This window comes from Pyrgilauda ruficollis, unplaced genomic scaffold (assembly GCF_017590135.1).
Source record: "Pyrgilauda ruficollis isolate IOZ18807 unplaced genomic scaffold, ASM1759013v1 scaffold128, whole genome shotgun sequence".
NCBI classification, from domain to species: domain Eukaryota; kingdom Metazoa; phylum Chordata; class Aves; order Passeriformes; family Passeridae; genus Pyrgilauda; species Pyrgilauda ruficollis.
Window position 1 is genome coordinate 31421 of NW_024511210.1, and position 144179 is coordinate 175599.

Genomic DNA, 144179 nt, shown 5'->3' on the forward strand with positions numbered 1-144179 from the left:
CACAGGAGTTTAATGGCTGATGTGTTTTTTCCACTCTAGGGGAGAGGTTGCATTCAAGCATGGTGCATGTACGTTACGAGGATACATTTGATTATGAATGTAAATTTCATCAAACACTTTAATTAATCACTTACCTCTGGAACTGAAAAGTTTTCTCCAGTTGGAAAACTGCCTAGGCATAAGGAGAAGAAGCAGAAAGCAATGTGGAGCACACCTGTTGCTGGTTATTCTAAAAGACCTCCATGTTTTACTTCACTTACTATGCCAATGAGGGACTAGGTCAAGGTTTTTTGCATCATTGGTCATCCTTTTTCACTGGTGTTTTCAAAAGATAGGCACTTTTTCCCAGGAAATACTGGATAGGATAAAATTCACTGACCTGGATGATGAATGTGAATATAAGACATGCACTGGCCTTGATTTTGCCATGGAATTAAACTCATATCACACAGTCTCTGTGTAGTTAAGAACAGGTATTCCATTTCTAAGGTGGATGTTGCAGTTCTTAGGAAATACCAGAGAAAGATGGTGACTTGTGATTTTTCAACTTCTTCATTTTATTCCAGGGAGGTGCACTTCAAATAAATGGCATGGAAGATGTTGATTCAGGGGAAGAAAGTGACAGGCAGTCCTCTCAAGGTAAAAAGTAATTTTAATGTTTGTTCTAGAATGTTCTCTCCAACACATACAACTTAATGCAGAAGCAGCATTAGTTCTTTGAAAGACAGCCACCATACTGCAAACCAGAGATACAGAATCATGATTGTTTTGGAGGTGGGAACAAGGATTAATATTTAAAATGTTTAAAAGCATAACAAGTTGTTTTCATGCAAGATGCAAAAAGAAGGATATGTCTCATTTTTAGTAACCTAAAAGTTAGTTTTTGACATTATATACATATGTTGCAAGAAATTATGTCCAGCTGCAGTGCTTCCATTTGCTTAGTGATTGTGATGGGGCTTGTTAACATTTTGTTGCTGGTAAAAGTAGGAAGAGGATAGAATAATGCAGTACTGTGTGCAGCTAAACTGGGAATTACTCCATTATCCAGCCTGAACTGGAAGAATTACTAAATAATTTCTGCATCCTGGTACAGGAGATAGCTAAACTACTGTTAGAGACCACATCAAGCTTTCCTCTGCACTGTTTTAGAAGACCATGCCTGTGGTTCCAAGGTTTTTTTTAGCGTAATGTTTGTTGCAATGTAGGCTTGTAGCTGAACATCATTAACTTCCAGCTTTTCCAGTACAGCCCAGGAAAATATGTTCCAATTTTCATCTGGATTTGGCCATTATAGCAAGATTGTCTCATTTGCAATATCCACACAAGAGAGTAAAGACTGGGGCAGGGGGAAAGCCCAAATCTTTTATTTGATTGTGACCTGTCTTCTGCCAACCTACTTATTAAACTGTAAAAAAAAGCTTGGGTTTGAACTGTGTCAGTTGGAATTGTTCCTGTTATATGGAGTCGGGGAAAAAAAAAAAGTTTGCATAAAATCATACTTTAGCCAAATGTCAGCTCTGTCAAAATCCCCTTAAACTCTGACAATCTGCCTGAAACCTCTGAAAACAAGCACTTGGGTGCTTCTGATGTCTTGCCAGCTGTGATAATCGGCATGAAACCTTTTGCTACAGATCCTCTGGATTTCTTTCTCAGAGCTTTTTTACTGGCAAAACTCCTGTTGCTTTCTCTGAGCTTCCTGCATTTAAACAAAAAGAGATCATCAAATACAAGGATACATGTTAAAAAGTTATGAGGACTGGAAACAGGAAAAAAATAGCATAGAAAATGCACTTGCAGTGAAGGACAGTCAGGAAAGTATTTTGTTTTGTCTTGTTCTGTTTTGTTTTGTTTTGTAAAAAGGCTCTGATAAGATATTGTTTGAGCTATTTGTATTTTAAAATTTCCTTTGGAAAAATCAGACCTACCTGAGCACATATGGCATAGAGTACCCTCCTCTCTGTCATCCTAACTGGTTTGTCCAGTTTGTTTTTTTTTTAATAAAAATATCTGTAAAGAAACGTTTAATTATCAGCCTGCCTGTTACATTCAGATAAAAAAAGAAAGTAAGCCTCTTAAGAAAGAAAATTAACACTGCTGCTTCTTCTAGATGCCAAGGCTTCCTAGAATTTAGGAAAGAAAGAAATACACAGAGCAGTATCTCTTCCTTTAATTAAATTTGGAGACGTGTACTACATCTGGCTGGAATGGAGTTAATTTCCTTTATAGCAGCCTATGGTGCTGGTTTGGGTGTGTGACCTGGGGGGAGTGTTCCAGCGTTGTCACTGTTCAGGGACTGCCTGGGCATCAGTCACCTAGTGGTGAGTGACTGCTTTTGGATCACTTGTTTGCCTTTGAGTTTCTTGGGTTTTTTCCCTCCCCACCTCACTCCAGCTGTCCTTATCTCAGCCTATGAGTTCTGCCACTTTTGTCCTTCAATTTTTCTCCCCATATCACTGGGGAAGAGTGAGAGTGACTGTAAGGGACTGAGCTGCCTGCTGGGGTTAAACCACTGCAGGAGGGTAATATAAAATGGGGGCTTATGTCGGAATTGTGGCAGAGGAGGTCTGTGGTCTCAGCTGATGCAGTGTAGCAGTCTATAAATAAAACTTGATCTTTCAGTTTATGCTGGCAGGCTGTCATGTCAGGGCATTTTTGTGTGATGCTGTGATTCTCTTGGCATCATCTGGGCTGATCAACTGATCATAACTTCCTATGGAAGTTAAAGCTGTGGACTACTCTGCCAGCAGAGTGAGGGGAATTCTGACTGCTGTCTGCAGGAGGAGCTCTAAAGATTCTCTGTGCCAGCTAAAATTGTTTTACTGACTTCATAATCACTCCTGCGGGACTTTCCCTGCTGACTGTAGTAGGCAGGCAATGCAGCCTTTTGGTGGTGGCAGGAAGTGCTTAGTAGCTGCTCTGTATCGTCACAAACCAGGTATATGCATTTCCAGTACACACCGCTATAAGACAATTATCTCTCTGAAATACTAACATTATTAAGGATTATCTTAAGATCACAAAATCTATTAATTAATCTGTTTAGAATTAAAAACAAAAAAACAAAAGAAAACCCCAAAAACAAACAAACAAACAAACAAAACAAAAAAAAAAACCAACCAAAAAAAACAAGCAAACAACCTCTCCAAAGTAACAGCAGCATTGTACCTCCAGGGCTTACTGCTAACACATCTCCACTGGTGTTGAAAAGTTTAGATTGGTGATGGATTCTTTAATCCTGCATGATTCTTGGTCTGCCATATTTTGTTGCTGGGCCTTACCTTTTGATTTGCTGGGCTGGTATCTATTTTATATAGGTTGTGTCACTCTTTATTCTCTTTAGAAATTCTAAGTTGCATTTGTGTAGATGATAAGGTGCTGTGCTCAACATGTATATATCTTCAAAGCCTGAATTTTCTTGATGCTCCTGCCACTGCCACATACCTGTTAAGACTGTGTTCTGAATAAAAGACTGTTTACATGAATTTGGTTTTGTACTGGGTTTGCATGACCAAGTTTTGGTAGTGGCAGGGAAGCTGCTGGAAGGTTTGCATGTTCCCTGCGCCGCTGCAGGGCAGAAGATAAAGCCTGAGGGAGGGATGGGAGAAGGTGTTTTTAAGATCTGTTTTACTTCTCATTATCCTGCTCATTTTTGGATAAAATTAGCTGATATCCACGAGCTGAGTCTGTTTTGCCTGTGACAGTAATTGATGAGTGATCTCTCCCTGTCCTTATTTCAAGTAATGAGCCTTTCATTATATTTTTTCTCCCGTGTCCAGTTGCAGAGGGGCGTGGCTGTGGCATCCAGCCAGGGGCAGCCCACTAAAAATTTTTTAACTCCTGAATGATCAAGATTGTTTTTTGTAATATGCCAGGTGCCACTAGATGGAGGTACAGAACCAAGCTTAGTGAGAAATGTACACAGCTGCATCCTGTCACGTTCATTAAATTGCAGCACATAGTTTCACTCTTAGGAAAAGGAGGAGTGGGAAGGATATAGCATATCACAAGAAACCAGGAAAATATTTAAGTAAAGATTTTAATACTGTTTTAGGGACTGGTCACTGATTTACAAGATACCTAATTGCAAAAGTTGACCAACCTCTCTGACCGTATGCTGTCATATCTTGGTACAGCTGCCTATAAGCAGAAGGATGTGGGGCTCTGTGAGATTCAGTTTTTCACCAATAAAGCTGTAGTTCCCTCCTCTCTGATCAGGTGGTTTAAGGTGATTTTTGTACTAGGGTGTACTAGACTGTAGTCTTTTGCTACCCTGGTTGCATAAGGCTGAACAGGTTTTTGCAAACATTTAAACAAGTTTTAGACCAATGTTACTGTTCAGCATGGTCTGTGCACACATACATGCACCTCTAGACCTTTGTGTCCAGTCATTACAGATTTGCAGATTTCCCCAATACAGATGGGGGAAAAAAGTCAGTCTAATAATGGCTTCTCGAGATCAGCTTTATTTTGACTACTTCTACTTCTCTGTTTCTGATTATTCAGCTGAAGAAATTCAGGAGCCTTCCAGCAGAGTGAGCCTTTCCCCTTCAAATACAAGCTGTGTGCCTGCTGGAGTGAACAGGAGAGCCTTCAGTCCCTTGCGGAAATGTTCTAAAAGCGACCCTGTGCTCCTGCACTGCCAGCCGCCTCAAGGTGACTCTGTTTTCTCTGTCAGTGATTGTGTAATGGTTCTTTAAAAGAATACTTCTCAGAAGTTCGGTACATTGAACCTAGTACCTGCAGAAATCAGCTGCTGTTTCCCAACAGAGCATCTACATAACAGTACTTTGTGCTTTGCCAAACCTTCTCCACCTAACTCCTTAGTCTTGCTGCTCTTTAGCTTTTCATATCTAGGAATAGGGTCTGTAGCAGGGTCTGGGTATGAGGGAGGGGTAGTGGAAAATGAGAGAGAGCATGCAGGATTCCTCAGTGCACTGACATCTAAAGTCTTACAAGTGCAGTTGTCAATGTGAGCAATTCAAAGCAAAATTGGCTTGGGGATTTGGTATTAGCCTATAAATTCTCTCCCCTTTTCTCAGTCCTCATGTTGTCAAAAAAAAAACCCTGAAAAACTCAACACAACCCATGGTGGAGAGTTCATGAAGTTGCTTTGGTGTCAGTGATCTAATTCTGTTGCTGTGGGAAAACTGCTAATGTGACTACACAGTCCGTGATACTGCTGACAGTCTTTAAAAGTGCACCAGTCAGAGGTCTTTCAGTTTTTACCAGAGGATACTGGAATCCCCACAGTAACTGCTGATACATACCAGCACTCAAAATGTAAGTGCCAAGGGGCATGTTAGTAACAGCCATTTATTTTGGATATTGGGAGCATGCCCATCTGGATTACACTTGCTGATTTTGTGGGATGTTTTCATGGTTCCGCTGTATCATGTGCTTTTTCTTGTCCTCCTATCAACTTCCAACACGGCAGCCCAGAGCATCTGCTGCTGAAGCAATAGTTACATGACACAGAGCCTATTCATAGCTGTGAAAGCAGAGTGCTTCTGCTGTACAGAGACCCCATGTCAGGAGGATTTGGAAGCTTTAGGCTTGGTGTTACTGAGGTTAGGTCTGTTCAGCAGTTAGATCTGAGTTAATCACGAGTGCTGCAGAATAGGAACTCACTGCAACAGAGGAATTTGCTTCAAGTTACTGCTCTTCTTGCTGGGAAGTTTTGCATCTCCTGACATTTTTTGGTCTGAAGCCAACATTAATGTGCTTCTTGAACAATCTGTAGGTGTGGTTTTGGGTTTTTTATTCCTTTTAATGGGGTCAAAATTCGGTAACTTTTTTATACCAAAGGTAGAATTTTTGACCAAAGGCAGTGAGATTGATTCTGTATTGCCCTTTGTTTAGTCCTTGCAAGGTAATTTTGAATGTTTTGGTGTGGGTTAGGTTGTTGGAGTTTTTTTCCATTGAATTTCTACTTTGTAGTATTATTAGCTTCCAGCTTGGCGGGTAGTTGTTTTCAGGTACAACTTGTCCTCTTGACTGCTAGTAACTAAAAGTTATTAAGAGTTTAGGAGACATCATAAAAGCCTTCTACTTTTATGTTTACATTAACACTCAACAGGCATTTCAGGTCTCTTCAGATCAGAAACGAGAAAGAAAACAAATGTACACAAAATGACAAAGGGGAAGAGTCCCTCCAGACGCTTTGACATGTTAGCTATGTATGACTATTTTACAGGCATTTTGTGTAAATCCAATAGAGTGAGCCTTCTATACCACCCTGACCATGCCAGACTGTTAAGTTGTACAAGGTTAAACCATGCATTGCATCCTCATTGAATGAGGAGGGGAATCTCCGGGAATTCCATTAACTATGCGGATTGTTTGCTTTGTTTCATCTTTGTCTTCAGGGACAGTGCTCAGCTGTGAAACTGCAACACTCAATGATGTAAATCCACTGAATGCTGTCACCTTGCGGAAGAGTTCAAAAGCAAGAGTTTCCAGGGGAAGACCTCAGTCTCTGATAGACTATAAGTCCTACATGGACACTAAACGGCGTGTGGCATGGATCCTTGAGCAGTCCTGCAGTATGAGCCCAGACATACATGACTTGGTGGAAAACATCAAGTCTGTTTTAAAGTCAGATGAGAAACACATGGCTGAAGCTGTCACCAGTGCCACTTTCCTTGAGCAGGTAGTTTTATTACTTGTACTGATCAGATGATGTGGAAACCCACTGCCCCTGGTTGGCAAGTATAGGTTTCCATTTGCCAGTCTGTGTGTCAGAGTTTTTGGACCAAATTGGCTTCCTTCAGCACTTCAGTTTCATGTAGGGAGTGTGTGAGAGGCTGTGACATTTTCTGCTCTATCATCTAGAAGTCAGAGTATGTGTGTATTTAAAAACTGAGTCAGTCTTCTCTTGAGGAATCATGAACTGTAAATAACATAACAGCATTTTATACTGAGTGTGGCAGGAGAGAGGGAGAAGATGTTATAAATAAGCATTTGCTATTGCAAACCAGAAGGAATGGAGGCTGACAAGGAAATTTTTTTGTCAACCCACTAGAAGCAACTTTTTTGTGATAGGCTCCCAGGATAAAAATAAGACCTAGTACTAAAGAAAGAAAAGCAGAAAATAGAAAATATGTGCTTACATTAATGGAATTAATATCCAGAAGTTTCAGACACTGCAGACTTCATCAAACAAATGTTTTGGTAAGTTACAGACCATTTGGGTAGATAAATTGATTCATGCATAGCACAAGTGATTTGCTGTGACAGCTGGTTTTGGTTTGGGTTCTCATGCAAAACACACTAGTGGCATTTAGGCTCTGCAAATAAAGTGGGATTTCCCACTGCAGCCTTCAGGCAGCAAATGCCTTGACAAATTTGACAGAAACAGGAGGGAAGAAGGCTCCTTACGAGAATTTAATTTATCACACAGGCCTGAAGGTTATTACAGTTCAGTAGCTTCTGCAAGGAAGCAACATTTAGGTTCCTTCTGTAACAATACCAGACATGCCATAGGTTGGAGTGAGAGAACTCCTGTGCACCTTTGAGGGGGAAACTAAACCAACCTAACAAAAACCCCACAAACAACAAAATAAAAAATCACCCCACTCCTTTTCCCAAGTAGGACTGCTTTTCCCATGCCCCCTTGGCAAATTCTAGGGGTTTCATAGCTTTTTAAATTATTCTTTAAACATAATAGACAACACTACAAGTAGCTTCTTCCTAGTTGGGTAAAAAAAATTATTTTAATGGAACAAGAACCAGAAAACAAAACTGATTTAATCTTCTCTTTTCTTTTTAAAGGTGATGACACCTGCCCAGCAAGCCACATCATTGAGAGTCCATGTGTTACCTTCCAGATTGCAACCTGGATTGCTGTATCTGGAGAGCTGTGGTGACCTGAGTACTTTCACCACAGAGGGGGAACAGCTAGCAGAGCGGAGAATCCAAAGAGCAGAACATGAACGGCCTCACAGTGTTATTGGTGTTGTCAGAGAAACTGTGCTTTGAGCTGGCTTTTTGGTTGTTCCTCAGCAGAGCAGAGCAGTTCTGTCATATACACATATGGCAGAGGAAGATTATCTCTGGCAAGTGGGTAGATGGGTTTGTCAATAATCACCTTCTTTTTTAATACTCTTATGCACAGACTCCAAGGGCAAAGATCATTCTGCAAAGAGTAATGAGCACATTGAAAGCTGACATTTACTGGGCTCTCGCTGCAGCTCATCTGTTTGTGATACACTGGTGCCCTGCATCTCTGTGAAGTTTGGTAACATGTAGTTGTGGGGCATGATGATACATCATCCTTGTGGAAGGAGCTGTCAAAAGCAGTATTGAAGAACTTCACAAATTTTTGGCACTTTAGTTTAAATTAAAATCTCCTGTCATAAAATGGAGACCTTCAGATACAAACGAAGTTAGTAAAAAAATGGTGTACAGAATTCTAAAATTACTCTTTATACGACAAGGTTGTTGATATGCAAACTGTACTAAAAATAAAATCTGTCTTGAAGAAGTGCTCTTTTGGCTCAGTGAACTTCTCTCTTAATGGCAGAACATTATTTTTGTCTTAATGATGGAACAACATCCAAACCCAAAAGCACAGGTGTTTTGCAATAGGTGGTGCTGGCTTGTTACTGTTCTGGGAAGAAAGGCACTCTTTGTGTAGTCCCATTTAAATGCTATTTGTTACAGCAGGTGCTATGAACAAAGAAGCTAGTATAGCTAATTTTATACTCCTTAGGTGCTGGGAACCCCAGATTGTGCAGCATCAGGAAGGGCACAAGTTATGCAGATCCCACCATTTTACTCCATTTAGGTCATCTGAAGTAATTAAAAATTTTCTTAGAGAAAAACTCTACTCATCACTTCTACAGTCAAACAAAAGGGCTGTTCACATGGCACTGCTGCACTTCCAGACAAAAGCAGGGACACACATGTATTGCTGGATGGTGTTTACCATTTTGAGTACCACTGGGGCTGCCTGCAGGCTCCTTTTTAAAACAAACCACCTAAATTTATTCTGTGGCCAAGGGACATCCCTGTAGGAGCAGCGCAAAGCACAGCACAGGCCTGGCCCTACTCAGGCAAGAGGCACATGGATCATGAACTCTTCATGTACCATGATTTTACGTCAGCATTGCTCCATATGCTTCTGCACGGAACATTTATTTAAATTACAGTCCCAGCCCTGACACTGACTGTCAGTCCACGCAGGTCACCAGTATCACCTCTTCAGCCTGCAAGGCTCTACAGGATGCTGGAACTGGGGTGGGGTCTGCTTGTCCTCTCTGGGGATCCCAGCCATTAAAAACACTGAAGGAGAGGGCAAGAAACATGTCCCCCGTGTATATAGCAAATCTGCTGAAATTTTTGTCTGTACTGCTAAAGTAAGGGCTTATGTTTATCCACCAAAATGCAGAAAAGTTTGTAACACAGCAATTGGTACGTAGAGATAATGGTAAGAATAAATAGGAGGATGGAGGGTGGTACACAGGGGAATGCAGAACGTAAGCTCAGTCTGTCTACTTGCACCCTTTACCAGGGACTTCCCAATTGCTTCTGTCTGTCATTTAAGCCACTAAGGTGAAACACTTCATTCTCTCATGTTGATGGTGTTTGTATTTCATGTTATGAACTAAATGGCTGAATGCCCATGTTTAGTTTTCTTCTGAATCAGCTGTGGCATGTATTGCCATTTCTGTGCTTTCAAAGTACTCATGAGAACCTAGGAGGCGCAGAAAATCCTATGAAGGCTCACCAGAAGAAACACTCCCTGGATGGCTTTTTTCTGGTTGACTTTCAAATATGATCATATTTTTCATAATCTCTCATTATATATTTTTATTTTATTATTATATATTTTTAAAAAATATTTTTAACCTTAACACAGGCAGTTCCAGGATTAATTCTAGGGACAGACATATCACAACTCTACTTTTTATTTATTCAAATGGTGTTAAGGTCTTTAATAATAAATCATGCTGATGACATTGAAAGGTAAACTGTGATTTCAGAAACTACTCTTAAATGTGAAGAATTTTTATCAAAGCCCCATTTATGAAAAGTTCCTATTTAAAGTTATTCAGTCAAATAAATAATATTTCTGTCACAATCACATCAGTGGCATTTCACACAGTAAAAACTGGGATGCTACCTTAGATTAGGAATCACCTTTGTTTAGGAGCACTAGTGTCATGTATTGCCTGAAAAGAATGCTGTTTTAAAAATAAAGGTAACAGCATTGCTTCACGGAAGCCTGCAGAAACACAGATAAGAATTACTCCACACTAAGTGGCAGAAAAGAAGTTCAGACACCTTCCAATTATGCATGCATTCAGCATTGGCAAGTCAGCCTCTAGGTCAGTATGAGCAAATTCTCAGCCTTGTCTGAGGTACTTTTGTTTTGTAGTTTATTGTTGCAAATCTTACAGACATTAGCGCTCTGTTAAATAAAGGAACGTAGCACAGTAAATACATCACAACAAAATAACTGGCCAGAAACCCCTTACCCATCCCCTGCAAAGCAAAAAGCCCACTCTTCTCCCCTCTGTCTCTCCCCCAAATCAAACCAGCACAGCTTCATTAGAGAGGTCAGAGACCTGTGGCAGAAAACATCAGAGTAATTACATTCAGTAGATGTGCAAGATCAACATTCCAGGCTCACATATATTTATATATATATTTATATTTTTATATAGAGATCATTAAATGTTTACAAAGAACAATATTGTTACAAATACAATACTATGCTTTTCCCAAAGCTTTACAATAATTTCTATTCATCCTCTTTACAGAACAATAGTACAACTTCATAGTCTAGGTACTGCGCTAAATATATACAAGAGATCTCAACCATGTTGCTGTCTTGAGAAATACATTTCTTTTAGAAAAGAAGGAAAGCTAGCAAACTTGGAAATCCAAACTGAGACTCAAACAAGATTCAAAACAAACATGAAACTTCTCAAAAATAAAAAATACAAGGGATGTTTCATCCTTAATGTAAACACTGAAGAGTTAATTAGACTGTACGAAGCAGCAAGGATGAAAGAAAAAGAATTCAGGTCTGTCACTGAAGAAGGAATGTAAACCTTTGAAGGAATGTTCCTTTGCATCTGTTAAAAATCCCCATATCTGATCTATCAAACCGCTGCAACAGTCTAGAGAACAGCCAGCTTTCCCATTTGAGTTCCATTTTCTTGAAACTCTCTGTTTACAGAGTAAAATGGGATTGTTTACAAGACTGTTCTCAGAAGTGTGCACACACTATGGACCTCTCAGTTTAGAAATCTTATGCACATACTGTAACTGAAAAAATGAGATTTTTTTTGCTAAGCTCTGGTCCTGCAAGCATTCATTTGCTTAATTTTAAGCACCTATTTAGGATTAACAGTAACTTCACAAACCCCCAGCTGCAAGATTTCCAGAGAAACAGTTGTTTCTTCTCTTAATACATTTGCATGTTCAGAATTTCCTCATTTCCCTGTGAAGTGAGCTAAAGACTTCACCACATGGGCTAGACATGGGGAAACAAGTGAAGTGGAGGGCATACACATAGCAGGAACCAGAAGCATGACAACTGTGTCTTCAAGAGTTCACTAAGTTTCTTCAGGCAATTTATGGAAAGGCTGCACTGTATATAATCTAAATTGTACATGGTTATATACCATATTTACATTTATTACTGTATATATGGAAAGTTCTAGAAAAAAGGTTCAAATTACCATAAACCAGATGTCTACAGTTAAACAATATACTCACAAGCCATTAATTATCTTGTTGCATCAGTGAGGCAGCAGAGTTAAGTACTAACCTGGAATACTAACACCATTTTCTTGTGCAATCCGCTATTCTGAAGCCTTGGATTAAATTATATAACAACAAGAAATGCAGTAAAATCAAGTCATTGTACATTAATCTCAACACTAAAACATATCCCCTTACTACAACAGTTTATGCACCACTTCATTATGTCCCTTAAATATCTGCTTCCCACAGAAATACAGTTCATCCTCTTAACTCTGATCAGGCCGTAGTTATCCGTGACTTTAGAAAGCCAAAAAATGGACCCCTGACAAGAGTGCTCAGTGGTTCTCAGCAGTGTTTGCAACAAGTGCACATGCACACACCCACTTCCATAAATCCCCATAGCAATGTCTAGGATCATCACTGGACTGCAAGCAACGCTTACATTGCACAGCTCACGTCACAACAAGTGAGACACAAGTGACTATGAACAACACCGCATTTGCAAAGCAGAAGTGGCGTGTGGCTGTGTGTTGTCTGCTCTTGTGTTGTCTGCTTTTTATCTCACTGAGCCTTTCCATCACAGCAAAACACAGCACAAACTGTTTGTTTAAAAGAAATCAACATACTAGCCTGGACTAAATGCATGGTTCAACTTCAGTATAAACACCAGTATACAGTCCTGAAAAAAAGTAACTACAGAGAATGTGGAATTCTCTCACTAGGAAGAAAAGACACTGCTTCTTCTTTATTTTGAACCCTCTTGAAAAAACCAAAGAACCCAACCCAGCCCCCTTTTCCCCTTTTGTCTCTAGCATGCAACTTAGAGGCTAATCAAATACAAGATTTCATACATCCCTACAGTTAATCATCTTCATACAAGTGCATATAGTACACACATATCTCTTGTAAGTGCCATACATATGGGAAAAAATCACAAGCTAAATTATATAACAAAATAAATAAGTTTATTCCTGCCTCATCCTTTCATCTGTTACCTATATCATGAACTAAACAGGAAGTCAATAAAATTAGACAGGTCTTTGGACAAAAATATATGTTAAAACTGGCTCAGAGAACAAAATTACTGAGAATAGTCTGCAGATCTCTTATATTCAAACTTCATAAATAGGAAGCACAATTTTAAAAATGTCTATATACACTGGCACACATGGCTATGTGCACCAAAATCAGAATTAAGAGCCTAGAAAAAGTGTAGCTATTCAGCAGATCCCCTCAATATTTTTCTTGTGGCTATTTAAAGATTTCCCCCCCCACTTCTTTAACCTCTAAAATCAGGAAGGAACTATGAAACACAAAGCTGAAGAAAACTAGGAGATAGAAACCTGGGGGCAGAGAGGGGGAGGCAGCTGTAAAAAATGCCTCCCAAATTTCTTAGTGTAAGTAATGCAAGAATAACATGTTTTAGCAATTGATGGAGTATCTTTTGGAGTCCTACTATCATGAAGAACTGAAGACAGAGGGGAATTAAAAGGTGTGTATTTGGACAATTCATTTTACAACAGCAGCATTTACTGAGTCTTCATAAGCAGGCAATTTTTCCTGAGGGCAAAATAATCCTTTTGGTATTCTACTTTCCCCACAGACACAAACCTTTATTACTGAGCTTGGTGCCTGTGAGAAAACAGGGCAAGAGAAGCAAAGTCACAGGCAGGATATCCAAGAGAACACCTTTTACCCTATACTTCTATCTATTTGGTAAAGTAATTTTTCATTCAGCAACATTTAATTTACTCAGTTTGTAAAATTACAGCCACAGAAATAAACCTGATTATGTAGCATGAAACAGATCCATCTGTGAATACTGCTGTAAACTGTGCTGCTGTTATTTTCCTGTTTTGCATGTGGAACTGTATGAAGTTTCACTTGTAAAAAGACACAACCAAAATAGTTCCACAGATACATTTTGCCCCTTAACAAAATGCAGGAAAATGGGGGGAAGAAGAGGAAAAAGGGATGAAGGAGAGAGCAACAGTGTATTTGTATCTGTGATGGCGGGGAGAGAGAGAAAGAAATGTCTTCACAGACACAGAAATGCACCACTAGAGAGACAAGCACTAATGAGGAAAAACATCTTCCATGCACACTGTGGTGGTGAGGTGTCAGCTTCAGATGTAAACTGGTTGCTCTTGTGCAGTCAACAGTCTGTACATGGCAGCTGGCATAGTCTTCATATGGATCTAGAGGAAATAAGCCAAATTAATTGTTTTCCTAAAAATGCATACCTCACACGAAGGACCCAGATAAGGTCATACAAGGCAGGACAAAAGGTAAAATTTGAGAGTTTTCATACCCTTATTAAACTATTGCAGGTGATGATTTTATGAAACAATATGTTTAGTATTGATGAACCATCTAAATTTGTTCACATCATATTTTCAAGGTATGGTTCTTCTAAAGCATAGAAGTATGGGACAAATAATGAAAGAAATGGTGTACAGGCTTGCTCTCACTTCAGCTTTTTGGATTTGATTAGCAACGGGCCAATAGAGGTAGAACCACAGAATTATGGAACTTTGAATTGGAAGGGACCTTTCAAAATCATCTAGTACAAACTGCCCTGTTGGAGGTTTTTTACTAGAAGAGGTTGCTTAGAGCCCTATCCAACCTGGCCTGACACACTTCCAAGGATGAGGCATCCACAACTTCTCCGGGCAATCTGTTCCAGTGGCTCGCCAACCTTATAGTGAAGGATTTCTTCCTACGCTTGATCTAAATCTATCCTCTTTCAGTTTAAAACCATTGCCTATTGTTCTGCACTGGAGACCCTGGTAAAAGCCTCTCTTCATTTTTCTTGGAAGCCTTCTTTACACATTGAAAGGCTGCTGTCAGGTCTCACTGGAGCCTTCTCCAGGCTGAACAACCAAACTTCTCTCACCCTTTTCTCACAGGGGAGGTGCTCCAGCCCTCTCACCCTTTCCATGGCCTGCATCTGTATCTGCTCAAGCAGGTTTATTTGTTTATGTTGAGGGCCCCAGAACCGCACACATCACTCCAGGTGGGGTCTCACAAGAGCAGAAAATCACCCCCCTGTTAGCCACACTGGTTTTGATGCAGTCCAGGATACAGCTGGCTTTTTGGGTTTCAAGTGTCAATTCCTGGCTCATGTCCAATTTTCCTTCCACCAAGTTCCTCTCTTCAGGGCTGTTCCCAATCCCTTTAGCCCCAGTCTCTCTTGATGTTGGAGACTGCCCAGACCCAGAGGCAGAACCTTGCACTTGGTCTTGTAGAACTTCACAAAGGTTACATGGGCCACTTTTCTAGCCTGTTAGGTCCCTCTAATGGCATCCCTTTCCTTAAGCACCACTGATCTTGATGTCACCTTCAAACTTGCTGAGAGTGCAACTCAATCCCATTGTCTGTGTCACTGATGAAGACATGACAGACAGAGTGCTGGTCCCAGTACAGTCCCTTGAAGGACACTGCTTGTTACTGGTTTCCACTGGTTGTTACTGGTAACAGCAATGAACTCTGCTATACTGCCTAGACACATTGCTGGTTCTTACCTCACCAACAGCATTTGAGAGAATGTGAACAATCTTCTCATGGGGTGTTGCTACAACGCTCTGCCCATTGATTTCAATGATCCGATGGCCAACACGCACACCTCCTCGCTCTGCTATGCCTCCTCTCATAAGGCTACAGATCTGGAAGGGAGAGCACAAATTTATCATGGGCTGGATAAGGAACATCCCATTTTTTGCCTGCAATATATGAATCAACATTTAAACACAGACTTGCAACAGCAAATTCTAAGGTGCAATCAATCACTGACTCAAAAGCAAAATTTAGTAAAAGCAAAATTAGTAACAAGTAGCTAATGGATATTCTCTTCCAAGAGCAGAACAAACTGTCAGAAAAGGCTTTCTGTTGTACATTACATGTCTTGTAGTTTGGAAATCTGAATGTATGAAGAACCTCAATTTAATGATGTTCATTAGGCAGATGTCTTACAACAAAAAGGATCAAGAACACGCTTTTGCTTTTGAGATCATGCAATGGCTTGGTTAAAGACATGTATGATGCAGCATGCTGAAAGCAGACTCTTCCACATGTTTTTGGTTTTTTAAGCTGAAATAACTTTTTTATTCCTCTGACTGTAAATTTGTGAAGTAGAGTCAAAGACAAAACCTCTTATTAACACAACTTTTATATCTCAGATTTCCCAAATGCAAAATCCTGTTTGCTGTAAGGGAGAAAATAGCAGCTTCCCTCTTCTCACACTGAAACTTAACCACAAATAGAGAGGAAGTTTCATGTGTGTTAAAGCTTGATCAGAAACAATGGAAGCTACTTACGATCCCATTCTGCACACTGAAGCCCAACTGATATCTGAGGTCTGGTCTTCTGATCAAGACTGTCGTTACTGGAGGGCATCTAACTATGTTCAGTTTAACCCGGGCCTGGTTTTTCAAACCCTGAAAAAAAAATACCAAACTGAGAGTTAAACATGTAACATGAATGGAAAAAATAATATGGTGTTAGAATGCTGACATGGGAGCAGCCTTGAATAAATAGATCTTTGTATGCATTGTACCAGAATCTGATCACTGAATGCCAGACACAAGCAACAGAATATTCATTGAGATGAGTGATAAAACATCAAATTTTTCTTGCCAAAAATCTGGCACAAATAGCTGTTTTAGGAAAACTAGATTCCTGTTGGCAGTTTCTTCATTTGATAACAGAAATCATGCATAAAATGAGTATTAAAACACACATCTATGCAGCTCACCAAATGACCAATGACTTTTAAGTAAGTAGCTAAGTTAGTTACCAAACAGTTGCTTCCCTAATGAAATATACTAAACTCTGTCAAGCAAATAGTAGGTCCCCTTGCATCATCCTTGCATAAGCAGTGCTCACACAGTTTCCATTATTCACAGAATCACAAGATGGGTACAGTTGGAAGGGACCACTGTGGGTCATCTGGTCCAACCTCTCTGCTCAAGCTGGGTCATCTCAGAGTACATGGCACAGAATTGTGTCCAGATGGTTCCTGAATATCTCCAGTGAGGGACACTCCATAGCCTCCCTGGGCAATCTGTTCCAGTGCATGGTCACCTACACTAGTTATTCCTTTATGTTCTCATGGAACTTTGTGTGCATCAGTTTCTGCCCGTTGCCCCTTGTCCTACTGCTCAGCACCACCAAGAAGAGCCTGGCTCCACCCTCTTGGCATCCTCCCTGCAGATACTTACACTGATGAGATTGCCTCTCAGTTCTCTCTTCTTGAGGTTGAACAGGCCCAACTCCCTCAGCCTTTCCTCGTAAGACAGATGCTTTGGACCCTTCACCATCTTTGTCCCCCTCCCCTGGACCCATTCCAGAAGCTCCGTGTCCCTGTTGTGCTGAGGAGCCCAGAACTGGACACAGCACTCCAGATGTGCCTCACCAGGGCTGAGCAGAGGGGCACAATCACCTCCCTCGAGCTGCTGGCAGTGCTCTTCCTGATGCACCCCAGGACACCACTGCCCTTCTTGGCCACACAGACACACTGCTGGCTCATGGACAACTTATCCACCAGGATCCCCAGGTCCTTTTCCACAGAGCAGTTCCCCAGCAGGTCAGCCCCCAGTCCTCCCTGGTGCATGGAGTGGTTTCTCCCCAATGCACGATCTTGCATTTGCTGAATGTCATAAGGCTCCTCTCTGCCCATCTCTCCTGCCTGTTGAGGACCCTCTGAAGTGCTGCACAACACTTGGGTGTCGGCCACTCCTTCCAGCTTGGAGTCATCAAGGAACTTGCTGAGGAGGCCTCTGCCCCTTCACTGAAGACATTGATGACTGACTCAAAAAATACTGCACCAGTATTGAACCCTGAGGACAATGCTGCCTAGAGGCCTCCAACCTGACCCTGTGTCACTGACATTCAGCCAATTCTGTATCCACCTTATTATCCACCAGTCCACGCTCCCTGAGTGTGCCTACAAGGATGTTGAGACAAAAACCTTGCAAAGGCTGAACATCCACTGCTCTACCCTCATCCATTCAGGTAGCTGTTCTTCCATAGAAGGCAATTATTTTAATGAGGCATGATTTACCTTCAGTGAATCCATGCTGACTACTGCTGATCACCTTATTGTCATTCATGTGGACAGAGACGGCCTCCAGAAAAAGGTGTCCCATCACTTTCCCAGGGATTAAGGTGAGGCTGACTGGACAGTAGTTCTCTGGTTCTTTTTCTTGCCCTTTTTGAAGACCAGGGTGACATTTGCTTTTCTCCAGTCCACAGAGTGCCATGAACTTTCAAAGATGACGGCCAGGACCCTTACTATGGTGTTTGCCAGCTCTCTCAGCACTCATGGATGCATTGTATCAGGGCCCATAGATGTGTGGATTTTGAGTTTGCCTAGGTGTTCTCTAACTCAATTCTCTTTGACAACAGGAAAATATTCCTTCCAACAGTCCTTTACCCTCATTTCCTGGGTCAGAGATTTCTGAGGGTTGGTCTTGACAGCAAACACCAATCCAAAGGCACTGTTCAGTAACTCTGCCTTGTGTGTCCTCTGCCACCAGGGTGCCCCCTCCATTTAGTAATAGGTCCACTTTATCCTTTGTTTTCCTTTTGTTGTTGATATATTTGAAGAAGCCCTTGAAGAAGCCTCTTCTTTTCTTTGACATCCTCAGTCAGATTTAATTCTAAATGGGCCTTGGTCTTCCTTGTCTCATCTCTCCTCAGTCTGACAACCTCTCTATATGAATTCCAAGAGGCCTGACCCTGCTTCCATCTCCTGTGTATCTCCTACTTATGCTTGAGTAATGACAGGAGTTCTTCATTTATCCAGGCAGGTCTCTTGACCCCTCGTCTGACTTCTTGCACATTAGGATACATAGTTCTTGAGCTTGGAGTAAGTGATCCTTGAGTATCAACCTTCTCTGTAGAACCTCTTCCCATGGGATACTGTCAACATCCCGACAGAGGCCAAAATAAGCTCTCCTGAATACCATGGTTACAATCTTACTTGCTCACAGGCTGGCCCCAGTCTTCACACCTCCAACAAGCTCTTTCCTGTTTGCTGGATGAGGTCATGCAGCACACCCATTTCTTGAAGGATCCTCCACCATCTGTGACAGGAAGATCTCACCAGTGCTCTCCAGGAACCACCTGGATTGTTTGTGCTTTTCTGTGTAGCTTCTCCAGAAGATGTCAGGATAGTTTAAGTCCCCCACAAGAACCAGGGCCTGTGACATCAAGGCTGATTTGAGCTGTCTGTAGAAGGGCTCATCCACCTCTTGATGAGGCATCCTGTAGCACACACCCACAAGTGTCACCCTTAGCTGTCTGCACTTTTATCCTAACCTTTAAACTATCTACTCACTCACCATCTTCCCCAAGACAGAACGTGATACATGCCAAGTACTCTTCCTCTCTTCCAACTGAATTATATCACATCCACCATGAACTCCTTGCTACTAGAAGAATATTGAATGAGAAAAATTTATTTTTATTGTCAGGGTGGTAAAACACATATTACTCAGGGAGGCTGTGGAGTATCCAGTCTTGGAGTTATTTAAATCCCAGTAGGCACAGCCTTAAGAAGTCTGCTCTACTTTGAACCAAAATGTTGGTCTAGACCAGTTACAGCAGTGACTGCCAAACCCAGAGATTGTGTTCATAAGGCTCTGTGAAAACAAAAATGTAATAAACCACAAATAAATGCCACCTTGACCCCTTGTACAACTTTAAGTACTCAGAGCTCTTGGAGATTGCTAAGAGAGATTTTTGAAATGCTTAATTCACACAAAATATAAGCCCTAAATCTGTTCACAAATAAAATCCACATAAAGGATGAAATGCTTTCTAAAAAATACAGCAACTTTCAGCTCACTTAATTAAACACCTGCCAGTTCCAGCATCTGCTTCTGAATTCCTTTCATAGGTACAACCTATGAAATCTAGGTCTCACTGCAATCAAGGTGTCAGACGCTGACTTCAAATGATTAATTCTGGAAAGTAGTTTCTACTGTAGCTAAGGTAATATACTGAAGTCTCTACATACAGTTTACTGCTGCTGATTCTGTTGAGCTGAGCTCCAGATCCAGCAGTGACTTGAGTATCTAAACTGGCATCCTGGCATGATGAACTACCTTGAAGTCTGGTTTTTTTGTCAGTGCCTTACACTGGATGTAACCAACACTGGGTGCAAACAGTTGTTCAAATAGTGCTGAGCTCAGCTTAGCTCATTCTTGAAAGTTGCTGCAAGACAATGAACGGGTGTCTGACCACAAAATGACAAAGCTCATGGCTGTGGAACTGCCTGTACTCCACACTCAGGAGGAAGAAGGTCTGAACTCCACCTCTTCCATGGCTATGGACTCCTCTACTCCGGTGAGGAATTAGAAGTGCACCTCACATGCTCAAGGGCCATTCACTTTCTACAGGCAGGTCTTGACAACACCACATACTGTAGAGAACAGGGACTTCTCAACCTGAACCACACTGTGGGCATGATGTTTGTGGAAAAGTCTAAGGGGCTTTTGACTCAGCGTTCTAATCCTGAAAGGTAGGAGTCATACAGAGTATGGGAATACCCATTTCTATGAGGAATTTAAGTGTCTAACTTCAGTCATCTGAATTCACTCAGGGTACATGCCCAGAATAAATCTGATATCATCATGTCCTTACTTTCCTGATGAATGTGCAAGTTACTTACATGTATTCCCTGTGGAAAAAAAAATAATGTGGTCCCTAATGAAAAACCCTTTTTTTTTACAAAAAGTGCATATATTGCAGAAGTGGGTAATCTTCAGTAGTATACAGACAGGTAATGTAAACTGATTCAGTAACAAAAAAAATTGTATTTTGACGACCTTTCTTTGTTTATCTAATTCCTGAGTATACTTCTGATAGTAGCCAGTACCAGATGCTTCTGAAAAAGACAGCAGTAGCATAATCCTATTAGGGAATAGCCACAACACATGGAAAGCTTCTTCCAAGCTCCATCAGTTTACAACTGGTTTATGGTAAATTAGGAGCAGAGATTACATCCATAATACTGAATTATCTTGTTTGAAGCGCTTGTGACATATGTTTATCCACATAATATTATCATCTTTTCATAAGAATCCTTCCAGCATACTAAGGAAATCTGAAATCTGGCATATTTCTACACCATTTAATCATCTGCACTTAGATCATTCATATACATACTTGTTTCCAAAAGAGCTATATGAATAACTCCAGATGTGTGGTTATGAAGATCTGCAAACATACAGATTATCGTCTCTTTAGAAAGACAGAAAAAAAGGCTGGCAGTTCCTGTGGAAACTGTGGTAAGTATCAGGGAAGACGAGAGAGGCCTGCAGAAGCTAGAAACAGCAAAGCTGGTTGGTTCTGTATTGAGAAAGTACTGATGAGCACAACAAAATCTCCATCTGCATAAGGGAAGTATAACTTATCACAGTTTTAGAAATAAAAATGATGTGGGATAGGAAGCAATCACAAAGAGCCTAAATTTGCAGGGGATTTTGTTCTGCTGATGCTGGCACAAAGATATTAAATATGATTTTTCTTCTTCCTTTCTTCACAAATGTAAGCCCGTTTTTGCCATACTTTCAGTTTGTCACACATGCTATCATTTCTACTCACTGAATCTAAAATTACTTGTTCGGTGACTTATGCATCTATTACTTATCAGAACTCAGTATTAACATTTTGGGAAGCCTGAATGGAAAGTCTTTATAACAAACATCTCAGTTAAAGTATTAAGAGATAATCCCTGAAGAAAAAAAAAAAAAATTACTTTGTACTTTTTTTACCTTTGCAAATTTACCTTATAAATGGTAATTTACTTTGCAATTAAAAAAAATACAAAGTGAAAGAAAAAAGCTACATAATACAACTTGTTATCAAAAAGTTGCCTAAATGCATAAGTCTAACAGGTACATTTCTAAAAATCGGGGAAGAATGTCTGTATAATGTACCACCAGCATTACATCATGTGTCTGCATGTGATGACATCCAGAGCAAGGCAGGACCATTTCAACAAATAACTAATTTCAATAAATAGCTAATAAATAACTAATGAACTTTCTCTCAAACACTCTCTAGCAATGCATCTTTCCTGCTCTTTAAACACTGATGCTGAAATACTTATTCCTTTATATGCTACAGCTGCCTCAGGCACTGTTCAATTCCAAATGACCTGCAAGCTTTTCACTGTCACTTACTTTTCTGACAACTAGAAGAAAGCTCTTCCAGTTAAAATGCCTAATTTAGGCAAGTGAAGAGAAGGACCAAATACAAGAAGCACTTTGGAATAACTTGGGCAAAGATGCCACAGAGGGTATGTCTTTAAGCCAAAGTTTTAAAGCCTTAAAAATAGGTATAAACAAACAGACAAAAAAGCACTTGCTTCATTTCATCCAAATATTAAGAGGTATTTGACAGCTAGTAAGGTTAATATTAGGCACCTATGCCTCCATTTGTGATATACAATTTCAAGTGTGTACCTGGTAATATCTTCCTTCTGCACAAAATATTCCCTTGTGAAGCTGTGCACAGAGCCCTGGTACACAAGTAAATAGCACAGCAGTCTGGAATGGCACTGGATGTTGTCATTCTGCAGTTGATCAAGACTTTTGATGCTGTCTCTCAGGATAACCTCATAGCCAGGCCCAGGAAGCAGGTGGTGAGGTGGATTTAGAACTGGCTGAATGAGAGCTTGGAGGGTTGGGATCGGTGGCACAGGTCTATTTGGATGCCTGTGCATAGCAGTGTCTCCCAAACTTCAATACTGGTGGGCCCAATCTCATTTAACTTACCATCAGAGATGAAAGGCCTCCTCAGCAAGCTCACTGATGACACAAAAGCTGGGAGGAGTGGCCGATACCCAAGCGCTATGCAACCCTTCAGAAGGACCTTGACAAGCAGGAGGGGTGGGCAGAAAGGAACCTTCTGAAATTAAACAAGGGCAAATGCACCTGCAGAGGAATAATCCCAGGCGCCAGCACAAGTTGTCCATGAGCCAGCAGTGCTCTTGTAGCCAAGAAGGCTGATGTTATTGAGGGGTGCATCAGGAAGAGCACTGCCAGCAGCTCAAGGGAGGTGATCGTGTCCCTCTGTTCAGCCCTGGTGAGGCACATCTGGAGTGCTGTGTCCAGTTCTGGGCTCCCCAGCACAACAGGGACATGGAGCTCCTGGAGCAGGCAGGTCCTGTTGAGGGCTATCATTAGGGTATTGGAGCACTTCACTTGGGAGGAAAAGGTTTACAGGTGGACTTAATGATCTTGGAGATCTTTTCTAATCTAAAAAATGCCACAGTTCTGTGAAAGGCTGAGGGAGCTGGCCCTGTTCAGCACTGAGAAGAGAAAACTGAGAGGGGACCTCATCGATGTAAGTATCTGACAGGAGGATGTCAAGAGGATACAGTCAGGCTCTTTTTAGTGGTGCTGAGCAATAGAATGAAAGGCAAAGGGCCAACACTGGAATGCAGGAAGTTTCACCTGAACATGAGGAAGAATTTCTTTCCTGTGAGGGAGACTGAGCATAGGAACAGATTTTCAGAAAAGCTCTGGAGTCCCATTCTCTGGAGATACTCAAAAGCCACTGACACACAAGCTTGACTAAGATGCTCTAGGCAACCCTGCTGGAGCAGGGAGGTTGGATTAGACTACTTCCAGTGGTCCCAACCTTACCCATTCTGTGGTCCTGTGGGGAGTCAGAAAATGGGTGTAGCATAATTCACACTATTTTTTCAGATCATGAAATGGCAAGTGCTATGCAAACATTTGGTAAGAATTTACTTCAGTTTTATACTTTTTGCTCATAATTTTTAAATGTGTAGCTTCCAGAAACATTTTCCCTACCTTTATAATGCTCTGACATGTTGAGAGTGGTAAACCAACCAAGCTGGTCCCATTGATTGACATGATCTGGTCCCCTATATTCAGCTTCCCAGACTTCTCTGCTGGTCCTCCATGCATCATGTTGGCTATGATAACTGTAGGCAAAATGGATCCCCAGCCAGACTCCACAATCACCACACCTAGAATTTCTCCCTTTTGCTTTTCAATGTAAACCTGTATAGTAAGAAAAAAATGTTTTAAAAAAGTTTCTTTCACATCCATAAACTAATATCATCCTGCTCCGAACATTCACAAAGCCAACAAATATACCCCTCTTCACTTGCAACCTGCCCTCCTAATTCAAAGGCAATCAAGATAGGGTACATGTTTTACTACCTTTCATTTGCATTCAAACATTAAATGACACACAATACAGACTTCGTGCTGAACACCCCTCAGAAGCAATTTCTGTTTATGAAAAGAAGAAATTCCAGTGAAGGAAACCCTGGTGCCATGGGCTTCGGTGGACAAAGCTAAATAAGAAAAGACTGCAAGACTTTACAACTTTGCACTGGAAAAACACTACCTGTGCATTCAAGTTGCACAGTGGTTTGTTTTTATTAAGCAAGCTGCAAAGCCTTCTGGCACATACAATTATTTAAAACCTGGAATCAATCATGTTCATAAACACCAGTGCTTCTATGAATTTTATGTTGTTCACTGTAATTTTTAAAATTGTATTAATCATTTAATCTAATTTAAATTCGCTTTCAAACATGTATGAAAATTGTTTGGTAAAAAGAACAGAAACAGATGGTTAATCAGCTGACTGCTGATAAATTTGGGGTTCACTGTTTGCCTTTGAAAGAGAACTGATGACAGGGTGTCCTATTAGGGAGGATATTCTAGATTAACTGAGATAATTTACAGGAAGTATTAACGTTTTTTTAGTTTCTGCCAACACAGGCCTGCAACTGATAAAGAGCATATTTGTGGGGGGGGAAAAAAAAAGACATACATCTTTGCAATTTTCAGATTTGGAGAAGTGAATCAGATCATCATTGTACATGTCCTGGGTATTAAGCAAGTCGCTATATTCCTTCTGGCTAAGATCTTCTGGGTTGATTCCATTTGCTCTCAGAAATTCTTGGTAGGCCACACTAAATGCTTGACCTATGGATTGTGCAATCAGCTGCGCCTGTAGAGTTCCCAGAAAAGGGAGAAGAAAAGAAAAAAGTGAAACATTCTGATGGTCATGTCCACTGACACTTTCTGTTACAATCACACTGTAAAATGGATCATCAAGTTGATGAACCTACAAGTTACCGCAATCCAGTCTAAAAAATATTTGTGCCTTACAAATTAATTTTAAAGACCCACAAAATCTCAACACTTTGGCTCTGCCATGAATCCAGCTCAGTAAGCAATTATAAATTACAAACATGAGAAAGACATCCTTTCACAGGCAAGAACTGCTAATCTAAGTGTGAAGGTAGAGCCACTGCAGTGACTGTGGCTTGCACCTATAATTCTTCCCACATATGCTGCTCTCAGATGGCTCTCCCTTTCAGCAGAGGCGATGTCATTCTCTGTCAAGCCAGCAGTGAAAACAAAAATGTCTACTAGGAAACACACAACCACGTTTAAAAGGGTATTTTCAACTTTTCCTACCATCTTTTACAACATTGATAGTGACTACTCCTACCTCGGCCTCAGACAAAAAAGGAAAAAGGCAGCAACTAGTGACCAGATCAAACCCTAAAGTAACTGCAAATGGTTGTATACATCTCCTTCTTCATCCTGCTACTACCTTCAGCCTCTATCCCCTACACTTATTTCCCTCCTTCCAACTCACACAATCCTGCCAGTTCTCTGCCTCTTTCCTACTCATTCTGTCCTTTGTGAGCACCCTCTTGCACCTGCAGCTTCCCAGCATCTTGTCTGCACCCAAAGCCACCAAATGCACCTCTCACTACACTGCATTGCTCCCACCATGAACTGGTTTATTTCTGCAGGTGTGGGACTGAAACTGGGCAGCAGGCAGACGTGGGGAAAGCTGTGTCCCAAGCAAGGCCAGAGGGATGCCCATTTTTGACACAGTAACCATGGTTAGGCAAGTAATGGGCAGGAGAGCAAAGCACAGCATGGTGCAGAGCACTGCTGTGTATAGGTGGAGAGATTCATGCAGTGAGCACTGTGCAGTGCACAGGAGGTGGCTGTGATGTGCATTGAAACACAGTGCTGCCTGTGGCAAAAGTAGGGAAGAGAAATGGAGAGCTCCACAGCTGACAGTGGAGGCCTGGCAGGGTATTGGTAATGAATGAATGCTGCTCAGGTGTACTTTTATACAGTCTGATGGCCATTTTTAAAGTCCAGTTTGATTCCTAATAAAGAAAAGGTTCCCAACACTGAAATAAAAATGTTGCTGTATCTTACACAGCTCAGACTAGCACTAAACCTGCTGATGAGACTGCACGATTGCTGGTGCTGAAAAGACCAATATATAGACTGGAAGTATATTACCAAAGCTAAGATCAACCTAACTTTGACAGCAAGGACAGCAAGAAAATGGGAAAACTGCACCTCCATAATTCAGTAACCGAAGTGAAGAGTGCAGACTTTACATTCATACACATGCGTCTTCACTCCAAGAAGAGACCAGCTCCCACTTAGACACCTGGCATTTGGAGACATCAGTAACCATCAGTTCAACTCATTTAAAGGTACACCTCTAAATAGTTGAAAATCTGGCGCTGTCCTCCTTAGACACAGACTCATCCAAGCAGAGACATGTTCTGACCAACACCCACTCACAGGCTTACAGCTTCTGTTTCACTTACTGTATAGATTGTGCCAAGTACCCAGCTGTCCCAGAAGAAGAAAAGACAAGTTTTATAATATAAACAGGCCATATGACTTCACTGGTGGTACAAAATCTCTGAAGCTGCCATTTCATTGCTGCTAACAAGGTGCTACAATCCTTCCATTCTGACTGTTAGTCACTTCAGTATTTGAGATAAATTTGGCAAGTTACCTGTGAGCTATACACCATGACTAAGGAGAGTTGATACAAACTGCATTTTCTCAGTATATTTTCCCCATCAATGAGCAATGCTTTTATTGGATCTACAGGCATTTTACAAGCCAGTTGGATTTACAAGCATAGAAAGGATCACACATGACACAAATACAGGCTGACCCAAACAAACCTTAGATTTAGAAGCTCAAATTTTAGCTAGCCAAAGTATTAACAACAGCCTAGGAAACAGATCCGGGAAGTATGGATCATGCAAAGCGTCAGACCACCCCATGGTGAAGGCAAATAAGTCCCAGACTCTGGCACCTGACAGTTTGGTTTCTGCTTTTTCAATTGGCCAGTAAAAGAGCAAACAGTGTTCAAACTTGTGACTAGAAACACAGGAACAGCAGCCTCAAAGTGGGTAGCATATCAAATGTTATTAAGCAAAAAATACATTGGCTACTGTATTTCACACCAGATTCTTAAAAGGCTTTGCAAAACAGGTTTACATATTATTTTGTGGAAATAATCCAGAATTTTTATACTCTGTCAATTTTAGTCCAGGATTACTTTTATCATTGCTCGTCCTTACTTTTTAACTTCAGCAGTGGGTCATGTATATACATTCATGTGCTATCAGATAATCTATTCAGACACAGGTTTAGAACAGATTACATAAAATCATTCATAAAATCAGCTCCTTATTCAAGAAAACCTTCCCATCTCAAAGTCCTTGCTGTTCACTGTAGTTTGGAAGACATGGAAGAAACTGGTATATTCACTTACTTCTCTTGAGTATGTTAGTTTCCCAGATTATTAGGACTAACTTGACTATGATCCTAAAAAACTACATATCTAACCACTTCAATCTAGTATGTTTGATTTTACTTTCCAGTAACTGAAAGTTACTTTTAAGAAGTACATAAAATCAGCAATTTACACACAGTGATTGTGAAGACAGGACATCAAGTCCTGTGTAAGGCAACTTAGTCTTGTGTAAAGTACCTTAACTGTGCCATATATTAAAATCTAATAATTTGTATCTCTATTCAGCATATTTTGGGATTGCTGAAATCACAAACTTTCTTTGCTGGCTTTTTGATAAGATGACAGGAACTACAGCCCCTACACCAACCACCCGAAAAATAAAAAATCACCTTTCTGGTATGCGTCAATGACTGATCCTCAATGCAAGACTTGGGATTACAATTTCCCAATGAAAATAGGCACCTCTGATAGACTTTCCCTCTCTTATGCAAAATTTGAGCCGGTATTTGTAAACTGTAGCAACTGGACCCTCCTATCACTGTTACTGGAAGGCACTAAAGAAGCTATAAAAAAGTAAGCATTTCTATAAACACCAACTTCCATGACATGCCATGTCCAAACATATAAGTGGCAGGCAAGTTCCTCTGCTTAGATGAAATACTGGGTGCAGTTAAAAAGCAAACAGGACCACTCACAATGGACTTTGGGCTTATAAAAAAAGTGCTTACTTTTCCACTCCTAGAAAACTACAAGACAATGTAATTGCTTACATCCTCAGACTCAAAGACATGGCAAATCATTTTGTACTGCCTCTTTCCATCTTGAGAGGGGTGAGATGCTTCCACATTATCCTGGGAGTTAGAGCGTGGCATTCGTCTACGAGCCATCAAAACAACTATATTTCCTATATCAGCAATGTAAGAAATGGTCCGCAGGGGATGATCCATCATGGTCTCCTGGGGAATAAGAAAACCAACATAAGCAGCTGCTTCAACTAAGTTCTTATTGCACATCTAGTATTATCAAAACACACAAATAGCTGTAAGACCTCTGCTAGGTGAAGTTTGTAATACCTGTCATGCATGAAAGGAGATATATAAATAGAAATATATATAAATAGAAACCAAGAGCTTCACCTTCCAAAAATAAAACAAAGAGAAAGTTTTACAGGTTTTTTTCTGTGGAAAAGGACATCAAGACCTCAACTGCAGAACCTGCATATGCTGGGCATGTATGTGTACAGGACTATAAACAAATTACTGCAGCTAAACATTTTGGGCTACTCTGGGCACAATCAATACTTGATGCAGCATGGCTCAGAAGACATAAGCTGACTGCAATTATCTTACCCACAAATTCTAATTATTTCTACAGTCAGACACACCAGAATAATTGCTTGTATGACACGGCTCTTGACCATGGATTTCTGCCTAGAGGGGAATACAAGATCCAGCACATTTTAAAGACAAATTTTAATGTATGTGGAAAGTCTATTCCAGTAGTCTACTCCGACAATAGTAACAAAGGTGTCTATATCTATACCTGTGTGTCTGCATTCAGTACTTTTATTCTCTGTGTAGAAATGAAGAGGTCCACTTCAGTCATGGGTTGAGATTCACCTTCTGGAGCCTGCAAATAAATGGCTTAGAGTCAAACAAACTCGTTAGATAACATACTTACTAATAATGATGCTAGCTCACATACAGGGGAACACTAAGACACAGTCACCAGAACAGCAATGCAGGATAGAGTATTAGACTGCAGAAGCAAAAGATAAACACAAAGATGTGGAAACTATATCATATATGTGAAAGTGAATTGGGTATTGTTTGAAAAAAAAATTTAACCTCATAAAAGCTTGCCTGCTATTTTTCCCAATTCAGTAAAATTATACCTGACTGTAACATGAACTATAAAGATTTCTTGAAAAGTAGTATGATTTTACCATTTTCTGCACACTATGAATCCCACCTCAAAAAAGGGTTTTCATACAAGCCATAGAAAGGCTTAACAGTATCTCCTGCCTGAGGAATTTCTGTTTGGGCTAGCAGTGGTTGCCAAGACCAATGGAAAAACCTGTACCACAGGAGGTACTGTTTGAGCTATTCATAATGCAGTTCTGGCAAGAAGACCTTCACAGTCAGACAACATACTTTTCAAGCAGTAACCCACTTAAGAAGTAACGTTTTGTTAATAGAAAGCAGACATTTGTAATATTTTTTAAATTACATTTGTTAAAAAGTAGTTGAAAGCTCCACAAACAGAACTTATTACAAAGATGAGTCCATCTCAGTATATTACTGTATGTATAGACATAAACTTTTTTTTTTGCATCCAGCAATTTGATATCTCTGTGAGTCAAACAAAGCACTCCTACATAAAGATTAAATTAAAATTATGAAGTTTAAAAAAGTAGAAAAACCCAAAACAAACAAAAAAAACACCCCACACTTCATTTTAATCCATCATTTTACAATGTTTAAACCTTTGCCATGTCAGTCCTGATTCTCTAATATGCATTTTAGGTACTGCCCATAACCATTTAATAAATCCAATCTTTCTTCTATTTCTAACATGAAATGGCTAATGAGAAGCAACAAAAAATGGCCAATCGGGCAACTGATTTCCCAGATATGTCAACTTGTATGGTGGCTCAGAAATAAATCTGAAAAAAACCTTGCTGGATGCAGAAAATAAAACCACAAAATAAAAAGAAAGGGAAAAACTCTCCCAGAAAACAAAAGAACAAGCATAACATCAAGCTGATGGAGTTTGTACTGCACCTTCTTCCTGCTTTTGGCTAATTTCTGGGCCATCTGCTTAGCATGGAACAAACAGAGACAGGAGAACAGTTAGAGAAGAACTTACAGAGACTCCAACTCAAGCAGGAATCTACAAACTAATGTCAGGGCTCATAGACTACTAGCTGGTCTAAATTAGTCCCTGCTTAGATTAATTTCCTCCTTTTCTTTTTAGCTTAAAAAATTTTAAGATTTCATGTTTAGCACAATTAATTTCAGAAATGAAAAACAGCACCAAAAGAGTCAGGAAGAACACAAAAAGATTTTTTTTCACTTAAAATTTTGTTACTTGCAACAAACAAGGTTATTTTGTGTGTAATTGTTTTTGAGGTTTGGTGGGGAGAGGATGGTATAAGAAACACAACAGAGCTTCTCCTCACTTACAGCAGTGTAAACCATGAAGTTATTTCTTTTGAAGGTACACCAATGTAAAAGGTGAGAGAAAAATTGTATGCCTTATTATTACAGTTTTTTCAGATCTCATACTTCATCGGACTTCAAAAAAATAACCTCCCTAAATTATGCTGCTTTTTCCTGGAAAAATTAAATGACAGAAGGTAACTGTCACCTTCATTTTCTCCTCCTGAGCAAATAAATCAGTACCCATGTTCACACAGTGAACTGGTCAACAAATTTTCCTGTGACACCTACACAAAGTTATGTCCACTATCACATTTTTTGAAGCAAGCAGTGGAGCATGTATTTCAGATCCAGAAACACCTTAAAAGCCATTTCTACTAACAACCCAAACAAACATAATTTTTATGGTCTTGCAATCATGAATTCAAACCAATGGTGAACTGAACTTTACAGACCTGCTTACTGAAGGAATGGAATACTCACCAGGCTGGCAATTAGCCCTTAACTTTCAACAGCAACAGGCTCTTTGCTAATTAAATTTACAGGTGTGCTCATGGTGGGAAAGAGGCTTATTGTTACAAGCTCCAGAGAGATTCAGCACTAGCTACTTCTACGAAGAGCAAACAGGAGGCCTGAATCATGAGACACATCAAACATTTTGATACTGATGCTCACAACTTAAGTCTGTCAGGTTTTGTCCAAACAAATCTGAAAGCAGCTACTTAAAGTTTAGGCCACACTGCTTATTTACAAATAGAAACATTCTCAAAATAGCTTTTAGTCACCTTTTTCAAATTAAGAAGTATTTTACAGCCTGACAGGTTGTTTTACAACAGATGATTGTAAACTATTGCAAAAGCAATTAAAACTGCTTTACATGGCAGGCTTTTCATTACATTACTCTCAATTTAAATTAATACTCAGAAATAATATACTTATATTGAGTATCAGCTGCCTGTCATACAATGGGCAAGGAGGAGACACTCCTGAGATAGAGCATTTACATATTTTTCCAAAATCAAACTTTTCTTTCTCACACTTCCCAAACTTTAGAATGATGGACCTCCCAAAAGAAGAAAAGTACAGGCCAAAATTAAGAAAAAGGGGAAAAAATAATCCTTGAGCTACAACTTTACAATGCAGAATCAACAATTTATCAAAATATACTATAATTCAATATACTGAAAATTCTGTTCTTCAAATGGAAGCATATTGAAAAACTACTTTCAAATATTTCATAAAATAAGGCAATGATATGGATCAAGCACTTTTAATAAGCGATTTAACACTGCACGGAAATGTCACAAAATAAGATATGGTCCATGAACAACAAAAAAATTAGGATAAATCTATTCAAGATACTTTATTAGACAAATTCTCTTTATCGTGACATTATTTTCCTAACTCAAATCAAAGATTATTTCTGTATTCCTAGAAGAAAACCAAATGGAACATACCTAATCTACACAATTATTTTTTTTTTAATATACATAATATAGGATTTTCATTTAAGGTAAGTTAAATGTATTTCTTTATATAGATGCAATTTCCAAAATTACAATTCATTAAAACCCAACAAGCTTCTGCTTTTGCTACAGAGAGGTCCTAAGTTTATTCAATCCATTTAGTCTCTACAAAAAATGTTTTGCAACTCAGTGAGCACTGAGAGGACACTAAGTGCGTGAAAATGTGTGAAATACTAAATTAAATATCCACATATGGGTTCTATCTTAAATTACACTCAGAAATTAAACCAGGTGTTACTTAGAAATGTTCAAACCTACCCCACAGCATGCTAAAAGTGCCTCCTAATGAAATATTCCTAACTACATTTGATGAACACTTTCAAAGCAGTGTGTCTGTTTTAACTTAGCTGGACTTCACAGGGATGAAGGCCGAGCAAGAAAACACCTAACTCTTGAACTTTGAACTGAAAAGATATTTCTTTAAAGAAGAAGCCTGGAGAATTGTTTTCAAAGTCTGTTCATATTCCAAATGAATGCATATGTGGTCTGGAGGCTCTGCTAAAAGGAAGCACTTTAGGTATTATTAAATTCAGATGGTATACACTTTTGTGAAGGTATAAATAGCAGAGCTTAAACAAAGCTCTTCACCTCTTTTTAATACTCAGCTTCATGTCTGTGTATTTTAAAAGCTCATTCTTAATCCATAAGCTTTGTTTTCTTCAACAGTGGAGAAATGTTGGTTGACATGCAACAAGTATGGCACTCTGTAAATAAACATGAGCAGGGCACAGCCTTCATAGTCACTGTGCAAGCCATCATTTATACATCTGGGATATGGAATATCTGATACAGTGATGAATCTGGCAGCAGGAAGTCCATCTCTCATAATGAATCTCTCTCTGAAAACGTTTAGCTTTAATGGCAACCAGCAACAAAACCAGACAAAGCCAATCCTAATAAGCCCAGAAGGTGCAGGGGGATCGTCTGTGCTTTACTTAGAAGCAGAAAGCAGTAACTGTCCAAGAAGTCTTCAAAGGTATTGTGTACAATACAATACAAGTCAATAATTTTCTGAAATATGTCAAGTTTCATAAAATTCAATCCAGCAGCTAGGGTTTTACCAGGTCACAAATGCTATAACTTGGGCCTCAAGCCTGAGGCAAATACACTACAAGAAAGGATATGCATGCCTGCTGATTTACATAGATGCACAAATTATGGCATTAATGAGTGAAATGCATTAAATAGATTTCTTCTGTTTTGATGCACAAGAAATGGTGAGGCATAACAGAATCTTCAGAACAGTATTTTGTTAACAAATTTCTACAAAATACATTTCGCATCAGACAAATTCTATACTCTTAAAACCTCTTAGGCCTGGTTTGAATCAATTCAGTTTCGTTTTTGTCTACCACAACACTGCACTCCTTTTTTCTAATGTGTATTCCTATACAAGCTTTACCTTCTTGGTGCAAACTCCCTGTGATTCAAGTTCCACTCCTGATACCTATTTCCTGTGATAGCTGATGCTAATCTTTCCTTTCACCCTCCAGTGGCGTGTCTCTTCTAGATCCAGCCTCACCAAAGCCCTTGTTTCTTTACCTTACCTTTAGTTTTCCATTCATTCAAATAAGACAAGTTTTCTAACACACAGCCAAGCATCAAGAAGGAACACAAAGATACTACTAAACACAAGGACACAGTCTTATTTGCCCAGAGCAGGAAAAAAACAGACTCCATAAGAAAAATTCTTCACTGCAGGTCAGGGGAGAACTTACCAAGACCTGCCATTGTTGAAAAAGCTGCATGAAATGTACTTTTAAAGAATGTCACTTAATCCAGAGTCACCAATGAACAAAGATAAATCACTCTTTTGCAAAAGGTTCAGTAGTTCAAGGTAGTGAAGACTTCTACAGAGATGGTGGAGTATAATCTCTAACAGGTAGGCTACATTCCTGCCTTTTCTAAAATGTGAGTGTGTTTACGATTTTCAGAGACAAGGTTACAAGAACCTATGCATTTGAACGCTAGCAAAATTACAATTTTTAGAAGTTGTCTCAATGGCTCTATTTAGAGCTTCTGTGTCAAAGTTATATACAAAGACTAAACTGAACACCCGCCACGGAAAGCAGTGGAAGAAATAAAAGGAGTAGGAAGCACCAGCTGACCTTAACAGACAATATTATTGGTCTTGCTGATAACCTTCTCTTCTCTTCCTCTCTCTTTTATATAACTGCACACTAAATCTGAGTTGGAACCCAAAATAAAATATACAAAAGAATAACACACAGATATTAAACTAAGAAAAATTCCCAGAGTGGGTTGTGTTGATTCGTGAATTAGCAGAAGATGAAGCTGCGTGCCTACTAGCCAGTCACATATGGGTAGAGGGAATGTTGCAGCATCCTGTACAGCTGTGCAATACTTCATCCACACACCTTAATTTCAGCTGACAGTGTCATAATTGTAACTTACAGTACAGCAGCATTACCATTGCTGGAAGTGGCCTGTACAGAAATCAGTTGGAATGTCTCTTCTAAAACAAAATTTTTCAGATTCCAGAACAAATTATTTTTTCCACACTTCTCTGTACCATCACAAGCTTTTTTTTTTTTTTCTTTTTTTTTTCCTTTCAAATCAGCTCACAGCTGTTACATGTGGAGAAACAAGTGTCCACAACAGGGTCAAAAGTAGCTGCAGTCAATACCACAGTAGCAGTGCCATTGAGTGCCAAGCCAGAAGCAATACTTACTAGTTATTTCCTTAACCTGTTTTCCCTCCAGACCCAAGTAATATATAACTTTGACCACCACTCACTTCAGATTCTGGTTTAGTGTAGCACAAGTATTACCATAGCGAATTAAAATGACCTGGTAACATCCCCTTATAAGTTGTGTTCCATAAGCAGCATATATAATTTATTTTGCAAAGGAAAGGTGAGGCACCTTTCATTCTGAAACTACACAAAACTCCATCTGAAAAAATTACTGCATAAGAATGAAGCTCATATTCACAATCATAAAACAGCCATACAAGAAGCAGCAGGAATTACTCCTTACCTTGATCCTGCTGACAGCTTCCTGAGCCTGCATCATCCTCACATTCTTGGATGGAGTCTTATCAGAAAGGAGTTGAGTTGAACCAAGGTAATTGGCAGCAAAAATGATTCCATCAATTAAGTCTTCAGGATCACAAGGTCCAGGAACTGTAATACAGGAAAGCCATCACTGAAGACGATCATGGTCAAACACAGCAAAAGCAGAACTGTGACAACTCGAGTCTGCACCTGATGGCTGCAAATCCTCCTCTGAAGTACTTCAGTTTAGCATGAAAAAAAGGCAACTAGTACTTTCAAAGGCACAAAACATCAAACAAATTGTATCAAAATCTCTGGTGGGTTGACCCTGCCCACCAAACCCCTTCTATCGCTCCCCTCCTCAGAAGGGCAGGGGAGAGAAAACATAATGAAAGTCTCATGGGGCAAGACAAGAACAGGTAGAGATCATTCATCAGTTACTGTCGTGGGTAAAACAGACTCCACTTGTGGAAACTTGTTTCATCTATTACTAACAAAAGTCAGAGTAGAATAATGAAAAATAAAAACAGATGCTACAACACCTTCCCCTATCCCTCCCTTCTTCCTGGACTCACTTTTACTTTCAATTTTCTTTATCTCCTGCACCCAGAAGTATAGAGGAATGGGGGCTGTGGTCAGTTCAGGTGCTGTCTCTGATGCTCCTTCTTCATCATGGGGAAGAGGCCTCACATCCTTCCTCTGCTCTAGAATGGGATACCTCCCACAGGAGACAATCCTTCAGAACAGACTGCTCTGGCGTGCTCCCTATGGTGTCACAAGTCCTGCCAACAAGCCTGCTCCAGGTGGGCTCCTCTCTCCACTGGGCCACATATTCTATGGGGAGCCTGCTCCAGCCTGGATTTCCACAGGGTCATAGCCTGCTTTTTTTGGGCATCCATATAATCTGGCATGGGGTCCTCCAGGGGTTGCTTGTGGGTATGTGTTCCACTGTGGAGCTCCATTGACTGGAGGAGCACAACTGCCTCACCATAGTCTTCACCATGGCCTGCATGGGAATCTCTGCTCTGGCACCTGGAGCGCCTCCAGTTCTTCCTACTCCACTGACCTTGTCTTCAGAGATCCTTCTTTTACACATTCCCAGCCCTTTCTTCTCTGGCTACAGTTGCTGTGGTGCAGAGTCTTTTTCCCCTTCTTAAATACATTATCCCAGAGGTGCTACCACAGTCACTAATGGGTTCAGCCTTGGCAAGTGGTGGGTCTGTCTTAGAGCCAGCTGGTGCTGACTTAATCAGACAGGCAGGAAGCTTCCAGCAGCTTCTCACAGAGGACACCCTTGTAGCCACCCCACTACCAAAACCTTGCTTCACAAACCCAGTACAACATCTCTCCAGCAAAAGCTACAATTGTTAATCCAGCCTGTTTCTCACAATAGCTCATTCTTTTGTGAGCAGGGATCTGCTTGGAGCAAAATAATCTCTGATTTTTCACTGTGATAAAGGGACAGATACAGTTACTCAGCTTGCTTGCTCCTCAACCACCAAAAACAGCCTTGCAATTCTTAAACCAACAGTCACAAGCAGAAAGAGGAAAGGTGCAGTTTCATAGCAGCCATCAGCCTCTTTCTTGCTTATGCATTAACCACAGTTGGTGCAACAGGCAGAACAATCTCCCTGGAATGCTCTACACATACCACAATATTTTTATGCCACAGACCTTTAAAAATAGTAGTCTTAACAAGGATACTGTGGTAAAGTACTCAGTTAAATAAAAACGTTATTAAATAGACAGAGCATGGGCTCTCTTGATGGCAAAGCAACACTATTAGTCCACAGATCCTTAGAGATCCAACACCCATCAACTTCCGTGGAAAGTGACGGGGTGTGAAGTGCTCATAACCAAGCAATGCAAACCATGACAAAGCAGTACTTACGATTTGTAAGATTTTTGGCATTTGGCAGCTTTATCTAAAAAATTTATACATAAAAATGGTCAATTTTGACACCATGTTAAAACTGTCTTGATTCAAAAGTGAGGCTGGTTAACTTAAGAAACTTCCTTAGAAGTATGGGAAAACAATTGTTGTTCAAGACAAGTGGGAATATAAATCATATTAAACAATGCTCATGGTACATTCACATTTTATCACAAAACACCTGTATTTATGTTTGTCTTTCTTTTTTCCTCTAAAATCAAGGGCTACCTTGTACTCTAAGGTGATGGGGCTTTAAGTTCCAAATTACTAAGAATGCCAATTTTGTTCTAATGATTACATATAAGACTAACAACCTCTCAGAATGATCATGGGTAGCTTTGGCCTCAAGGAAAAGCAAGTCATTACTATGATTAAAATAAAAAAGAAAGAGCTGGAGGCAAGTATCACACTGAAACTATAAACAGAGAGAAGCATACATACAAATGTTGTGACCAGGCTTGTCTTATAATTTTTTTAAATTCAAAAATTTATGACAAGCAATTTTAAGATGCCAACTCCAGTGTGCAGTTTGCTCAGGCAGTACATATCTCAAAAATTCTCAAAATGAACAGTCACTTGCAAGCACATGAACTAAAGAAATTGAGTTATTTCCTTAGGGAAATTCATGCATCTGGAAGTACTACATATTCACACAGAAATCACACAGCATTTTAATGTTGCTATTTATTACTCTACATATCAAGGCCGTTTCACCACTTCCACCACTATACTAAAGAGGTGCAAAATCTTTTATAGTACAATCTCTTTTCTCGTTTTTATAGTAGAAGTCAAAATGGGGAAAAAAAAAAAAAAGTGGGCAAAGGTGTAAGACTCCAAGAAAGTGCATATTAAGCCCTTAAAAGGTATGTGCTCCAATAGCATCAGAGGTGAACACACAGGCAGCGTTTCTTTTTAGAATACCTCCTCCTTTTATTATCTGTGACAATAAAACTATTACCTCAATAAAAACATAGCATAGGGGCTGGCAAATTTTCCTGGGACTGCTGGTGCATAAAAATGGAACATTTGTAATTTTAAGGAATTTTGTGCTGGACCAAGCACCACGAAAATTTTAGTGTAAGATTTTTTTTTTCCCCCTAAGGCAGAGATAATTACTTTTAAAATATAGTTATATATTCCTATATATAGAATAAAATCCCTTGATAGACAGGACTATCAACAGGAGATGAATTTAAATTCTAAGAGAGATTCTTCATTGTTGCAAAATTCCAATGCTTAGCTATGAACTAACTGACATTCTGGCCAGAGACTCCAAAACAGGTAGCTTACACTCTGAAGACTAAAACAACAATTTGCAGTCTTAAGAAAATGATCACATTATCAATTAAACACAGTACACTGTAAAGCAATCCAAGGAGTGATGAGGAAGTCCAAATAAAGTATTAGATCAACTGTATTTCTAAAATTTCATCAAGCACATGGAACAACCACTGTCAATGGAAAAGAAAAAAAAAAAAAAAAAAAAAAAAAAAAAAAACCACCTTCTATTTCCTGCTGCTGTCATAACTGCACACAACTTGTGTTCCTCCTGCAGTATACACAGGGTGCAGACTCATACAAAAAGTAACAGCAGTCCATGTGGCAGGTAACTTGCTTTTTCACATTGTTCTGAAAAAATTCAGCACTACTGAAGCCTTAACTCTGACATGGGATGCAGTATTTAATTAAGAGGCAAGCAGCTGTTAAACAAAGCAGATTTTCACTGGCAGGCCTGCCCATAAATCCAGCTGAGATTAGACTGAGCCTGCCAATTGAAATCAATGCTGGACAGAGCACTATAGTCTTCTTGCTTAATCTGTTTTGCTTGTCCACACACATTCTTACGTGTTGTGCAAATACCATAAAGAAAGCAGTGTTTTAAGTGATACTGAGGACAAAAAAACAGCATAACTGATACAGAAACAATAAATGAAACACCAAAAAACTAAAAGCTCCATGTTTCCGAATTTCTAAAGGAGCACAGTAGGATTTAGCTCAGGTTCTAAATTACACACAATTTAATCTAAATCAGTACATCCCACCCTAGTGGCTTTTCTATTCAGCAAATAAAAGTAAAATTTTATACATTATAAATACAGGTGGGTTTTTTGATGTGAAAAAAACATTTAAAAACCGTAGAACTATCTTACCTTCAACATACGTTGGAAATGAAGCCAAGCTTCTTCTGGACTGTAATTAAGACAGAAAGGATTTCAAACAGAACATAGCATGCACAAATATGCATTAAAAATTTCTCTGTACCAAAAAACCCAAACTTAAATTAGCCATAGTTATTAGTAAAGATAGAACCACTTATTATTATTTACATTTATTATTTTCAAGCTCTAAGAACCTTCTAGAGTAAATTCAATGTATTCCATTTGTGTCTATTTAGTAGACCAAATATGGTAAGACCAGACTTCACTTACTTGTTGGTCTTCACTAGTGCATTAATTATCTACCAATAAGTACACTACATTTAATAATCAAGAAACATGGAGGAAAGTACATAATACTTCAAAGATACTGGATCTTCCAATGACAGATAAATGCACACAGGAATATAAAAACTGCACTTTACTGTTATAATTCATGACTGAAACCATCATTAACAAAATACAGTTATTCATTAGGAATGGTTTTAGATGTATCCCTCATATTAATAGTGCCTACAAAAAAGCTTCCTAGATTTTAACAGGTTAGAGAGAAGCCTCTGTTCTCTGGGATAACTGGATTCACCATGACCTCAGCACCAACTGTGCTTACACGATGGTGAGCACAAAAACACATTTGGTAGCACCAATTACATAAATAGTGAAGGAATAAATAGAATCTTGACTTGTGCATGTAAATACACACACTAAAGTAATACCATACATCCTACTGGTATTTTCTGTGAAAGACCATGAGACTAACCCTTCAGATATCTGACAACCACGACTTCCAGTGAGTGAGATTCACCAGTTTGTTTAATTAATAACATAAACCACATACAAAAATTTATCAAACAAAACTGGGTGTGGCACTATATAATTTCTAATGGATATACTGAAATACCTGCTGCCATCATAGGCAGGTAAGTGGATAGTTAATGAATCTATGACTGACTGTACTAGCAGTAACTCCTCCAATAACTGCCTATTATCATTCAATTAAAAGAAAATCTATACACATGATCAGAATAATGCATAAAACCTTCAATAATTTTAAGTATATTTCCAGATTATATACGTAGAAATATATGCCAAATTATTTTTATTTGCAACAGGTAACTTACCAAGGTCTGTGTACTGATGGAAAACTCAGGTAAAACTAGAAAGGTGACAGTTATGTAACAGGTTGACTGACTTAACCCCAAGGAGTCTTTTCCTTTGTAAGATATGGAAAATTGATATGACAAATAATATTTTTAAAAATTATGCATGTCTTACTATAAAATAAAATTTGTGAATTAAAAACAAAAGGCATGGGACACAGACAACTGAGCCTGTGCAAGCTTTAAGTTCTTTTCATTCCCTATGAAAATTACTAAACTGAGAATCCAAGAATCCTGTCCATCAGGTTCTGTACTAGCATAAATAAAGATGTCAATAATTAATGGTTTTCTGCTGCCACCGCATTTAAGCTGCTGTGAGGACACTGACACGCCTTTTCACATCTGTGGCTCTTTCACCCCTTCAGATGAATGCTTCCACTGGACTAGCTATCCATATAGACTCCAAGAACTGTTTGTAATAGTTGCTGATGTAGTACTAAAGGGGTCATTCAAACCCCTGATTTGTCCTCTAAGCCTGACAGGCTTAGAGGACAAACCCCCTACAAATGAGAGGCAGCTCACATATATAAATACTATACAAAGTATTTACTTCTTTTTGAGCAGTGAACAAAATCTTTGATACAGATTCAGCAACTGTTCAGCACCCTTAACTAGCAATTATTTTCAGGATAGAGTGGTGCTAACCACCATCCTGTATGTCTTTATTCTCACTCACAAATAATTTTTCTTGTTCATTGCCCAGGTAGAAAGGCATTCTACAAAAACCATTAGAAGAGTAAAGTAACAGGTAAAGTTACCAATAGGTGGAAACCTACACCTTTTAATTTTACATAGCCATGAATAATGAAATGTCAAGGTCATTAATATTTTATTACTTTCAATAATCTTGTTGCCATCTGCTATTATAAATTTATATTTAATAAAAATGTTTCTCTAAGACCTAAAAATCCAGAAACTATGAGGCTGTTTTATCACTTTTGTTCTTGCATTAAAAATACTAAAGTGGGAATTATTCCCCATCTGAGGGAAACTAATAACCCAATACATTCTACAGTGAAACCTGGTTTACCACCTCTGTAACTATATGTAAGCACATCTTAACAATTGAAATAAACATTGTTTTGTTTGTTTTCTTTCTTTGGAGAAGTTTACTGATACCTAAAAATAGCTAAAATATAAAATACATAGTGATAAAGTCTGTAGCGAAGAATACTTAAGGTTTTAACAAGCTAACATTAAAGCAGATGAAAAATTAAAGGCATGATCTATAGTTGAAAACTTCAGAATATGAAAAATTATGGGCTTCTTCAGTCTTTTGAAATTTTTCATTATTTTGTAAATGCAAATGCAGACTGGCACAATTACATGTTACAACCTTTTCTATCCCTTGATAATTTCAAAAGTAAAAAGGAACAAATGGATTATCTATGTTTCATTTTTAATCCACTTATAGTAGACCAGGTTTTTAATTTTGGAAGATAACTCATCCATTGCTATGAGTAACAATATGGCATTTTATTATGGTAGTTTCTAGACTGCTTTCAAGTTTATGAAAAAAACGCAAATAAGCCAAATTTTTTGCAGATTTTTCTGTTTACAGAACCTGCCACTTTATCCAAATCCAAATCTTTTTTTCAAATTAATTTCTTTTTACACTATGTGCAGTTCTATTGACACTTATTTTGTTTTGGTGGAAGTACTGCAGCCAGATGAGGGGAAAAACCCCAAACTATGTAGCTTTATTCTGAGAAGCTTGGAGTCAGGAACTGAATTCTGATTAAGAATCACTTGCAGGCCACAATGACAAAATATTAAGCAGCATAATTTATTACGTAATAATTTAATTTAAGCACTTTTTCATCTGGCTGACAAGTACTCTTTCTTAGTTGGGGGGGGGGAAAAGGAAAAAAAAACGCTTCTTTGTTTTGTCTCTGCTACAGAGGGGATGTTGGCTGTTTGGTAAATCAGTACCCTGCAGCCTGTTAAACAAATTTAGTGACAGCTGAACACCGAGTCAGAAATGCCACGACAAGAAGTCTTCAGTATGTTAGAAATTCAGTCAGACAGCAGGGCAAACATAAAGTAAAGAAGCATAAGGAAAGAAAAACAGAAGAAAAGGGATTGCACAAGTACAAGGGAGCAAGGAAAATCAAAAGGCATAAGCAGCATGAACCAGACTGTGGCCTTTAAAAAGGTTTTACTTCACCTCTTTATTAGTGGAAACCTCTGCTGTACTGCAGGCATCCTGGTGATGTTGTCTGCTTGATGATTCAGCACCGCGAGGTGAAGAGGAATCTGGAGATGGAGACTAGACATGGCAAGAAAATCAGAAGTTATTGTGAGCACCCGATATAGAAATTATTCTATGTTCATTTTCTACATCCTATGCTCTGACATTCTAAGAAAGAAAAGCTAAAGTCACTAAAGAGTAAGCTGTGATGGGAGACAAGTGAATTGACCTTAAGCAGCACACAGGGATTCAGCTAAAGTTTATTTAGTTGTCAAACTGGGAGAAATGAATAAAAGACTGAAACTTCTCCATAAGCACACAGGCCCCCAGGTATTATTAACCTGAAGTACTAAACTAATCTAATCTGAGCAGAGGAAGGTCACAGCAGTTGTCCATAAAGGTTATTCCACTATCTTAGAAAACAACTTTTATCAACTGTGCAGAACAATATTGATGTATTCAGATTTTATTAATATATTCAATGACAATTCAATACCAGTATAATCAAGGACTGCGATTCCTCAATCTAGGTACAGTAAAGACTTGGAAAATATTCAACATTTCATGCTGTCAGCTCAGTACACGCTCTTTAGATCAGATTTCCTCATTCTTCTCCTTTTTCCATAAACAATTCAGTGGAGAAACTGTCTATGTGATTGACCAACAAGTATCTTGTTAAAGGGGAAGAATGATCTCGGAAAGGATATTCTAATCACAGACAATTCCTAATGAATGCTGGTGATGAGAAAAAGCTGTAGCAAGGTATCTGAAGTACAGAGCAGGGGGTCCTGGTATGAGGGTGTGACACACCCTCATACCAGGACACTTAAGACACACTCAAGAACACAGAATGTGGAATTAATGAAGGTGACTGAAATGAAAGAGTACAAAGCTTTAACCCAGCAGGCATTTTTAGAGGCAGATTTTAAGGAGATACCTACAAAATATGTCTGCCCAAGCCAAAATGGAAATCCTCAAAAGGGAATTTTAGCATTTACCTACAGCTGGGTATTCAGCCCAATAGCCGTGGCATTCTACACTCTCCTTTAACATGGGAAGAATGCAGCTCTAGCTGAGCCAGCTCAACAGTTCATCACTGATGGCAAAACAAATCAAATGCTATTCTCATCTTTTCATAAACAGTATGACATAGCTTTTCTCTGAGCCAATGAGTCCTATCAGAAGAGGGATAAATTTCCAGTGGCCTGAGCTGGCAGCAGCTCCACCCTCATGCTCTGCATCTATTGCAGCTGAAAAATTCAGTTCCACGAAATAGTCTATAAAAACCCCACAAAACAAAACCAGGAAGAAAAACTAAAACCCCAAACATCTAAGTTCCTCTTAGCCTCCCTTAGATATGAAATGAAACAAGAAAACATAACTCCCTTCTCCACTTCCTTCTCTTCACAGACATTCCTCTATCTCAGCTAATAACTAAGTATTATAATTATGGTTAACTAATAAATGCTTCCAAAGAGCTAAGAAGCAATTCTTTACAGATATCTCCTGTGTTAAAGAGCAGTCCCTGCATCTCCCTGTACTTTGCATCACAACTGCAAGACAGAAGAAGATGCAGCTGTGAAACAATCTCCAGAAAGCTGGATGTGGTTGCACAATCAGAAGAATTACTTGCCATACAGAGCACGTGAGCAGGGGCTGTGGGAGAGATACAGGCTCCCTTGAGTTGCTGTGTAATTACCAGTCAACAGGGCAACTGCACAAATAGCAACTCCTATTTACATAAGGAAGAGTTTTCATGGTGCTCACATTTTTATTATTATGCAGTATTTATGTATTAGGAATAAATTTAAAAGGTGTATTATACTATCATTACAATAATGGCATCTAGACATTGTAGCATTCAGCTTTAAACAAGAAACAAATCAAGTTACACATGAGATGTGTACGTGCACACACACAAAAGCGCTCTTTACAATAGCTGAAAACTCTCATATTCACATACTGAAGGATAAAGATTAACGATTTTATTTAAACCAGACAATTAGCATTAAGAAATTGCATATCACTTCAAATGTACTAGCAATTACTCTAGTAGCACTATAAGTACTTTTACTCAGGTACTTTTATCTACGAAGTATCAAAACTAAGTTATTACATGCCTTTCTATATGCTCTGTTTGAATGTCTGCTCAAATAAGTGTTTTGGGTGAGAAAAACCCCTGAACAGCAACAACCAAACAAACAACTGCCCCCCGCCCAAAACCAAACCAAGAACCAGAACTACCAAACCCAAATATCAAACATCTTACAAAGTCTGCTGCATGACAGGACATGAGAGCTGTCCTTGAAAACATTTGTACAGGAAAGTCCAGTCTTTGAAGAATTAACACTCAGTTCTCTTTGACATCAAAATGCATTTTTGGAGGTACTGTATATAATGTACAAGGAAAGAATGCAGCCACAACAATAACAAGAAATAGTCTGATGGATCATAGTGGATAGATAATTTGCACAGCTGCTCTAAACAAAGTCTAAAATAAAGGCTTAGTGACTATTTCACTGCCATTTGTTATTAACAAAACAAGTTTTAGAAGCCTAACAAAGTTGTTGTCAGAACAAACACAGTAAAGTCACATGATGCACGCTCTTATTAGGCACAGAGGTCTATCAATGGAATTAAGATTTTTTTTTCTACATGAAGCAGTAAAAGACTGACAGCTATCCCTTTTTCCCTTGAATATCTACTTACATTTTTCTTATGATACTCAACCTGGTACATCCAAAAATTCTCCATCTCAATTTTGGCGTTTTTTGACTCTAACTAACATGCAACCCACTCCACCTGAGAAACCTTCCTTGCTCTTGTGCAGAGGGGTTTAGTAAAGGACCTTGTAAAAGGAGAGGATTGTGTTGCATCTAACCTATCCAAGTCAATCAGCTGTTTCCTATACAGTTCATGAAGAGACATGTAACTGACACTGAAACACTGAAACTCATAAAAGCTGTATTGTTTTATGTGCTTTTAGTAGCAGATCATTTGAAGAGAGTACAGCTTACGGGTCACGTAGGCTAGGACAGAAGGGACGAAATCATAGAATCATAGTCATAGAATCTTTTATATTGGAAGGGATCTTAAAGATCATCTAAATTTTACTGCCCCTGCCATGGATAGGGACCCTTTCCAATACACTGAGTTGCACAAAGCCCCATCCAGCCTGGCCTTGAACACTTCCAGGGATGTGGCACCTGGATAAACTGTGCCAGTGCCTCACCACCCCCATGCTAAGCAACTTTTCATGGCATCTAATCTAAACCTACTTTGTTGATTTGAAGTGGTTCCCCCCTGTCCTGTCACTACATGCCCTTGTAAGAAGTTTTTCACTGAACAACATCCCTAAGTGCTTACCTGCAGAGTTGCTCTCAATGAATTATTTATTTTTCCAGTTTGTGTTTGAAATTGCCCTAGCCCATGTGCAGGATGTTGCACTTGGCCTTGCTGAATTTCATGAGGCTCTCACAGGTCAGGGCCACCTCTCAAGCCTACCTATGTCCCTCTGGATGGCAACCCTTCCCTCCAGTGTGCTGACCACACCACTCAGCTTGGTGTTGGCAAACTTGCCAAGGGTGCACTCAATCCCACTGGTCCATGTTGCTCGCAAAGATGTTAACAGTACTGGTCATGTTCTGTTTTGAAAAAGGTAGTTTATTCAGAGGTTTTTTATATTACCATATGTGTGGACAAACCCACAAATGCTTCAGAAATTCAAGATTCACTTAAACAGCAGGACATTACTTATTTGACACTAATGTCTACCTACAGGTATATATGGCACAGGTATGGCAAAGTCTCCTTGTACATTATTAGCTCAGGAGACAATTGCATAAAGCAAGGGTTTAAATTTTATTTATTTTAGAGACAGTGCGCTGAAAAGAACCCATACACAGTATTAGAAAAGGTCAAAGCACTATGGAATCTTCAGGTCCAATGCGCAAGTATAGTCAGATGCATTCCATCACAAGAACTGCCTTTATCAGGACAACTATGGCAGTAAATCCCCCAGGTTTTAGGCCAACTATGTGATGGCAGTGTCCTCTGTCATTTGTACAGCTCAAATTCTGTTCACTAAAATACAGACTCAGACCATAGGTTTTAGTCGGCATAAATACCTATAAAGAATGAAGCTAAAAGCTAATGATTATTGGTTGTCTTTGTTGAAAATTTAAGTACAGGGCTAAAAATGGTAGGTTTCATAAAAATAGTACCAACTTAGCACTTTACACATACCTGCATACTGTGGCACAATCCATGCAATTCAATTTATAATTCTGACATACGGCTTCAACTGTGTACTGTAGTTCTGGTATAACTGCCTCTGCACATACCCCGTGCACTTACCTATCAGTTTGCTGGGTGGTCCAGGACCTGCCCCCTGTCAGTTTGTGCATACATGATGGGACAAGATGACCTGAGACAAGGTTACTGGCTGAACTGCTCCTTCAGAACAACACATCTGATTAACTGTTATAGCACCTCTCCATGGAAGAATTTCAGGCAGCCAAAAGAGATTCCCCCAAAAGGCTCCTCCTGTGCCCAAGTCAACTGATAAGCACCATTTATCAATTTAACTACCATCCTGGGTAGTTAGCATCTGAAGTGAGGGGCTCTGTCAACAGGCAGCTGTTGGGTTAGGCCCCTGACTGATCCAACAGCTGACCCATGCAGTTGCTGCCACAGAAATGACCAATTTGCTTATGGCTACGATACTTGCTGGTAGTCAACAGAAATTATTCCTGCCTATGCAGATAACATCACATACAGCAGTCTCATTACACATTCAACAAAGGAGGTGTTTTGTACATAGCTTAAGGTAAACAATAGCAATGGATCAGACATGCTGGAGCAATCACATAGGATCACAGACCAACTGTATCTAAGAACAAATGCAGTTTGGGAAGTCTTGGTTTGTGGAATTTCCTCTGATCCAGGTGATGACGTCCTGCAAAGACAGAGCCTCCTGTCACTTACCATCATCTGGACAATGAAAAGCAATCCCATTTCAGAGACCTGACTCAGTGCTGGCTGCTTCCTTGAGTATGGACTTCCTTAGCCATAGTTTCACTTCAACTTCCAGTGCAGTTTTATGTGTCAGTCTGAAAACAATCACTGTGGATTTCTCCTGCGTGTTCAGAAAATTTTAACTATAGCAAGTGCTGTTTTAGTTTTCAACACAGAAAAATCAAGTTATTTTAATCTTTCAATAATTTAAAAATATAATCAAACAAAACAATGTTCAAGGGGTTATGTATCCAGCGCCCACCATGTTTAAAACCAACTAACTCTGGGAGTTTACTGGCCAGTAAATCTGGGAGTGTTTGTCTCCAAACAGACTAATTGCTAAATTCAAGCCTTCTTCTGTGTGACTGATGAATAAAATGCTTTGTGTTTTAGTTTGCTTTGGTTCTTTAGTGATTTCTGGTTGGGGCATTTGGGGTTTTTGCCCTGCATAATCTTAAGTCTGGGTCTCTCATAAGTGATGGAAAGCTGACCTACAGTTTGTGTGCTCAACCAACAGTTTTAAAAGACCTACTCAGAAAAAAACTCAACAATATACTGTCAATAAAAATTCATCTTTATTTCAATTGTTTCCTTTCTCTTTTTTCTCCTCAGTTCATTTATTACTGAAGCCTGCTTAATTATTTAAAAGACTTCTCCATTGCCTTTTAATAATACATTACTCCTGCTGTGGAAGAAGTGAGGCAAATTCATCTCCATGAAAACACTGAGGTATCCAAATTGAGAAAATCCTGCAACTGAGAATGCAAGAGTTGAAATGAAATATACATAACCAAGAACAACAGAGAAGCAAAACAATGCAGCTCAGTTCTGTTCCACCTGATAGATTTGTCTCTAGTTCTGAATTTCTACTTCACAAATCTAAACCACCCATATACGTGATTTTACTTTGTGTTAGGGTTTACTCTAACATTCCACCACTTCAAATGTCTGCAAAGGAACAGAGATTATAAACACCAGTGACAGGACAACATGAACAAAACTTGGTTTTCAGATCTATAACCCCATGGATAACTGAACAGACCTCAGAAAAATGTCATGGTAATTGGTTCTCAAATGGATGATTTCTACTTCCAAATCATTATTTTCTTCTGGTTATGGCAGAGTTGAAGCATTCAGCCTGCTTCCACTCTATTTAATTCACAGCCCAAGAAATTCTATTTGACTTTTTGAGCCTTTAAGTGTTTTTCTCAGTATGTTTTTGTACATCCGCAACTAAGTAAGCCACTCTTCTCAAAGCTCTGTAACAAAGATACTTTTTTTTCCATACACTTTAAATACAAGAATATTTCATCACATTCTGAATTATCTACTACACAAAACTGTAATCCTTTCCACTTGAACATGTGGATGAACATTTATCCTCAAATCCAGATCCAAGCACTGCATGTCTTCTATTAAGACCTTTAAACATCACAATTTCTGTGCTTGCCTAGGCACATTGACAGCAGGTTTCCAATGGAGAATCTGACAAGAATGGTGGGCAAGAGCTACCTAAATGGAATATGGGCCTACCCTTCCAATGAGAAAACTATGTGCATCTAAAATGTATTTTCCTAAAGGGTCCCTTACTCCACTACTCTCAGGCACAGGTGTTACTACAAGGTTCATGCTTAACCTTTTTCATAGCTCCAGCTACTAACTTTATTCATTATGATGAAAAGGCTGAGAGAATTTGGATCGTTCAGTCTGGAAAAGAGAAGGCCTTGGGTGACCTAAATGCAGCCTTCCAGTGCCTGAAGAGCGCCTAAATGAAAGCCGGAAAGAGACTGCATGCAAGAGCATATAGTGTCAGGACAAGGGGAATGGCTTCAAACTGAAAGAGGGCAGGTAGAGATTAGATACTAGGAAGAAATTCTTTATTGTGAAAATGGTAAGGCACTGGAACAGACTGCCCACAGAAGATGTGGCTTCCTCATCCCTGGAGGTGTTAAAAGCCAGACTGGATGGGGCTGTGAACAACCTGGTCTAGTGGGAGGCTGGAACTAGATGATCTTCAAGGTCCCTTCCACAACAAACTATTTTATGATTTCATGATTTTATGAGTGAACAAAATCTCTCCATTTCACACTCAAAAACCACAGCCTTGTTTCACAAGAAGCAACAATGCAGTTCCACAGTCTTTTACATCAAGGATCAGTTTCCTGATGCCACATTTCTTGCAGCTGTGCAGCTCTAACTGCTATTGTATTTGAAAAAGAGATCTTCATGAAGCCCTATCCAAATGATGGTCTGCTTTGGTTTGAAAGGTTTCTGATAAACAGACTTTGGAAATATATGCCAATTGTACAGATCTCATTTGTGTGGCAAATGTTAAAAAATACTCTTACTGCCCTTATTCAAAAGACACTGAGAATTTTTCAGCTTTTATCAAATACACAAGTACAACACCTTCCCCACAAACTCACTGTCCAGACCACCTCAGATTCAAGTGAAAACATGCACCATTAAACCAGGGTGCACAAGGTACACAGCAGCTAATATTCTCCACTGTTAAATATTAAACAGGTACCTCTTTAAACTATTTATTTATTCACAGAAGTCTGCTACCTGCCTCCTACACCACAGGACTACCAGAGTTTATTACAGCAGAACTGTCCATGGGCAGTGAGCAATTTACTTTTCTCATACACCTTACCAAACACTTCTTTTGAGAAGAAATATCAAGGAATGACTGATAATCCTGGTAGATTCATCTGTGAATTAAACTGGAATCAGTCCTCACAGATACAGTATCTTTCAGATACTGTATCTTTCTTACTGTCAGAGTCATTGCATGTCTTTCCTAGCAGTCCCAAACTATACCTAGCTGCAGGCTAGCTAAATACCTCTAAATTATTAGCTTCTTAAAATAGTCTCTGGACACTTCTAAATGGCATCCTACCAAACATTCTGTTGTGAATGTACTACCCAAATGCTTAGCATTGCGGTGTAATAGTCACTTTCTTGGGAAAAAAGGCAAAGGAGACTTGCATTTAATGAGCCCCAACCACAAATCATTCTTCTTGCTTCACTGGTCTCCAGTGGACAGCTTCTAGCTAAATAAAAAGTAACTGCTGTTTGTGTCTAAAGAAGTCTTATGTACCACATGATTCATTATTAGAAGTATTTTCAGGTAAGTTCTATCTCTGAAAGAAAACTGTTTAACATAATTTGAGGGTAGTTTTCAAAGTAGACCTGCAAAATAACTGAAGGCAAAAAAAGCATCCAATTTGCATTATTTATCTGTAGCAATTTGATACTTCTGGGGCAAGAAAATGGTGTCTGCCTGAAGGTAAAAACACTCACATTTCCAGGTCAATACTACAAATCAGACTGAAAAACATCTCTGGTATATACTGGTTACACTGAAAAGCCCCCATCTGAGACTGTGCTTTTTTCTTGAGGGAGACAGAAGAACAATTTACAATTAGATGAATGGGCTCCAACTATATTTTTATTATATTGACCACTTATGGTCACTTAAGTCAACACAAGCTATTTTTGCCCAATTTACAGCTAAGCAATTCTAGGAATGCTGGATTAAAGAAAGCAAACAGTTTTTAAGTTGCCATCTAAATTAAAGAATCCAGTAAAGCAAATATATATCTCTTCTTCAGGAAAAAACAAAATTCCTACTCAGTCCCAAGTCCCTTCCACAACAAGTCTCCTCAATCTGCTACAGATCATCTAAATTATTTGTGTAATTTACTTCTTCCTTCCAAGAACACAGACTTATTGTACATCTCCAACCATCACTTCTCTCTTTGCTGAGCAATAATAACTGTGATTATAGATCACTGTTTTGATTTCAGCCAGCCCTGAAAATTTCAGTCAGGTTCTTATCTGACTTGGTACAAAAAATATTGAATGAGGAATCAAAATTTTGGTGCAATATGGGAACCTCTTTGTACTTCAATATCTAATGTATGCAGAGTCCAATAAAAACACTGTTTTGCTCACTGTATGAGCATACCAGGCTGAGTCATATCAGCACATCTCAGAAAAGTTCAATTCTGCAAGATGCACCTGGATTTTGGAGAGCAGGTGAAGCACCTTCAGAAGAACTTGATGCTCTCAGGATCCACAACCTAATGTCACCAAGACCATCATGGCACTCTGTTACAATCAGTTAGGAAGCAACAGGAAGTTCTTTGATCCTCCAAGCAGTAACAGCATTTTCAGACAATATGGTAAATAAAATGTGTAGAAAAGAGCAGTGTGATCTATTTGAAAATGGGGACAGAAATAATTTTAGTTTCATAAACTTCTAAAGTTAAATTAAAAATAATTCCACACAAAATAATCTGGGAAGATTTCTTTCCTCACATGACTGCAAATCAACTCTGTAACAGATATAACTTTAAAAATATTTGTAGAAATAACTTGTGCAGTATAGTTTTTGTTTGGGCTTTTTTCAAGGTTCAATTAGGCTTTCTATGAAGAATCAGGAAAAACCCCCTACAACACCTTCATCACTGTGTTTCTAACAGTTCTGCAGGAAAAAAAATATGGAAGCTGTATGTATCAATCAGCTTGCATGTTTTTACAGCATCCCAAACACCATGCTCCAAAAATCTCTTCCTATCTGTAGAATACTAGCCTTCCTCATTTTGAAGAGAGATAAACAAATCAGAAGCCTGTTATAGATATACCTGGCATGTGACCTTTTTTCACCATCTGAATTCCCTTTGCATTAACTGAAGTGTCTTGAATAGCTCCCATGTATTCCCAGAATGTTACAATAATTCAGTCTAAAATACCAAAATAACACACAAGAAGTTCTATTTCTGTTGTTCTTCAAAAAACCCCAAACAAAAAAAAACCCAAAAAACAACAAAAAGAAAACCTAAAAACAAACAAAAAGCCACACCCTCCCCCCCCCCAAAAACAATTGCTTTGATTTCAAAAATTTATTTGACCATAATTTGCAAAGTTATCAGTGCTGACTGTTGTTTCTATTAATTTTATTTTTATTATGAGCTTTGGGGAAAGAATTACAATGTAACAGGACCTGTTAAGTAACAAAGATATATTGAACTACATGTGTACAATAAAGTATCATAAGACTCAAAATAGAATTCCTTGTAAAATCTGGATTCATCATACAACTGGACAGTATAGACACAAGATAAAAACTAAACAGAAATCACGGAGGAATTGGAAGGAAATGTGTCTGGTCTTCAGCCCAGAAACCAAGCATCATTGCATATACAACTGCAAATATATTCTAAAAACTTGGGCAAGTCTGTCAAAATTGAAACAATAACATTTAGAATTTTAAACTTTTAGAAGACTCATCATCAGGCCCCACATGCAAAATATTCTAATACCTATTTCCCCCCACATGCAAAATATTCTAACAACCGCAATTTTACGACTGAAACCGCAAATAGATACTTTATTCTCACCTATTATTGGAAAAGGAAATTAAAAATAAAAAACCACAAAAAAACCCCAAAAAACCAACAAACCAAAAAAACCACAACAACCAAACCCAAACAAAAGGTCACAAAACCTATTCCACAGCAATATAGAGGAATGGAGCAATGTTTGCAGGTACTTGCCCTGGAAGTATAACATAGGAACATGTGAAACTATTTGGTCAATATATTAAGCCTACCAGCTCTTTTCATGTCAGGCATAAATTCAACCCACTTAACAGTTGCTTATGAGTTTATTTTATAAAATAATGCAGAAAACTCATAAAACTTGTAGCAAATATTAACTTAAAGACAGTTGGAACCACAACCTGGTAGACAACCCTGATCCAAGTTAAACCTCATGCCAAAAGTACACAATTTCAGAAATGCTAATGCTGAAATCTGAACAACTGCCTTCAATACTCAGGTTGCTTTAAATACCACTTTACAGTGATAATGTCATACACTGAGATTCGTAATACACTGAGTTCTAGAGACTTCGAGTTGACATGCAAGTTTTCTAGAATATGAATCTGAATTATGCTATCATCATAAAGAATATTACCAGATTTCTGACAGAACTGTTGGGACTGTTACATAACAGACCATGAAACTTAGAAACTTAAGAGTTAACAAAAGCATACAAAGATAAGACAGTAGAAAACTGTTTGGTTGCTACCCTAAAATATATTATGGCAGTAAAAAATATAACAGCGTTTGTTTCAGAAAAGACACATAAAGAACTTCATGTGACAAATTCTTATACATACCTGAGGCGTCAGCAGAGTTAAATAAAGAAAAATCTGGCTACTTGATAATGCATGTTTACTTCTCTTATGCTCTCTAGGGTACAAATTTAAAATAAAGCACTTTTTCAAGACCAGGACACATAACAAGAATGTAATGCAACCTCCCTCACTGCCATGCATGTCACAGTTAAAAGAATTAGACACATATAATCTGAGAGGTGAAAGCTTTGTGTACTCACATCCCCATCTAGTGGCCTCTGGTCATCAGAATCCCTGGATGGACTGATGTCCTGCCGCATCACCCAGATAGGCTCCTTAGGTTCATCAGGGGTATAAGGAGAACGGATGGTCCTTGTCTTCACTTCCTCAATAGCTTCTTTAATATCCTTGATGGCCAGTGAAATTGCATCTCTTTTCTCCTTGCTGTACCGCTGTACAGATTCTCCCGGGCCAGATGTAACTCGAGAACCAGATGTTAGCTGGCCATTACTTTCATGCCCACCGCTGACAAGAGCCTGGCTATGCTCCAAACTTTGCTCTGACTCTGGCATGTCTTCAGCTGCCTTATCTAAGCTCTGGGAGCTCATGCTCTGCTTCACCTCTGCTACAATCTGATCTATGTCCTCCTCTTGTTCGTAGCTATCCATTCTTGGGTAAGGTGCAAACTCCGCTTCCTTTTCAGGGCTGTCAGACTCTCCATCAGACCGTTCATCATAATGGTGAAGGCGGGCACCAAGTGCCTCCTTGCGGTAATTGTCAGCTTCCTCCCTCTCCCGCTCATATTGCTGGATGCCCTCCCTAACATCAAGATCTGGTGTGTCTCCTATTTCCTCATACACATGCTCCTGCAGCCCATAGTCAGCATAAGCCTCGGCATACTGTTCATCCTCTCCTCGGCGGAAGAGGCGATGTGTGTAGACATAACCTGAGTAGGCTGCATTCATGGCTTCCTCATGCTCAATGGAATGGAAATGTAAGTGATTGGGCAATGTTCGGTTATGAATGGCCTCGCCATGCTCAGCCTCGGCATTCTCTGTGTACTCCTCAGACTCAGGCCTGTACTGCACTGCATATGCACTCTCATCCTCATTTTCCTGCACTCTCTCAACATCATAACTATCCTCCACTGTGGCTATCACATCTCCTTCTGCAGTATCTGTGTGATTGTGGAAACCACTCTCAGTGCTGGCTGACCGAGCTAACATGCCTTCCTCCTCCTGCCCAGACAGGCCCACGTGGCTGCTGCTGGTGTGCCTTGGGTAGCGAACCGCATACCTCTGCTCCTCTTCCACCTCTGAGTGCTCCAGGTCAGCTTCCACTGACTCACTCACTGATCTGTTTGCTGGCTCTTCACTGATCTCCCCCTCAGGTGGTCCAACCAAATGGTTCATGGCAAGTTTTGGAGAGTAGGTCACTTATTCTGCTGACATTTTGTCTATCACAGCTGAAATTAAAAAAAAAAAAACACCAAAAAACTTTAACATTACCCCGAATAAAAAACTGGAGTTAATAAACAGATGCAATAAAATGCACCCTTCCTTCCCAGCAGACAAACATCTGACTCAGCTCTGCAGTCAGGTAATAGCACAACAGTATGATACCCCATGCAAATGATCTCCAACAGCAGCAACCAACAACAACACCCTTGGGGACTGCGCTTCCCCCTTGCACGGACAAATTCTTTATGGAAGTATCATTTCCAAATAACCCCTTGGAGATACCTGTATGCACTGCAGTGGCATTGCAATGATGCTGTCATATTAGAAAAGTTAATTTTTGCCAGGAACTGAACCATGGCAGAGATGACAGAAATATTTCACCTTAGTGAAATTATTATTGAAAGCACTTATTGAAAGTGCTCCAGCACTTTCCCCACAGATCACTAACTTGGAGGAAAAGAACGCTGCTGTAATGTAAAATAGCAGATTTAGTCCTGTAACAGGAGTCTGCAGTTGCTCAGATACATGAGAGTTATGCATTCAATACTTCTTCAGTATGACATCTTCAGGTGAACTAGTCACCCTATGCACTTTTAAAAAATCAGCAGAAATTAAAGTTCTACTGTAGCAGGCCCAGGGCCTGTAATGGCTCCTTGGAGGTCAGAAGCCTGAGCTAGGAAATGCCAAGTCATGATGACTGGGCCTTAGAAGCCCCTCTCTTCCGCCTTTCGGACCCCGCTTATCTCTCTGTAAGCCTATAGGTCACTTTCCCCTGACCCTTTATAATGGACAGTTTCCAAAACCCCTGAAGGGTATAAAAACCCCTAAATCTGCCTGGTTTGGCAGAAGAGCTGTCACTGAGACCCTTCATGGAAGACCCTAATAAAGAATCCTGCGGAATCGTCAAACAGCCTTCTCCTCTCTCTCCCTGCGTCTGCTGCTATGGCCACAAGCAAGCAAAAAGAGCTGATAATCACTAAAGAGCTGAAAATCACTTGAGCTTGCTTGGCTGCCTGCAGCTTGGAATGGCTTGGGAGATCGGACCTAGCCTGAGCCTCCACTGAGCTATCCTGGCCACGGCAGTCCACCGGGCACAGCCCGGCTGGAACCTGCCAAGATATTCTACTCTCAGGGCACAGTACATCTGCAGCACCTGTTTCTTCTTCCTAGAGAAGAATCAGGTGCTTTCTCTTCTTCTTTCTAGATACAACACAGTTGTCTTCCTGGAATCTACCTATAATCAGTTTAAGACGGCTTCCTTCCTAAACATAGTGAAGACATTTCTAATATCCGTAACCATGACTGCATTGAGACTAGTGGGGCATCTCAGCCTTGCTAATTGAGTGAAAAATCTCAAAAGGTCATATGGTTACTAGAGAAGTCTGCCAATAATAAAAAATACGCAGTGAACAGAAACAGGCCTATCTAGCTCATAAGGTTTTCTTTTTATAAAACACCTTCAGCTATTTGGAACCTTCTTCTATGTGTTTAAGATGCAGTGTCATAAAGAAGACCTGTCATGTCCTTTTAGCTACCTAAATCAAGCCACATATCCATAAATAAAATATAGCTCTAGCTTGTGACTTTCTGACAAGTACTAAAAGAAAAGGTACCTATTGGAAGACTGCTAACTTGAAGGATCTATAAAAGCATGTGTCAACAGCCAACTAAAAAAATTAATGTGAATGTGAAATAGAACTCGGATCAAGTCTAGTAAACTGAGGCAGGGAGGCTCAGGTGGCACTTTGCTGACTAAATGAGCTCTGTGCAGAAGAGCAGTAGGAATAACTTCCTGTGAGGAGAAAGCAACAGCAAATTCAGTTGCTCTCTATCAGAAAAGTTGACAGGCAGGCAAGCCAAGGTATGAGTCACACTAAACTTCCACAGGAAATCCAGAGGGTGCAGCTTCCAGCTCAGTGAACACTCCTTGCTTTTATTACATTTAATGTTTTAGCCCTTTAAACACAGGAGTCCTTAAAAAAAATTACAGTTGTAAAGCAATAGCTAATAAATCATATTAGATGGACCTATAAGGATGTTGTACACAAACTAATCCCTTTTCAAAATAACTATGCAAAAACCCAGTTTGTTTTTCTCAGCTAATGAAAGCGAGTTAATAAGGTTTCAGTGACAAGATAAAGTCTTTTCCATCTAAGACTTCCAATGCATTAGGAAAGAATGGGTAGAATACAGGTGTATATACTGGTGTGCACCAGAACTAAACACTCTTCCCCCCACAGACCATATGTTAAGAAAGCAAGAACAACAATATCAGACAGCCTTCCATTTTTAGCCCAGAAAACGGGTGAGGATGCCAAGGTTCAAGAGCCCTTTGAAAAGTCTTTCCCAAAGAGGATTAGAGCAGAGGAATACATTCAGCACAAATAGCTCGGTTTGTACCCCGCAGTGTGAGCTGTAGATTGAGCTCTGGGTGGCAGGAGTCCCAAGCAAGAGGCCAGAAGTGCCAACTCTTTGCAAAACACAGGACACAAAGATGCTGGTGCCGGCCAGATGGATGAACAAGATGGATACTGAGACACAGCCAGAGTCAAAGACTCGGGAGGGGAAGTGAGTCTTTGGCACACTTGGACTGTGAGGGGACAAGAGCCCGGGGCTTCCTTTCCCCAGGCTCCCTCCTCAGAGGCTCAGAGCTTGAGCTGTTTCTGTGTTATGGCACCATGAATAAATGCCTTTATGGAAAGAGACATCCAAGCCTCTGCTGTGGGAAACCTGGGGTCACCAGCCAGGAAACCCGGGCTGGCCTGTGAGAATGTGTATGAATCAGGTGGGGACCCGTCAGGTCACTGGAATGGCCACCATGAAGGGTGGTGGCCTCGGTCCCAGCTGTGACAGACCCTGGTGGTGGAAGCGTGATGTCAGAGTCTCATGAATGGCCAGGCTGGGAAGGCTCTTTAACATGACCTGCTTTCATTTAAGTAAATTATAAAATTTCCACTCTTCTCCACATGGAGAGAACTAAGCCAAAGTAGAGGGTTGATTTAAAAATCTACCTAAATTTCTTGCATTCAACTAGCCCCTGACTTGTGACTCAGTGTCATTGGTCACCCCCAGAACAAGGGTAGTGCTAGTGAAAACAAATCAAGTTACAGACAAACACAGGATCAACTTTCTTAAGTTTTATCACATGTATCCTGATACATCTTTAACTTAATTACGTTTTTAGAAAAGAAGGCAAAAAAATTGGCTACATGAAGATTACTCAAGTCAAATAAGGTATCAAATGTCACAGTTTTTATGACAATAAAAGTACTGATAATTGCTGAAAATAAGTTATCCTGTTTTAGAAGTCTTAGTACACGCTTGCAACATAATGAGTCTTGTGGACAGATGGCATCGCTGACATGTCTTAGAGAGATTACAAACCACACAAAATATGGCTAAAAAACACCTGGGAGACCCATCATTTTCCTTTGACAAAGTTATAGCTTAGAAAGTTCCATGTGTAAAATTTTTCTCGTTTAACAAATTCTTTCAGCTTGATTTCAACTACTGATATCCCAAAACTTTCAAGGTTGCATATTTTGAAGGTATGAGGAGGAAATGTTAAGCTTCACTAAAAGCTTTTTACTGAAAAAGACCCTTCTGTTTGCCTTCCTCCTATAAATTAAATTCCAGCTTTCAATTTTGAAAACAATAACTTATTGTTTATTTTGAAATCTTAAAATAAATCTTACTTGTTTCAAAGTAAGTTGACTTAGAAATCTGATCTGAATGAATGGCCTCAGGTCACCTCCGTCTCAGTAACTTTCAATGAAAAGTAAGCTTCTGAGTCAAGAACATTTATTTTACTGTTTAACAATCAGTCTTGAGAGAGTAATTTAATGAACACCCGTGAAGATTGGGTGCTAGAAGTTACTAAACCCCTGCTTATACATGACAGCTGGAAGACTACTAAACCCTGCTTATTATTTATTCTTAGCAGCTCTTTCCTCAAACAAATACAAGGCCTGCTTGATCTTTCCCATCAGACCTGCAAAAAGCTCATTATTTCCCGCAAGCAAACAAAAATCAATAATCTACATAAAATGCCATAGACAGAAGAGAATATAAGCAAGAGAGGTTATCCGACCTTGGAAATACAGACACAGCACCCATTTGAATGATATTACAGTCTCACATTAATTACCCAGAACAGCAGCTGTGCTCTGGTAATCAAACATGTTTGGGAAAGTGCTCTGTAAGCACTCTTAGCTTTGTACATAGGACTTGATGGATGAATCCACCTCCACAACAGAGAAATCAGAGGTTGATTACTACTGCAACTAACTCTCTGCTGAAGGTTAAACTATCTTCCTGTCTGTAAAGAAGAAAAAAAATAATGTATCCATATATTTCTTAAGCAACATGAAGTTCAAAGTTTAAGAATTTTTTTCTGCTACTTTAAAACACCATCAAAGGGCAGATTATCACCCTAGAGCAAGAACTCAACACACATGCCAAGTTCTACTCAGGAAAAGATATGCAGCAAGAAAATGTGAAAGCTTGAGTATTCAGATTCCAATTTGGTTTGCTATTTCTTACCCAAGTCCAGATGAATAATTGTTTGATTTCTTGTATATGCAGGCAGAAAGGAAACAATTATTATTATTATTATTATTATTATTAATAATAATAATATTATTAATATTATTTTAATGGTTTCTTCTATATGAGCATTATACACCATACTTCCATAATTTAACACTGACTTGAATAAAAGCTCAAACTCTTGATATGTCTGTACACTATAGTTAATGTTTCAAAACAAATCTGTGTGCCACATGGAACCTAGACTACACACACACACGTTTTTCTATCACATAAAGGATAACTCAGGAAGAGACCACAGGAGGTCTCCAGTCCAACCCTGCCCAAAGCACAGCCAGCTTTGAGCAAAGACCAGGCTTCTCAGGGCCTTATCCAGTTGGGGCTTGATAACCTGCAAGAATGGTGATGGCAACAGCTTGTCTGGGCTCCGATGCCAGCAATGGACCGTCCTTGTAGGAAACTTCCTTACAGTCAGTTTCATTTTCTCCTGCTTGAGCATGCCTCAGCTGCCTCTAACCCTCCCTCCCACACACACGATTACGAAGAGCCTGGCTGCATCTCCGCTATCCCATGGGCAGTTGACATGGAAGCCATCCCTCCTCTCAGCTGAAGCAGACCTGGTCCTGCAGCCTCTCCTGTGTTTCTTGTGGCTTCCCATCATTTCCCACCAGTACCACTCCTGTATCAGGGACTCAAAAGGCAGGCAGTACCCGGGTTCTGGTAGGCTCTGAGCAGAGGGGATGGTTCGTATCCTACCCTGGCTCTCAGGATCATGTCTGTCTCATACTGCCCCAGGTGCAGCTGACTCATATTTTACTGTCTGGGCCTTGTCCCAGATCTGCTACCTGTCCCCACCAGACCCAGCCTGTATTGTCATGAGGGGTATTTACATACACATGTATTGTGTTTTTTGTAATTAGTTATTTCATTTATAAGAAGCACAACTGTTTCTTCTTATTTGGCAGTTGAATGTGTGAGCAAAATAGTTTTGTCTTCCTTAAAATACTTCAGCCACATTCATCCATGTCTTCCATGAAAAATAGCTATTATTTTAACATACTTACACATAACTCCAAATGAAACTAGGAATACAGAGGCTTCTGACTGAATTTTCAAAGGCATCCCACCTCAAGTGGAAGTCTTCTTGGTACACTCTCTGAGGAATTTTATAAAGCACCTCTGTTTTTCCTGACTTCAGCAATACACCAATGTTTCACTTGTACAGATCTCAACAAGGCATAGGAACACAAGCTAGCTCTCAAAAAACCAACATAGTCTTTTAGCAAACAGATGACTTTAAGAAGCACCTTAATTTTGTTGTTTTGTTTTGTTTTGTTTTAAAAGCCCCTATGGTAGGAAATTTCTGAGACTCTGACAACATATGCAATGCCTGCTTTGAAGGAGTTCTCCTCCTATATTAGGTAACTTTTCTGAACTGCAACCTGCTTGGGAAACCTCACTGCTTCTGCTGCCATGTGCTAAGTAAGCTCATCCAAAACAGCTTTAAATAAAAAAGCTGTGAAACTTTTATTTCTTGTCAGTCAGCAAAAGCAGCACCTGGAAAGTGACATTAACATCCCACCACATGTACACACACACATACTGGTTCATAATGAGGCTGAAAAGCTGTGAACACTTACAGTAACTATAAAGCAGAAAAGCTACATGCACAATATTGCTCTGCACACAAGAACCCACAACTTTTGTTAACAGTAGACAGATCTAGAATTTATGAATTACCAGCACTTAGAGCACTCAAAACATTTCACACTTTTCATCCCTTCCAATTCGCATCTTATTCAAAGCTAAAATATACTCCTGAGCAAGAAACACTGTTCAGTAATCTTCAATGCAGACAGTCCAGATCTCATAAATATTTTAGGGCACTGGAGATGGGGAGCACTCTGATTAGAAAAGGAACAGATCCTTCTCACCACCTAACACTTAAATCCTGCCTGCACAAGAAACAGAGCCAATACACAGATGGCAGCCATCCATCTGCTGCCAGACAATATTAACAGATATTATGGCCCAAACAGACAAAATTAACTAAAAGCACTAGAGAAAAATCTTGAAAAGAAACCACAGGCAACCTCAGCAGTGAAGTGCAACAATTAACATACAAGACCAAAAATACTTTTAAAAATACATCACAAATCCCAGATCATAAGTGGTTGAGGGAATAAAATGGACTATTGTCACCAACAAAATTATTAAGCTTCCTAAGTAATAGTCCTATTAACAGCTAAACCAAGGAAATTTGGGATTCACTTTCACTCTGGTGTCATTTTCTGACACCTTACTGCTGAGTTTATTCCAGGGTATTAGGTCTTGCATCTTTAAATAGCAGACAGATAATCTAAAACTTATAATGTTGGAATAGTTACTCTGGTATTCAAATCATGGTTACAAATAAAATCAATTTTCAAATAAGACTGAAAAACTCAAAAGGCACATAAGCACTGTCAGAGCATCACAGCATTTAAAATCAATATTACAATATGAAACTAATGTTAATATCTGTTATAAGTACAACTATGAAAAGTGAATCTATACCAAATCTAAGTTCATGGCTGTTTGTAATTTACCATTCTTTCTCCCCTATGTAAAAGGGAAGAACTGTCTCAGAGAATACAGTATAAAATGCTGGATCCTCAGTGATGCATTCTGAATTCAAATTATCTTTACCCTAGTGATATTTTTATAGCAATGAACACGATCTTTTTCTCTCTGTTTGAACAAAGAGGGATTAGATCTAACCTAGGAAAAGCTAAAAAAGAAAAAAAATCAGCCCAGGAAGCCCAATACCCTTTCCATCCTCTTAAGAGTCATTAATAGTGGAATATAAACAAATGTAGACAACACTAAATTATATGATCCAGTGAACTGCAGGGCATGACTACCTTCAGGGTGAATAAGAAGGTCTCAAGCTTTACTGACAGAGTAAGAACATGTATGTCCAAAAAGTCCTTGGATTTTCCTCCTCTGGCTACACATAAAGACTTGATCAAACCTTTCAGCCTCACTCAGCTGCATTCTAGGCCAGTGTTGCACAGTCTAGATACAACTACCTTGAGACAGAGGATTCATTGAATTGTCCCTCAACTTTCCCTCCTCAAAACACCAATTTTTTTACAGGAAGCAAAGTTTTCAATTGACTTAAACTCCAGATTTTTTAATTATTTTATGCAATCAATTCACAGGTTGTGTCAGGTACTCAGAAACATTTGGATGATGTTGAGACCACTTCAAGGATTTGCTAGAATTTGATAGAAGGCTTTTCAGCAAATTCACAGCTTTAAGGAATACCAAGCTAAACAAAAGACAATGAAGTCCAGCTAGTTAAGTCTGTCAGCCCCATCAGCTTCTTCAGCTGAGTCACAGAACACTGTTTCAACTCATGGAAATGGTACAGAAATAGTGCTGAAAACCTAATAACTTCTGTCACTCACTCAGCAAATGCATTTGTTCTGAGACACTCATTATTAACTGAGAATTTCAAGCACTAAGGATATTTCCTCATGAAAAGCTATCATGGTTCAGACAGCATAGAATTAAAAGATGTGTCCTTTAATTCATGTTATTTCACAAGTTCCAAAGTAGCTATACCTGAATTAAACTCAAAAATTTGGATAGACAGGATACAGAACTTCCTTGCCTTTCCTGTACTTAAAAATGTACCACTGCCTGGCAACTGTAACACAATGTAACACAATGTGAGATGACACAATCCCCCAACTCCAACCCTCCACCTTATTTTTATACTAGGTAAAGGAAACACCTCAAAATAGACAGCTATTATTTAAACTTTTATTTTTATTATACTTGCACTTTACTATGTGTCTTTTTGACAATGACTTTTCCAAGTCTTCTCTGAGAAAGTAATTGTCAAAGACAATACGTAGGATGTGGAGGTATTATTCAGAGTGGGGAAGTATGAGCGAGTCAGAGAGATGAGATAGCTAAAATTCCCAGGTATTTGGTCATGAGCATGCAAGTTCACGCCAGTCAGAACAACTGAATTTGTGGATGCCATGGGACAGAGAGAGAGAAATGGCAAGTGTTTCTCACAGCGGCTGGTGAGAAATTTTAGGGAGCTGGAAAGATGTGATAACTTGTTAAGTATAAACAATCTGCAGATGGTGTTTTTCTACTTCATCTTTCTGTTCTTCTCAAGGACAGTGTGCGAGGAATATGTTTTTATTAGTTAGCCAAACAAACAGAGCCTATCGTATCACTCTATAAAAACCATGCAGGTCTCTTGAATAAAGCCCTCTTTGCCCTTTCCATGATATTGCCTCCCGCCTGTTCCTGTGTCATTCTCGGCGCAATACTGACACTGAAGTAACTTTTTATCTGTGATACAATAAGCTTTTAAAGGACCTGATATATATCGTGGTATTATTAAGAAGAAGCTTTTAAGTACTAGCTAGTCTGTCTCTTATTACTTATTTCTGAGTGACACCAAGACATCAGGTATCTGTTTCCATTCACAGAAATTAAGCAAGCAAGAGCATATAGGGGCTATGGGCTAACAAAAATTCGTGGAGGAACAGTGAAATCCCACCAAGAAAGGTATGTCACTTAAAGATTTGTAACTTCAGTTATGACTCTAACAAAACCAAAAAACCCCAAAACCAAACAAACACAAAACCCCCACTAAAAACCAAACAAACAAACAAACAAAAAAAAAAAACCAACCAAAAAAACAAAAACAACAACCAAAAAAAAACCACAAAAACACACACATCAGAAGAAAATCACAGCTAGACAGTCCAGCTCACATGTTTCCAAAGGCTCCAAAGAAAACTGATCTGCCACTTGTATTTTCTCACAGACTGGCAGCTGTGTTACAGTGCCCTACCATACCGATAGCCCCACAGCCATCTCCAAAACCATATGGGAAGATGTCATACAATTACTTCCAAGCATAGTCCTGAGGGAAGAGGTAAAAAACTCTCAAGCACATCTTCACTGTTACAACCTTTCTGAAATGCTGCGGCCACTTGATAGCATTAAAGCAGATGCACCACAAGGCACTGCACACCAGATTTTCATTAGCAGGAGCGGTCTGTGTAGCTAGACCAGCATCTGACTGCCCTCACCAGACCTGTCTGCTCCAGTCTCTCCAAACAAATTTTTTTCCTAGCTCGTAACATTAGCAATTCTGTGCCTTCTATGAGTTTGAAAGCAAGATACAACCTGTGCTACTCACCCAGAGCTGATGAGACAAGGGCTACTCATCCAAACATGGAGGACATCAGCATCATTAGTTTCTCTGAATTGAGGAAGATCTTGACTGAGACCTACTTTTTCAGCACAAGCACATTCCTGTTACTGAAAATAGCTGCTCCAAGGCGACTACACATGAAATCTGTTCCCCAGACATAATTAAACCCTAATGAAGGCTGGCATTTCTCCACATCTGCAGCTTACAACAGAACTTGAGGAGTATTAACAATTGCCCTGTACACAGCTCAGGGTGCTCACATGCACAGCTTGCTCAGAAATTACAGTCTGAGCAGGGAAATGGAAGTGATGCCTGGTTGCAGCCACTGGGGTCCATCAGGTTAAGGAAAAAAAAAATCTGTTGATGCTAATCAAGCTAACTAGATCACACACACTACTACCAGATAGTGCAAATCAAAAGCAGATGCATTCTGTAAAAGGCACAATGTTTCCCATACAATTGCCAGTCTCTATCTGCTAAGGAAATAAAACTGACCAGAACACAGCTACACAGGAGAGTTTGGAAGAAAATAAAGAAAATTGAGGAGAGTCACCCAAGCACACTTTTCACATCTCTATGGAGTATTTACAGCTAGAACCTCCACACAGACCAGTCCCAGTCAGGATACACAGACAACAGAAAAAATTATATAGTGTAAGAGCATTTAAAGAGAGAGTCACAGACAAAACAGAATATAAATTAAAAATTTTCTAAACACACACAAGACGGCAGTTGCCTAGTTTTAATTGCCTGTTTTGTCTACCTTGGAAAGGGAAACAACACCCTAAAGTTATTTTTTCTTCTCTTTTTACATAGCAATACTTAGATTTTAGTAGAAGCGTGTATTCCATTTAAAATATTTTATTATGCATTCTTAACATTATAAAATCCTTTTATATTATTAACACACCCAGCCAGTGGAATTACAGTAGAGAAAAGTGGCAGCTAAAAAGGGTGATTCTAAGGTAAAATGTATTTAACATGAATAAAATTAAAGAAAGAACAGAACAATCCTGAAATGTTTCAATGCTGAAGTACTTAAAGTACTTAGCTATTCATTGGTTAGTATTTCTCTCCTTTTTGATTTCAGTTAGTCTGACTGTCAATGGCTCCTTTCACTTACTCTCAGAAGTTATTATTAAGGCAACGTGTTTCAAAGGCACCCATAACCCTTTCTCTACAGGAAACAGGAGCCCTAATTATTTTGCTTTGTTACATTTTATAAAGTGAAGATAAGGTATTTCTTAAATGTTCCATTAAACCTAGATAAGGGGGATTCTATAATTCCAGGGAATCATATATTTGAAATTATTCTGGGTTGGGTTTTTTTATTCCTTTTCAAGGAAGAACCATTCCTCCTAGAACAGGTCTTTCTTGTCTGAGATCCAAGCTTAACTGGTATTCTAGGCTCTACTTTTTGGTGATATTTAACTCAAAATCCATGCCCTGGTCTCTGTTATCCATCAGGCAAAGCATTGGTCTGACCTCTCTTCAAATACATGAGCTTTGCATATATGACATTATAAAAATGCACATGCTAACTTCCCTTTTCTTTGCTATACTACAGCATCCTTTCATTTTTAAATTCAAGACAAAAAGTACTGAGGAAGTGATATCTCTCATGCTTTAAAATGAAGGTAGGAAGACACTGAATTAATGCTAAAAATGGAACTGGATCATAAAAGCAATGAAAATAAAAAAGAACTACACATTTCTCATAGCTTTGCAGGTTGCTACAGGATATTTTAAGCTTACCACTTTACGACAGAATTCAGCACCGTATTTCCAATCAGTTAGACACGTGGCTACTGTCAGTATTAAGTTACATGAACTTCTCTGGACAAGTAAACTTTTAGGTCTATAGAAGATGTAAAACCCATGACGATCAGTAAATCCAAGCTCCTAAGAAGCACAAACCATTATGACCCCCTAAGTTCTTGCTTGCTTGAACTGCAGTATACACCATTTAGAAAGGCCTACAATTTTCAAAGTTTGCCAACCCAAAACATCCTTTCCACTATCCTACAGGGGACTTGCATTAAACTACCATGCTACAAGTATTAGACACTCACTTACTTATTAAAATATTAACACAACATCCTCTTCCTTACAGTCTTCTGAAAGTCTGCCATAAGGGTTACTAAACATTAAGAGTCCAAATGCTCTTCTGTCACACACTTCTAAACACATTAAAACAGCCATCTGAATAGAACAATTTTTATGTAAAAATACAGCTGGTCAGCTGTAGGAATTTTACACAACCAAGTTTCAAGCCTTTCAAAAGTTCAGGCCAATTTTCAAACTGCTGACAGTTACTTGTGCAGATCCTGAGCTCAAATACACATCACCCAAGCTACGGAACAAAAGGTGAGTCACTACAAGCTGAACATTTCAAAAATTTAATTAAAGCAATGATTAAAAAAATTAAAATAAGTCCTGGGAAAACAGCGATGGATCTTTCAGGCCTATAACCAGGGGTTTGGCTTTTCTGAAAGACTCTGAAGTTCTAACTCATGTCAGTTCTAGGGGAAAAAAGTCTGAAAAAAAACAGAAGCAGAGAGGAAGGTGAGGGAGCGTGGAAAAAAAATCTGCTGTTTGGAAAGGGAATAGATTGTCTTATAGACTTGTCAGAGACAGTTTCTCAGAGTAGGTCTAGCTATGTGTTTTAGCTTGGATCTGAAGTACACTTTTGAAGGCAATTTGTGGTGGTCCCCACAGATTGCACTTCAGTACACACTGTGGAGCAGACTTGGAAATCACCTAATAGATTTCTTCAAAACAACTATCAGAATTGGCAGAAGAGAGGTTTTGAGCTAAGAAATGCAGGTGAATAGCTGCAAAATAGATAAACCTAACAAAACAGCAAAATCCTAAAAGAAAAATAAATAATTGTAGTAACAGAAAAACCAATACATTATTCAAAAAACCCAAACATAGAGTATCCTTTTCCTCCCACAACGTTCAAATAAAACCCAACCCAAGTGAACCCAATCCAAACAAACAGAAAATAAACCAAAAACCCAAACCCAAGAAAAAACCCTAAAACACCAAAATAATTCTTTGTACTGTGTTATTTAATTCTGCATGGTTTGGGAATCTAAGTAACAATAATAGTTCAGCTAACCAAGCAAGTTGAGAAGCCACACAGATTTATTTTACAGCTTATACAAGCAACACCATGCTGACAAATACTTAGAGGGTTCATCCAGGAAACCTGAATACTACACTGGAAAGCAAATGAAAAAAATATCAACAAACAGAGATGTTCAAGGTGCAATGAAGAACAGCCAACAAGCTCAAAATTAATAACCCATACCTGCTGCAAAGAACTAAGCCACCAAAAAACATTTAAGGAAAATAAGCAAGAGAGAGTTGTTGGCACCCCACAACAGCAGGACAACAGAACCTGAGTGACTACAAAACAGAGCAGCCAAAGGCTGCTGAGCAGCAATGACATCTCCCTTGGCTCCCAGCCATGGCAAGTGCAGCCAAGTCCCATCCCCACACATTTCCCATGTCCCAGAGAGGCTGCCCTCTGTACCATCACAGTCCAGGTTTTCCTCACCTCAGCTTCATTTCTGTATAATAATGAAAATGGCACTGCGGCTCTCTTTGCACTGTTTTGCCCAGAGGAATCTGAATGCCGTAAAATAACAGACTTGAAGAAACACAGAAACAACCTGTTTGTGATCTCATCTGCACTCACCCCACAAAATAACTCTTTTGGTCATACACTGGGCAATTCCTCCTATACGTGTACACATATGCGGGAAGATGGGTCCCTTCTATGAGAGCTCAGCTGTCAGCAGGAAAGCAGAAGTCCATGTCCGGACAAGACTTGCAGCACCAGCTGGTGCTAAGGCTTTGCCAGCCACAGACATAAGCATTTGGATGACAGTATTGAAGGACCATCTGCAAGCACATTAGCTTCCCTAGATTTCCTACCAAGCTGGGGGGCTTGTTAGGTTTTTCCCAATAAATCACACTTCTTACCATTTTGGTCCCAAGGCCTGCATTTCTCCTGTCACCTCACTAAAAGATCCTGCGCAGAGTCACAGGCAGTTGCACTGGTCTCCTCTGCCAAATCCTGAAACCCTCAACTCTGCATCCCCTAAGCAAACCCAAGGCTACCCAGAGCCCTTCAGCTGCCCACTGCCACAACTGCTTGTAGGCTCTAAGCTTCACAGTACAAACACTTGCCAAATCCGAGTCATAATTTAAGAAGAAACTACCTCACTTTTCTCTCCTGAGCTGCAGTTGCTCTATCTCAGCTGTCAGGTCAAGATAGGGCGCAGTGCCTACTCCAGGAAAGAGGAGGTGGAAGAGTCAGAAATGAAGGAGTAATGTTGAGCATGGAAAAAGGTGAGGGGGCCCCCAGCAAGGAGAGTGGCTTTACCTTTCATCTTTGTTTCTCACCATGCAATTCTATTCTAATTGGCAGTACATAAATTTTCCCCAAATCAAATCTTTGCCCATGACAGCAACTGGAAATCCCCTTCTTTATGTCAATTTACAAGTCTTTCCATATCATTTTCTTCCCATTATCCTATTGAGGAGGAGGAGTGAGAGAGAGGCAGGGAGATGGCAGCCAGGCAAGGTCAATCTGCCACAAGCTCAATAAAATAAAAGAATAATTATGAAAACAGTACTGACATATATTCAACTATCTTTAATTTAATGCAGATAAGGGGAAAACTGACTTCACATGAGTAGATAGAAAGATTTACTCCAGGAAGGCTTGTGGCCATCTTTTTTCCCTTTGCCTCTTGGGCAGCACCATCCTAGGAGAGCGAGCTGGCGCCATTTCCCCTTCATCTCCCTGTGGTAGGTGCCATCTTGGAAGGGGTATTTCCACCATTTCGGGTTTTTATTTGTTCTGGAGGAGTTTGTGAGACTTAGCAATTCTGTATCTCATGATAATTGATTGTAATTTTTTTGCCTGTTGCAGTTTTACTTGTTAGTAAACTGCTATTTTTTAACTCTTATCAATCTACTTGTATTTCTCCTTATCTGTGGAAAGGGACTGGTTGAAATTAAGGGGAGGTAACTAACTTTGAAGTGTCCACCTCTTTAAATTGTCTTAAACCAAGACAGACACACATGTTGTTGGTCTTCTCAATCCTCCAACTGTCTTGGCACTGAAAAACCCATTTTTACAGACCACTCTCCAGCAATAAATCAAAAACCCTCTGAAATCACATTGCCAGGCTTATTATACCACAATAACATCAGCTATTTAAATCCTCAAAATTCTTATCTACACTCTTTTCTGTTTTACTTAGTGCTGTCTTAACTAAAATGTAAATGGAGAGCCCTTTGCTTAGACTTTTGTAGACTTTCAGTTCTAACGACAGCTTCTGTCACAAGACACTCAAACATTAAGAGTGACACCTTCCTACCGAATGTACAAATATGAAATAAGCAAAACCATTATGACTTCAATAAATAATATATTCAAAAATAGCACACACAAGCCACCAAAGACTCTTGTGGTTCTTTCAAGTTTGATGATCACAGCTATGGAGGATACTTTGCATTTTTTAAAATAAGGTTTCTCTGCATTTTTTTTTAATGCAGCAGAACACAAATACTATGATCTTTAGTACTCCCAAAATCTCTTACAGCTGCTCTACAGTACTTGTCACCTACAGCTGCCTTGGAGGACAAGGTATTACCTTAACAGAATTACAAAAAGAAGTCAAATTCTACCTTAATAGAAGTACAAAGAAATCCAAAGTTAAAATTAACTTTCAGAATTCAAAATCAAATCATTTTGAGCCCACATTTATTTTATCCTTTCCTTCTATGAGATTTGCAACGTTTCATATTAGTTAAGGAAACCGCTGAACTGTAATGCAGGCATTACATTGTCCTAAAAATAGACACTATAGAGAATATAATACTACTAATAATATAATATATAATAATTAAATTATTAATTATAGCAGATGTTATATTTTTATTATAAAATAATCCTTATATATTATCCATTTTATTTAATATACATTTATATAATTTAAAGAATATAATAATGTAACACTTACTACTTTTTACTGATTGAATTTTTAAAAAATAAACTGTATTACTGAGAATACATGGCTGCATCACTAATAATATTACAGATATTATTTCTGTCCCAAGAGGATAACACTGATATCCTAACTAACAACCTAGTCCAATGTTAACATACTGAGTATGGAGTAGAAGTTTCTTGACATCCTCTGGAGCTAGGCAGAGAATTCCACGTAAGTTCAAAATCTGAACTTTAGTTCTGCTTTTCTTGTCAGGAATATCACACTATAAAAAATGCTAAGCTGCTGTCTATAAAAATACCTTTTTTTGTTTTGTTTTTTTACAGACCAGTTTACAGTTTGAAACTGCCAACTAGCTTATTAAGCATTACTTTCATGTAAGTTGTTAGGTTATAACTGGGAGTGTCTTTTCTTTAACAGGACAAATAATCAGTGCTGCAACTTGCAAATAATTGATATATTCATGCAGCTGGAGCAAACTAACAATTTCCTTGACTAAAACACACAGATTGGTTCTTACTCCAACACGTGATATCTGGTACACTGAGGTTAAGTCAGTATGCTAAATTTTCAGAAATACTGTTACACAGGTTGCAGTTAGCTTCTCCTTCAAGTCTATTCCTAAACAGTTCAATAATTCTGCATTTCTTTAAATAACAAAAGGAAACTATTTTGTGACTGTGCATTAATTCAGAAAAAGGAAAATCAAGTAACAAAACCAACCAACCAAAGCACTTCCTAAAAGCTTCAGCTGGTAAAATATAGTTTCTAGTACCTCAGAGCAGCATGCCAGTAACTCTTACTCTAAAGAGCTCTTGCTCTGACAGACCCAGGCACAGGATTCTGTCTGCAAATGTATTATTACAGAAACGTGTCTCAAGTCTGCAACCCAAGCAGGTGAACAAAACAAACCCAAAAAGCCACAGCAACCACCCAATTAGATCTACATCTGTAAAAACCTTTTTGGCCCAATACTTGCATGCTGGTGATTTGCAGATTGCACATCATTTCTTAACAAATCAAACAGAAAAACTTCAGTAAGAACTGGATGATCTGTGAAGGAAATTTTAAGAAGTGAATGCAGAGTACACTGCCTTACAGTAGCTTAGGTCCTAGTAAGGACCCATGACAGCCCACAGTGAAAGTGTGGAAACCAGGGTATCCTGCTGCTCTGGACATGCTCCAGCACAGACACTGAGAACCCCATCATGAGGAATTGCATCTAGGTAGAGATCTAAAACAGAAAAACTCCCTGCAGTAACTGAAAAATGTAAACCAAATCCAAGCACTCTAAGATGGTAATGCATGAATTTTCAACTGCCAAGCCACCCACTCTGAAGCAATCCAGTTGATAATACTGCATAAGGTTTAGGTTGCTCACAGAACAACATAAATTATGAAATCCGAGTATGGATGTAGCAAAATTGGGACCAATGACAACAAGGCAATTATGAGGGGGCTGTTTTCTTCTAAAAAGTTTTGGCAGAGATAAGGAGGTACAAGATGAATGAAAGGCTCAACCCCAACTCAATAAAAAACAGAGACTAATGTAGCAAATAAATAATAAAATGCCAAATCAAGGGGAGAACAAGGAAGGTGGGTCTTCCACTGGTAACTGTGGATGCCTCTAGATGTTAGTCATGCTGACATGCGGATTCAAGTCCACAAGGAGGATGGAAAAAACCCTTCGGATGACATGCTGGACTCTTAATCAGGTTTTTTTGTCCCAATTCTCTGGGTTTTGGAAGTGGGAGGAGGAGAGCACCTGTGGATGCAAGAAATGGATTTACACCTCAATACACAGAAAACAGTAATTTCGCAGTCGTCATATATGTGATTCCTCAAACTCTGCACTCTGTATCATTACGGAATCGTAACCTGTATACTTGATTGCATAGATCATAGATTATTTTGCACAGACTACTTTGCTTCTCTACCATTTACTCTTTGAGTGTTCATTAATCAGTAAGTATCTTAATAGCTCACACCAGCTAAGTCTGAAGTCTGCATTCTAAAGAAGGGAGTGTCAAATCTTGGCAGCAACAGAACACTACTCACACAGCAACTTTTTCTGATGTTCTTCTACTACATATGAGTGAGGCTGTGTGAAAAAATGCAAGGGTCATAAAGCAGCAGCAGCACCCTCACTTTCCTCAGATTGCCCAATCCAACAGGATAAATTTTCCTCTAACAATGCAGTATTAAACCAAACAAACCTGATATGCAAGAAGTGCACTGCTCTCCTAGCAAGATAAATCAAAATCAGGTTGATTCATATTGCTATGGATTAAAAAACTATTAAGTAAAAAACACACTAACAAGTAAGGAGCAATGTAAGAATCAAATTTTCTCCATTAAGACTAATAAAGAAATAAGTAGCTGCAATGCTTAAGTGATTTCTATTATAAAGTTTGTGCCACTGCTTCAAGTTTGTAGTCTTCAAGTTTTGATTGTTTTCATGATGAGGCAGAAAGAGATTATTCAGGAACAGAGACAGCAGTCAGAAATTCTAGATTTCTCATTCTTTCCTTCCTGACAGTGGGCAAGTCACATAAAAATCTCTCCTTCAGTGCAAAGAGCACGACTCAGAAACTTACCAGGCTACTAGACTGATATGAAAATTAATCAGTGCTTATCTATAGTAAATTCTGAAAATGAAAAGGACAATTTGAATCAGCAAGGAATTCTAAAACAACACAGGACTGGCAACATGAAATACAGTGGGAAGAGGAAGAGACAGTTTTTTGAAATACAGTTTCTTTAAGCATAGGGAATAGTTACTCTCTATTTCCTTCATCTATTTTATTGCTGTAGCAGGGGGAAAGAAAACCCTTAAAACAAGGTCAGTCTTCTTAAAACACTGAATTTATAAATACAGAAACTACATCATCCTGAAACAAATCTCCTGCAGATAATAAGCTGGGAGAATTTCTGAGAAATGTGTATTTACTACATAAAAGCACACAACAGCAGTAATTAAATTAAACACACCTCTCAAGCATGTTAATTATATGTGATGTGAATTTTTCATTTCGAGTTAAATCAGGCATACTGCAGCAGACAGAGATTTAAATATATATAAATATAGATTATTTATATAACTATAAAATGTATTATTAAATACTCAACATCCTAAGGGAAATGCAGGAAGCTAGGAATATAATTAATTCATTGTCTTTAAATCAAACTGGGTAGCACTTGAAATACGGTATACTTTAAGATGTCACAAATGGGGGTAGTGAGTTGAGTTACTCTTTGTGATGCAAGACCATAATGTCCTCCAACTATTAAACAGCTGGTGGCCAAGCTGAGAAATGCACTTCTGTGTTTAAAATTTATGCTAAATTTTTCATAAAAAGTAAAGAAATTCTCAGTTTGTATGTTTAGGACTGCTTGGGCAGTTCTATTTGCTGCAGTCTTGCTGAAGCAAATAGGCATCAGGAAGAAGTCATGTTCCTTGTAAATGCTCCTACATATTACAGGAAGCACATTGAATGGCAGAGGTCAAGCCAGCAGTTTCACAGTACAGCTGTTCCACTCACTGCAGGGCAGATCCAGATTCTTTTGAGAAGGATCACAGACTGAAACACAGTCTGGTACCTTTAATCCATGTATGCTGTTTATCTAATCTTGGAACTACTTTGCAAGGAAAACTGGCAGGGGCTCAACAAGAACTCCAAGAGTGGCCACAGGCTTTCCCATCTGCTATAAAATATTTAATATCCCAGTTCTTTTTTCTTCAAAAAAATGCTTGCAAGTTTTACTTGAAAGCGGCAAATCCTTCTTCTGTTAGAATTCAAAATTGGCATTTTATGAAGTCCACTCAACTCATCAGAGTGGGATACCAATAGGAAAGGCTGAAAAACTTCCAAACATAAGTTTTGCATTAACAATGCCATCTTGAAAATCATTAAAAAAGACTACATAGTTTTTGATGTATAGGATTTTAAAAAACCCTGCCATCTCAGGAGACACTGGTCTCAAAACAATGGCTAAATTAAACTTTGTTGAACTTTACCAGGGATTACAATTATCTGCTCTAAGTAACTCATGTTCTTATTCCATAGGCAGTTGGAGAGGAAAGCTTCCAACAGAGTTTGCTCCTGAAAAAAAGGATCAGATCTTTCTCTCCAAACAGTAACTACAGAAATTAGTCCCACTTTCTCAACCAGCCATATAACCCCAAGGGATTGACCTTTGGTGGAACCATAACAGGCAGCATACCTGGTGGCATCCTGAAACACAGACTGCTATTTCATAATGCAAATTTCACAGTATGCAAACTTGCATACTGTCCCCAGAGATGGCACATGATCCAAGGTACAAACAACAGGCTGTCATATACACATCTGCTTTTTCAGTAGACAGCCCCAGATTGCACATGCAGATATGAAATGCACCTTACATTTCAACTATTAAGGATCAAAACCTGCTGCCACACTGGCAGGTAGCATAACCACACTGTACAGACAACCATGTTGTATGGAAAACTCCATTCATTTAATATTTCTCAAATGCAGCTGAGTGACAACATAACCTCGATCCACAAACCCGCCAGCAATATCAGCCATGCAAGCAGACCCTACAAGCCCATGCTACAAACAAGCAAATCTCCATGTTTATATGGAGGGATCTGCTCCTGTAGTCCTTCCTTTGATCCAAGAGTCCAACATGCCATGAACCTTACACTGCACGGCATCTAGCTCTACACAAGACAAATACAAAATCAGTGGCAAAAATGAGTTGGGGGTTTTTCAGCTAATTTTAAGTGCACCGTCACAACACACTTTTCACAGATGTCCTGTGGAGACTCAAAATGTACTTTTAATACAAGGGGTTTAGTCTGAAATACTTGCAGTGTGAAGCAGCTTAAATACACCACTGTGAAAAATGCTGTGAAAGTTTCTTGTTTCCTTCTCTTTGGCTCTCACATCAGAAATACACTGAGGACTATTTTTCTGAATGCAATGTTTTATCATTCTGTTTTATATTTTATGCACCAATTCAGCTTGAACACAAAACCCTGAAGGATTACAATTAAAATTTCAGATAAAGGTTACTAGGCAAGAGAAGTACAGAATTTGCAAAAGAATTAATAACACCTTTAAGGACCCATAAGGGCAGGATCATCGTAAAGATAAAACTCAGAGGAATGAAATACCTACCTGCGTAGATTTCACTATTTTGGCTTGTTTTCTGCATATTTTAAAATACCTCCAACGCCCTCTAGACTACTGCATCTTGGAATTTACTGCTTAAGAATTAGGTATCAGTTTTAAATTCTGTAAACACATCTTCATGGACATGGGCAGAGAATACACTCTGCTACATGTTAATGAAAGGGAAATAGCTACATATATTCAGCACTGAAGGCTCTATCAGTCTGTGTAGCCCAAGTCTTGAACAAGAATAATTCCTGATTACTTATTTTTAGCTCTCGCTTACTTTGTGCTATTTAACATGTTATTGTTTTGTTTTTGTACTCTAAAAGAAACTTAATTCCAATTTGAAACCTTTCATAAATTTAACTATACTTTTCCATCTGAAAGCCCTACAAACATTACACTGCACCAGGCAGTTTAGCAAGTCTGGATGGAAATTCAACAAACAGAAATGCTGAGACAGACTGATTACGTTAGCCATTTGTTTATTCTGAGACCCCCAGAATAAAGTACAAAAAGGCACAGTGCAAGAATCGGAGCAGAATGGATTTGTGTTTTATACTCATACCCAACATTTTGCAGTTCACTCTCCCTGCATAAGCAATTTCCATTTCTGCTCTCTCAGGCCCAGCAGGCTATTTGTGACATTGATCAAATTATATTGCTATTCTCAATTACTTAGATATAGGTCAGTATTTTGCACCAAACCAATCTCCTTCAAATTTCTTCACTTCCTCTGGGAGTTATGTTGGACATTATCCCTAATGTAGAATGACTCAGTAAGCAGAAAGAGAGAGCAGAGCTCATTTTAGAGACAAACACTCAAGAAAACTGAGCAACAATAACATCAGCCTGCAGAACTCATTACTGAAGGCGTGAGTTGTGGCTTTGACTTTATTAAATTGCAAACATCTACTCTCCTTTTACATTGCATGACAGAACTTGCATTCAAAGGGAAAAAAGTGAAGTGGCAGGAAAGAATCCATTATCAGAGCTCACAGTGTAAATGTGTTCTAATCCAGTTCATTCTCCATCATAAGTCAAAGATTCTCGGACTATCAACCACACAGGATGTATGTCAGGTGAAAATATTTAACATGCAGAGGCTTCAGAATCTGAGAGAGAGAGGATCAGCCGATCTGAGCTTTCTGGGATTTCACATCTACTTGAAAAGCAAGAAAGCCATACTCCTTCCACTCCCCTACATTATCTGTGTAGAGTGTGCTCAGATGTGTTACAGTTATTAACTAACGTGGGAGGCAGCTGGCATTCAATATAGAATTAATAAAAGTTAACATGTTTAAACCACCAGTAAACAAGCAGCCTTTATATTGTGTTTACAGCTCTCCCTTAAAACCACAAACTGTAAACAGACCCCCTTTACAGATACCTGCTGGGTGTGTCACAGCATTTCAGTTCAACATCTAAATTACATATTGGATGTCAGTGGTTACAACTTCGACAAAGCCATTGGTATTTTCTCAAATACTGGTATATGACAAAGCCAGTGGTATTTTCTACATGGTTTTTCTTTTATCTGCTACAGATTACATATGATATCTAATCAGCAAAAATGGAAAAATAATGGATGGAGTAAAGAACTATAAAGTCGGTCCTAAAAGTATATGAGTATTATGAAGGAGGCACTTTTTCTGTGAAGATTTGGGATTACCACTTCATCAATTAAAACAATTCTATTGCTCAGATAACGCAAAAGAAACTCAAATTCCTACATCTGGCTAGTCTTTGTCTTCTAAACCATCTTCTATTACTACTAAATAGTAGTAGTAATTAATTAATTAATTTTTTTACTACTACTATTAATTCTAACACCTGAAGAAATTCTGATCAGGCAAGAAATAGAACCATATAATCATATGCTGAATTAGAAGGGACTCATCAGAATCAGAGGGTCGAACTCCTGGCCCCGCACACCCCAAGGGGTCACACCATGTGCCTGGGACCATTGCCCAAAAGCTTCTGGAACTCTGTCAAGCTTGATGCTGTGACCACTTCCCTGGGGAGCCTGTTCCACCAGGGCACAGCAGAGCAGGACAGTCTCCTCCCTTGCCTGGCAGGTGATGCTGTGCTTGATGCCTCCCAGGGCACAGGTGCCCTCACAATCTATAATGGGTCCAGAGCTACATGAACATTGTCAGTCCAACACACACAACTGCTCTGGCAACTGCCAAGTTCAGTTTGTGCTCTTTTCACAGGAGAAAGTCAATATATTTTCCCATTATCTCATCAGCAGTTTCATTAAAAATGAATGGTTTTATTTACTTTTGTGGTCTCTTCTTCCAAACTGGTCTGGAACCAACCAGCAAGAATACTGCTTGGAGAACAAAAAAGGAAAATAGACACTTTAGGGGGGGCAGAAGGTGGATTGATTTTACCCCCCTACCTGCAAAACCAATCAAACTGCAGTTCTGTGACAGCATACCAAAAACTCAGCAATCATTGAGTCATGTCTTGAGAAGCCATCTGACACAACCATATCAATGTGCCTGTCCCTGAAGCATCAGTGATAAAGATTACATTTCTGATATGTGTATTTATCCATAGCTACTTAGTCAGATTTGAGTGTTTCAATATTCTTACTGCTGGAAGTTCTCCCAAGCTCTCATCTGACTCTTCACCATCTCAGTACAAGCTGGTTAGTTACACCCAGTCCTGCCAAACCAAGAACAGATTGCCTGCTGCCTGTTTCTTCACTGACGATACCTTCAGTGCTCTGTGCACACCATCCAGTCTTCAGTTTAAACCAGTTAATTGTGGGGATTCTTTCTTCACTCAGTCTGTCCTCTAGAGACTTCCACGACCCTCCTTCAAACTTTCACCAGCTCTCTCCAACACAGCATGGCAAATAGGATACACCACCTGAGCCCACACTGAACACTTTGCACCTCTCCTAAGGTTATATTCCTCTTCTCAGTACAGCACCTCCCTTCAGTAATAATACTTCACAGCCAACCCATCTCGCATTAGCTGCAATCTCCACAGAGGTTTTGGCAGACCTGCTACTTATCCAGCTGCTCCTTCCCAATTCCATGCACCTGGCTTTGGCACCTCCTGAGGGCACCTCCCATCCTCTCTGAAAACTCACTGTAGATGTTTTCTTTTCCTCCTACACCCTGGTGGATCCCCTTCAAGACTGCTGCCTCCCCACTCTAGTTTTCAAATCTTTGATGAAAATGTTGAGTACTAATGTCAAAATCCTGAAAACACCACCTTGATGCAGGCTTCCACCTCAATAATGAGATTCCTCTCTGTGGTTTGCGTACTATGTTTTACAGCTGAGATTACAATGAATCTCAAAGAAGTGCAACATGGAATCCACCCAGACTCTCCCCACTCAAACTAATAAAATGCCACTCAAACTAATAAATAATTAAATAAATTTAGACCAGGGGCTTATCAGGAAACCTTCTACAAAGTGAAGCAAAATATTAAATTTAAAATTAAAAAAGAATTATCACCAAAAAAAAAGTTGACCCAAGTCATACTAAGAGGATACCTTTGTAGCTCACCTTTATTAGAGGAAAAAAATTAAAAACAAAAACAAACAGTCATCAAAATAAATCACAGCCTTTGAACAATTCTCCCTCAGGAAGTGAAATTAAAATGTAGACGTCAACAGCATAACAAAATCATATATTCATAAAATAAAGCACTATCTTTAAAATTCTTTAAAAAATGAAACTAGAGTAACTCACTACAATTAGATTCATTCTATCATCTTTAACCTGCTTTTAATGGAAATCTCTAGATTCAGTTGTGACAAAGAATCTGTCAATCATCTATCAGTTCAGACAATAACATCCAAGACAGAAAACTAAATACAAAGCGGAAACAAAAATGCCAACCCTTTCCACTAAGATGTGCTAATACATTAATTTTGATGGCCTGAATTCTACTTTATCGCAGGGAAAAGGTTATACATGAAAATCTACTGTCTTGAAAATTTATTTCTAATGGATGAGTTTTCCTCTCTATAACCCATTATTTTCAATTATTTGCCACTACAGCAGCAGTTGCACAATACTGACAGTGATAGCAAGGATTCAAAATTAATATAAATATTTAGTGAAAAATGTCAAAAAAACAGTTCAAAAAAGAAAAGGTCTGATAATCACAAAGTTCTGCATTTCTTCTGAAGTAACTGAAACTACTCTCTTGAGGAGCTCATTCACTTGTAAAAACATTGCTGGTGCAAATAAAAATACTACTATTAGCTGCATGACCTTTTTATGAAAGATGACTGCAACTGCAAAATGACAAGGGCTGAAACAAAAAACAGTCCTCTAAGGATTCTAATAATCTCCTTCAGTAATATTTTATTCAATTAATCATAACTTAAGTCTCAGACAGAAAGAAAAAAAGAAGTAAAAAAGCAAAATTAAGTAATCATGGTCTGACATTTAGCTTATGGATAATTATAAATAAATAGTTTTTAACATCAAAACATTTAAATTCTGTTTTTTAGAAACATAATTGAAATTCTGTGCTCCATATAGCACCAAGTCTTTAAAGACCTATAGAGAATGCAAATACTAAATCACCAAAGCCATAAGCAAGAATGAGCTTATAAAGCACAAACAATAAAATTATTATCTGTTCATAAGCAGTTTTGTGGAAAGCCAATTATATATAGTGAAGTATACATAATGTTTTTATTCAAGTTGACACCACTGAAACAAAAATGCTGGCACAATTAAATCTTCATTAAAGATTTAGAAATTCTGTCCCTGATTTTCGCTTACTGTTCATCACAAAGAAAACAAAGAGCCACTCAAGCTTGTAAGATTACAACCTATAAATAACATTACACTGGAAAAAAACACCCTATGATTAGAGAGGTTGGAAGGTAGGCTGCTTTGCTAATCCACAAACAATAGTTTTAAGTGATTAAACATTTGTTTATTTCTCACACTCAACTTTTTTAGCCACTAGCCAACTTTTCATATATTTTATAAGGGTCTCAAAGATAATGGAATTTCTTAAAGCTTCAGAAGCAATGCCAGCAGGTGAAGGGTGAGGTCCAGCAGCACCTGGCAAGCCAACCCACACATGGCATGACCAGGCCCACAGCTCAGCAGGTCTTTGGCATGACCTTATCCTCACCCTCTCCTTCATGACCAACTTCCGGGCTATCTAAGGAGATGTCTAGTAAGGATACGGGGAGTGGACAAGAAAGCAACAGACCAGTATAAGAACAGCAGAATTGTGAAATCCTTATGAATCTTACAAAAATCAGGCTCCTTGTGTCTTGGTGTAATTTCTTAGGAGTGTTCTGCAAAGCATCAGAGGAATCACCCATGGCTGCATTTAGTGTATCACAGATCCTCAATGCCAGCCTCCCTCCATTTCACCAGTCCTGGCTTTGGATCAGACAAATCTCCCAGATCCTCTCATCAAAGTTCTTCCCCATAGCAGCACTTTTCTGTCTATACCGTGCTAGCTACTCTTGCATCATGTTTCATAACTTCATTTTCACTCATCTCCAAACATAAATTAACTGTATTGTGAAAGTGAGTAGCCCAGACAGCCTACTGCTTTGAATTATTTAAGATACGGAAAAAGCTTTAGATTTTGAAACACCTGGGGCTGACACAGTTCTATACCAGTGTGGCATGGATCAGAAGGTGTCCCACCTTATCTTGCCAAGTGGTGATGCCAGGGCAAAGGAGGAAGCAGGCAACATGGTTGCAGGTCATACATGGGAAGATATTTGGTTTGCCTGTTGAAACATTTTCAACTGCAGGTCCATTTTATAAGATTCTATACAAATTTCCAAATATCATACTACCCAAAATTTCAGCTCACTCTCTGTGTACAGAGTCCATCTACTTAGTAATCACTTTTTACATTAATGATCTTCCTGTTTGGCTTTACTCCAGAAGTGATTTCTTCTAAATTTTGCAGCCTGCCTATTGAAACTTTCTGAGTTCTGACAAGACCATGAAGTAGGGGCAAGCTATGACAGAAAGCAAAAGATAAAGCGTAGGTGGAACTGTTCAAGAGCACAACTCAAGTACAGAAATGCATCAGTGTCACTTCACTGAAAAACCATTTTCCTATTCACCTATTACCTCCCAGAAGAAGCTAAAAAGATAGCCAGAAAATAAGGCTAAATAGTGCCTCTTTCATCCCAAAAGAACAGGATTTCATTGCTGGTTTTTTTATTACCCTATACATTCTGTCCCAGTGGACAAACCCCTGATGAATTCTGCACAAGGTAGTGTGGTGTCATGATTCTTATTAATGCCAAAAACACTGACTAAATGTGTAGTGTAGAAACTTAGAAGTAAACAAACAAAGTAGTAATTAAAAGCTTTTGAAGGTTTCTGCATAATCTAAAAAATACAGCCATATTGTTAAAGACAGACAATTCAAAACACCTCAGTCATTTACATGGAAACTATTACATGACCATTGTTTCAGGAAATTTTTTCAATCTACCTACGTTCCCACAAATATGATCTGGATAAGAAGGAATTTTTTTTAAATTCCCTCAAGCTTCATAAGCCTAAAGCAAGCCTAAGTTCTCCACATTAGAGGAGAACAACTTTTAACTTCTCACAGTAAAAAAACACCTTATTAACAGAAAAATTGCCTTGAAACAGCTGCCCAGAGTCCACATTCATGAGCTTCTGTAGTTTTGGAGGGGTTCTGTTTGTGGTGGGTTTTGTTTGGTTGGCTCAACAAAAATTTGAAAAAAAATCATACGTCAACCAAGCCATTCTTTTAAGACAATGCACACATAAGAAGAGTATGGTCTACATGCAGCTTACAAGGGGGAGGAAGAAAGTTATTTACACAGATTTCATTTTTGAGAGCAACATAAAAACAACAGCAACAAAACAAACAGGAAAAACAAAAGAAACAACCCCAAAGAGCAGAAATGTGGAACTTGTATGGCAAAATTTCTTTCAAATAGAATATGAGCATGTTCTCCTGAGAATATGAGCATGTTCTCCATGCCCCTGTGCACCTCAGCTCAGTTTCCAAGAATGCCTTTGACAGTATAAGTAAAAAGCATATGGATTACACAGCAAGGAGGGACCTCCAGTTTATTCTAAATAAAATTAAATCCACAAAATTGAATACAGTTTTGTGCTAATGGCAGGATTAGGGCAAAGCCACAGAGATTTAAATCAGATGCCTCTGAATTGTTTTCTCCTCCTTAAAAACACTGCTTCTTCTAGATTCCTGGAGCAGGCAAAAATCACTATTTGGGACTTGGCTAGTTCTGCTAGAAGCAGATCAGTGAGACCTGCTAAGTCAAAAAAATCTTGAAGACTCTTAGACATTTCTATTTCCTACTTTTTCAAATATCTGAAGATTTGCAATTCTTGGATCCCCAGGAAAAAAATCTCATTTAGGTAAGATATAGCTAAGCTCAGAAAATATGCTGTTGATAATACCTTTCACTCCCACTAATTTCCACCTCAGAGATTTTGTATGTTGAGGCTCAAAAGCATAGCCTCAGCTGTTATCCAGGGCTTCCACAATGCCATGCTCAGCTAGCTTATTCATAGCTCGGAAAAAAGGCTTTACAGAGCTTTACTACAAGCTATTCAAGAGCAAGCAGTTAGTGAAAATGTAAACAGAAGCATGCAATGTAATAACTACCATCAAAATAAAATAAGTGCTACTTTAAATTAAAAAGGTCATCCTCCTACACAGAGAGGATTATCAATTCATTACTTTTCTCCTTACTCCATCAACACTGAAGCAGCAATGTCACCTCCGTGGCTTTTTATTGTTGCTTTACACAGAAAGAAAACAAAGAAAAGGTATTTTTCAGGTATTTGTACTATTTTTCAAATAATACACATTCAAGTTAAACCTCTGCACAAGCTTTAATGAATCTTATCAGAAGTCATGAAAGACTGTGAAATCCCTTTATAATAAGCTCCAGGCATCATGCAGAAGTTGTTTAATTTCATGTTCTGTATTTACTGAAAAGACAAAGCTAATATTATTAGTATGCTGGTTGAAGTCACAAACTCTGCAGCTGAGCTGCCCAACTATTTCACCACTCTCTCAATGACTTCTGATCCAGGTTATATATGCAGCAACAACATCAGCAACTTATTATCCAACTTAGAACCAAACCCAGAAGCTGAGAGCTCCTGGCAGATTTTCTGGTGTGCCTTCAAACGCCCCACACAGCACAGCAGAAGCAGAGCAGTCACAAACCACAGCTGGCAGGCAGGTCACCAGGACAGCAGGTAACTTCTCTGTTTCACTGAACAGGCTTCCCACCAGAAATCAGAGCTGCAGCAGTTCTTTTGGGGTGCCCCACCAGAGACAGCAACTCATGTGGACACAGTTATGGGGACCACACAACTTCATGCACGCTACTTCACTGCTATTCCAATTTTAAAGATCTAGAAAGGGCTGTCAAATAAATGGACTTCATACAGATTTCAAAAGCAGGAAGAAGATCTTAAAAATATAAAACTAATCAGTAACTGTTGTAAAAGGTGCTTTATTGAAAATTGTAGTTTTTCAGCTCTGACTCAAAACCCTCTTTGTTGGAAAAGCTAAGGGCTAAGGGAAGAAGAAACAAAATGTACAACCTCTTAGACTGCTCAATACTTGCAAGCAAAATACATCCGAGGAATTTACTAATTCAGTGACATGCCATACAGTGATTTCCACAATTCTGAGTAGCACTGAACCCATAACACCAGTTTCATACAACTGCAGTCACACCATGTGCAATCAAAACTTCAGCACTTACTCAACGGCAAAGCCTTGAAGCCTGATTATTGCCTTTTGGTATGCTGCAAGTTGTGGTCGTGCAACAGGCAGCTCTGCATGCTTTGTATGCTGAAGGTGTTACAGTGATGAGTAACACAGAAAATTAAAGTCAGGATGATTACAGCAATAGTCTACAGAAATCATGTTAGTAATTCTTGTACTACTAACAAACATTTCTACAATGTCAGATTTAAAGAGCTTAGGAATAAAGATTTTGAGAGAAGCGACAATAAGTATCCTCAGGGTTACAGTGGCACTGCTTGAACCTCCTACGGGGAAGAAAAAAGAAATGTTCTGAAATAGCTCAAGGCATATTGCAACCAAAATATCTACTTCACCTTTTCATAAAAACATCTGCATACAAACACACACCACCTTCTTTCAATAGGTAGCTGTGGCAGTCAAAGATAGTTCAGCTAGAAATTACATTCTCCCTGGAAAGAAAATCTAACAATCAGGAGGTAAAAGAGTTTTTGTTAAATTATATTAACTCCCAAATCCCATAAAGAATTTTCCCAACCTATTCCCTAGCAGTGTTTTGCTAATTCATCACTACTAATAGACTTTCTCACAATATTTACAATTATTTTTTCCAACACTTTTAACTCTGAAACATCCATCTCTGTTTTACCACTTTCAAAAAAATTAACTAACCCTCTTCCCGTGTTGGCCATTATTTCACTGACGGAGTTTGCCCAATTTTTACTATTTTTGTCTAAACTCTTTTTTACCCAGCATTTGATTGCACTGCCTCTGCCTCTCACTGTGAATCCATCTGGTCCTTACACAAAAAAGCTGATTTTTCTACAGGTTTTACTTCCCCTGTATTTTTTAAAGGAGGAAAGGCAAGTGGCACAAATTGTGGTAGTAATGTGTGAAATTATATCAAAGATAGATCCATTTCTACAGGGGACCCTTGCTAAAAACATTTCAATCAGCTGCAGAGGAATATAAAAAATTGCTACAAATCATAACCATATGCAATTACACTACAATCACCTCATCTTCCTTTGTAAGATCAAACATATAAGGTACATTCCCAAACTGTACTGTACATTATTCAAACTTGAAATATCACCCTAAAAAAGTTGACAAATGAAAAAGTCATGGAATGCTGCTACAAGGACAAAACTAAAGGTTAAAATAATTTATCATATCATCAAATTGTTGTTCTCATGGAAAAAAAACCAACATCAGAATACTACATCTAGTGACAAACAAAAGAAGAAAATAAAAGCTGCTTATATCAGTTTCAAGGATAAATTCATCCTGGATTGTAAAAAGCAAAACTATGTGAAAATCCCTCTGAAAGAGATTGGTCAAACTGAGGATTGCTCCCTACAGTATTGTTGAAGCTCTTGTGCTACTGAGTATTCACTTCTCTGAAAATGTATCTTCTCTCACTCTCTGGGAGATTATTTCATAGTCTGGTAGACATCAGTGTAGAGATGATTTTTTCCAATGCTTAGCTCTTTCTCTGTCTCATATCATTCACAGTTAAATCCTCCTCACCACACATACCTTAAATTCAGACTGTTTCTACCAGGGTTTTTTATGGTTACAAGGTAAGATTATTCCTCTTTATTAACAAAAAGGAGATAACATTCTGCTCCTCCCAAATTATTACACATCATTCCTGCCCTTGTGTTATTTGTACAGGACAGGCAACCTAAACTGTAAAATGCACAAAACTTAGGCAGAGTTCAAAGGTTTTTAAGTGCATTTAAAGCAAAGAGCTTCAACAGCAAGACACGCTTCATTACTAGAAACTTGCTATCAAGATTCTCTTAAATCAGTTACTTTAAATTACTTCAAATTACTCTTAAATCAGTTATTGCACTCCTCATTCTCTCTCTTCAACAGGTAAAAAAAAATTTGCAGAGTGAAACCTTTTCCTCACAAGGGACATTAAAAACCTTGAACTTTTGTCATGCCTCAAATGTAAAGAATTGAAGGGAAAACAAACAAACAAACAAACAAGCCAAATTTTTTTAATTTAGAAACAAAATGCCATTTTCACAGGGTAGACTACCCAATTTCTGCTCAAAATTACTGTAGTTCTTTCTTTGACAGGGTAAGGTTTACCAGGTAAAATGGAGAAAGAATCCAGGAATGCATTTGTTCCTAATAAATTGAATAAACCAGCCAAACCCTCACCTCAAACCAGCCAAACCCTCACCCCAAAGCAGAGTAGAATCACAGCAGCAACAACAGCAGAACTTCATTTGCGCATCAGACACTACACAAGTGTCATGCACTTGATATGCAGACAAGAACAAGAGAAATTGCCCACGCCAGGCACAATGAGGTCTTCTGTTCCTCTAATTCACTAAGCACCTTAATCAGCAAGGCAGAAGAAAACCAAACACCATCTTATTCATGTACAGAGAAATAGCATCCCAACAATATATTTAGTATTAATCAAAAGAGGTAAAACTGAAAAAATTTCTTATTTTGATCACAAGTTCACAAGGCCACAGAAAAAGGAAAGACTTTCCCTGAGCCTGATATATCAGGGCTATGCAGAATAGTCACCACCCACTCCCAAGTCTTTAGTATTACATAACAAAGATTTATTTAGATGCTCCAGGCCAGTGGCTCCAAACTGCGGACTGCCGAGCTGTTTCCATGTTCAGAATGGTCAAGCATCTGTCAATTTTTAAGCTCTAACATACTGCCACTAACCCTGTCTATGACTGCCCAATAATTTTCAATAGATAAAGGTGGTGTTTTTTTCTGAAAAATATGTTTTTAGATTAAATGCAATTCTCTCCCCAAACCTCCAACACAGGTTCACCATATCCTTTGCAAAGGCTTTTTTTCTAACCTTGATCCCTTGCATTTAAAAAATCCATCCAGATATTACATCATTGTTTTTTCTTGGTAAATACACCACATGCACTGTGAAGCCATGAACAGGGCTACATTTAGAGCCAGAAGAATTAAGTTCCTCAGGACAAAGAAGAACAAATAGAAAACATTACAACGTTACTTACAAACCAGATACAGATGGGAGAGAAGAGAAAAAGAAGAATTACTAAATCTTCACCACAAGCAATTCAAAGGCATGTCAAATACAAAGTACCAACAGCGAAACTATACACATAAACAAAACACACCAGATGCAAAATACAGTGTGTACATGAGATTATGTTCGACTTGTCACAAGTGCCATGGAAATGGAGCTGAATGGTGACAATGCTACACCTTAGAAAGAGGAATTCAATTTTTACACTCTACACTTAGGAACACGAAAAATGCAATTATAACTATCATAGAAGAAGGCTTCCTCTGAGGTACCCGAGTCTGAGACTGAAGAATCTGTGATCATAAAGATAATACTGGAAACAAAAAAAGAAGGCACTGCTATCACCCTGAGTCCCCAGGTTAAAATTTCCAACAATACCACTGCCATCTCATAAAATGTGTATCAAAACTGATGTAGTTTCACTCCATGTTTGTTTCCGACACTTAAATGCCTCCTTGCAACCAAAAGTGCCAAAAATCTCATCAGTTCCCAGAGTCAGTGCTCACTTGGTAGGCTATAACCATCAGCAAGAGCAGACTTGGGAAATTCAAAAACCACTGCCTGTGGGGAAAGCCTATCACAGCTGATGAGCAACAGAACAAAAGCCTAGACTTCTAATGCTTTAATCTCTCCTCAGCAGAAAATAACTTCCAGATTCACACACCTGAAGCTTAGTATGTTGATCTGTATATCTTTTCTTTAGGCAGTACTGAAGCCAGAAGATTTGCTCTTTGGATAATGAAAGCATGTCAGAGACCTTTTGGGAGATTCCTTCCTCTTCGTTAAAAGAAGTTCGTATTTCATGAATGTTGCTTTAAAACAGCTGTGGTCATTGGTTCAAGTGATTTCAAAAGATTAATTTAACAAACAAGTGTGCAAGAATAAACAGATTTTAGAAATTATAGCAGTCTGAATATGTAATTCAGGCACAACAGCAGGTGCTTTTTACATTGTATGCTAAGTCCTTGTTACATATTTGGCATTGCCTTGGTTACAGCAAGTAACAACGCACCAACAGGCTGTGTCATCAAAACACACCAGATGGATGCTCTGCTTACACAAATCTCTTCCCTTCCCTACTCCTCTCCTCCAGATAGGATGTAACTTTTAAGAGCAGGGACAGGCATCAACACGGAAAACCTATGTTGATAATCACTTCCCTGCCAAAGTGTAATTACTGTACCAAAAACTTTAGTCAAAAATAATGCTAAAATTTGGACTTGACCATGAAAGCCACAATGCCTGCAAGGCTTCAGGAACTTTGACCAGGTGAACATGAACTACACGCAACTGAAAGTCTCAGTCAAGTCTCTTTTTTTTCTCCTAAATAATCTGCTTCTGTTGCCAACCTCAAGCTCCCTGGACACTGCCAGAAAAGGTGACTGATATTTACTGCACTTTGAACATCCCAATTTGTCTTCCTAGAGAAAAAAAAAGAAAAAAAAAAAAAAAAAAAAAAAAAAACCAAAAAAAAAAAAAAACACCTAAACTCCTCTGTTTCCCACATCTTCCCCACTATGAACTCACATATCCTACTGACTGATGTCCAAGCAGACCAGACAAAAGAACAGGGCAAGGCCTCTTCCTCATCAGATGGCACCAGTGAAAAACAGGTGGGTTTTCCACGAGGCTGCAGAACAGACTGCTACTTCACACTGAGCAACTTCGCTCTGCAATCGCAGCCCTCCTTCCTAAAACCCATCAGTATGAGAGGCTGTTCAAACTAAGTGCAAATAATTACAGGTAACTTCACAGCACAATACCTCATATTTCAAAGATGTGATGGCTTTGTACTGGCAACAGTGTCTTCCCATCTGAGCATGAATGGGCACAGGTAGTGGATGAAGACCAGTGAAACCTACCCAGAGGAGTGAGTTCTATCTGGACTGCACACACTGCTCCATATCTCACTACATCTGAAAAGTTAACACAGATAAGGAGGCCACCAAGTTTTGTACACTACTACACCATAGCAATTGTATGAGATATTGCAAAAACCCATGAAGCCACGGGATTCTTGTTATACACTGGAGGGAGGGAGTCTTCAAAAGGCAGAGTAAATAAAGTGACTACGGATTTGCACATGACTGGAGATTAGTCTTTAAGGGGGGAGGTGTGTGCCTGATTTTTTTATATAGTAAGCATAATAACACAGACAGAGAATATTATAAAAACAGAAGAACTGTGTACTATCCTTCTGTCTTTACAGTTCATATGATTACTAAACTTTCAGATTGATTTTGGAATTGTTTTAACTGACTGAAAAAAATACGATCCTCTTCCTTTCATCACAAGAAACTCTGAATTAGTCAGATCCTGTGACTATCTCATCCTGTGAATCCCTTCCTGGTAATTTCACCCTCTGGTTTTCAGGTGTAAAATACCTATAAAAGTATATGAAACCCTTAGTGTTTCAAATGGCCAATGGCCCTAAAATTACTGTTTTACACACTGCTATTTGAAAATAGAAGGTACTTGGGCAAGCAGCTAAAAACCTTTCTTTTACATACAAATGAAGTTCTGCTTCTTTATGTAAAAAAAGAACACTTACCTTACTGTTGTTCATGCTATTCTGCCATCCAGATCATACCTGATGTACGTATATGAACTTGCACTACAATGCCTGTGGATGCCACTGCTCACAAGATCATAACACAGACTTTAATACTGAAGATCAAAATTGAGCTGTGACCTGTCCAGGCTTCAACAGTTACATACTGGAAGGAAAAAGTAAAAAAGTATTTGAACCTCTGGTCGTTATCTTCATGGATAAAGTGGCTGAAGAAAAGGTATCTTCAATACAACATGAATTTACACACCAGAAATGTGACATATAAAAATTGTCTTTGCTCCATGCACAAAAATGTTGTTCATTACACCTTTAATTCCTAGAGAATCACCAAAAGTCAATCCATTTTGAAGCAAGGACCTTTCTACTTTTCTGAAAATCTACTGTATGAATGTTAACTGTATACAACCCACAACTGTGCTTTTAATATTTAGTTTTCTCACAACTGTATTTCCATGCTGACATTCAGCTCAAACTCCTTCTATTTGCTATCAGGAGGCAATTTATCCTGAGGAGGGGTCTGATAGTGAATCTTCTTCTTTAGGAAACGCGAAATGCCATTGTCCTTGGTCAATGATAGCTAAAAACAGGACACCAGTGACACAGGCAACTGTCATACCCAGAGCAATGAAAGACATCAGCTGATACTCCATGTCACCTGAATAACCAATTTAACCCAAAGAGTCACCCAATACATTACTGAGAATACTTTATATCTAGAAAAGCAATTACACAGGCACATACATCCTAAGCAATATACTCTTCTCTTTCCAGCTTACTTATTTGGCCTTCTTTGAGGCAAAAATTTTGTTTAGGAGGCTGGGTTATCTTGACTTCAAATCCAGAAATAACCAGAAAGTCTGTAGCTAATGAGAAATACTAGCTCTTTTTTTTTAATAGTGTAGTTCAATTTTAGTCCAAAATATGTTTGAAGTATTGTTGAGCAAAGCACTAAGTCTGTGTTACTCTTAAAATATAAATGTTTCATGTAGTTTTTAAATTTGCATTCAAAAGCAGCTTAACCTAAGCTGAAATAAAGACATTCAGTCTTTACAGTTTACCAAGGTAAAGAAATAAAAAGATATGTAAGGATGTGTTAAGACCACACTCAACTTCAACTGCAACTAGAATCAGTGTGGGCCAAAGGGTGCCACACTGAAAATACAACACATTAGAATTGCCTGACTTGGACATGACTTCAAACTAGGGCTAAGCAGTCAGACTAACCATCATGAAGCTGCAGTTAAAAGTCTAAAGCCTGGATGCTGAAGCTAATGGAGAGTCAATATTATGAAGTACAGTGCTGCCCCCTTGGGCTAATGCCCATCTTCCCACCAAGAAGGCATCAAGCCCAAACATCTTCCATCCTCCCATGCACCTTGCAGCTTGGTCCTACAGAAGGAAGATTTTGAGGACTTTGGGATTTTTTCATTATTACGAAATAAAATTAAGATGCCAAAATCTGAACGATGCTGTGGCAATCTCATAAGTGGATTACATTAATCATTTATTAACAAGGAATGATAATTGTTAAGCAAGAGCAGAACCCTGAGTTCATCCTTATTTATCACTCTGAGACAAAAGGTATAACAGCTGTGAATATTAGAAATACACACCAAGTTTGGGGAAAGGTTATGTAAGATGTCCACTAAAAATGCAATGGAATTACAAGCTAAAGGCTGGTTTTGCACTGATTCCCATTTAATAGAAATTTCTGTCAGCTCACCACAGCCTTCTTAGTGGGAGAGATTTTCTCATTACCTTAATTGTGATTCCATTGCACATACATACTAGGAATGCTGTTTAATAAATCTTCCATTTCTTAAAAACAGTGCTCTAATTGTGAAACCACTGCAAAATAAATTCACCAAGAACATAATTTTCTAAATTCCTGGACAATAATTTCCTCCATCCTGACTATCTTAAAAATTCATCTGAAAAAAAAATAAATATCAAGTCATTGAATTGGCCAATACAGCACATGCACCTGTATTTCAGTGCTTTCCTAAGGGGAATGGCAGTGGTAAGAAGTACTTAAAAACCAGCACCCAACAGGGGGAGATCACCATTACCCTCACATAGTACTTGCCGTTCACCCCAACACTCCCATTGCCCCAGATGCCAGCAGCAAAGTAAGCAACTTTCTGCAGGGCGGCTTGTTTGGCAGAGGATGAGGAGGGCAGGCTGGAGGAAGGTCTCTGTTCAGCAGTCAATATCCCATGCCACCAGGACTCCAGCAAAACCTGCTGCATGAGCTGGTACTGGACACCCATGAGAGGCATAGCACTCCATATGCAGAGCTTCCTTCCCTGATTAAGCCAAGAGTTACAAACATGGCATGTGCAGCCTTTGTCTCAGTCACTTGATTTGAGCACAGCTTAGATCAGATGGCATCCAGGGATCCTTTCCAATTCAAATTACTCTGTGATCATAAAAAAGGTGGTGTGAGAAAGCTGTTAAGGAAAGAGAAGGGAAAAAACCTCAGCTCCATACACACAACATACAGAAACATATTGATCTCCTCTTCCAACAGTGGAGGCAGTACCCACCCTCCTAACATTTACCTGGGACAGAAATACACAAAAAACCTACTAGTTTTGCCTGGTTTTTGGATTTGAAGTGACAGTTAAAGCATTCTGCTGAAGTTAGCCTGGCAAAAACCTGCAGCAAGAGCTTTTACCCTGTGCTTATTCACCTGACTTTGGTGAGAGCTTTTTTAGTCTCAGCTCTTCTTTTAAAAATGTTTTTCCCAATTTAATTTTATTTACTCTGAAGAGTTACATTTGAGACTTCCAAAGCACCAAGATTTCAAACATGATCAAAGTCCTATCAGAACAGACACTACACAAATACATGGTAACACTAAGACTGTTGGTATGAACTGCAACTTGCATATCAGAATAAACAAATAAAATTTTAAAAATCCACAAATAAAACTTAAGCATATATTAGGAAAACCAAGTCACAGTCATGCATGTTTAATATCTTCCATTATGTTCTTTTTTCTTCCTCCTTCTGTTTTAAAAAAACTTTCCTTTTACCCAAACCATAAGTTCTCGTCCACCCAATGTTTGAGAAAGCATGTTTATTAAAAAAAAACTCAAATCAGAATGAATACCACAAGAAGAATGATCAGAAAGCTATTGTCTTATGTACAGAAGTGAAAATTCTTGCAGAGAAATAAAAATATTTAATCAAATCAATATAAACCACCAAACCAATAAATACTAGATACTGAACGAACACCTTAACCACATAAATACAGAAAGGCATTTCTCACCCTGACATGCATCCCCAAAATGGAAAAAATAAAGCAAAAGTGAGTCAGTGTAGGGTAGTCACTCAAATGACCTTTGCCAAAATGGGCAAGTTTTGTAGCCTCCGTGGCTCTGCTGTTCTCTTGTTTTTCTGATCTGTGTTCAACTTTTAAGTTCAGAGTTTGAAAATTAAATTCAGCAGCATGTTTCTGATATACAAAAAAGGTTCAGAAGAGTTTAACTAGTTGAAAAAAGAAACTACCAGTAAAAGGATTCAGCCTAAATTCCAGATGCGTTGCTCAGCTGTGACAAACTCTCAGACTTTTAATGAAGTCTCTCACTCCCTACAATTACATTTTTCTCGGATGGGTGAAAAGGCAGTCATCTTAAGGAAAGCAGCATTTATGGAATGCTCATCAGAAAGAAAAGACGCAATAATTCTTAATTGCTGGCTTGGGAAGAACATCTGATGGACCAAACAGCCAAGAACAGGCTGGAAAACACAAAGGGAAGGTATATGGCTAAAAAAGTACTATTTAAACATTCTGAATTTTTGGTTTTAATTGGAGAACATCAAAGGACATCTCCTCCTTTTGCTAAGTGATAGGAAAAACAGAGAATCCCAGTGTGGTTCACCTCATGCAGACTAGATATTGTTTAAAATACTTCTAATACATTTATTTCAGCTTCCTCAATGATGTTCAAAACCCCACGGCTTACCCACAGACAGTGACTTACACAGGCTCATGGGTGATGGAAATTTCTCCCAGTACATGTTTTTAATTAGACAGAAATCACCACAGGAGACACGACAGACCAGGTGAGATGCCACCTGCCTAGCAGCATCTCCGTAGAAACAGAACTCCCTAGAAACAGAACTGCACTTTCATTCTTCCTCTCACGTCAGCACGGATGGTTTCTAGCAGAAGAGGTTTACTGTGGAAACACACAGTTCTTATGGTTCTGGAGTATCTTGAGCTAAGTCCTCTGCCATCCACAGCTGTCATGTATCCATTGTACTGCTTTTGTATTTATTCCTTCAGAATTAGGACAGACATTATCATCACGTGCCTGCATATGTGAAAGCAGCAAATAAAGATGTTTCCCTAGGCCCCTTCAGTAAAGCAACAAAGATGCAGATTTTTGGCAGAACATTGATGCACGCAGTGGAAACAGATAAATACCATCATACTGCTCTTAGTAGCTGACTTACCAAATCAATCATTATTGTGAAGAAAAAACAATCAATTTGTTCCTTAGAAACCTTTAACCCCTAAGCAATATGTATTATTGGCAATCTATTGGAAATAAATAAGCAGAGGGTTGTTTGATAGAACTTTCATTAAGAAGGAATCTTCACCTTCTAGGAAACCAGAAAAACACATTAAAAATGCATTTATCAAGGCTTCACACAAACCTATGGTAATAAGATCTTGTTCAAAGTTAAGATTTAATTAATCAAGCTGCACTGCCTATGGACAACATGTATTAAACTATCTGAAGCACCTCTAATATTTTTTAATAATCTTTTTTTAGATCTTAAGAAAAACGGTCTGATTATTTAAATTCAAAATCTCATGTAAATCCAGAGCAGCTATGATCAATAACAGACAATTCATGTACAAAGAGAAAAAATGCTGAATTTTAAGTATCTAGGCCATGAGATACAAGTGAAAAGTTTTAGCTCTCAGCTTGATTTCTCCTGCATTTTGTCTACTTGAAGACTGTGAACTTTATAATATAACCCTTTTTTTGGTTTTTTTTTTTAGCATGTTCATTAGTTTTGGTTACTAATCCTGAATTCACATATATGTAGCACCATGGTGTTTATTTTCCCAGCCACCTTTTCTGGACTTGTGATTAGTTTTTCCTGCTTTTGCTTGCTATAAATATTACTACACACTGACACAATCAAGCCAAACAACAAAACCACTGCAAATGACTAGCCACACTGGCCTGTTAAAAATACAAAACAAGCAGCTGAACTGGAGATTCCATTTTGTTTCACCCTCATGACTTTTCTGCTGGCTGTAGTGCTGATAAGCACTGCTTATAAAAAGAAATATTATCTACATTTCAAAAATGCACAGAGTCCTCATATTGAAGGCTTTTTAAATTTAAGAACATAAGCATTGCATATGACTGTGCCTTAAAATGGTATCGAAGAAGTCAGAAGCCAGCTCCTGGCCCAATTAAAATCCATTCAAATCTCATATGCAAAGCGTTCAGGATTCTCGTTTGTAGTCCCATTTAGATAGATGACACAAACTTTAGCCTCAAAATTAGTACTCGCTTTATGCAAAGTGTTATGGATTACTTACATTACCACAAAGCAAACAAAGTCTTCAGATTTATAAGATCCCCAAAATAATAAGGGCATGGTGGACTAAAAGATTCTCCCCTTTGGCATCCACAATGCCACCACATCTCATATAACAATATCTCTTCTAAAGCATTAGCTCCTATGTTTTAAATACATGAAGGCAATTTTATTAAATAAAACAACAACAACAAAAAAAGAAAACAAACAAAAACAAAAAAAGAACCAGAATGACCAGAATGCAATGCACTCCCTTCCCAGAAGATATGAAATTGCAAACTTGTCATAAACAAAGGACTGAGAATTAAACTGACAACTCAAGAAAACTGCGAAAGGGATTTCATATTAAGTAACCAAACAGGGTTACACTAAAAAGATTTGGCATGTCTCCCTCTTAACACACCAAAACTATCTTTTCCATCTACCTAGATCTACCAAATCACCTTCCCAGCATTCTTACATTTTTTAGCTGAAGAGCTAATCTGTAAATACTTCTGATAGCCTTTCAATAGGCTGGCCTTCCACCTGTTAAAAGACAGCATAGTAACCAGAAAGTTTGCTGTGTTAAGGGAAGATAATGCACTAATGTAAAATAGAAGTATCATTTTAAGCTACAACTAGAAATGTCCAAAACTCAGAGCAATGATTCACAGTACCCAGCCAACCTTGAACCACCATTACTTTGTAGAAATCAGTTTGGCCTAAAAGCTCATTGATATATCAAACTCAGACCACATTTTCCAAGGAAGGCAAGCTGTCTTTCACTAAGGTTTACATTTCACTCATTAAACATCCAAAACACTCATCTAAGGCGCACTACAACACTAAATGTTCTGCTTTTTCAGAGTTTCCTGTGGTCACCCATTATTATTCACCCAACACTTAATTTTTCTGTACAAACACACACAAATGCACAAAATTCAACAGCAACTGTTCTCCTTCCCTCCTGAACAGCACTTCTGGGCAGTCTATCCTGCTCCTTTCTCCCACAGCATTAGAGACAAACACAAACACGCACCTCACTTTTGATCTGGCAGCACACAGGGAATGAACACATTCTATGTCACCACCACCTTTTGGGAAGAATAGACATCACGTGCTTGCTCCTGATATGGGCTGCAAAGGAAGGTGCAGGTGGTCCAGATTTAACAGCAATGCAGCAGAACCCGGAATATTATGACTGGAATATTGGCAAGTTATTTGGGACCCCATGGGCCACAGCTGCAGAGCAGACACAAAACTGCAGCCATCTGGGTGTATTCTTATCAGCTGGTGTAACATGACGCATGCCAAAGACAAGAAAAACGCTACACGGCTGATCTGCCCTACACCCACATTAGCTCACTCTTAATGTATGCAGAGTCAGGCAAAGATCGCTGCCTTCTAAGTACGAAAACAGCCAGATCTGCAATGCACTCTCTAAACGAAACTGCAATTCCACAGCCCAAAAAATCTACAACAGGACAAAGCAAAAAGATGTAGTTTTCCATCCTAGACCCACAGCCCCATCTCTCTTAAAGAGATTTATGATGGCAGTAAAACAAGTCTTCGTAGACTGCTCCTATTGACTCTGATTTTTACAGAAAGCAGATGTAATGCATACGGCAGCACCGACCACGACTGTGATTCGGGCATTTACTGTTATCAAACTGCTTCTCCGGGAAAAAAAAAAAAAAAAAGAAAAAATCAAGACGCCTTTTCCTGAAACCAGAAGGTGATGCTAGCAGATTTCACCTTCCCCCAGCCCAGGGGTGGAGAGCACGCTCCACGGGGAGGACGGAGAGATCCAGGCCCCTTTGGGTTCCCTGCTGCAAACCGGGACGCGGCCGCAGACCCCGGCAGCATCTCCCGAGGAAGGGGCGCCGAGTCCGTCCTGCTGCGACGGCGACCATTCGACCGCCGGCTGCGAAATCCCCACATGGCCCCCACCCCCTCCCCCGCCCCCCTCCCATTTCTCCTTTCCACCACAGAAAAGGTGCGCGTGGGAAAAAAACACCTAAAAATTTAAAAAACAGCAAACCAGCGCACTGGGGTATGCACGGCTCCACACAACATTATCCTACACACATCCCATCCCCACCAAATAAAATAATGGAATAAATAAACGGAGGGAAAGCACGCAACGCCTCGCCGCAGGCCGGGATGGAGGCGGTCATGGCCGCGTTGGCGCCGCTCCCCGCAGCCCGGGGCAGGTGCAGAGCTGCCCCGCTGGCTCGGAGATGCGCGCACGCCCACCCAGCCAGACAGAGGCCGCCGCAGCGCCCGCGCCCCGCTGCGGGCAGGAGCCACCGAGCGGGACAGGGCCGGCATCCCGCGCCGGGCACCCGCACCGCGGGCCCGCTGCCTCCCCGACACCGCGGCGGGGGCGCGGCCGGACCCCCTCCCGCTCCCGGCCGCGACTCCTCCGCACCTGGTGCGGGTCCGCGCCGCCTCCTCAGCAGGCAGGGCGGCTCCGGCGGGGGCGGCGATGCAGCGCAGGGCGGAAAGCCCAGCAGCCGGCCGCTCCTCCCGCAGCCACCATCTTCCTCCTCCTCCTCCTGCCGCCGCCAGCACCGCCCGGGCTGGCCCCTCCTGCCGCACCGCCCTCACGCGTCAGCGTGCCCGCCCGCTCTCTCCCTCCCTGCCTCCCGCTGCCCCCCGGCGGGAGCGGGGCCCGACGGGCGTGGGCGGTGCCGCACCGCGGGCCCGGCCGGCTTGGAGGGGTCTGCGCGGCTTGGCTGCTCCCAGCGCGGCTCCGGCCTCTCGCCGGTCACGGGCCCGGCGCTCTCCGGAGCGGCTGCCCGCGCCTGGGCAGCTCGGAGCGAGGGAGGCCCTACGGGCACCGACCTGTCCGCCTCACCTTCCCTGGGCGCGGGCCCCGCAGCCTCGGTGGCCCAGGAGGGAGGAGGCTCCCACCGCCGTGAAGGAGGTGTGAGGGTGCGTGTGCCAAGGCACCGCATCCGCATCGCAGCTGCGAGCGGGCCTTGGTCGTACTGCTCACCTGGGGAGAAGCTGCAAAAGCCGAGGTGCAGCACAGGTAACCAAATTGTGCACGCAGCCTGCAGGGAGGCTTACTGCTGTGCTAGAAAGGGCTTGGCAGTGCCTCTTTCCCAAAATACCTACGCCCGTGTTCACATACACAAACACAGTGTTGGACCTTAGGTTGCATCTATAGCCCAGCCGTAAACTATCTCGTATCTTCTCCAAGCTCCTGCTTCCTGTACTTAACTGCCCCAGTGATTCCACACATGCAAACAAAATCCTAAAGTCCTCAAGACAGTGTCTTGCATTTTATGGTATTTAAACAAAATAAATTTTCAGAAGAAATACACCATTTCTTTTTCTCAGCCAGATCGATACCCAACCAATTTCATTTTAAAAAGCCAGGGGACTTTAAAAAAACCTAACAACTGATGAAAAGTTGTAGTATTAGCAACATAAATTGGTACGTTTTGACAGTATTGTTAATTTATCTGTTCAGGGACCACATTGTGTTAAACATCTGTGAAGTGTTTAGGCAGACGCCACTATCATAAGTAATCTATAGATAAAGGCTTCTAATTAAACTACTGTGATAACTTGGTATTAGTTTGGATTTAAATTCTGTTTTCCCCTTTCTGGTGGATAGATACTTTTTGGTTCTTGGTAACACTACCTATTCCCCTGTTACAATATAGTTCAGTCACTCTGTATTGCACAGCTGCATTTTTAGATTCCCAGTGCCAAAATGCTACAGTATTCTCCAAATGAAGGCTTCAAAAATGAGAGTATGAAAAAACATGTTGAGAAGAATGAAGGAAACACATTTATTCTGTAGACAACTGCTACCAAAGTCCCTTCCTCTGTTTTTAATACATTGTAATACTTCATTTCTTTCCCTCCTGTGCTAATAGTTTCTATTCATCGCTGTTTTTCTATCCTGTTCTGCAGGAAGCTAACATTTGTAGCGAAAAAAAAAAAAAAAAAAAAGGAGGAAAAAAAAATTTTTAGAAAAAAAAAAAAAAAAAAAAAAAAAAAAAAGCCTGGAGGCCATGTCTGTTCCCTTCCTCTTTGCTATGTCCTACATATATGGCCCTGGAACAGCCCTGGGTTACCACAGTTTGAGGTGTATAGAATATGCATGACAGATTTCCAAAACTATCAGTTCTTGGAGAGTTTCCTTAAATAAAGCACTTCACTTGCAATCAAGCTCCTTCCCCCTGTCCTTCCTCTCAAAATAATGGAGAAGTTCGTCCCGAAGTGATCTTTGTCCTTCTCCAAGAGGGACGTTTGCCCAGGTGACCTCTAGGGGTCCCCCCCAACCTACGTTTTTCTGTTACATTTCTATCGTTTAAAAAGATTAACAATAGCAGTCTCAATGACTGCTAAATTATATCCTAGAGAAGTTTCATGTCCTAAACGCATTTTTCTCACAGAGCTCCGGTTACCGCATGTGTTTCACAGCCCATGATAGCAGGTCTCCTAGCACATAAGTTGTCTGTAAACCTCAAGTGACGGACACTGCTAGAATGCAACAGTTTTTGTATTTCTAATGCTGCATTAGCATTGACCTTCAGGCTCTTGTTTTCATTATCATCCTCATTTAGTGAAATTTCAATACAGAAAATTAAAATCAACTGAAAAATATGTAGGAAAAGCACCAAGACTAATCTGTAACATTTATAAAATCAAGTAGCGCTGCAGATAAATCAATACTGTCTGCTGAATATTAAATTATAACCTTCTGAGGGTGACAGTTTTGTAAGTAGCTGTGATAATCAGCGACAAATATGTATCAGCCAGCTTCTGACATATTCAGACAACCTTGCTATGTAAAAAGTGCTATTTACACTGAACTAATTTTTTCATTGCATGGGGAGGTGGGGGAGGGGGGTAGGGAGGGAAGAGGAAGGGGGGTGTTGCTATTTATATACCCATTAGCCTAGATAAAAGCTTTGGCCCCGACAGTTCAGAAACATTTTTCCTACATTAGTCTACTAATCTAGTCAGTTTCTATGTGTTTTCAGGAACTGGACATTGCAATGATCTTAGGTGTGTGTGACGTTATTTTCAGACTTGGGCTAAAAGCAAAACAGCTCTCGCAGGTTAAAAGACGAATGCAAGCTTGATATTTTTAAGGTCATATAGCTCAAGACCCACAAGGGCTGGAAATTAATGCTTTCTACTGTCTGAAAGCTTAGGATTACAGCTTTCATATCTCAAAAAGCATTAATCACTCACTGTAGTGGTGTGTGCATTACCTGTTGCTAGAAAAGAATAGGCTGTTTCAGGGGTGCTTGCTGGCACTGAAATAGTGGGTTTCAGAAATCAAAATGTTTTCAAATTCTGGTACTGGCCCAATGAACTAAAGGAAGGCAGTTTTATTAATATCTTCCAGGTTCAACCATCTTATTTTCTTTACTAGCTTCTTGGTCTGAAATAACTAAGTCAATAGCATGGGATCAGATCTATGGTTTTCAAGCATAAAAATCCAATTTTGTCAACTATTCTGACTTCCCATATAAAATTTCAGTGTGCCTTTATCCAGTCTGTCTGTAACTCCTTAGCAGCACAAGAAACACTTAGGTTCCACAGGCAGTGATTTTCCATGTCAGGGAATGATACCTTAACAAAACCTCCAAGCACTCCTGCAATCTCCACATGCACAAGGAGGATGCTCTTCTTTATCACTTCAGTATGTGTAGTCTTTAAGGTAGTATTGGAAGAAATCAAACACTTTATTCTGTAAATGCTACTTCTGTCTTATATTTGATTATATTTTATGACACATGAGTAATACAGCCTCTAATCAATTGGGATTCAACACCACTTTAAGCCTTCTAGTGCTGTTTCAAACATTAGTCACTGTTCCCAAAAAGTTGAGGTGCTTGCTTTACAGAATGTGAAAAAAATCCAAGTTAATTCTATAGTTAATGAAGTGACTAGATTTTTTTCTGGTAAGGATATCTTCAGCAACAAGCCAAATGATGTCCTCACTGGTGGGCTGGTTCCTGGAGTCAGGTACTTCTGAATGCAGTGCCATAGAAATCAGTCATAGGATCAGCCCAAACTGCTTGGCAAAACAAAGCTAGAAGTAGGCTCAGGTCCAGTTTTTTAACCCATAATGTCATGGTTTAGGAAGGTATTCCCCAGTTTAGTGCTGGCACTGAAACATTACAAATCATGCACTGCCCATTCACTCCCCTGCCCCCTCTCTTTCCCTCATCTCTGCAGAAGGCTAGAGAGAACTGGAGGTACAAAAGGCTATGATCATGGATTGAGATAGGAACAATTTAGCAGAAGCAGGAATGAGATAATAAATGAACAGTAAAAGCAACTGAAGGATTCACGTGTGCTCACCATGCAGACACCCTTTACGGCTTGCTTCCCACTACCTGACTGGAAGAGATCCCTTCCTCCTGTCCCTGTGCACAGCATCAGGTAATATAGAATATCCTATAGGTCCTGGTCCATGCCCCTCCTGGCTACTGCAGAAATTAACCCTGTTTTGCCTGGAACACAGGGCCTTCTGCCTGTAATTCCACATTTTAAAGCAATGATTTGGCACTACGGTCCTTCTGATTTTGGATTTCAGCAAGTTTTCAGCCTCAGTTGAGGCACTTCCACTATTAACCCCAAGAGGTCCAAGAGAGAGCAAAAGAAGAAACACCCAGCCAAGGATAAGCTCCCTTCTGCTAACAAAGAGAATCCAGCATCGCTTGCATATGGAGACTTTCAGAAAGTGCTGCAAGTCTTGTTATTTCAAGATGATGTTTGTGACAGATATCAGGTGCAATCTTGTACCACTTGCTCTTTGAAGCACCTAAATGTCACAGCTATACTACGCAAAAAATGTATCCATTATGTCAGACCTGCTGTTTGAACACTTAGCACCTTAAGCCTCACCACACTGCCTGACAGTAGGGAAGTGCTCCTTTCAAAACCAGTTGAAAGAGTGCCAGTAAAACCAATTTTTTAAAAAAACTTTATTTTCAAGTGGACAATAATTGTACGTGATCCCTTTTCATGTGTCAGTCTCATAATACTGTGATACCTTGCTGATGAGAATGCTGTAGGAATGCAACACAAGTCTGATGTAGTCAGTCTCTTGGTCAAAGCTCAGTGAATACAAAAAAAAAAAAAAAAAAACAGAACAAAAAACCCAGCCCAGCTTAATTTACTCCAAATTAATGAGAAAATCATTCAGCTAGCAGGCTGTATTCAGACCAAGGGAGCTAATGAATAAGAATAAAAAACGCGAAGCATTTCTACTCAAATACAAAGCAAGTGAAATAAAAAAAAGGTGTAGCAGAGCCAACACAAGAGATGCTGTCATAGCAGCCAGGGATATTTGTGTAGTTTGAATGATGAGTAAAATTGGATAATAAAGCCTTATGGAAAATGGAAATAACCTTCATGTTCTCTGAAGAAACAAGAGGAACAGACTAAATGAAAACAATGGTCTGTCTAGTCTTGCGTATACACTTGTATTTACTTTCATTCAAATAATGAGCTAGTAATATATCTGAAGTCTGGTTTTTAAGGTGATGATGAAGCATAGCAATAAATGGACTTCTGTATGTTAAGTGTGACTTTAGACTGAAAATAGAGCCTCCTCCTTGTCAAATTAGCCCAGAAGGCTGGCTATTTTAGACCAAGTTCAGATATATCTGTTATATGTTCACTATAGAAAGACTCTTTTACACCCTCAATTTTGAAAAGCTTTGCTTATTGGGGAGCTAACAATAGTCGCTATATGATAGATGGCAGCAACAAATGAGGTGCAAAGTGAATTTGAAGGAAGATCTGTTTCGTGCACTAACATCTACTCTTGCTAAGTAAGATTGCTGGGTCAGGTTGAAGAATGACTGTCATTTGGAGAGATGAAAAGACTGGGCAGAGCACATGATTGAAAGGTGTCAGTGGATGGTTAGGTGAGAAATGTTTCAGCCTGAGCATATGAACCAAGTTAAGGTGAAAGGCAGCTTTTGCCAGAGAAATGGGATCTTTGATTATCTTGCCAAGGAAATTTCAGCCTTGCTCAAAGTACGTATACAGGTGTGTTCACATACAAGTATTTTGTCTTCAAAGAAGGAAAACAGAAGAAAGAGCAAATCTTAGGTCTACATATTTGTCAGTCTTAGGAGAGTTGTGGGAGTGCAGGCAAATTTAAATTGCTGACAGCACAGTTCCTTTAAATTGTCTGCTAAGTTGTGCTTTAAAGATGTAGCAAACTCCTATGATTACAAGCAATCCCTTAATTTTTCTTCAGCCTAATTTTAGAGGAAGGTAGTCTGATATTTTATGATTTATCTCTTGAGATATTTTTGTTGCTTTGGTTTTACTACATATCACAATTAGAATAAATTGAAGTATGTTAACAGAGTGAAGGAAGTGTGCTTTTTTTTGTATTAACTTTTATTAAAATGTAGCCTGGATTTATTTATAGTTTTATTTCTTTATACTGATCTGTACTGAACATCATTCTTCTTAGATATTTCATGCACCTCAAGACAGCACTAATTGAAAACCATTTGCATTTTAATTGTTACTAAGTCACTAATGGCATGAAAAGGGAAAGGGTCAGAAACTGTAATGTTAGAGACATTCCTGAGCAATGGCTTCAGTGAAAACATATGTGCAGAAATTAGTTTCAGTAGCAGCTTTTAAAATGAATTGTAGGTGACAGGAGTATAAACAGTTAACCTGTAGTTATTTTTTTTTGTATGAAATATGTTCACTCAAAAGTTATCAACAGTAAGACCAAATACTGTGGCTCATTTGTGGTATATCACAAAAATGCCACAGATTCTTTGCTGCAGTTACAACATTGCAGTATTAGTAAATATTAGGTCTGCTATTCATTAAGCAAATACTTTCCAGCTACTGGTTTTGTGGAATTTAGAAATTGCAATCACAAAATACTCATATGTACATGCATATATATACACCAGCATTGTTGAAAAACACATAAGTAAAATGTGTTCAAAGTGCACTAAAAAATTTCCACACAGACTGAACTTCTCTCCCTTGAGTGCATGACCAATATGTTATGGAGGCCAAGAGCCAGACCAGAGAGCCCTCCACAACAGGATTCATATATGACAATACATTAACCAATTTGCATGTTGCTAAATACGTGCACACCAACTGTTCCTTGTTTTTTGGAGGACCCATGGTGCACTGAGCACTGCAGAAGGGGAAATCGTCTGCTTTAGCAGAACTAACAAGCACTTTCACAACACGTGACATGACTTAAACCCCTCCAGAACAAAAGTCACAGCAGTCAGGTGCTAAACACAAAATCACAGCTAAATCCTGTCCTGCTCCTACAGATTCAGCAAAACAAAACAAATCACTCCTGTTTTGTGCCACACCATGCTGCTTAGCATATTTAATAATGTTATAAGCATATTTAATAATGTTAATTAATGCATCATATTCAAACACAGTTGTCTTCCTGGCCTGCGTGGGGACAAACTCATTATTCCTATCAAACCTTTAGCACCACAAAACAAAACCCCCAAATATATTCACTGACTCAGAAAATAAGTAATGGAGATAAAAAGAAGTATGATAATATCTTTCAAACTATTTACCATATGCACCGACCAGATGTAGGAAGGCTCAACTTCACTGACATAGCCAGACTCACAGAAGCCATAAAGTAGCTTTCATCCTTCACAAAGGATGTCAGCCTTGAGGTTTCCAAATAAGCAGGTCCATCTGCCCATTCTGTGCAGTGGTAAAGCAGGTCTCTCATGCTCTGTGGCTACTCTCCTTTGGGGTGGTGAGCCCATACTACTTTCTGTGTACATTCAGTAGTTTCTCATCCCCTCCTTTGCCCTCCAAGTTCAAAGAAAGATATATTTTATATTTATGGAAACCCCTTATCCCTTAGAGAGGAATGGAGATAGGCATCTTCCCTTCTCTCCCCTCAATGTCCAGACTCATCAACAGGTTGTTCCACTGCTACTTTCTGTTCCAGTGTGATCTGACAGTTTAACCCATAAGCTGGTAAGTTTGCAGTGGTTAGTTCTGCTAGCAGGGATAGCAAAGAATTGACATTTTCCCAATTAATTTTCATGTTCCTAATTATGACTCAGTGCAGCCAGCTTTGACCTGCTGTGTATTAATAAGCATTTAAGTCTGCATCCCTATTTTTAATCCAGTGGACCCACTCACGTTATGCAAGTATGTTCTCTTCATCAGTTGAAGACCAACTGCTGACCAAGACAACCCAAAGTCCTTTTAGACCGAAGGGTATTTAGCTCTTTGTATTTCATGTTGAAACACCTCATTACGGTCACATAGAAACTACTTCTCAGCACTGCCACCCTCTCTTCCAATTACTCAATTCAAGCAGTAGTTGCAGTTTTCCCTTTGTTTTTGTCATGGCACTATCTTACAGGGAAAACTGCAACTATTGCTTGAATCTCATGAGCAGATGGAAAGCAAATTTTAATTTCTGTATTAATTCGATTCAAGCACTGCCCAACTGAATAGCCTGTGTTTCATGGGACTGTAAGAACCAATAAAGCTATTCATTTGAGGACTTCTGGAAAGCTTTTACTTTTCCAGTCAAAGTGGAAAGGCTTCAGAAAGTAAAGAAAAAAGCTGTCATGGGATAAAAAAATACCTACACTGAAGCAAGGTTTTCAGTTTTCCTGGAAACAGTCAAACCTGTTTGTGCAAGGGTATGTAAAGGGAGAGAGTCTCTGCTCCCTTACAGATATCTGATTAGGGACCTTTCCAATACCAAAGGGCATAACAAATAAACGGGGAGCCACAAACACAGCACAGAGAGACACAAACAGATGAACTAACAAAGAAAACAGATGAACTAACAAGACAAGAAACAAACCTAAATGACGGGTTATTAAAAAACCAAAGGCAAACTGGAAAAGCTGCAACTGATGAGGATGCAAACCTGAGGGTCCAGGGTGTCCAAGGCGATTGGTGTACCTGTGTGGACATGTGAAGGATTACCGGGAGTGGGGATGGGGAGGTAGTGGACAGTGGTAGACAGCAAGGGATAGAAAGGGGACTTGTTACTCATAAAACACAGCCAGACAGCACCTTGTAAAGACAGGAGTTATGCACAAAGAGATTCTTCTTCCCCTTTTCCTAAGAAAAAGCCATATTGTCCTTCAATAGTGAAGACACCTCAATGAGGAAAGAAATGAAGATCAACAGATTATCAGTGGCTACTAAATTTTCATGGCTTCACCAGCTTGTTTGAAGTGTTGAAAACTCTCACTGGCTTAAGGCAGTCAGGTACCATACAGCTAAAGATGCATACCCACACATGCTAACCTGGCGTGATACTACAGAACTTGGTTACCTTTTAGTTTTTCTTTGCTTCATGCCTGTATGTGTTAAAAGCTTTTAGTTTTAGAGTGGATAATGATAATGTCCAGACTGATCTTTCTCTTCCTATCTAGTGTTTGACTCCACTTGGTAATCACTAGTTGCCATGGAAACCACTAAGTGCAACTCCTATTATGTAACTTTTCCCAATCAGACAGAGGTGTTAGGCAGATTAATACCTCTGTTTAAACAAACAACCTTATATGGTGAAAGAAAGCAAGACCTTTAAAATTTCACAGGTTCCACAGCCAAAAATCTTTGGTATCCGCATCTTTTGAGCTATAAGAAAACAGCAAAGCATACCTCAGCATAACAAAAAAAAAAAATCATACTGGAGGGTTTGCCAGAGTTGAGGACATATTCAAGATTAAAAGAAAAAAAAATTGCTGCCTCATACTAAATAGAAAACTTCCCACTTCCCTTGTAACACTCCAGAATCTGAAAAACACTTGTCATTTGTATTGGTTTTGCATGGCCTGCTTTTTGGTAGCGGGGGCGGGGCACAAAGACACAGCCCATGGGGATCCATGGGGGATGCAGAGATCCAACCACAGCCCACGGGGATCCATGCCCACAGCCTCTCTGCTGCCCAGCTGTAGCAGGAGAAGGTGAGCAAGCCACTCTTGTGAGTGCCTGGCGTTGAGCCAAGTGTCAAATCATGACACCCTCCAAAGGCTGCCACCTTCCCCCAGGAACTGGTTTCCTAGCTTGTCAGACATAGCTCATTCAGGTAACAGCAAGACTCAGACAAAAACAAAAAAAACCTGCTTCTGTTGTGCTTTTTTCCATTCTGTGCCCCAAAACTTACCCACTCTCCACTGATACTTCTTGACATAACATTTCCACTTCTTTTTTTAACCTCTTTACCAGACACTGCAAAAAAGTAGTTCTCTAAGTGCTTCAAATGTTTGGTTACAAAGGAAGTGGTGAATCCATGGTTTTACTTCAGAGGTGCAGAAGCCCAAACAGACTACAGAGTTAACAGCCAGATATTCCACACTTCTGGAAAAGCAGATACCACCTTCTGGTATCCAGCAAAGGAGTTCTAAAGGGATATTAGTAGCTCAGGAAGATTTAGACTTACTGGAACTAGAAAACAGTAGAAGGCTTGAAGCCCTGTGTCAGAAAATAACTAATTATTACAAAGTGCAAGCAGAAGAGAATGACCATGAAGACGTATTTTTAACTTCTTTCCCTGTATATCTGAACAAGATACCAAGATGACAAGACAATCCTAGAAACCCTTAAGTAAATTTGAGAAACACTGTATCTGCAGTTCCAGTCACACTTCACAATATACATGAAATACAAAACCCTCTAAGTTTAAAGAGCTTTTTCATATGCCATTACATTGAAATATCCCAGTGTCATTGCTTAATGAAATAAAAACCCAATCCCAACCACATGTTCTGATAGTTCAACATTGTTTTATATTAATATTTAGTCATGAAATAATTATTTAAATGAACCTTGGAATTATTTGGATTATAGCTGGAATGAAAGCTCTTTATAGAGCTACTGATTGCCCTGATATACAAGGACTAGACGCAAATTTACTGCAGCATTCACTCAAGTCTATGAAAGAGATCTAAAGATCTAAGTCCATTTTGCAAAAAAAGTAACAAGTTTTCATAAATGAAATAATATATATACATATATATATGTATATATAATGAAATAATATATACACATATATATATGTGTATATATATATATACACATATATATACATGAAGTAAAATACTGTTTGAAGAAGATCGACACTATGGATCCAGCTACTAATGTATGTGCATAATTATAAAGTTTACAAAAATAATAAGCATACCTTAAATATCTTTTCATCCAGTTCAGATCACGGGGCAGATGAGGGACAGCTGTTCTTCAGGTAGTCTTATAAAATTCATACAGCAGAATTTATGTTCTAAAGGCAGTCAATTGGAATCAAAGTACCATGTATAGTAGTACTTCTACATTACATCTACCTTTAATATGAATCAAAGAAGGTATATTTTCTTAACACAAGAGGTCAATTACCTGCTTTTAATATCTGTGAAATGATTTCCCTTCAATTGTAACAGCACAGAAATTGTATGGAACCTAGAAAGACTGACACAAGTTCTTCTGGTTGCTTCCAGATTTTAAAAAAGGCAAGCACATCACAGAACATCATGCTGAAATTTTAAAAAGTCGGAGAAACATAAGCAGCAACCAGCTGTCCAAGTTCTACAACTCTATCAGTTGTATATTGCCAGAAAGAAGTATCTTATAAAGAACTAACTCCTGTTCATCTCTCTCCTTTTATTAAACAAAGACCTAGGAAAGCTTCTGAAAAAGGCCTAAGTCTCAACGTTTAAAAGAACCAAAAGTAAGTCTGCTATCATCACTTAATTCACAAGAGAAGATAAAGCTCCCGTCAAAGGAAGTGTACCACCAGAGATCAGCAGTATTTACAAGGGGTGTCTGTTGCACAGTGAATGAAAATGGAGTTCAGTGTTGTCACAAAACAAAGATCCTTTAGGAGATGAAAAGTTTATTTATAAACTGCCAACATTTAACAAAAACAATATTACACTATTTTCCATTTTCTACAGAAATATAATAGATTACAGCGGTGCTTAGTCCATTTCATTACTAACACATATAAAAAGAAGTCTGCTGATAAATAAGTGAAAAAAATCTGTTTACCAACCACCACCACCAAAATTGTACCTGTAAATTTTGGAAGCCATCTGCATAGAATAGGTAGAACTGTAAGGGTGCTCTTTTTTATTTTGTAAGTCATTTTGTACTACTAGGATATGCAAAAATTTAAATAACATGCAATACAAAATACTTGAGATAAACAAGGTAAAACTCAGTGTGCACAACTGGAAAATAGTGCTAAGATGCCCTTCTATGTTTCTAACTAGACATCAGGAAAATGCATGTTTTATATGGTGGATTTTCAAATACCCTTCACAGGAAAACCATTTATAACAATGAAAATCTATACTTGGCCAGGCTCCACTGAAGGAGGACTAAAGTCATGGTGGAAGTTACCTAGTACTAGATAACAACAAATAATTGTAGAACATCTCAAATCAACATTATGTAGATGCATTTTACAAATCAGATTAGCTATTAGCTAGTGATAAGCATTTGTGGAGATGGAAGGGTGACAAATGTGCAATTTATTGTTGACCATAAATGCAGACAGCACACCTGGAGAACAGCAAGACTCAGGCCATCCACTGTTCATTAAGACATTCCTGTTCAACATTGCATCAGTTATCACGTAGCACTTAAAAGCTCACCAGTCATCCCCCTAAATATCTTGCACAAACCTCAAGCACTGGTATCTATTTGCTATTGATAAGCAATACTTCCAAAACTAAACTGTTCTCCTGGTTTGCACACAGGCATATTGTATGAAACTTTTTGCCACTAGCAAAGATGAAAAATCATGGAGGCAGGGAAGAGAATGGGGAGTTTTGAGCTGGGGCAGGAGGTGGAGGAAACTGGGAGAGAGAAGGAAAGGAGAGAATAGAGGGGAGGAAAAAAAACAGAGGGGAAAAGGAAGCTTCCTTAGCTACTGATACCCTGTAGTACCCTAGTATTTCTCTAGCTGCCCTGTTAAACCACTAACATTCCATAACCATAAGGGTTCCTTTTCCACAGTGCTAATGAGTATATACTACACAAACTGTTTTTTTAATTGAAGCCATAAATACAACTATTTGTGAAAGACAAACAAGTCCCTTACAATTCATCACACTAAATATGCCATGGCTATCAGGTAGAGGCTGGTACTCTCTCCACAGCATGGCCTGATCTGAAGTCAATGAAGTTGATGGGAATTTCAAAACTCATTTCAATTGATGTAAAAATAAAGCATTCAGATCAAAAACAAATAACTAGATCCTGTAAAGTACATCTATACAAGAACTCTGGTGTGTTTATTACTTACTCCCTTCTGAACTAATGAACACCCAAATTAAGTACACCAAGATTACTCATACTTACTCTTTCTATCTAGCAGCTAGTAAGAAAAAAACAAGAAAAAAAAAAAAAGAAAACTAAGTATATGAGAGAAGCTTTTTTAAGCTTTGCATTTAGGATGATAAACAATACTTTCAGTAATGCCCTGTGATTTCAGGTGCTCATTTCAGGACACTTGGAATGAATCACATTGTCTAAGAGGAAACAGGAAAGGTGCTAGCATTTTCCAGTAAAACTGCTTCATTTAAGGAAAGCTCTCAAATCAAATCATTCAAAACCAGAAGACACTCAAAATTAAGAGCAATTCTGAGAATATTTTATGTGATTTATTTTAACAAAATAACGTGAGAAAAATACTGAAAACAAAGTACCAAAAATACTACTTGTTTGTTTTTAAACACCAATTTAAGTCACTAGTTATACTTTTCCCTAGTCTCCTATGATGTTAAAGCACTCATGCAAAACATGCCTGTGCGTTTCCTTTCTTGAGAACTGGTGAAAAGTATCCCCTGGGTATTTACTGAGCACCCCCAATTTTCCCAACTTGCAAGACCTGACAAACTCTTTCACAGTCTCAAAATACTCTCTACAAGCACTTGGAATAACATAACCACTAATGATTTGGTTGGTGTGTGCAGGCATTTGCCCAGTACAACGATAATCAGGCAGATTAAGACAGAGAGGGGAAGCAATAGATCTCACTGCTTTCAGCAGACAACCTGGCACTGACCCTGCTAAACTCAGACTCAGGACAGGTAATCCATGGAGGGGTCTGTCAGCAGGTAGCCAAATGTGGTTGATTTTTGCAGTGTTCACAGGACATAAATACAGTTCCGCCATCCATCCATTCACACATACATGCACACTTATTGTGGGAGAATAAATATAGATAATTTATTCACAGATAAATTCTCTACTGATTACCCAAAAAGAAAAAAAAAAAAAAGACAATAATCCCCATCTGACAGGAATTCATCCTATGACAAAGTAAGACCAGTGAAAAACAAACTTAATGCTTTACATTCACTGTCCTGTAGAACACTGGTCATTTAGCAGATTACTTTTCAGTGTCTTACTGTCCTGTCATAATTTTACTCTTTCTGCTACAAAATTTATGATTTATCTAATTCATCTTGAAAATCTACATAAAATTTACAATGGTCATAGCTGTGCATCTGAGAAATTTTCATAGAAAAAATACTGCAAAATATTATGTTCAAAACTAGTTGTATATCCCCCTAATTAGAAAGCTATGAGAATTAAATATTTTTGCAGAAATCTTGATAAAATAAACATTTCCCTACATAGAATAGTACTTTGATGAACAAAATGATGTTACAAAATTAGAGTTTATTGGCTCACTTAAACAGTGTAGTGCTGTCACCACCTTGGATCTTAATGCTACTTCAAAACATTTAAGACATCTATTATTTTGATTACATGAAAGTAATGAAATTATATGAAGTGTGTTTCCAAGTACTGAAGTATTTCAGTTTTAAATGTAGCTACTTCAAAAAAGAAAAACTGATACAAAACGGAATGAACACAGTAGGTACATTTTGCTTTCTAAAAACAAATTCTAGTACCTCTTATCATTTATGTGATTTTTAACAGCAGATTTAAAAAACACATTCCTTTTACCTACTCATTACATGCAGCCATTCAGCAAATCTTACCATATTAATGATGTACCAATTTAATAACTTTATTCACAATGAACAGACAGGTGTACCTCATCCAAGAAAAGCTCTTTGTTTAACCATAATTATATTCCATTCAGAAAATGTCTCATGAAGAAAACATGCACCTCACTGTGGGTTCTCCCCACATCTGTCTATACAGTAGGATGTACAGCAGGTTCCAGATGGTGTAGATAAAGATATTTAACAAAGCAGACTTCACTTAAGAATTCTGTTTTCCAGAATAACTCTGTTGCACATAAGAGTTTGACAGCTATCAAAATAGATTTAGAATCCTAACAAAAGGTTTTCAAATACTGAATCTAAGACCTATGGTGCATCAACACAGATGCTGTAAAAAGCTTCCCCATCATTACCACATACTTTGAGATACTAACTACTTTACTGAATACTACTAGGAAACTCAGAGAATAAATCCAACACTGTCAGGAGCTTCTTGCAAGACTGCAACAGAAATTCAACAGAATAACAGTATGAAGCAGATGAGATGGTAAGGTCTACTGTACATTACTAGGTACAGTGTTGGCATGTGGGTAGATTATAAAATACTATGCTAGACAAAAAAAAAATAGTAATTAAAAGCCAGTTACATGTTTAGCTCTTTTTCCTTTTTAATCAATAATTATAAAACTGTAAAAAAGCATCCTAATTCACTATAATAGACTATGCCCTGAGAAGTAACATTACACACTAAGCAAAAGCCACTAGGAAGTGTCAGATCTGCAGTTCAAAAGCATAATATATGGAATTCCCTGGAAGCATATTTCCTCCATTTTTCAGCAACAGAGGTGCTTCTTCAGAGGAAAAGACAAATGAAAATTTATGCTAATTCTAGTTTTTCCAACTTTAACTACAGTATTTTTTTCTGTTCTCCTTCAAACTGTCCCTGGAAAACTTGACAGATTCATTGACAAAGCTCTTGCTTTTCACATCTGAAAGAGGATATAGGCCTAGCATGAGGTTCTGAAATAACTGAGCCTGATGAACTCCACTAATGGTCATCAGTCAAAGTACTTTTTGGGAGGTAGTCAGAGTTACTCAAACACAAAATTAGGCCGCCTTACCAATGCTTTGCTACATTCTTCTTTGCTGGCTGGAAGAACAGAGAAGAGGCTGAAAAGAAACATACCTCTGAGTACACAAGGAAAGGTCTCATAGACAGGGACACTGAACATCCTTCGAAACTAACTTGAATGTGAAGTGCATTTGAGAATTGGTGAGTTACAACCTATTTTTTGTATCTGACACTAATAAAACAGTAAGATCTAATTACACATATCTCTTATCACCCAATGAGTGCAAAGATGCATTTGAAGTGACATTTACGTTTCAGTGTCAGTTCATTGCTTTTTCCAAAATTGCTCTATGAGATACAATTCAGCAGTTATGAGTTTTTCTCCCCATCCCCATATTTTAAGTGCAATGGTTCACCTCCTACTAGATTTAAAAAAAAAAAAAAAAACAAAACAAAACAAAAAACACTCTTCCCTTACAGAACGCAAAACAAAACTAAGCAAACAACAACTTGTCCAAAAATTTAATCATCAAATCTCTAAAGACTCATAACCTAAATTATTCTCTGTTACTCACATTTTACTCAGTGTATTATATGTTCTTGAAAAAAGTATGCTTTTTGAGTCTGGTTATGCAGACAAACCTTTCCAAAACCCTTTCTTTCTGTTCATCAATATTATACAGTACTGTTTTAAAAATTAATTAACTATCTACTTAGGAAAAAAATCATTCCCATCCATAAAGTCTAGCTACACATTCTAATTAAGCAGCACTAGAATAAAACTAGAAATGCCAGAAATTTTCATTTTAAGACAAAAATCTAAGGTTTCTCACTATATTATCACTTTGCTTATTTGTCTTAAAGCATATTACATACAAGGTAATTAATCAAATAGCATAAACTGACAAGTTGCTTTATCCCCTATTTAAATGACACATGGATTTTGTTGTATAAAGAATATGTAAGGAGTCAATAAAACACAAATATGCAGACATGAGTACATTAAGAATATTAATCAGAGCAGCTGTAACAATGCATTCCAATGACTTCATACAAGTTCATTATTGTAGCTGTCTTTAATGCTGCATGTTTCTCCAGTGACTGTAACACACAAGACAAACAAAATGCCAGTGAAATAACAGTTACTGTATTTAGCAGCTGAGAATTTACCACTTTAAAATGTGGTTCCTTCTATTCCAAATTCTGTAGTTTCAAATTACATTTGTTCCTCGAAACCCTTTGTTTCCAGTACAAACAAATTTCCACAAAGACTAATCCAGTGAACAAAAAGAATAAATTCAAATGACATATACTACAGCAGAAGACAAAATTAGGAAAGATGCTGAACTTTACATTAAGATGTACAAAGATGTACAAAGTTTGATTTTATATTTGAAGAAACTTCAGACAGTGAGAGCTTTGAATTCTGCAGCTTCTGCTGGACATTTTCTCTGCAGGAATGCTCACTGACTAAATTATTAGTCTCTGATGTCTGAAACACAAAACAGCTGAAATGCCTTATGTAAAGTAGCCGTGCTCAATACATTAACTACCAATGGCCTAAAGCCACTTTCTATTTTTCAAGCAGTTCCCAAACGGGACTCTGCAGTAACAGCAAGTGGTTGACAGGTATGCTGTAAAGATCATAGTTCCAGAACATCACATCAGTTTTGAGCTTAATACAGTACGTTAGAAGTACCTCTTCTATAGTTTCATGCATGAGGGTTCAGGACATTGACAGTTCGAAGCAATTTTGATATGATTTTCCTTAATATAATTTATATTTTACTGTTAAATTATGTTATTATTATAATTTATATGTTACTGTTAAAAATTAAAGCTCAAATTTAACAACTTGCTTTTTGCATTTCCTTCAAACAGAAAGGTATGACTTGTTTCAATTTCACTATTTAGTTTTCAGGTCTGCAAACATTTCTAAATGGAACTATTCTAACTGGATTTAAAAAATAGAGTGCAGGGGAATATTTCCTTGAAGTGCAGACTTTAAAAACCCACACTCATGAGTTAACTACAGCCATCAGTGTTTTACAAAAGCAGTAAGAATATCAGCATCATCTCTAATCAGAGTTCTCAGAACATTTTCAAGTACTAAAATTCAATACAACTCTCTTCAGTTACATAGGACCAAATCTTGTCATCCTACAAGAATACATCACTTGTGCTGACATGAATAGGAACTATACGCATGTATATGAGGGCACCTGCTTAAATGTTTATGATGTCAAGTTCAAAAGAACAGAATTTCCACAGTACAGCTCGGAGAATGGCAAGAGTCCAGATTATAGTCTGGAAGAACTATATAATGAGTTTCAAGTCAGATTCTAATATTAGTATTTTCTTCTGAAAGCCACAGTCTTTCCAGTGCAAGAAGAGATAATCTCTACCCTTCTACAGTTCAAGAAATGTTTCTTATCATGCTCCCACTTCTGAGATTGCTACTATCACTACTATTTTTCTCATAAACTTGTAAATGTTGCCAAGGTAAACAGAACACACAAATACATTACGAAGTAATCTAAGACCAAGAACCTGATTTTAATACACTGCCCCCTTGACTTCACACTTTCCAGGTTCATATGAGTCATTAATGGGATACTGTTAATCAAGCTGACCCAGGCTACTACACATAATTTAACATATCATCCACCTTCACTAAATATCAGGTCTCCTGGGATGTGTAAAAGCTCTTGCTCAAGTTAAGAACTTAAGTTCAGACTCCTGTTTGTACTTGAACCTACCCATTTGTCAGTGATCATTGAGGCAACACCTTATGACAAAACTGGGCTCCCAAGCCAATCCCACAACTCCTTCAGACAACAATTATGTTTTCTGCAACTAAAACCATCAACCAAACCATCGCAGCATTCCATAGCACCTCAAAGCTAACGTATGCATGTAATACATGCATACCTATGGAGAGGCAGGTGTGGATGTCCTCTGAAACAAAGCTTTGACATGGAGATGCTCAAGCCTGGATCAGTCTTATTTATGTACTGTAAACAGTACAGTGTACATTTAGAAATGTCATTTTTAGCTACTTTTGTGCCTGAAATGAATCATGAACATACTCTCAAAGACTGGAGGTGGTCTGTTTTAATTTTGAAATGCAAGAGTAAACTCCATTCATCAAACTATACAGAAGTGCAGGAACTTCACATTTTGAGTGCTTTTTTGATTCAAAGTGACATCTTTTGAGCAGGCTACCTGTGCTTTTTCCTCCCTTATTGTTTCTCTCTCTGCCCAACAAAAACAGCATCTTGAAACTTATGGTCAAGAGGCATATGGGGCAGAAGACAAATAAAGCAATTATGGCAAGGACACTAACTTGAAAATCTAATCCCCCCAGAGAATAGTCTGCTTTTAAAAGAGGCAATGTTGCCATTGTATGGACTTCTACAGTTGTAGAATATTTTCCCTGGGTCCGTGTACCAACACAATTCTACTAGTGTAAAAAATCCCTTTTACAGACAAATTCTAAGGAAATGACAAAATACCCCATTCATAATTGATTTCAAATTCCCTTAAAATTTACAGTCATGTAAACAGAGATGTATGGTTGGAGTAGAGCTCTTCTTCAAGAGTAAAAATAGAAAACCAAGCCAACAAAGACTGAAGATCTTCAAAAAACAGAAAGGAAGGGTTAGTTCCCTCCTTGCTGTCACTGGTTTTTATAACTGTATAGTCTCAATCATCAGCTGGAAGAGCTACTTTTTACTCCATCCAATATTGGACTTGTAGGGTCTTGATTAAGCACAAGTTATCAATGTGTGATTTGGCAGGGTGAGAATCTGTAGTGTAAAAAAGACATTCAGAAATGTGTATCAAATATGATTAGATCTGGATTGCTGAGATAAAATAAATAAATAAACACCAAGCAAGAAATGAAGGTAGTCTGTTTTAAGAAAACGATTCACAAATACAGCCAAATACAGCTATGGCTGTAGGTGAACATGTGTTTGAACTATTTTCTGCCACATTTTCCTGTATCTTCTTATCAAGATTTCAACCTTACAGACCTTCCTATCAAGATAACATGACAATTTATAAGCAAACAAAAACCGAGTTAAAACAGTAAAAGGCATCACAGCTCCAAAGCTGTTACTGAAGCCTTCAGAAAGAAACACTGTATTCTGGTCTTCTACCAAAGACTGCTACACAAAAATAATAGCACTCATCAAATATAGTCTGGATCCCGTAAGGTATTAGCCATACAGGAACAAACTGGGAACAGGTTTAGCTGATACTGACAGATTCTCCCATTTTCCTAGACACTCTGTTTCACAAGCATTTCAATTTTTTTTTTCTTTTACCTCTTTTTTTTTTAGAGCCAAATGAGTCAGAGTCCACCTTAATGCAGAAGTTTAAAAAAAAAAGAAAATGTCACGGTAGGAAGCTGGTAAGAGTGATTTCTTTGAGAGATTAAGTAACAAACTGCATTTGCTTACTAAAAACATATGCCAGTTCTTTATTAAAGTGACAGATGCCTACTCTGAAATTTAGCTTTATGACTGACGATTAAAAGAGAGAGAAACACAGAGTTAGCTAACACTTGCAACCAAGACATGCATTTGTGTCTGAAAAGAGAATATTGCACTAAGAGAAGAACCCTGAAAGCTTTTGACATTTCCTTCACTGACCTAAAAAAGTAACTAACCATTTTCTATAGGCAGTAGCAAACCTGGCCTGGTCCACATCCCTACAAGTTGATAATACTTTATCAACAAACCGGAATTCCATTTCTGGACCAAGAGAGTCCTGCACAGGAGCACGCTTCAGGCGTTTTGTTTCTTGGGTATAACCTTGTTTGCTGCTGGGTTCATTCAAACTATCAACATCCATAGCTTGTGCCATGTGACTTGTTGCAGGACTGTGGTGGGAATTATTCAGACTTTCATCACTGCTGTCCACAGATGATACCGCTCCACTCACGAGAGGAAGTTTCTTGCTTAAGTGCTGCTGAAGGTAGAACACACACCTTCTTCAAAGGAAAAGAAAAGAAGAAAAAAAAAAAAAAAGAAAGTCATGCACTGAAAATAACCTGTGGTTGCTGCTGAACTGTTTCAATTCATTTACCATCCCACCAGATTTCCCTCACAGACACAAAATCTGCTGTCTCTGCACACACTGTATTAGAAAGGGCTCCATGTCACTTTGGTAAATCTCTTGTTACCTACTCAGGAACCTGCACCCAGATAGTAAAACAAACATTTTCTGCACCCAATCTTCTGTCGAAGATCTTTTGTTCATTTTTTGGTGTTTAAACATTTAAAGTGTGAGGAGGCTAATTACCAGCATCTTGTGTCTCTTGCACAAATTACAAGGTCAAGTGGAGCTTACACCACAAAATATTTAAGCCAAATCAAATTTCCCACACAATAGCTCTGATTATGCTCTTGAACATTTTCCAAATGCTTAATATATAGTAGCTTAAAAACCTTTTATTGAGTGGTACTTCCTAAACCCAGAACAATTTGTTTGGAAATACCATGTGAAGAATCATCCACAAACCAGAAGGAAACTCTTTTGACCAAGTCCTCTTACCGATGACACCACAATGTTTCATGCCCTGGGTAATTATCAATCAGTTCACTGCACAGTTCCATCTCTTCGTCTAAACGGCGGGGGAGATCCACACTTTGCTCCTCTGCACAGGCAGCTTCTGTCCCTTCACTCTCTTCCTCCTTCTGAACGCTAGGGTTTTGTTCATTTACCACCTGATTTTGTACCAGAATGTTTTTGTCAGTCACCGTTCTGCGTATCAAGGAACTGAGTAAAAACTGGCGGTAATGAAATCCACTATGGTCTGAGACGTGCATGGATACCCAATATTTAGTGGATGAAAGTTCATCAAGGAGAACCTGAAACAAAATGCAGGGACAGTTATCAACCAGTATAATGGAGGAACTTACCACTACGGCTTCTGCATTAAGGAAATATCTTCTTGGGGGATTTCAGCCACTATGGTAATGGTTTAAGAATACACAGAAAAAAGACTCACTGAGCCCTTTCTACTATGTGTTGAAAAGCGTCTTGGCATCTCTGCACAAAACAAATTAATACTTCTTCCAAACCGTGAAAAGACAGGTTTTTCAGAAACCTGCCCACAAGCTGAGTGGGAAAAGAATCCAAACCACTTCTGAAATAAGCAGTGGTTTAAGAATCTCAAAATGGTTAGCAATAAATACTATTTAGAGGAGGTACAAACTACACTGCTATTAGCTTTAAGATTTTTACTTTCTACCCAGTGGATTGTGTGTGTCAGAAGGTAGGTGAGTTGCTTAAAAGGAAAAAAATCCAAACTTAATTTGCCCCTTCATTTTCCATGAGAGAATGTCAACCATAACATTATGTTTAAAGCCCTAGAGCTGGTGAAATACAAAAGTACTTGTACATAATCAGGTTTCTTGATTTTACTACTGAAGAACCTCAAGAAAGGCTTTCACAATTCTGGTAAATACTTCAATTGCCAACTGTAGCTCTGTTTTTAACACTTCTGCCTCCTGTGAATTGTCTCTTAATTCTGAGTGCTTTTAAACTTTCAAAATTCATTGCTGGGGAGAAATGCAAGTTTGGCTCCCAGACAAAGCTTTTACTATGCTTTGCTTTCTCTATTGGAGCCAGTGGTTTGTTCTTTTTTCACAGGCCTTAACTTCTTTCCTCACACTGCTCCGGAGTTTAAACTATCCAAAGAGATCAAAACTACCATTTTCATTTACTTCTAAAGACTTTTGGAAGTAATCTTAATAATCTTATGTTACACTCTTGCTTTTAACCTCTTCTCCTAAGCTACCTACATCACTTAACAGGACCACCTGATGCAAAATAACTTTCATAGGTAGAAGTCCTTCTTTCAGATACTGCAGCACAAAAGCCACAGCCTCCCACAAAGAAAACCACGGAAACACACAAGGCTAGCAATACAGCTTTTTAGGGGCATCTGTTCTAAAAGAAACTGGAGCAAATACAATGGAAACAGTGTCTTCTACCCAAGATAGTCATCATGTTTTTCTAAATCTTGCCAAAAGATACCAGGATCACCTTTCTTTCAGAGATCAGCAAACTGAAGTGCAGTATTAAGTAACAGTCCACGCACAGGGTTCTTAAGGGGACTAAAACTCCATGTCCAGATCTTACTTTAAACCATAAGATCAGCTTTTCCTTTCTTCATAGAATTGAGCTTAGTATTTTAAACTTCTGAACTTCAAAATTTTTAAGTCTATTAAGAACAACATAAGGCTCAGAAAAAGCAGATCAGCCTTTATTCAGCTGTGATTGGTACTACATACATTTATGCTCAACTGAGACCTTGGAAGAATCCAATTCATTTAATGGAAATATTTGTAAGCTACAAATTTACAGGGGAACATGTTAATTACACATTTTAACTCTCTGTACAAAGGGAACAAAATTACTCCCAGCATTGCTCCTTACCTGAACCAGAACACCTATTTTGAAAAAGCAACACAGAAGACTACCATGAAAACTTCTTCAGATCTACAAAAAACAGCCTCCTACCTAGGAACCTCAGATTACCAGTGGAAGATGCTTCTAACAACTGGAAGTAAAAGAAAAAGCCAGCTGATGTCTGAATTCTGAGAGGTTCTTTCTCACAAAGCCAGCTTTCTCCATTTCTATCTCTACCACTACAAGCCCTTGTACAGGACCTTTGCCACTGTTCTGTGAAGAAAGAGGAAACTATATGAAAATACCTCCCTCCCCACTCTTGACAACCTCTTTTCTACCTCTGGTGGTCAGCTGACTACCATGGAACTGGCAGCCTTCCCCAGAACATGACATGTGCTCAGTGACCTTTGTCTCAACCTCTGGGTCTGCACTCCCTCTTATACCCTTCCTGACCATGTGTTTGCTTGTTTTAGAGCACTTTTCCAACCATAAACTGCAGACCTGAACTTCCTCCTTGGTCTGGGACACTGGGGAAATTAAAAGAACTGGGGAAACAAACTTTTAAGGATAACTAGATAAATATAGTAATGTCCACTCACAGAAACTAGCACTTTTGTAGACCCAGTCATCTAAGAAAAAGCCAAGGGGATGGCTACAAGAAAAACTACTTTGTGTCTCATGAACACATTGTCTTCCGGGCATCACACAAGAGAGGTGTTGTGTGACAATGACAATTACCCCACTACTTGTTTGTTCTGATCTAAAGAAAACAAAAAAGTTTGTCAATCCTTGCTGAACTACACCCTATTTTTCTATCTGCATAATTTCACTGAAGCAACATGGTGTGTATGAATTTTAAGACTGCACCCCTACTACTCTGTTACCCCATTTCTCTAACTAATTATGCATCCACCTTTTAGTAGGTATCTGGAGCCCATGATCTAACCCCACTAACTATACAGTCATGTGAGAAACCTGAAATCGGGCTTTCCAAAGCAAGTATTCCAATACCAGAAATATTAGATTAGTTTCAAACAATCTATTCTTGATAAGTTCTTGATTTATATTAATGAACACTATTTAAACACTATGTAAACTTGTTAATGCCATTCAAATTCTGCAGCTAGAACAAACTGAAATTTCTATATTGAAAGAAGATAATGTTTTTGACTGTCTAGTGCAAGAAAGCAGAAACATCTACATCCTTTCAGTAAATTTTCCTACTGGGCCAAAACTGTCTTCTCTAGCATTTTATATCTTTTTCCCCGAGCTTGAGCTGAGATTCAATACGCAGCAGCATTAGGATTATCAAACCAAAGGGAAAAGAATAACCAAAATCCTATTACACAGCCTACCTCTTGAAATCCTCCAAAGCAGGTCGACAGCTTTGTTAATGATAAACCTGTTTTGAGAAGTCATATTTAAATGATAATACAACACACAATTTATGTTTCTGGGCCTCTGCTTCCTTGTACAATTCACACTACAGGCAAAGTTTGTATTACAGCAGAAATACAGCCCCAATTAATACAGGTACTCCTTAATTTCAGTCAGCCTTGCAAGAACTAAATGGCCACAGAATCGGTGACTGTTTTATCTGTCAATTTTTCAGCATGTTCTAGTCTTCCATCTTGTTGAAATTTATCATACTTTTCAGATATTCAAACACAGAAATTGCTGAAGGTGTTACATGAGACACCGTGCCAGTAAAAAACCTCTAAAGAACTGAAAAGCCAAGGAAAAGCCAGACAGAACTTGGCAAGAGGCGCAAAGAATAAAGAGGGACTGTGTAAGTATACAGGTCACAAAAAAAGACCAAGGAGAGGGAATGCTCCCTAATAAACAAGAATTGGTGGCAACTGATATGGAAAAGGATGAAGTACTGCATTTGTTGTCTCAGTCTTCACTGGTAGTCAGGCCTCCCTCCCAATTCTCTCTAGTCCCTGATCCTCTAGACTCTTGTGTGGGGAAGCAAACTCCCTCCCAGTATAAGCAAAGGGCAGGTTCACAACCACTAGAGGAAGCTGAACAGCCACAAGTCTATGGCACTGAAGATCCACATTACAGAGTCCTGAGACAACTGGCTCATGTTGCCAAACCACTGTCCACTGTATCTGAAGTCATGGTGGTTGGGGGAAGTCCCCAGTGACTGGAAAAAGGGAAACACTGCTCCCATTTTCAAAAAGGGGAGAAAGGAAGACCCAGGGAACTGGAGACCACTAAGCCCCACCTCTGTGGCTGGCAAGATCATGGTGCAGATCCTTCCAGAAGACATGCTAAGGCACCCTCGAGACAAGGAGGTCACACAAGGCAGCCAGGAATCATACCTGACCAATCTGGCGGCCTTCTATGACAGAGTTACAGCAGTGGTCAACAAGACAACAAGAGAAGACTAACAGATGTCATCAATCTGTGGAAGGCATTCGATACGGATTCCTCATGGCATCCTTATCTCCAAATTTGAGAGAGGTGAATTTGATGGAAGGTCCATTCAGTGGGAAAGGAACTGGCTGGATGGATGCAGCCAGAGAGGAGTGGTCAACAGCTCTATGTCCAGGTGGAGACTGGTGATGGGCCCCTCAGCGCTCTGTCTTGGGACTGCTCCACTGCCCCCTCCATTGCAGTATTCAAGACTGGGCTGGATGGGGTCCTGAGCAGCCTGATCTAATGAGTGGCATCCTTGCACATTGCACAGTGGTTGGAATGAGATGGAGATCCCTCCCAAGCCAAACCATTCTGTGATTCTATGCATCTGCATATTTTTATGAAAATCTGTAATGCCTGCTTTTTCCTTGTTCTCCTACTTATTTGCTTTTTTTCTCTGCATCATATCTTGCAAATTCTGCCTCTTAAAGTTACCTAGACAAATTTTATCACAAGTTGCTCACTGTCTTTTATGTTCCACACTTTTTCCTAATTTTCCTGTATCCCAAACACCTTCTACTAGGCCTCTGATGAGATGCATTGGTGGTGTCCTGAAGAAAACCTAGAGCCAACACAGATACTTCCCGACAGGTTTAACACATTTGTGGAGGAACAACAGCGCCACTGAAATTTTGCCAGCGGTAAGAGAAACCAGGTAGGCAACTCTAGACAAAAGAGTCACTTCCACAGTCTTCATTCTAAAAGAAGTAGATCAGATGGGGAAGTGGGATGGCAGGCAAGGTAAATAGACTTTGGAATGGTCAAACAAATTTAAAATACTTCCTTCACAGGCATGGTTGTAATTTGTCACAAAAAGCACTCACAACTGACAATGAATAAACTCACCAGAACAATTCCAGTTCGGCAAAGAGTTATTTCTATTACAATGTAATTATTTTTCTTTAATTAAATCAGTAAGGAATAGCGAGTGCAAAAAGCACTGAAGGTATAATCCTGATCCTCAGACTACTGCTACCAGTATAATGGACACACAGCTGTTTAGAACTTGTTTTAAGGCATAAAATGACTTGAATTTTCTTTAACAGTGCTAACTCCCTTCACCTTTTAATAAGCTCTTGAAGATATTAAAGTTCGTGTTTTCTGTTAATATACACTTCTAACCCTAACTTCTAAACTCCAATCTATTTGAATTGTGCAATTCTGAGTCTTCTGACAACTATCTTTTCATATTTTCATAGCTTTACTAGGCAGACAAGTCCAAATTCTGCCCTGTCTCTGCAATGGACATAAAATAATGGCTATATTGACTCAACAATGTTCAGTAAATTCCTCCCTTACAACCCTATGTGGCAAAATGCAGAAGCTGCTGTTAAAAGTGAGTGATGTGTCAATGTATCAACCTAACACAAAGAATTCACCTAACCACTGAGAAAACATGGTATTAGAAAACTGCCTAGACCATGTCACATTAACTAATTTGCTTTGCTGCAGGTCTTGATGTTATAGACGCAAAACATTCAACACTGAATAAAGTGTCCCTGCTGTCCCTGAAATAGTTTAATCAGCTCCCAGTGTAAATGCTGTCAAAAATACTGCTGGAACTGAAGAAATTAGTTACAAGCATTACTATGCTTTCTCCAAAATTCCTGCTGTCTTTATTTGGTCCTTTAATATTCTAAAACCACAGGTAAGCTGAGTAAGGGCATCGAAACATTGATATTACATTATCAAAACAACATCTGTTATGTATTATCTTTCTCCTCTACTAGGAATTTCAAGACTAGCGCTGGAAGAATTACTTAGAGTTGTCCATTCATGACTTTGACCCACATAGTCCCATCTACACACTTCCCAAACATACATTAGCACCGGCTACTAAGAGAAAAACAGAACTTTGTATACAGGCAAGAAAAATGTTATTTCTGCTGAGCAGAACCTGCTTACACTAGCAAGAAAAATGCAAAACATAACTCATTGCAAGATTTTTCCCCCTTTCTTAAAACATTCTTAGCTACCATGATAACTTCACTTGATACTCTTAATTCATGTTACACAATCTGCTTTGTAAACCAGTAGTTGGGTTTTTTTGAGAAGAAAATTTAAGAATTTATTCACTATTCTATTATACCTTGACAGTGAGCTTTGCCAAATGCTGTAAAACCCAGATGCGATGGGACCAGGCATTGTAGTTGCTTGGATATCTCCCAGCAGCTTCAGAGCAGACATTCATTTCCTCCTGCACTAGTCGGTGAATCCTCTCCACAGGTGCTGCTCCCAAGTTTCCTTTAGTTGCAAGACTGGGCAAGGAGTTTTCCTGAATTAGTTGTTGCAGCACCCATCGTCTGGTTAAACGATGTAAAGCATTAATGGTGAGAGAGCAGTTTTAAGAGAAAAAGAGGGTTTTTCATGTGCATAAATCAAACCTTTCCAGTATTTCTATTCTCTGAACTATACTGTAGCTAGGTAATGAGCGAGTGGTAAACAACCATCTAAAAGTTTGCCATGCTATAAACTACAACACCATCATCGCACTCCCAACACAGCTGCATCAGTCTGCTTACTCTAAGTGATCATGGCTCCTTACAGCATCATAAAAATGAAACAGAAGGAAACAGCAAATTTGTGAAAGAGTGCAAGCAGCATGTGCATGAAATTTCTAATGCACTCCTTTTTCAAAGTCTTGCATAGCACTAAAAATGAAGTAGCCAAAGTGAGACAGAAAGAAGTGATTTAATAAACAATTAATTCTGCTTAGTATTTTTTATGTCTGACAGTACTGCATGCTGCAATTCAAACTGGTTTCTGTACACCACCAGCAGTAACAAAGCCCAAAAAGCTTATGGTTTCAAGGGCTACAGGTATAAGCAAAACAAATGTTTCTAGTGATGAATTACATGTATTTGATTTCACATGTCTGAGAACCACAGATTCCTACATGTTCTGCTTTTTTATTTTACTTTGGACAAAATTTTAGTAGTATTTTTAGAGGCAACCTCAATGCTGCATCTGCAGCCCCAACACAAAAGGATTCTAAAAAACCAGATTATGGATGTGTAAATTTTCACAGAGCACCCCATGTAAATGGAATTGCTATGGTCCAGTGTGGAATGCTCTGGAAAGAGTAGCATCCTCTGGTGTGCAACATGGAGGTTATCCTGTTTTGTACTGGCCCACACTGGTTTCAAAACCAATTAATTGCTTCTTTCAAAGGTGTCAAAATTTCTTTTAACTCCAAGTTAAAATAAATCAATAAACAAAATAAAGTAATAAATTAACTTTTTTGAAAGAGAGAATTCTACTTTGCAAACTATGTGTAAAATTATATATCTACATATATATACATATATAAAAACCATGTATTAAAAAAAAAGTTAACTCATCTGCTTTATGTCTCATTTGAAGACATTCACAATATGCTTGTTCACTCATGGGTTTTATCTACATTGTTATCTTTTTCACACAGTTATCAAAAAAGAACAAAGTATTGGAAGACAATTTATAACGCAATTTTAAACTGTGTTTCTCAGCAGAAAGTTACAAGCAGTATATGAACACTTTCTTCCTATACACCATTTGTTCTAAATAAAGATGTATAGCTAAGCAAAACATGCTCTGACTCTTGTGTAACAGTATTTTATGAAATGTGGTAATTTTGTAGACTTAACTTTTAATTTTTAAAAGTATCTTTGATCCAAACATCACCTTTTGCATTTTTTTATTTCAGTCCACAACTATGCAAGAAATGGAAAATTCAAAAATAGTCTAGGCAAAAAAACTCAATGAGCATGTCACTCTTTTAACAAAAGACATGTATTATTTCATTAACATCAACATCTGAGTAAAACCATAAAGACCAATTATTTCAACTCTGTAATTATGTCCGTTTCTTGAAACAAGCATGCTTTTTAAGCCAAGGAAATCTGATCAATTACACATCCAAGAGAGAGTTACAAAATACAGACTTTACGGTCTCTGTGGCTACAGCATCAAAAAACCCATAAAATTAAATTAGAGCTACTTTCTAGACAGTGCAATCACAACCTCAGAAGATTTAAAATGTATCTCTAGAACCTGTTGAATATCATGGTATTATTTGTTTTTTATGCAAAATTTCCTGCATTAATTTTACTCCAATTAATTTGGAGTCACTTTCACTTTTGCATGTTACTATTGCTCTTACACTTCCTGGAATAACAACAAACAAACCAAGGATTATTAAGTGACAAATGCACAATAAACAGATATACTGACTGTATATGCACAAAATATATCTGAACCCCCAAAATATAAAGCAGGAGGTCATCTGAAAAAATGAATGACAGGTATTTGACATTTTCAGTGAGTGTATCTCTTATGCATAAGAAAAAACAATTTGGTTATGTTTTACTGAATTTTATTCATAGCCCCATTAAAGGTTTTTGCATTGTCTGCCTGAGATTTAATACCATGGGGTAATAGGAAACCCAAAATTAATCATTATGTTGATGCAGAGAAGTATTTTTGAGAATCTTATTTTCTAACGTGTATCAATCATGGTCAGCATATCCAAATCCAAGCCAAACATTTGTGTAATCATCCTCAAATACACTTTTCTGATGTAGGCAAGTAAGAGAAAAAAAAACAAATTATGACACTATCAAAATACTCCTAATTTACATTTGCATGGAAATTATAGTCAGAATATTTTATTATTTCTAAAATGTAAATAAATATAAAGAACCTAACATTCTGACTTATTTGATAAAAACATATTGATCATCATAATGATATGGATGGCACCAAGTTCAGAAGTATTAACATGCAAAAAAACCCCTATTTTTCTGGTGTTAGCTACCATGTAGAAAAAGGTAAACTATAACAAAGTCCAAGATTTTTTCCCATTGTAGCTACACACTTTTGCTTCAAAGCCATCAAGCAGCACAAGTCATTAGCACGAAGATGGCAAAAAGAAGTTGGACATCAAAATTAAAAATTGATGCTGCAGAAATTAATTGTTGTTGCTTTATCAATGAAACACCTTGTATCATTCCAGGCATTGCTTACTAGGTTTATCTTGAGACTTTTAAGTTCATGCATGCACTGACAAACAAGAGTTTACCAAAAACTTCCACTTCCAAAAATTCTCACGTAGTCAGTAAGTTTTACGTTCTTGATAGAGCATGAAGGCCCTAATGCAGTATCAACTTTACAGCTGCCCTAATGCTGGACATGTTAAACACAAACATTGCAAACTGCTTCCTAATGTAATATATTTAAATCTCTTCAGGGCTGTCTATAAAAGGTAGTCCTAGCTTTTTATTTCTATAATGAAAAAAAATGACATGCATACAAAGTTTTTGGGTTTTTTTGTTTTAAAGTTGAGTAATGGATCTGTGCTTCACTTAGCTCTGCTACAGGCATTTTATGGTCAGTCATGACTGAGATGGTTAGCTTTGTGAACTTGAGTAACTCTGGAGTTAAGTTTTCCAAACGTGATCTGTTATTTTCATATCCAGTAGATGTGACTGAATGATTTAGTTTAAGTTAGAAATTATAAAAATAAATTCACCAAACCAGAAAGAACAGTATGGAAATGGAAAAGAACCCAGCTTTATTTACAAAGGTTGACCTTAACCTTAACTTTCTGAAATGTAGACAAACAATACAGTAGTAAATTTGAGGGAAAGAAGAAACCTACAGTGCTCAAATAGCTACAACTGATGGAATCAGAATTTTCAGGTTGAGGATTTTAGGTGCTGCAAGACACGATAAGGAAACTCTAAGGAAATGTATCTTCCCTCCGAAGTTTACATAAAAAGCATGCAGAAGAAAAGGTACATATGATTTCAGTTCTAAGTGCAGAATATAGACAGGTAGCTCCAATGCCAAAGCACAGTATTCTGCAATGACTGGTTCAAAGAACCTGATATATTTCCAGTTGTCCCCCTGCATCTATGACTCTCCTTAACCCAAGAACAGGAAATAAAAAAACCCCAGGAAGATTGTTTCAGGAGTCAATAGAAGGCAAAGGAAACCAACCTATGAATCCATGTTTCTGGACTCTTTGGAAACTTGGTTAACGCCAGTTTTCCAAGATGCAAATCTTTAAGTGGATTTAAAGTGCCAGACAGTATTAATTCTTTCCTACAAAAGATAAAATAAATCTGTGTGAATAAAAGTAGTAACCTGAAAACAGAACACAAATCCCAATAACAAATTGCATGGCATTTCCTTTGTACCATAGCAGAACTTCACTGTCAAACTACAAGAGTTTAAAAACCCCTTAGTGCATTAATCCATTCCACTATACATACATATGTACTATACATATGTGCACAAAGAACTTTATCTTAATCTGAACACATACAACCCATTAATTGTCAACCTACCCAAAAATTACTAAGCCAACTACCTGGAGGGTTACACATATGAAAAAACATCCCTTCTTCAAATTAAGCCCTTAGATCACTGTGTACATCTGGAAATACTCTTACACATAGCACTCCTCCACACTTACTTTTAAATACTATTCAAGATACAGTGTCAAGGTTCTCTAAATTTATTTAGAAAAGGAAAATATTCTCTGTGTGTACAATGTTTTACAAACTCAACAAAAAGGCTGCAATTGCTCAGTTTACTTAAATGTAAACCAATCTTTGGTTAAAAAAAATTGAAAATTTGCCCTGACAAAACCTAATGTTCATCCAACACAGCCCTTACTAGAGTACCTCCCACAGACAGAGCAAAATGAAAATCTATACTTGGCCTTTTCACCTTCTTTGCACAGAACTCCTTACCCCTCACCCTCTTCTTTATAGCGTTATAACTCTTACTGCCTGTCCTGAGCACGTTTGTAGACATCCCCCATCACCGGTTACTCCAAGGGCATTAGTCTTCATACCCTACTCTCTAATCTAGTAGGTAGCAGCTTTGAAGTAAAGATACAGTAAGTTCCAAAGTTACAAGCTGCAGAAAGAAAACACACATTTCCCAGAACCTGCAGAAGTCACAACTAAAAACTGAGAGTGCAAGAAGCAGAAGCAATTTTGGCATGGGTTTGGGTTTTGGTTTTTCCAATAATTTCTGATTCATCATAATGATAGGCATGACACTAGTAAGCGAGTAGCAATGATCGACTCTCTGACCAAAAGACCCCAGTGGGAGGGGAGGAAATAAATTCTGGAAAGATCTGCTATCAAATAAGAAGGCAAAACTCCTCTGCAGTCTGACGCAGAAAACACAATGTTGCCCTAAAGTTATGGGCGAGTCTCATAAACAAATTGACATATTTCCTTTCTGTGAGTACATATTTTCTGTCTGAGTTGGTAATTTTTAGTAGGAAACTGACTCCATCTGTTACTTTGGCTTTGTGTTGCTGTAATTGAAACTTATAACCACAGTCAGAAGCTAATGGCTGCAACACTAACAGTGAGCAAATATTATTCAAAATTGAAGCAGAGTGGGGAATGTATAAACCCTTATGGAAGTTTTGCTTCTGATAGCTACTGGGGCACCTGTTTTTATCTCAACCAAGTTCCAGCATGCTTCAGATTGGATGCTTTTAGATGGTTTTTAACAGGCAGTTCAGATATACTGATCAAAAGTGGCAGACTGACCAGACCATTCTGTTCTAATGCACTCAAATTTTGAAAGCAGACAAAATAAACATTCAGGGTCAGCACTAGAGCAGGTAGAACAATTGCCTCATTACTGCAATGCAAAAGGTGACATTTTGGTAAAAATTACTTACCATACACACACAATGAAAACACAGCTTAGATCAGTCTGATACTTACAACAAATGCATGTACACATTTAACAAAGATTTAGATTACCAGGTCACCTACCTCCCAAAACCTAAACTTTCAGTGAAGAAAGCGTTTCTATATTAAAACATTCACTCTAAGTAAACAGCCTCACACTTATACACTCTTAAACTTCCTCTTTTGCAAAGTTGAGGAACAGGTCAGACAAGATCCACCTTCACTGCTGTAGCAGAAAAGCTGTTTTTAGCTGCTATGATTTTCAAATGAGAGATTCTCCCATTCACAAAGCACCGCAAGCACTAGTGTGACTGAAGTACCATACACTCCCACATAAACCACTTCTAAGCTCTTGCAGCTAACATCCAACTTGGGATATATAATTTCTAGCTTACCAATTACTTGCCATGTGGGTCACAGATAATGTTTCAGTCTTAAGGATTATAGCTTCAATAAAAGATAATCTGGAATAATTTTTAATTGCCTTATGCTGACACCTTTGAAGACATTTGAAAGCAAAATGTGACTTTTCAGATAATCTTGTTACCTAATGTCTTTTCATCAATTGTACATGCCAGGAAGTATAACAGGAAGAACAAAGGCATTTATGAAAATTCCTTTACAATCACTTCCATGAAAATTTTGGTCATTTTAACTTGCAAGACTTTTCAACTTCTAAAAACACAAGCTAACTGAATTTAGGATTAACAACTGGAGATATCTCTTATGCCACTCAGTATAACAGGGGTTTCTCTCGCAGTTCCTAGGAAGTGATACATCTACTCTTTAGCAAGACGTTCTCTGCCATACAATTACCTCTTGCTCAGGGTCTCAGGGTTTAGGTTATAGTCCCTGCTCTTCTGTAACTTTTGAGTCACTTCTAATTTAAATAAATAAATAAACAACAAACATATGTAGTAGGTACATTGCAGCTGTTCAGAATGCTACAAAGCCAAGGCAGACCATCTAGTCCTAGTTGACCTAGATAACATGTCTAAAGTTCTGTGTTCTCCTGTGCTTCATTAATCAGATACGACTTTCTGTGATTGTCACCTGAGCTGAAATGCCCACTTGTCTTCCACAACACCATTCAAGTCTTCTGACTTGGCTCTGCCAAGTCCTGTGTCCTTTCCTAGGAAGGGATTTCCTTTTCTCTCCCTGTATCTTCAAGTTCAGTGCTACTGAGTCAACCACTATCTCTGAAACTTTCAGTAGAATTCAACATATGAAAAAGGGATTATCCCAGCCGACAATGAAAAAGTCAATAAATTACAAAAAACACACTGTGTGCAGGGCTGCTATTCAGTAAACAACTAGAACACTTTTTATTTTGAGCAACAAAAAACCAATCGTCCCACAACAGATCCATCATGTTCTACAAGAAGAGTGCAAGTCTCATACAATTAGTTCTCAGCTCGGACTACCTCAGGATAAGGATTTATCACCAGCATCTGTACAGAACACAGTCAGTCTTCTACTCTGTGACATTATGCCACACGTTTGACTAGCTTGAGCTGTAATTTCAAAAAGAAGCTGAAATACATATCGACATATACATAACTAAAGTACCTCCCCTTCAAAAGAGCAAACTCCCAGCAGAAGCCTAGAACAATGAAGGTCAGATTTAGGAAAACAGTTCCTTTGCTAGAATGGGCTCGCTGGTAACCTCCACAGATACTGACTGGCTTGTGTAACAAGATCTCTCTGGATGCTAAATGGAGCTTCAAAGACAGACTGACTGACTGGTAGATCACTAGTCAACAATTTGGGGTGTAAGGCCCACTTCTGTAATAATTTGTATGTTTTGGTAAATCATAAACATCATAAAAGAGAAAACAATCCTCATCCATATTCCTTAGCATTTTTAATTCCACTTACAACTTTGAACTACTCTTCTCATGCACATAAAAGCTAACTCTTTCAGCTGTCAGGCACAAAAAAGCCTGACTGATAAGGATGAATGCATGTGCAGTAAAAAAAATTCCACAAAACATAAACAAAAAATCAATTATAAGTACCATAAAATGAGATTAGTGTAGCAGCTCTAGTACTTATACAAGATCCTAATTCCATTTTAACACTTCAAAGCTACTCAAGTTATACATTTTATATGACACTAAACCCTTTGCTATCACATTCATCCCCCTTTTTCAGACCTGAGAGATAGAAAGATACAGAACACATCAGAATCCTTCAGAACTATATCAGCAGTGAAAGAAGAAAAAAGAAAGCTGATTTTGCTCTAGGGCTGACAACTAGACGCAGCCATCATCTTTCTAGGTCATTTTGTTAATGACCTAGAACACCGGCAAAAGTGCACCGTAGCTACAGAAGTCCTGTTTTCCATTAATGTACTCCTAAAGACTATCATAGTTTTGTCAGCCTTCCAGCCCTCCTGAAACTGTAGCTTTTATAGACTGTCTCCAGTCTTACCTTGGTAGCAGAAAGAGAATATTCCTGCAACTCTGAACTTTACAAAAGTAAACAGAGGTGTTTCTGCACCTCCTGAAGAGCAAGGAGGTAAATTCCTGCTCCTCCTCCATTATGACTCCTGGACAAGTTCTGAAGGTTGACCAATGATGAAACTATGCTAAACCCAAAAGGTACAAGTAGAGGGGAGAGGGGAAATGTGTTTGAAATAAAGGGTAGACACCTTCTCCTCCTCTCTTGCAGTGTATCTACTAAGCTTTGATAGCCTGCACTGGTAGTGGCAGCAAACTGAGCTGGAATCTCAAAAGAACTCAAAGAGAGGTAAAAATGAGAACAGTGAATACACACAGCAGACATCAGCTGAGCACTACTCTCATTAACTGCAGGAGGAAAGAGGAATGGTAGTTCCGTGGGTCTTATACACCCTGAAAATGTGGTGCAAACATGCCTTCATATGCAGCCCTGTAATCACCAGCCCTCAATAAAAACAAACAAACAAACAAACAAAAACAACCAAAACCCCAAACAAACAAAAAACTCCCAAACAAACAAACCAACAAAACAAAAAGCTAGTCTCAAACTATCTGCAACATATAGGAAAGTAGAGATTTTTAACATTCCTTCAGCACTTCTTAGTTGACGAGTTCTTGCTGCATCACTAACAAACACTTGAAACAAAGCTTTCAGCTGACTCATTCAAGGCCAAGGTCTTTTGATGGCATTTTCTGAGTGCAACGTACCTCACATTCCAAGCAGTGGTGAAGTCTGGGTTCAGCAGTAGCAGGGTACACGTGATATCTATCAGCTCTAAAATGATGGAATAAGAGACATTAAGATTAGTAATGATTTGCACACAGCACTGATCTCTCTGCAGTTCCTTACTCCCTATCATTCCTCAAAGTCTCTTTGCTACAGACTGCTGTACCTCTGTAAAATATTGCTCTTATTCCAGAAACAAGAGAGCATTAATTAATTGTTAATTTAAGAGGGAGCAAGACCTGCCATATCCTCCCTTTTAATTTTTTAAATAATGAACTGAGTATGCCCTGAGCAAGGAGAAATCATAATATAAAATCCTTGAGAATTCAGTGATTTTAACCACACACACTATATAAGAGTAGCAGAGAATTCTTCAAAGAAAATCCAAAGAGTTTTAAATACTACAGAGAAGTAAAAATATATCCTACTATTTTAGAACAAGTCTGAGCTGCAGATGGCTGCCATATATCATACTGTTTCAAAAAATACACACACTATAAAAAAACCTGTAGCTAAAAAATGAAACACCACAGCTACAAATGGGGATTACAAAAAACTACATATCAAACCATATAGAAAACACTTTAAATACATTGTGAAGCGCCTCAGACTGAAGTTTTAAGACTAATTCAATAAAAAATCCAAAGTAAAAACCAAAACATTTGCTTGCATCCCTGCATTTAAGCACTGTATACTCTAGATTTATGTATTACATTTATTTTTTAGTATGTCATAAAAACTGAATGTGACTATACAACCTTTTACTGTAAATTAAATTTGGCTACATTCTCTCCTAATCACCCTGAATTTAACATACTAATTAGATCGTACCTCAGGTGATTTCCAGCAAATAAGAGGTACTTCATTTCTTGAAGGAAAAAGAAAAGAATGGTATCTCATGGAAAGAGATCTCTGGTTAATGCAGTCAATATGACTGCAAAATGAACTGTTAAGAAATTCCACAGTAATGATACATAAATTAATTCAAAGCGCAAAGGGACTTGGCTTCATGTATCTTTGAAACAAGAGTCAATACTTAAGTAGGTCTAAAAGTGAAAACCTTCATATATTACCCTGTGTCTGATTGATCATTTATATCCAACGAAGAAACTTTGTGTTTTCCATTATGGTCTTCCTTATGAGGAACATGCTAAGCCACCATATAATGCAAGAGATGATGGGGGGCATGGTGGGGAATTCTTTACTGACCTTGCACTAAGCTGTAATGTTTTGAAAAGTGTCTCAAGGAATGAACTTAACTTTCTATTTTCACAAGATGAACGTCTCTTTGCTGCCGAGGAATATTTTTCATACGCACAAAGCTTCTTCCTAATTTGCTGCCTGAATGTACAAATATTATTTCTTTGTTTACCCAATTCCTGAACCAGCAAAGTATTTCAACATACATTTTAATTTTATGCAGCTGACTATCCCAATTCGAATAACCAGGATTACTCACATACACAAAATCATACATACATAAAATTAAACATCTGCTAAGTGTTTTGTGGCTACTGTTTCAATTTTACATTCAGAAATCAGGTTTTTTATAAGGAGGTATAGTTAAAATTGTGAGCTGTGATTGTCTTATGTACATTTTCCATTTTACCTACAACAATGGTTTTAGCAACTATTAGGTACTACCACTGCACATGTTATATGCACATCAAACAGAAGTTTATTACAGCCTATTTCAGTTTTTTCAATACTTCTCAGAAAGGCCTTTCAAAGTCTACTTAGAACAACACTGCTTGTTTAGTCATGATTTCTAGTTAATATGACCATTCTGGTAATCTCGAAGGTCTGTTAACAGCACCCAGTCAAGTCCGACTTATACAGAACTTGTTCGCATTCTGCCCATTTTCCCATCAGAGAGGTTCACTTCATCCTGAATATTATCAAAGGAAAGATGCAGATAAAAGGAAAATCTCCAAGTGGAACCCAGTTCTTTCATGTCAATATTCTTTGATGCAATTAACAGATTTATCAAGTGTGGATTCTGAGCCAGAGATGCAAAATGACACAATTCAGTAACCTCTAAGCCACTTTTCAATAGAAAAATGGCACGATTTCTTAACCTCTGAGCCACTATTTATTAGGAAGTCTTATGACAGATCTGGCGTACAATGATAGTACTTCCCAACTATCCACCCTGTGTCGTAACAAAACCCAACATCTTTTATTTACAATTTAAAATTACTTTCTACTAGATACGTTTCAGGCAAACTGTTGCATTATAGGTGCTCACACTGAACACATCCTTTTGCATATTAAAATCTCCCTAACTGCAAAAGGACAAATAAAACAATATGATTTTAGCACACCTTTAAATATGGCTGTATCCAGTTTTTTAGATATTCTGTGAGTAGTTTGTAACAATTTCAGAAAACCATCTTGACATAACATAAATAATATGCATGCATAAATTTAAAAAATAGTGGAGAAAGGATAAAAACATGGTAAAATTTAGATTTCTAAACTCAAACAATAGCAGGGGGAGCAGTCGTGATTCTGGATTCCAAGTATCCCAAAGAAACTATAACTAAACATCTGTGTCACTAACCTATCAATGAATGACTATAAAGCACCTCTTTCTCCCAGGATCCTGTCAGAAAAAAATACCAGACACCACATCTGAAAGCAGACACTTGAATCAGCACCCTGTTGTTCTCCTCTGTTCTATTTTAACTGGCTTACAGTGACTCAAAACAGAAGAGGTGAGTAGAGACTACACCTGCAATCACTGATTATAACAAGCTTCAACAGAACATACAATTGAGTTCTGAAGAAGTAATAAAACAAATCTATTTCTTTACTAGATGCAAAATAAAACAATTAACCTGATTCCAGGCATGCACTTTCATCTACAAGAGCAATCTGGAGCGAAATCCTTGAGAATACTTAAGAGAAAACCATAACATCTCTTGACAGAATATACATACTTATGACACCTCAGAGACGAGTCTCTAAGCCCACCTGGGAAAGACTTCTGCCTTAATTCTCTCCACCACTGCAGTTCAGTTTCTGCTCAAACCTTCTGAGGTGAATGTGAAATTCAGTTATGGTAAAACATACTAAATTCCCCTACAAATTGGGTTTTAACATGAAAGATCTGACTGTGTTCTACAGTGGTTACAGAAAACCTCAGCAGACATGAAAATGCTGTAGGACCTCTTCTCATACATTTGAAACTGGCTTTTGTAAATGAAGAAACAAAACAGAATCGAGTTTCATTTTCAAAACAAATTGCAGGCACTAGTTTAAAATACATGCTACTGCAGTATTCACTGACAGAGTTTTCTGAGCTGCATTTTGAGAGGAAGGGTTGTGCAAGGTTTTACCTATGAGAGAAGCAGAAGCCTGCAGACACCATCCCTGTGGCACAGGTGTGACAGCATCACAGCAAAGCACCTGCACTGGTGTGACTGGAGCAGGGTGCTAGCACACAGGTAATCGCTACCAGCTGTCTTCAGACACCCAAAAACATGACACAGATCTCAATGTTTGTAGTTTGGCTTGAAACAAGAAGTTTTTCTCTGTGTGGAAATGTCAATGTTTAGACATTACAATAACAGTTGAGACCAAAATGAAGTCTCCCTGCTAAAGATCAGTAGCGAAATAACAATATACATCACAAACTCCTACATATGACCTCCAAAAGCATATGAGAACCGCAATGAGAACCACTCATGTTGCAAAGATTGCCTGTGCTAGTAGGTTCAACTTTTAAAATGTTAAAGTTTATATTTAGTTATGTGTCAGCCAACATTAATTATATTCCGTGTATTAAAGCTCAGTTTATTGAATTTTGTAATCATCTGCATTACAAATTTCAAATTTGGAATGTCACAATCACCAGCCTCTAAGAGAACTGAATAAATCAGCAGCTGCTTGGTGGCAGTGATCAAAACCATCCTGGTCTTAACAGATCCAACCATAAACCACAAAGACCAAGAGGAAATGGAAGTTCCTTATGTTAGCAATACACATCCCCCAGGAAGAGTCTTTTAAAGATATCTGTAATGAGAAAAAACATTCAAGAAAATAAATGATGTAAAAATAAAAAAATAAAGGGCAATGTAAAATTTATAAAGTCCACATAATGACATGACATCAACCCTCTAGAAGGAGTATGGGAAACACAATGACACAAACGCACACAATCTGTCAGACAAAAATAAAATACAATTAATGAGTCAGTCATTAATACCCAGCAATGCATGAAAACACTTCAACTTCTTTAAGCTACTTTTTTGAAGGGTAATTAATTCTAAGGATCAAGCCAGTGCACTGTTACTCTAACATGACTCAAGGTGTACAGCTAGCACTGGAAGACTCTCTGTTGCCAGGAGAATGGGTTCCTCCTTGTCATGATCTGCCTTGTCTGCCATTTCATGCTACTCTTTCCAACCTGCTTGCATTATACATCTATATGTTTGTAATAAGAAATCAAAGCATGTTTAGCAAATCTAGACCCCACCATCAGGCAGACAAAAGCAGGCAATACTCTCTCCCTGAAGAATGCTACCACTCCAAGATCCACTAAAGACCTCGATCTTCTTTCTCCATATCATCTCCAAAGCCAAAAGAAGCTCAAGTGCACATTTACAGACCTGACCAACACCACCTGACTCTGCCACACACTGCACTTTAATGAACATCAGTGCACAGCTGGCTTCACCCACGAAGTGAAACAGAATACAGCAATAAAACACTGAAGAAAAGTAGATATCAAAGGAGAAATGCTACTGGCCACACATCTCCTGATCTACACAGACCTACTCCAAAAACTTACCTAGCAGTAACACCAAGAAGTACACCGTGTTAGTTATGACTAGATGCTAGAGTATGCACCAGATGTGTGCTATCATCCTGCTACTTAAAAATAACTCTTTAACTCTCTATTTCATAAAGCAGCCAGGGAGATTGGCTTTGCTATAGCTGCAATCAACACAACTGAAAAAATGGTGTCTGTTTGGTATGCTTCAAAAGGGGAAGACAATCCCACATGTTGAAGCAAAATGGGCACAGTCAGTGCTTTATGGACAGGCTAGTTACAAGTAAACAGAAAAAAATGAAAATATAACAGTTCACAACTGAAACACAGTTGAATGTGAGATACTACAGATCTGAACTCTGTGAGTGGTCACAGAGTGCTCTTCAATAGAACAGAAATCCCTCCTTCTGAGGGATATGGAAAATACTATAGCAGGTAAAAGATACTAGAGAGAAGTCTCTAAAAGAAAAAAAAAAAAATCACCAGAAATAAGACACTGAGAAGCCCAGTATAAGAACATTCTTTATTCCAACTCCTACTTAGAAGGTACTGCAACAATAAACAAAAAACTTGTTTCATAAACTAGTTATTCTTTTTCATTCTTACTCTAATCAGGACACTGCATAAGCCATCAAGTACCTCCTATGTCACACCTGTTCATAAATTCTTCTTTTTTAATTTTTTTAAAGAACATATACAAAAGAATTTTTCATGCAAGTTAAACTAAAAACCAAAACAAAACAAAGAGATGAGAAAGGAAATAAAACTTCACAATTACCAAGCTGTAGAGACTAATGATTTCTGGTACCTCTGCATTTGAAACACACTGCACTCATTTCTTACAGTACATATATATGTCACTTCATTTTCCTTTTGACTCAGGAAAACAGGAGAAAATTACTTTTGTATCAACTAACATCACTTCCTCAAATATGTCACTGAAGCTGTCTGTCTCTGACCTTTCCAGTTTGGGCAAGAGAGAAAGAAATTTTATTTTCAAATTACTTGTCTATGTTAAGATGCACAGTCCAAAGCTTGCTCTCCTCAGTAACCACCATTTTTTCCACAACAGGCTGAACTGGCATTAGGAAGGGTAAATGACCCAGGCAAGGGCATTGAGTGCACCCTCAGTCAGTTTGGGGATTACACCACTGTGGGTGGGAGTGATCTATGGAGGGTAGAAAGGCTCTGCAGAGGGATCTGGACAAGCTGGATCAATGAGCCAAGGCCACTTGTATGAGGTTCTGACTGGTCCTGCCCCTGGGTCACAACAATGTCATGCAACACCACAGGCTCACGGGAAAGATGCTTGGTGGAAAAGGACCCAGGGCTGCTGGCCAGAACCAGCTGAACATGAGCCAGCAATGTCCTCAGGTAGCCAAGAAGGCCAAGGGCATCCTGGCTTGGATCATAACAGTGTGGCCAGCAGGATCACATCAGTGACCATCTCCATGTACTCACTGAGACATCAAGGTGCTGGAGTGAGTCCAGAGAAGGGCAACTGGAGCACAAGTCCTCTAAAGAGGAGCTGAGGGTGCTGGAGGTGTTTAGCCTGGAGAAAAAGGGGCTTCGGAGAACATTACTGTTCTCTAAAACTATGTAAAAGGAGATTGTAGCCACATGAGTATCAGCCTCTCTTCACAGGTAACAAACAACAGGATGAGAGAAAATGGTCTCAGACTGCACCACAAGAGGTCTAGGTTGGATAGGAGGAAAAGTTTCCTCACTGAAGGCGTTGTCAAAATTGAAACAGGCTGTCCAGGAAGTGGTAGAGTCACCATCCCTAGAGGTATTTTTGGAAGACATGTAAACACAGCACTTAGGAACACGGTTTAATGCTGGACTTGGCGGTGTCAGGTTTATGGCTGGATTCAGATATTAAAGCTCTTTTCCAAACTAAATAATTTTCCGATAAATAAAAAATGTGCACTGAAGATCACATATATACTCTTCTCCAACTCAGAACTTACCATCCTTGTTCAGCCACTGTTTTCTCTGTCTGTAGAGGAGAAGTTTATTGTGGACATATGGCAAAAGAAACTTCACACACCAGCTCTCCACACCAAGCTTGTTTTCTACCAGGACAATAGGGCTCCGGTTATATCTGGCTTCAGGGCAGGGTATTAATCCAATTTCATCTCTTAAAAAACAGAGAGAAATATAATTAAGCTTATTTCCAGTAGGTGACAATTATTTTTCTCAATACAGAAATGCAATGGTTGGCAAGGCTTCCCAACCAAACATTCTATCATCTTTTTTCCTCATCTTTGCTGAAATCTGTAATCTGAATAGTTTTATTTGATTTTCGCAAAGATCCTAAATGTTGAAGGCCTCATTTTTTCTGTTTTAGACTATCATGTAAGCAGTTTAACTCTGCTGAATGAAGACAAGCACCCCTGGTTTTGTAATAAATATGTGACAGAGATGTAACTGCTGCTTCAGAGCAGAACATGCTAACTAGTACAGGCACCTGACAGACCAAAAGCTACCCAGGTGTGCCCTGCAGCAGTGCGACCCGGTGCTCTGACACTAAGGATCACACAGAAGAATATGCTCACTTCCACATGTCCCATTTTTCATTGTCCTGTGCAAGGCAGTATCATCAACAGGAGGAAGATTTGATACACAGAGGCCAGTCTGATTAGATGACAACTCTGTACAAGAAAAGTAAGCCTTTAAAACAACAGTGACAAACACGAGCATTTGTACCAGCAAACAAAGCAGAAGAGACTCAACTGTTCAGTTTCAATGGGCCATACCATATTTTGCTTTTTGTCAGGTTTTTCTACCATGCTGAATAGCAGCTTTGGCAACTTCCTAGAAATAAACACAGCCCATCAAGGATTCACACTTGTTTAGACATAAAGCAACATTATTTTATTTTGATTATACATCATTTCTCCACCAACTCACTTTCAATAGAAAAAATTGTTGCTAAAGAGGGAAATCCTCAGATCTCACACAGGATAAAAACGATTTCTTGTGATCTCAGAAAACAAATTCTCCATCTTAAGTCTTCTTAATACAAGATTTACAGATACACAGCGAGTGTCAGCTCCTAAACCTCAACTCAATTATCTTAAATAAAATTTATTACCGGGTGCTCTGATGGTGGTGATTCAGTTCTGTGTCCTCATTGGACTATTATTGAGGTAATCAAGTGACACAGCATGCTTGTTTAAGAATGTATTTGCTTATTCAGAAAACAGATTTGATCTTCCATACATCACAACATATATCACAAGCCACAAAAAACACAGGAAAGGTGAACTCAAGGTAAAACACTTGCAAATCATGTGGCTCTGTCTCCAAACACACACTCAGGTCCCTTTTGCTTCCCCAGTCAGCTGAGCAGAGAGGGAAGAAAAAAGCATTCTTCTACCCCACTAAAAGCAAGAAATGGGTATCAAACCAAGATCCTTATCTGTACTGCTCTATTTAACACAAGCTAAGCTCTTCAAGAAGCAAGATTAAACCTAAAATGACATTCCAGTCTGCTTCTTTCAACACAGTATCTTAATAGCCTGAAGTTGGTACATTTCCCTGGATCTTTCTTTTATGAATGCTAAACCCAGTCCTTGGCAAAACATTGCCTGGGTTTGCATACAGGGACACGAAAGTCTCCAAAAGCAATGAAGATGCAGTCAGGCACTGCTTGGCTAATTAACTCTGTGAATTACCATAAGAACTTATCAGCTGTAACTCACAAACAATATGCCAAAGGTAAACAGCAGGGACAGAAAAAAAAACACCACAAAACAAACATCCACACCTTGACTTATTACCAAATGCAAGAAGTCTGACTTGGGTGAGCTAAGTTTCACAATACTGCCTTGAACATGCCAAAATGACAGACAGGTACAGTTTGCACAAAGCTGACAAATGGGTAGGTGTACAAGCAGCCTTTGACAAGGGTCAATAAAAGCTGGAAAAAAGGTGAGTATGGGACAAAAGTATGTTAAATGAACAGGAACATCATGCATGTAGCAGATTCCTTATTTTCAGTGAAGCTAGGCAGTTCCCATGTAAAATAATTCAAACCTGGATCTGTAACACGTTGAATTTTGGATACCACCTGTCAGGAACTGCAGCTGGCCAGCAGCAGAAGACAAGATGCAGACACACAAAAAGACCTGGCCAGCAAAGCTACAGCCTGGTGCTCCTGAGGCAGAGGCAGCACAGCAAAGGGCCCACAGCCTACACTAGCCTGAAGAGTCCCATTTCAAGTAGTTTCAACCACTTCTGAAATCTAGCAGACAAGACTGTCACTTTTTCTGCTTCAAGGGATAAAGTAGCAGCAGCTTGTGCTTCTTCACTTGAAGCATGTCTCAGTGCATCAGTCTCAGCACACACAACTCTTGCAACCTACTTTCATCTTTTCATCTATGAAAGGAAATTGCAATAGCAGCAAATTCTTCAAAAACATCATCTCCAAGTTTGCTACCAATAAAGCATCCTGGCAGAAGAGGGGGAACTATGAAAAAAATCAGAACATTCATTCATAAATACTGGCCGTTTACAGCACATTATGCTTCACAACCTAAAAATGAAGCTTCAAGGCAAAACGCAGCCTTTTTTTAAACAGCATCCATATGCTGCATTTTAAAACCTGACCGCCCACCCAAATTGCTTACTACATTTAG

The 144179-nt window shown here is 38.7% G+C and overlaps 3 protein-coding genes across 6 annotated transcripts in view; 1 reads left to right on the plus strand and 2 right to left on the minus strand.

Annotated features, from left to right (window-relative positions):
* FAM189A2 (family with sequence similarity 189 member A2) overlaps nt 1-8485 on the plus strand; it is a 25573-nt gene extending 17088 nt beyond the window's left edge. For both annotated transcript variants that reach the window (XM_041458438.1, XM_041458439.1), the window contains 4 exons: nt 567-639; nt 4507-4656; nt 6369-6652; nt 7774-8485. In XM_041458438.1, the coding sequence (XP_041314372.1) occupies nt 567-639; nt 4507-4656; nt 6369-6652; nt 7774-7980 (714 nt within the window). In that variant the 3' untranslated portion in view covers nt 7981-8485. The remainder of the gene's footprint in view (nt 1-566; nt 640-4506; nt 4657-6368; nt 6653-7773) is intronic.
* A 3981-nt stretch (nt 8486-12466) lies between these two features.
* On the minus strand, nt 12467-98528 carry APBA1 (amyloid beta precursor protein binding family A member 1). 2 transcript variants are annotated; one of them, XM_041458447.1, is made up of 13 exons: nt 98408-98528; nt 53880-55084; nt 42432-42533; nt 39099-39138; nt 34999-35144; nt 30096-30128; nt 28855-28941; nt 28083-28268; nt 24544-24723; nt 23547-23759; nt 16035-16154; nt 15243-15383; nt 12467-13916 (listed from the first exon to the last, which is right to left on the minus strand). In XM_041458447.1, the coding sequence occupies exons 2-13, from the start codon at nt 55029-55031 to the stop codon at nt 13845-13847; spliced, it is 2472 nt and encodes an 823-aa protein (XP_041314381.1). In that variant the 5' UTR covers nt 55032-55084; nt 98408-98528; the 3' UTR covers nt 12467-13844. The 2 variants fall into 2 exon arrangements, with proteins under 2 accessions (XP_041314381.1, XP_041314382.1); XM_041458448.1 differs by lacking the exon at nt 30096-30128.
* An 11320-nt stretch (nt 98529-109848) lies between these two features.
* PTAR1 (protein prenyltransferase alpha subunit repeat containing 1) overlaps nt 109849-144179 on the minus strand; it is a 35330-nt gene continuing 999 nt past the window's right edge. The window contains exons 1-7 of one of the 2 annotated variants that reach the window (XM_041458408.1): nt 142095-144179; nt 141507-141676; nt 134741-134807; nt 129847-129951; nt 125957-126170; nt 119581-119897; nt 109849-119014 (exon numbers count right to left, since the gene is read on the minus strand). The exon at nt 142095-144179 is cut by the window's right edge and continues 999 nt beyond it. In XM_041458408.1, coding sequence (XP_041314342.1) covers nt 118669-119014; nt 119581-119897; nt 125957-126170; nt 129847-129951; nt 134741-134807; nt 141507-141676; nt 142095-142102 — 1227 coding nt within the window. In that variant the 5' untranslated portion in view covers nt 142103-144179 and the 3' untranslated portion in view covers nt 109849-118668. Of the gene's footprint in view, nt 119018-119580; nt 119898-125956; nt 126171-129846; nt 129952-134740; nt 134808-141506; nt 141677-142094 lie in introns of both variants that reach the window. The other variant, XM_041458407.1, reaches the window with a different exon arrangement.

Bases quoted from the DNA above. Each gene is read 5' to 3' on its own strand.
- APBA1 (XM_041458447.1), bottom strand. From the start codon at position 55,031: ATGAACCATTTGGTTGGACCACCTGAGGGGGAGATCAGTGAAGAGCCA. The intron at 16,155-23,546 runs GTAGGGAAAATG...TTTTTTTTTCAG, and splicing joins CATGTCAGAGCATTATAAAG to GGTTTGAAAAACCAGGCCCG. The intron at 13,917-15,242 runs GTAAGAACCAGC...TATTTCCTCTAG, and splicing joins TCTCAAATGCTGTTGGTGAG to ATCCATATGAAGACTATGCC.